Raw genomic sequence first — 140213 nt, 5'->3', positions numbered from 1 at the left:
TTGGCCACTCCTTCTGTGTCCAGTGTTTCTCCCGAGCTCAGCTGTCCCATGAACACAGAAAACAAGGATACTTTGTGAAACCTCTCTGTTGTCCTAGCAGGAAATTTACCATTATAAGATCCACACAAATGATCCAGTTATGCTCCTTATACTTCAGAAAGTTGAGGACAATTTTTATGTCATTCTTACTAAGTTATTCAATTCAGGTTGGCTAAACTGCTGAGGGGTTAATGACTGCTTGGCATCAGAAGAAGACCCTTCAGATTCTACAGCCATTTCCTCATGCATCTTATCACAATACACTTGATCACCATGTTCACTTTCTTCATCCTTAGAAGAAATAAAACCATTGAAAACTGGAACCGGGAGTGTTTCAGAATGTGGGACTCCTTGTATTGCTAAAGGAATATTAGGACATGCGATCATATGCCATTTTTTTTTTTTTTTTTTTTTTGCCGATGCCCTTTGTATGGATCAGACACAAATAACAGTCACTACTGTGGTCCTTAGGTTCACGCCAAACCATGGGAATACCAAAAGGCATTCCTTTGCATTTTCCTTTTGTCCAGTCACGAAGCATTTCCTCACAATTATGACATACAATATGAGGAGCCCAATTCTTGTCTTGATCGCCAAGGGGAACTTGAAAATAGGCAATATATGCACGTGTCACAAATGATGAAATATTGCGCCTTTGACATTGAAGTGTGTAACAGCCACACATATAACAGAAGGTGTCAGGACTATTCTTACATTTACACCTACTCGAAGAAGCCATGATTCAATCTTAAAACAAAATAAGAGGGTGTTTTTATCAGATAATAATTTTTTACATTTATAAACAACTACAATTATGTAAAAGTGATGTTTGTAAAACATTAATTGCCTTGTGGTTATGTTCAATCCAAGAGTCATTGCCCTTTAACTCCAATGTAAAAACCAATGCATGCCATTAACTGTAACAAAATTAAAATTGCATAGAACTAGAGCGTACACCAAAAAACGAATTTCAGATTTGGAATCAGCGATGTGGAAATATATAGAAACAGTTCTAAAACCTCATGCAACATAAAATGAAAAAAAAAAAAATTGTTCCCCAGTGTATTTTGCCTTTTTCTGATGTTCTTATCACTACTTTCTTCATGGAACCAGTTATTGCCACCAAGAAGGCGGAACTCTGGTTCGTGGGCAGCATTGAGGGAAGGGGCGGGGTGTGCATGATGCTGCGTGCCCAGGGATCATCATGGCCTGTGAGCCTTTGGGGGCCTCCCTCTGCAGTGTCTGCCTCGTGCAGGGTCTGTAGTCTGAGTGGACAGGGCTTGGAATTAGGTGGTCTCTGCTAAAACGTGCCCCCTGTGGCCATCACGCCTGTGCTCAGGGCTGTTGGTGAGCAGGCTGTGGAAGCTCTCTGTGCGGCTGGAGCATCAGTCAGCCAGTTTCCGGAGTGCCTGACCAGAGGCCATGCTAGTTCTGAGTCCCAGGCAGCTCTGTATGGTGGGGCTCTCCTCCACCTGACTCCTGGCCACACAGGGAAAGTGACCAAGCCAAACCTCACCCTGCATTTGTAGGACCCCAGAACGTATGCTTCTCCCTGCTAACCCACAGGGCGCTATACTCAGGTTTGCTGGCTCCTTGGAGAAGGGATGCCATGATGGGTGCCTGGGGAAAAGAGGCCCCAGTGAGGCCTGGACCACCTTTGAACCAGGTCTGGAATAATATGGAAACTTAGGTTACACAGAAAGGGACATGTTCAGACAGGGCTGCATTGTAAAGCCCACCTCTGGAGTCTCAACCCCCAGAGCCTGCTGACTCAGCTCTGCCTCACCAAGTGCCACCATAGCCCCAGCCTCTTCCTCAGCTCCTCGCAGACACCTGCCCCTCTTTGCTATCTCAGCTCTGCCTCACCAAGTGCCACCATAGCCCCAGCCTCTTCCTCAGCTCCTCGCAGACACCTGCCCCTCTTTGCTATCTCAGCTCTGCCTCACCAAGTGCCACCATAGCCCCTCCCAGACACCTGCCCCACTTTGGGGTCTCACACTGACAGCCAGGTGATAACGAAAGCAGCGCTTCAGAGCACACACTGTCACACACCCACTGCTGGTTCTTGTCAGCCTTTGGCAGGCAGTGTCCCCACTGTGCAGATGAGAAAAGCAAGGACCAGGCAGACAAGCAATGTCCTCAGGAATGTGTATTCTTACTTGGGTGACGTAAGTGCCCTGTTGGGCAAACCAATGCATTTCATATAGGTTAGGTTTGCTCGCTCGTATTTTGCCTAAATGGAGCATTGGCATGGGGCAGTGCCATGTGTGTAGTCTGTGGAAGGCTCAGTGACCTTGGGCTCAAGCTGGTGAGCTTTTGCTCAAACAAGATGAGCCCGCGCTCAAGCCGGCGACCTCGGGGTCTTGAACCTGGGTCCTCCGCGTCCCAGTCCAACGCTCTATCCACTGAGCCACCACCTTGTCAGGCCCACCCAGGCATGTTTTGCTGAAGAGTGCTGAAGGGCTTGAGAGCCCTGCTGAGGCTGGTGGGGGTCCGGAGTGAGTCTGGAGGGAAAAAGAGAAGCGGTCTTCCCTGCCTGTTTGCTTGTCCTCCATTACGAGACTTTCATAAAGGGAATGGCCCACCATTTTCTGGCTCCACAGTTCCTGAATCCAGTGGGACCCTGCATGGCCTTACACACCCCAAAGACAGGATACCCTCCTGCAGGGGAGTAGGACTTATCTCAATCCCTGGCAAGTTCACAGGACACTACTGATACATTTTTTGGTGCATTTGGAGAGTAGCTGTCCACGAGACCGAATGTTTTGACAAATCTAAGCAGTTTCTTATGCAGGTAAACAGGGTTACTATGGATCAGGGCCAGGGGACTGTGCGTGGGTGGAATGTGCCTACTTTCTTGCATGGTTTGACCGCAGGCCTGGCCCTGGCCTGCCTCCGAGAAAGCCTTTTATTTGTCCATCTGTGCGCTCCCTGTCAGATCACATTCAGGGCCGTCCTGCGGGCACAGGGTGAAATTTCTTCCCGTTGACATTTGCCTGCCATCCTGTCGCATACTGTTCCTGATCAACCCCTGAGAGAGGCCTCTGCAGTCCCAGGGGCGGAGCTGGTGTGGAGGGGATGGATTTCGCCATGGCCCAGTTTCTCCTGAGCTGGGAGCCCAGTAGGTGTTTTGTGAGGTCTGCCCTCAAAACGCAGTGGCCCCTGTCCAGGGACCGGAAACCAAATGAGGAGGGGAGAGAAGAGGGACAAGTGATGAAGAGACAGCACTGCCCATTTACAACCTGCAGAGTGAGAGTTGTGTCTCTACTGTCGGTCTGGGGAGGGCGAGGCTCTACAGGGTCAGGGCTCTGGTTCTCGGGTGACCTGGCCGCGCACGGTACTCGGACCCCACCTGTGCTGTTCCAGGACACTGATCCACAGAGACCTGTAAGCCTCATACATTCCCACGGCTCAGAACAGCTCTGCACCCGCTGAGCCCGGAGTGTCCCCAGCTGGGGCCAGGAACGGGCCCTCCCGGGAGCCACGTGATGATGGGGTGCTGCCTCGAGGGAGTGCAAAGGAGGTCGCGATGAACCTGCGCCCTCAGGAGCTCCTGCTTCGGGAGCGCGCCCAGTGAGAAGGCCGAGAAGGACAAGGGAGGTGCCAGGAGAGAGCCAGGAAAAGACAGGGCCGCACAGAAGCACCACACGAGGGCAGGTCTGAAACCGGAAACGGGAGGCCTGTGCCTCCTGAGAATGGAGAGCCGGAGATGGAACAAAGAGGCGGAGGCAGCGGGCAAGGAGAAAGCAAAGGTCTGCGGCTCCTGGCGTTCCTGAGGGAGGACACCGGAACCTCTGGAACTGGAGCGGTGAGCAGCAGCAGAGCAGGGGAACTTGACTGAGCTGAAATGCCACCCAAAGCCTGGCTGTCCGCAAGGAAAGATCTGTTTTAAAGGCCTGCAATTAGATACATCCATGTCAAAAAGTTTTTACACATAAGAATGGAGAGACATTCTAGAAGCCTCGGACAAATCAGGTGGTCAACCCACTGCACCCAGTGTTCGCTGTCCCAGACGACTGTGCAGAGGCAGGTGGAACCCAGTAGAGGGTCCCCTGATCTGAGGAGCCCAGTGTCTCCATGTGCTGAGGAGCACCCCACGTGTCCCCCTGAAGTATGAAGTGTCTAGGAGCTGGCCCACATGCTGTGTGGACGTAAACCGGAACTGTGTCCTCACGGTCCCCACGCTGCGTGCTCGGAGTGCAGCCTGAGGGACTCACACCTCACTGGGCAGAGCCTGGCTGGCACGCCCACGGGCTGTTTCTTCTGCTTCCCTCCGTCCTGGAAATGGGATGGCTGTTTCTCCTGGCACACCCTCGCCCTCTGATTCGCACACCTTCAAGGCGGTACAGCATGGCTTCTTTAGTTTATACGGCATTTTTATTCAAGCTCTGGGCCCGAGTCTTATTGATCTTAGGTCACTTCGCTCCCCTAACTGGTGACGGTTTTAGGGGTGCGTATGACCCAGTTCTGGCCAGTGGAAAAGGAGAAAGCCGAAGTGCATGGAACAGCAGACCTGAGATGACAGCCACCACGCTGTTTTGGGGCAGCGGGGTGATCTGTGCCGGGGTGGCATCCTTGATGGCCCAGCAGCACTGGACGTGCCACCTTCAGACTTACGGTGCGACAGGAAATCCTGGCGTCTTACCTCCTAAGCAGCTGAGTGTTCTGTTCCTGTTTGCTCAAAATTGATGAACTTAGTGTCTTTAAGTTATCTTAAAATAACAATGGTTCAGTAGGTGAGTGGATTAAAAAGCTGTGGTGCATCTACACAATGGAATACTACTCAGCCATAAAAAAGAAGGAAATCTTACCTTTTGCAACAGTACGGATGGACCTGGAGAGCATTATGCTAAGTGAAATAAGCCAGGCAGAGAAAGACAAGTACCATAAAATTTCACTCATGTGGAATCTAATGAACAAAATAAACAAGATAGAAGCAGACTCCTAGATACAGAAAACAGACTGCCAGCTGTCAGAGGGAGGACAGTCGGGGGACTGGGTGAAGAAGGGGAAAGGAATAAGCAAACACACTCATAAACCCGACAACCGTCTGGTGATTACTAAAGGGAGGGGTGGGGCGGGGGAGGGAGACGAGGGTCAAGGGGGTGAGCTGGGGTGGTAAGCACACGATGCAATGTACAGATGATGTGTTACAGAATTGCACAACTGAAAACTATAATTTTATTAACCAATATCACCCCTATAAATTCAATACATTTTTTAAATTAAATAATAATGGTGCTGTTGTGTTCCAGCACCTAGTACATGGCTAGATTTTCAAAATACAGAGCTCCTGGGCTGGGAGAACTATAGCCACGTTCTCTGCACCAGGAGCAGCGCTGCCTGCATAGGGCACGTCGCTCTTCTTTCCTCGCCGGAAACCTCGGTTAGCAGGTTTCTGCATGTTTATTGCTCCCGCCGAGTGCCCTGAGCTGTGGGTGGTGTTCCATAGCTGCAAAGGTTTCTGTGTGCACCTGGCCCGAAAACCATCTGTGGAACCGGTACGACCCAAACGTGTGTAGAAATGTATCCCTCCTTTCCCCATCCCCGCAGGACCCTGGGCAGGTCGCCTAACCCTCTCTGTGCCTGTTTCCTGAGAGATCACAGCGCACAGTGCACAGAGCTTATAGGAGTGGCTGAGTGCGTGGGGACTGGCACGGGCAGCCTGGCGCTGGGAGTGTGCACACGTGTGCGCGCGTGTGGAGGGGCAGGAGGAGAGGGGAAGGTGATGGCAAAGGAGTCGGGAAGAGCCACCCAGTCAGAGAGGAGCCCAAGGGCACTGGTGACCAACTGGAGTGTCATCTTTATTCCACTTTTAGTTTTTGTTTCAGTTTAATATTTTTAAAAAGAAAGAAATTACATTTGTGTATGGTTTTTTTGTTTGTTTTTACAGGGACAGAGAGAGTGTCAGAGAGGGATAGACAGGGACAGACAGATGAGAAACATCAATCATTAGTTTTTCATTGCGCATTGCAACATCTTAGTTGTTCATTGATTGCTTTCTCATATGTGCCTTGACCGCAGGCCTTCAGCAGACCGAGTAACCCTTTGCTGGAGCCAGCAACCTTGGGCTCAAGCTGGTGAGCTTTTGCTCAAACCAGATGAGCCCTCACTAAAGCTGGCAACCTCGGGGGTCTCGAACCTGGGTCTTCCGCATCCCAGTCTGATGCTCTATCCACTGTGCCACCGCCCAGTCAGGCCATTTGTGTATGTTTTAAACCTCCTTTGAAAACTAAGGGGAAAGAGATACCATAGTAAAGCACTGCCGAAGTACTGCTGTGGCTCTCTCCAGGAAGTGCGATTCTGAAGTTGCCCTTCTCAGACGTTCCTGGAGTGGTCGAGTTTTCTTCACTGTGCACGTATTGGTTTTGAAATCAGAAAAACAATTTTGTGTGAGGAAGTAACTACAGTGTATATAATTACATGGTCACAGTCAGGTGTACAATTCAGGCCAGAATTGCCCTGAGAGTGTGGGTAGCGAGTCAGCTCCAGGCTGCTCCTGCTGGCCACTGGGCCCTCTCCCCTCGGGTAAGGTCCCGGCCCCTGGTGTCTGCTGGTGCTGGGCCTGGGCCCCTCCAGCACTAGACCCCTGCAGCCCCGGGTCTCTCGGAGGAGAAGGTGGTGCTGATGCTGGACCTGGGCCCTCCAGCACTAGACCCCTGCAGCCCCCGGTCTCTCGGAGGAGAAAGTGGTGCTGACGCTGGGCCTGGGCCCTCCAGCACTAGACCCCTGCAGCCCCTGGTCTCTCGGAGGAGAAGGTGGTGCTGACGCTGGGCCTGGGCCCCTCCAGCACTAGACCCCTGCAGTACCTGGTCTCTCGGAGGAGAAGGTGGTGCTGATGCTGGGCCTGGGCCCTCCAGCACTAGACCCCTGCAGCCCCCAGTCTCTCGGAGGAGAAGGTGGTGCTGAGGCAACGGACCGTTCCCTCCCCGCCCGCTGGGACGAGCTCCACCGCCTGTTCTCTGTCCCGCAGACCCCGCAGGCTGCAGCCCGTGTGCTCAGAGCTGCAGGCCCAGATCCTCCGCTGCTACCACGACCACCTGCACGAGGTGCTCCTGTGCTCGGACCTGGTCAAGGCTTACCAGCGCTGTGTGAGTGCTGCCCACAAGGTAAAGCCCTGGCTGCTGCGGGCAGGGGCGTGGCCGCTGCCAGTGCTCACAGCCGTCTGCATCTCTGTCTGCTCCATCCCACGCTCCAGCCTCAAGGTCTCTGCCTTCTGCACGGTGAGGGACCATGGGCCTTAGCTTCACCTCCCGGTTCAGAGGGCCTGCCTGCTGGGCTTACTAGGGCTCTTAGAAATCTGGGCTGATGGGAGAGCCCTGAGGCACTGGGCCGCACAGGCCGGGTCCAGGAGCAGTGCGGGTCAAGGCAGGCCCCACCTTCAAGGGTCCGGCCAGCCATGAAGGCATGTGTATGCCACCCAGTTCTTATTTTGGAGCATGAGGGGGTGGGAGCATGGAGGAGGCCCTGGTGCAGGTCGGGTCAGGGTGCAGGTCGGGTCATGGGCGGTCAGGGAGCCTATGGAAAGGGGAGACACTTGGGTTCCGAGGGGCAGAGCAGGTGCGGCCTGCCTTCGGATGAGGGGCTGAGGGTGCCTCACGGCCCACCCCATGCCTGTGGTGGTCTGAAGGGGCATGCAGGGCTCAACTTCTGGTGAGTGGGAAGGGGCAACAGTGGGCCCAGGTCTTGGGCTGTAGCTGTCCTCGACACCTGAGGCTGGCAGCATCTCTCCCCAGAGGGGTGCCCCAAAGCCTTGCCCTCCTTCCCTGAGCCTCCCAGCCAGTCTCGTTCCCTCCTCTCACCTTCCCCAGTTCTAGTCCCTCTTCTGGGGCATCCCATCCCCCTTCCTGGGCTGAGCAGTACTCTGCTCCAGACGGGGCCCGGCCCCGCCCCCACCCTGACTAGAGCTCCGCCCCCACCCTGACTAGAGCCCCTCCCGCAACTTCTGCCCCCACCCTGACTAGAGCCCCGCCCCCACCCTGACTAGAGCCCCGCCCCCACCTGACTAGAGCCCCGCCCCCACAGGCACACCCAGCGGCCCCTTGGCTTGGACTCACCGTAGGGCTGGTGTGTTTGTTCAAGAGGTGTGGGCTGGGGCCCTTCTCCTGTGTAAAAAGCAGGAGACCAGGTGCTATGAGTACTGGTGGTGGAAAGCCAAAGGTCAGAGGCCAGGTGGCCCTGGGCCTGCTCTAGCACATTCTCTGCTGCTCAGCAGCCTGGCCTCACCTCAGCCCTTCGTCCTGTTCTGTCAGCCAGTCCCAGGCTCGCCCCGCTCACACCTGCCCGGAGTCAGCTCAGGGCCGCACAGGATCAGGTGGACGTAAAGCCTGGAGAGGGGTCATTTCCTCTTCCCTGTGGAGCATGGAAAGCTGTTGGCTTGATTCAAGCTGAGCAGAGAAGACACTGCCCCCATTGCTGGAGCCTGCAGCCGGGCGGGCTGGCCGGGCCAGACCGGCGGACCACGGGGCGGAAGGCTCTCCTGTTCTCCTGTGCGCTGCCGAGGTCCTCGGGACAGCTTGCACGGAACACCTTGCCCCTGGCAGGACTGCCAGCCCTGCGAGCCCTGCTCACCACAGGCCTGACTTTGTTTTACCACGGGAGAGACCTGGCCCGGCTGCGGCCCCGCGGCTCCCCATCATCCAGGCCCTCAGCCATGGCAGCTGTCAGGCCCTCTCCCCATCAGTGTGTCCTTGCAAGTCACCCCCGTAGCTTCACTGCGCTGAGGCCAAGGTGTGATCCCGAAGGAAGACGGGTGCACCGTGGCTCCAGCATGCCCACAGGACTCGGGGCAGGGCCAGGCCTGGCTCCCTCTTCCAGCCCTGTGCCTTCCTCCCCCCAGGAAGCCACGTTCACCCCTACTCCAGAAGGGCCTCCCGGCAGAGCCTCCAGTGCAGCCGAGGGCCCCCCTGCCTCCACCGCAGAGCTAGCGGTGGGAGTCCCAGGATCTCCGAGAGTGGTCTGCTTCTAGAAGCAGTCCGATGGCTGCCTCTCTGGCAGCGAGGACTAGGGACAGGACAGAGGCCCACCTGGCTGGGAGTTGTGCAGGAGGCCCTTCCCTGCGGGTGGGCAAACTCCCGCCCTGTGCAGTGCCTTCTGGGCCTGGGTACACGAACACGCGTGTGGGTGTGCACAGCACACAAAAGCCTGCGTGTGAGGGCTGCACACCAGGGCTTACTGTCCGGGCGTCTCACCGGGCAGTGGTTCTGAGAGGACAGAAGGGACCCCAGGGGGGCTGAGGAGAACTGGGCTGAGGCCTGTCTGTCCACGGGGCAGAGGTCTGTCTGTCCACGGGGCGGAGGCCTGTCTGTCCACAGGGCAGAGGCCTGTCTGTCCACGGGGCGGCCTGTCTGTCCACGGGGCGGCCTGTCTGTCCACGGGGCGGAGAGATCAGACAGGTGGTGGGTCCGTGTTCTGAGAGGACAGAGGGACCCCAGTGGGCTGAGGAGAACTGGGCTGAGGCCTGTCTGTCCACGGGGCAGAGGTCTGTCTGTCCATGGGGCAGAGGTCAGACAGGTGGCAGGTCCATGTTCTGAGAGGACAAGGGGACCCCAGTGGGCTGAGGAGAACTGGGCTGAGGCCTGTCTGTCCACGGGGCAGAGGTCTGTCTGTCCACGGGGCGGAGGCCTGTCTGTCCACGGGGCAGAGGCCTGTCTGTCCACGGGGCGGCCTGTCTGTCCATGGGGGCGGAGGTCAGACAGGTGGCAGGTCCATGTTCTGAGAGGACAGAGGGACCCCAGTGGGCTGAGGAGAACTGGGCTGAGGCCTGTCTGTCCACGGGGCGGAGAGATCAGACAGGTGGTGGGTCCGTGTTCTGAGAGGACAGAGGGACCCCAGTGGGCTGAGGAGAACTGGGCTGAGGCCTGTCTGTCCACGGGGCAGAGGCCTGTCTGTCCACGGGGCGGCCTGTCTGTCCATGGGGGCGGAGGTCAGACAGGTGGCAGGTCCATGTTCTGAGAGGACAAGGGGACCCTAGTGGGGCTGAGGCCTGTCTGTCCACGGGGCGGAGGCCTGTCTGTCCACAGGGCGGCCTGTCTGTCCACGGGGCGGAGGCCTGTCTGTCCACAGGGCGGCCTGTCTGTCCACGGGGCGGAGGCCTGTCTGTCCACAGGGCGGCCTGTCTGTCCACGGGGCGGAGGCCTGTCTGTCCACGGGGCGGAGGCCTGTCTGTCCACGGGGCGGAGGTCTGTCTGTCCACGGGGCAGAGGTCAGACAGGTGGCGGTCCGTGTTCGCTGGTTCCTGCAGTCCCGCGCTGAGTGGGCCCTGGGGGTGGAGGTGAAGAGGCCTGGTTCTGGGTCTCAGGACCATCTGGGGAGGACCGTTTCCAGGAAACATTCACACTCCTGGGCAGCCCGAGGCTGGCCCTCTTGGAGCTAGGCCTGGGGGTGCACAGGGATTTGGGGAGAAGAGGGCATGACTGAACTCTGACCTGTTCTCCTCCGTAGGGTTGAGAGCAGCCATCATTCCTGGCCCCGGCAGTGACTCGGAACCCTGAAGAAGGGACCAGTTATGGGATCATAGTCTACAGAAGCCCAGCCTACAGCTGTTTTCTGCCGGGTGTCCATGATGCCCCTGTGCTTGGGGTGGCATGTGCTTAAGACGTGGAGGATGTGCTGCTGTCCGAGAACAAATAAAGCCACTGTCTTTGTTTGCAGTCATTTCTATAGCTGGCAGACGGCCGCTGCTGCCTCCACAGGGCAGCCCTGTGCTGGGCCCGGCAGGGAGGCTGACGAGCACCCAGCCCAGCGGGGAGATCAGGGAGCCCACAGTCCTGCTGCCTCCACAGGGCAGCCCTGTGCTGGGCCCGGCAGGGAGGCTGACGAGCACCCAGCCCAGCGGGGAGATCAGGGAGCCCACAGTCCTGCTGCCTCCACAGGGCAGCCCTGTGCTGGGCCTGGCAGGGAGGCTGACGAGCACCCAGCCCAGCGGGGAGATCAGGGAGCCCACAGTCCTGCTGCCTCCACAGGGCAGCCCTGTGCTGGGCCCGGCAGGGAGGCTGACGAGCACCCAGCCCAGTGGGGAGATCAGGGAGCCCACAGTCCTGCTGCCTCCACAGGGCAGCCCTGTGCTGGGCCCGGCAGGGAGGCTGACGAGCACCCAGCCCAGTGGGGAGATCAGGGAGCCCACAGTCCTGCTGCCTCCACAGGGCAGCCCTGTGCTGGGCCCGGCAGGGAGGCTGACGAGCACCAAGCCCAGTGGGGAGATCAGGGAGCCCACAGTCCTGCTGCCTCCACAGGGCAGCCCTGTGCTGGGCCTGGCAGGGAGGCTGACGAGCACCCAGCCCAGCGGGGAGATCAGGGAGCCCACAGTCCTGCTGCCTCCACAGGGCAGCCCTGTGCTGGGCCCGGCAGGGAGGCTGATGAGCACCCAGCCCAGTGGGGAGATCAGGGAGCCCACAGTCCTGCTGCCTCCACAGGGCAGCCCTGTGCTGGGCCCGGCAGTGAGGCTGATGAGCACCCAGCCCAGCGGGGAGATCAGGGAGCCCACAGTCCTGCTGCCTCCACAGGGCAGCCCTGTGCTGGGCCCGGCAGGGAGGCTGATGAGCACCCAGCCCAGCGGGGAGATCAGGGAGCCCACAGTCCTGCTGCCTCCACAGGGCAGCCCTGTGCTGGGCCTGGCAGGGAGGCTGACGAGCACCCAGCCCAGCAGGGAGATCAGGGAGCCCACAGTTCTGCTGCGGCCACAGAAGCCGGTATGAGGGAAACGAGGGGAAAGCGACCCTTTCCAGGGACGGCCGGAGGACAGGCCAGCTGCTGACAGGCTCTGCCTGGGCCCCAGTTAGAAAGCCGTCGGGTGACTGCTAGGCAAGCGGAAGCTGCTGCCAGTGAGTCTCGGCTGCGGGTTTGGGGAGCACAGCTGGGCCGGAATGCAGGGGCAGGGCAGGCCAGACTGCTGGGGGTCACTGTTCAGTCCCTCTGAGTGATGCCACCCACTCTCAGGGGACGGTGGGCTCAAGTGGGGCAGGACGCTTGAAGGCATGATACACAGGAGGCTGGTGGGGTGACCAGCATACAGACCAGGGCCGAGTTCAGGAGCTAGAAAGGGAGGAGTCGGGTTTGAGTGGGAGAGAACAGGATCAAGGATGATATCCGGATCTCTGGCTGTGGGTGCTGTCGGTTCTACAGACTGGAATGAGGGACACGGGATTGAGAGGGACAGGTGACAGCTGGGTTTGAGATGCGCTGTGCTCAGTTGGTGTGCAGACACTGCCAGCTAGCCCTTGACCTGTGGCAGGACCACAGCTGAGGAGCCAGTGGGCAGCCAGGACCGCATGCGCTGAGGCAGCTAAAGGGATTTGAGGTGGGGCTCCCACTCTGCTAAGCACTCTGCTCATGACCTTGGGTATTCTGCTAAAGTTGTTCGGAGAGCCCCAAACCAGCTGGAGCTAAGAGACTGCCATCTTGACTCTAGCTTTGCAGCCCAGACATCTGTGCTCACCCCCAGATCCTCACCGTCCAGCTGACAGGGGAGGAGTCCGAGCCCCTCCGCACCCCCCCCCCCCGGCAGCCCAGGGAGGGGCTGGCCCTCTGCAAGGTCAAGGTCGGACTAATGCAGTCACAGGTCACCTGGCTGATTGATCTTTTTTGTTTTTAATTATTCATTTTAGAGAAGAGAGACAGAGAGAGAAGGGGGGAGGAGCAGGAAGCATCAACTCCCATATGTGTCTTGACCAGGCAAGCCCAGGGTTTTGAACCGGTGACCTCAGCATTCCAGGTCGACGCTTGATCCACTGCGCCACCACAGGTCAGGCCTGGCTGATTGATCGTAAGTGACATCAGAGCACTTGTTCATCCAGAAACTGAGGCCCTTCTGAGACTCCCTCAGAAGCCTCTAGTGTCCAAGACTTTGTCCAACTTCCAAATCTCATGGGAATAACTCCAGACCCCATCTGCCTACCCAGGAGCCAACTGGGAACAGCTGTGTGTACACATGGGTCTGTGTGTGCCTGTCCACCTGTGCATGTGTGTCCACAGGTGCCTGTGTATGTGTGTGTGTGTGTGTGTGTAGGTATACGCACTGTCCTTGTTCTTGTGCACAGGCAGCCAGCGTGTTCACTACCTGCCAGTGCTCCCAGCTTTTCTGCCTGGACCTCACCCATTTCCCTGACTCCTCTGCTGTCAGAACCAAGCTTCCCTTGCCTGATGCCCACTCCTCCCCTACTGCGGACTTAAGGCGTGTGTGTCGAGAGCCGTGTGCATCACTGAGTCAGATGCTGGGGGTGGGGGCTGCATGTGCTCAGGCTGCAGTCTGTGCATGTATACACATCTGTACAGGACTTCGTCTCTACTCCCTCCACATGGCCTCCGAACAGGAGTCAGGCCTGAGAGCACCGCATGGGTGAGGGCTGTGTCCAGCCGGGGTGGACCTGGAGGCAGACGTTCCTGGGCTCAGGTCCCAGCTGCATGGCCACTGAAATGAGTGTTGATACCCACTCCACCCAGCTGTGGGGGGTTAAATATGACGCTGCTGGCTGTGGTATTCAGGATCCAACCAGGAAGCTAGGAAGCACACTAATTGTTTAAACACAGGGGACTGAATGCTGGGAGTGGATCACGAAGGAGATGGAGGAGCTGAAACCCCAAGTGGGGGAGTGTAGTAACCCAGAAATTAGCAACAGTGGGCACCTTCCCTCACTCTAGGGCTAGAGAGACAAAGGGAAGAGGCAGAGTAGCCCAGTGGAAGCTGGCAGCACAGGGGCCATTCTCAGAAGAGCTGGGACCTCCAGGGGACACAGCTGCTGTGAGAGCTGCTTCCTGGGGGCTCCCCCGGCACCCTCCAGCCTCCACTCACTGCTGCCTCTTGTTGGCTGAGTCTAGGAGGAGCTTCCCCCAGGCCCAGGACCGCAGCAGGCCAGCAGGAAGCTCATCAGCATGACCTTTGGGGTATACTGGGTGGCCATGTGTGCCTGTGCTTGGGGGGTATGAGTAGTGGGAGCCAGTGGCGGCGTGTACATTTACATGCTCACCTGTGTGCATTACAGCTTGTATTGCCTCATGCTGGCCAGCTTGCAGAGCAGTCCCAGTTATCAATCAGCCCGGTCGAACACTCACCACGTGCCACGTCCTCTCACACCGGTGTCCCACACCTGTCTCGCACAGCCCTGCGGATAGTTACCCATTACTCCCCGCTTTCCAGACCAGGGAACTGGCACAGAGAACGGGTAACCAGCCTCAGATTGCAGTGTTCAGTGCTGATGCTGCACCCCCTTTGGGAACTGGGGTCCCCGTTGTGTGCTGGGCCAGCCTGCAAGGACCCAGCCAAAGGGGGCAATCCTGCACTTTTTACCCTTGCCTGGCTCCCAGATAGTGGTGTGGCCCTCGGCAGAAGAAATGGCTAGAGTTCATTCCTTCCAATGTCATTATTGACCGGGGGAGACCCAGAGATGCCAGAGCAGGTTCTGAGCCTTAGAGCAGGACCTCCTTTGAGGTCCTGACTCCTTCCCGTCGGGAGAGAGGGGCCCTGCTGCAGACACACTGCCACCTCATCCACCCGTGACCGCTGCTGCTCCTGCCTAATGCTGACACGCCTCGGACATTCCAAGTCATCGCAGGTGGCTGGGGCGGGGGCGAGAGCAGGGCCAGAGGGAATGTCCGATGCACACTAGGCACAGGAGGGGGAAGAGTGTCACTGCAGATATGGAGGGGCTCTGCACTGTGGCCTCTGCTGGACAAGGTGACTCGTGACCCCTCAGGTTAAATGCATTTGGTTAAATGCAGCAAAAGCCCTTTGAACTATACAAACTCTCTCTCACACACACATGAAAAACAAAGAAATGATACCACCCCCCAATTCATCTGCAGCTGTTTATAAGAAATGTCACATTAATGCTAAGGGCATGGGTTGGTTGAGAATAGAAAAATAAAAATGAGACACCTGCAAACTCGAGAGCTGGATGGTTGTGTTCCTACAGGACAAGGTGGACATCAAGACAAGGAGTGCTATGAGCAACAGAGGGGCCGTTTTAAGTAGTAAGAGGGATAGTGAGCAGGGAGACTTAAAATCCCACGGTGCACACCGGGTGCAACAGCACATACGTAGGGCAAGACGGACAGACGAGAAAGGAGAAACGGCCAGATCCACACGTCACTGCAGCTCTGAGACCACACACCCTCCGCCCAGCTGTGGCAGGTCAGTGCTCAGGGGGGAGCAGAGGACGCGGGTCGTGTGTCCTGAGTGTCCGTGTGGCCCTCGCTAGGACTCCACACCCTCCGCCCAGCTGTGGCAGGTCAGTGCTCAGGGGGGAGCAGAGGACGCGGGTCGTGTGTCCTGGGCGTCCGTTTGGCCCTCTCTAGGACTCCGCACCCTCCGCCCAGCTGTGGCAGGTCAGTGCTCAGGGGGGAGCAGAGGACGCGGGTCGTGTGTCCTGAGTGTCCGTGTGGCCCTCGCTAGGACTCCGCACCCTCCGCCCAGCTGTGGCAGGTCAGTGCTCAGGGGGGAGCAGAGGACGCGGGTCGTGTGTCCTGGGCGTCCGTTTGGCCCTCTCTAGGACTCCGCACCCTCCGCCCAGCTGTGGCAGGTCAGTGCTCAGGGGGGAGCAGAGTACACGGGTCGTGTGTCCTGGGCGTCCGTGTGGCCCTCGCTAGGACTCCGCACCCTCCGCCCAGCTGTGGCAGGTCAGTGCTCAGGGGGGAGCAGAGGACGCGGGTCGTGTGTCCTGGGCGTCCGTGTGGCCCTCGCTAGGACTCCGCACCCTCCGCCCAGCTGTGGCAGGTCAGTGGCTCAGGGGGGAGCAGAGGACGCGGGTCGTGTGTCCTGGGCGTCCGTTTGGCCCTCACTAGGGCTCCGCAGTGCCTGCCAGGCAGTAGTTTCTGAGCCTTTACGCCTGTTTCCTCGTCTGTAAGAGGGAGACCAGTCGCCAGATGCCCTCTCCTAGAGGGCGATGATGACAGGTGTCCCTCTGCTAGTACTCGTTACAGTGATTGCAGGGGGCCTGCCACTCACATCCCCTTCAGGGCTGGTGCAGACAGCCCTTGAACCTGAGTTCTCTCCTGCTGGGAAGTGTCTTTGCCAAGGAGCAATTTCACCAAACCCTAGTCCCAGGGAGCCAGGGGCTACATTCAGTTATGGCGAGGCTGTAGCGACCACAAGCTGAGCATGGCCTCAGCAGGACTGCCTGGCAGCCCCCTGTCCCCTTGCCCTCGGCCCCTCCCTTCACCAGGAACTGCTGACCCCAGGGCCCTCCCTAATAAACGTCCCGCAGGCTCCTGTCTGCCTCAGCCTGGATTCTGTTACTGCTGTCATACCCTGGGCACTGGGAAGGCCGTGACAACACTGGCCCATGCCCGCTGGGCTTCTAGTCCAGCAGGAGAGCTGACACTGGAGCCCGGTCTGAAGGAGAGCCCCAGGGAGAGGCCCTGGGTGCTCCGGCTGTGGGGTCGGCGAGAGCTTCTCTGAGTTGAGACTCGTTCTGGAATCTGAAGGCTGAGCCGGAGTTGGCTAGGTGACGTGATAGCTCTGTCACAGTGCTGGAAACAAGTGAAATGTCCAGGAATAGCGGACGCATTATATAAAACGTGATACGTCCATAACATAGCTCTGCAGCCACTAACGACAGTGATGTAGAGTCGAGTTATTAACAAACTCTATATACTCTGTTTTAAGAAAATAAGTAGTATATTCTGTACGACCCATTCTATGGATGAAAACACATCACCTACACACATGTAAAAATATATACACAAAAAAGAAAAAAGCCAGAGGGTCATACCAAAATTATATAGTGCTTTTCTCTAGTCTAGGGGACAGGATTACGGGTGTGTTTGTTTCATATATATATATGTATATATATATATATATATATACACATATATATATATGTGTGTGTGTGTGTGTGTGTATAAAAATATATTTTTTGTTGTTCTAAACTGACCTGATCATTTTAAAGACTAGTCCCAGGTTCAACTCCTCCTGAATGCCCCTGGTGGATGCAGCCCTTCATGGCCTGGGCCCTGGGTCAGGGCAGCCCAGGGCCCCGTCTTCACAAGACTCTCTGGCCCAGTGCTTGCCCCTTGGCCGAGTCTGGGTCCTTTCAGATAAGGAGCTTTTCCATCTGCTAAGCAGGTACAGTGAAGGTAGGAGAGGAACCAGGCAGGTCCCAGACTGTGTCAGGAGGAGGACGCTGAAGGCATGGAGCCACAGCAGCAGCAGGGTCCCCTTAGTTATTCATCTCTTGCACGACAAACATTGGCACTGCGTGCTTGCTGTGTGCAGACATGAATCGAGCTGGAGACAGCACTGAGGAAAACAGAGGGCCCCTGCCCCAGGACCTTGGAGATCCACAAGGGAGACAAGATAAAAATCAATGCTGTAGGATGTTTTGCAATTTGAGGGGGGGAGTAGGAGGCCCAGGAGCAGCAGGGGTGGAGGTGGCTATTTCCAGTGAGGACAGGACACCCATACCCCCACTCTCTGGGGGCTCCCACTCCCAGACAAGGCAGCTGCCAGCACCTCCTTGGCCCGGAACCAGCACAGTCAAGTCCAGGTTGTTCTTAAGGAAAAACACTTCCACTCCATTCCTGATAACCTGCCTCATTAATTTAATGGGCTAGTTATTCCCATTAAATAAACATCAACTAATTATAAAAACATTTGCTGAAAGTTTGACTATGGAACAAATAAACCAATTACATGATTATTCAGCCTCAAAACACACAGCAATGAAGGGTGCAGAGCACAGCGGGGGGAGGGGGGAGCTGGTGGAGCACCTGGAACTCAGAGCCTCCACCCCTCCCCACTTCCGTTCCCAAGCCCCGTGTCCAGGGGCCCACCCAGGCTCTGCCTCAGTCTGTTTGAACACATGTGACAGAACCCTCGCTCAAAGGCACTTGAACAGAGAGTGTGCTGGCTCACGTGGCTGAAGAGTCCAGGAGGAAGCCTCAGGCATGGTGGCTCTAAGAGCGGAAACGGGGACTGGGAGCTGGTCTCTTCCCCGCCTCTTGGCTCTGTCCTCCATGTGGCCTCATTCTTGGGCTCCGTGGAGTACCCCGTGATACATGCCTCAGAGCTCCTCTTTCCCTCTGTCTCCAGCTGGGGTGTAAAGGCAGATAGATAATCACTCTAGAGCCGATGGAATGATATCAGGCACCCCTCAGGGAAGGCCAATAAACACACGTGAAAAATGTTCCACAGCCTTATAACTAACTCATCAGGGAAATGCAAAATAAAACCACAAAGAAATCCTTCTGCACGTCCATCCACTGGCTGAACTTACAAGGACAGACAACACCAGGTGCTGGTGAGCATGAGCACCAAGGCCCTCACACACTGCTGCTAGGAGTGCAGAATGATTCAACTATGTTGAAAAATGGCTTGGTGGTTTCTTATAAAGTTAAACACCCACCTACACTTCGATGCAGCAAGCTGATACCCATGCATGGCATCTAGATGGGACATACAGAAATGTTCATATGGCTTTATTCATAACAGCCTAAATGTCTGCGGGCAGTAGAATGGGTAGGTTGTCATTTATTCATACAACAAAATAAATACTCTCTAGAAATGGAAAGAATAAACTAGAGCTCCCATAATGACAAGGGTGAATCTCACATCTCAGGTTGAGAGGAGTCCACGCTTCTCTTAGCTTCCTAATAAATGACCACAAACCAGCTGCTTACAACCACATGGTCCTGGGTCAGCCCTGGCACGGCAAAGCCTGTCCCCTGCTTGGGACTCACGAGGAAACAGGCAGGGTGTAGCCAGGCTTCTCCCGAGTCCCCTTGCTGTAGGCACAGCCCCTCCCTGGTGGTTGTAGGAAGAAGGCTGCCCATCCCTGGCCATGTGACCCCCGTCCCTGGTGGCTGTAGGAAGAAGGCTGCCTGTCCCTGGCCATGTGATCCCCGTCCCTGGCCATGTGATCCCCGTCCCTGGTGGCTGTAGGAAGAAGGCTGCCCATCCCTGGCCATGTGATCCCCGTCCCTGGCCATGTGACCCTCTCCCTGGTGGCTGTAGGAAGAAGGCTGCCCGTCCCTGGCCATGTGACCCCCGTCCCTGGCCATGGGACACCCGGGCCCTCTTCCACACTTCCTCAAAGCCAGTGAAGGCGTCTCTCTTATGACTGTGAGAGAGGGCCCTCGCCTCTGCCCTAGCCTAGTGCTTAGAAGAAAGTCACACATTTTGGGGAGAGTGACACAGAAGTGTGAGTCGCTTGGGCAGTCCTGGAAGATCAAGAGTGAGAGGGCGGAATCTTGAGGTGGCTCCTATGGAATGATCTCCAAAAATCTGTTGGAAAGAGAAAAGAAAAAAGAGAAATAATGAAGGTGGTCCAGAGCAGGGTGTAGTCTGTGTCTTCTGAGAAAACAGAGACAAGATCACCCTGGGTGTCCTCACGAGCTGGTAGCACACCAGAGTCTCAGCGGAGGGCCCACAGGAAGGGGACTGACTCTCACTGTGCACCCTTTTGTACACTACTTGTTTTTACTATGAGCATATATTTTCATAATTAAAAGGCCTGTTGTAAGCGTTTAAAAAGTCAGCTCTCTTGGAAGGTAAAGGGTTCTGGAAGCGGTGGCTGCCACACCAGTGGGGTTCCCTGACCCCCACCTTGTCCTGGAGAGGAAAGGGTCAGTCACATGACTCCTGTCAGGCCAGCAGGCTGCCAGGGTCTTCACCAACAGCTAGGAGAGCACACCTGAACAGGTACACGAGGCAGGTAAAGCCAGGAAGCCAGTGCCGTTATTGGGCCTTAAAGCAAGACATCCTTGGACTTTTCAGAGAAACAGGTCAGTGACTGTCCCTTTGGATAAAGCAAAGTTAGGTTTTTGGTGAGGCTGGTCCTGTTTATTATTTGTGTCCTCTGTCATTGTTGTGTCCTCTAGCATTGGCTGTTAAATATTTCAAATGTCACCCCTGTTCTTTGTCCTTTCCTGCCCGGGGGGCAGGGGGTCCAGTCTGTAGGACTTGAGCTAGGTGGCATGTGTTCAGGTCTCAGCCCCTCATCAGGCTTGCTCTGCTGCCCCCTCCTTGTGCCCGTGTCCTTGGGGCTGGTGCCCAAAATGACCAGCTGCATGGCTGGCAGTGGCCTTACCCACCAAAGACACAGGAGGGACGGGCTACTCTCATCCACTCCTCACACTCTCCCTGCCAGGGACCCCATTGACACCTCTGCTTCTGACCTGTTGGAGACGCTGGCCCAGAAATGGTGACTTCTGGTGCTGAGCTCCAGGGCTGTGAGCCCAGGGTCGCTCTTGACCAGGCAGGCGGGTGGGTGCTTCCGGGCAGCCTTCCCCAAAGAGGAGGAGCCTGTGCTGGGCACTGTCGGGCAAGGTCAGCAGGGTGACCCCGGGCCAGAGGGAAGAGGCATCATGTGCAAAGCTCATGTTAAACCAGGGAGATCACAATGCTTCACTGGGAGGAAGCACAGAGGAGACAGGAAGGGGGGAGCGGCCACACAGCAGGCTGCTGCAGAGGCCTGGCTGGTCAGACACAGACTACAGCAGACTCGCACGTGTGTCACTCCACACCTTCGTGCCTCTGTTTCCTCATCGGGGAAAAGGGACAGTGATAGCATCTCTGCCCAATGACAGGGCGAGCTGAGCAAGGTGCTTCGGGGGGAGCTCTGTCTGGGGGGGCGGGGTTTCCTCTGGTCCGCACAGTGATCCTGGGAGCAGGTGCCACGTGATCCAGGAAAGGCACTGAGGGAGGGGGAGGCGGCTGGAGCAGAGACCAGGAGGGACCGGGTCCTATGTCTCTGCCTCTGCCGTCTTTTGGATGGGGTTTCTCAGGAGGGGTGTCACAGAAGGGTACCAGGTAGTTGGAAAAGACTCCTCAGACATTGCAACTTCCCTTTTCATCTCCACTCCCACCCTTGAACCCGCCCGTATCCACAGGGCAGGCAGTGCACGGCCACAGAGCGGTGTGCGTGGGGCCACGCACAGCGAGGAATTCCACGAGCTCTCTGGAAATGGGTCTAGGATCGAATGGCTGGGAGAGGGCATGTTCCAGCCACGGCCTCGGACACTGCGGGCAGAGACCGGCTTTCCTTGTCGCACCCCCTGAATTTCCCACGGAAACCACGAGAGAGAATAAACAGTTCCTGTTTTAAACCATTAAATTTTAGGGTGGTTTGTTATGCAACAATACATAGAGAATACTTCCTACAACCCTTATAGACTGTCTACCTAGCGTACTCATAATATAAAGGGATGAGGTCCCTATCTTCACGGGGCATGCATTCCAGGGGTGATGGATAATAAACAGCTCAGAGAATATCAGGGGAATTTGTTCTAGAATGAACCTAAATTGGGAGATGTGACCGGGATGCCTTTTATATCAGGGAATCACAGAGTTCTCCAAAGAGGTGACATGAGCTCTTAGGTCTGAAGAATCAGGACATGAGTTCAGGCGAGTGACGGGATGGGGCCTCCCCCGGATGCAGTGCTGGCCTCCCGGCCTGTGAGCTCTGTGGGGCGCCGGGGCAGAACCATCCAACCAGCCCAGCCCCAGGGGACGAGGAGACCAAAGGGGCAACCTCTGCTTCAAGAGGTGGTGCCAGCAACGGAGCTGGTCCTGGTGCGAGAGCAGCAACCAAGGGACTTTATATCTTAAAATAATTATAATCTGTGATAATGGTAGCTTCATAAGAAGTTAGAAAGAGAGGACAGCGAGGTCCCACACATCTTCCCCTAAGCTCCCAACCGTGGTTTTGTTATGCAACTATAGTGCAATATGGAGACCAGGACACCGGCATTGCTATGACATTGACAACGTGTGTGTTGACTCACGTAACTACCCTGCGTGTGACCCAGCCAGAACGTCCCCTGACCCATGCTGATGATCGCGGTCACACCCCCTTCCCTGCTCCATTCCCCACCTCCGGCACACTCTGATTTGTTCTTCATCTCTGCAGTTCTGTCATTTGGGAAAGCGTTATATAAATGTAGTTGTACTATTTGCATTTTCTGTTACTATTGATATATTAGGGCCATTTTACTTTGTTCCCCCCCCCCCCCTTTCTGTTTTTTTCCTGCCTTCCTACGGGTTACTTGAACACATTGTAGAATTCCATTTCGGTTTATCTGCAGTATTTCGAGTGTACCTGCTTGCACAGATTCTTATAGTTTACATATGTCTTTATCACAGTCTGCTGTTTTTAACAGTTTGAGTGATGTGTAGAATTTTGATCTCTTTACATTCCTTTACTCTTCCTATTGATATGATCATTTTAGATGCTCCCTGTAACTACACTGCGACATGAGATAGTGGTATAGTTTTTGCTTCAACCATTTACTGCAACTTCAAAGGCTTTAGAGCAGCAGTCCATTGTTCTTCCTTCCTTCCTGGTGTCCCAACATGTCATCTTTAATCTTTTTTTTCCTGTTTAGAGAACTTCCTTTTGCCATTCCATCAGGGAAGTCCTGCTGGTAACAAGAATGTCTTGACTCACCCTCATTCCTGAATGGTATTTTCACTAGTTACAGAATTCATGGGTGACAGTTCTTTTCTTTCAGCACTTAATAATGTCATTCCACTTCCTTCCAGCCTCCATAGTTTTTGACCAGTAATCCACATTATTCAAACTGTTTTCCCTCACAGATAAGGAATCGTTTCTCTGTTGCTGCTTTCCAGGTGTTTTTATCTTCCGTCTTTGGAAGTTTGATGATGATATGTCTTAGCACAGATTTCTTTGGGTTTATACCATTTTGGATTCATTTGGCTCCTTGAATCTGTATCTTTATGTCATTTGCCAAATTTCAGAACTTTTCAGTTATTATTTCTTTGACCGCTTCTTCAGTCCCACCCTCTTATCCCCTCCCCCTCCCAGACTCCATCAGGCACAAAGGTCAGATGTTCTGTTATATCCCATAAGCTCCCCAGGCTCTCCTGGTTTTCCCTCTCAGTCTGCTCTCTCTGGTTTCCAGACTGGGTAGTTGCTATTGTTCTATCTACACTGTTTCTTTCCTCTTTCTCTGACCTGCTATGGAGCTACCTATTGTGCTTATTCTGATTTTTAATTTAAAATTTTTTCTTTAAACTTTAATTTCCTTACTGATACTTTATATATTTTCATTTGTTTCAAGCACATTTGTAATTGCTCATCAGAGCATGTTTTTAATAATGGCTACTTTAAAATCCTTGTCAGATAATTCATACATCTCTATCACCTTAGTGTTGGCATCTGTTGACTATTTTCAAACAAGCTAAGCCTTCCCTGGTACTTGCTATGATTAGTGGCTTTTGATTGAGTCCTCCACATTTGGGGTACTATATGCTGAGGCCCTGGGTTATATCTCAAACTTTAGTTTCACAGCTTGCTTCCTCAGACCCCACATAGGTGGGCAAAGAGGACACTGGCCCAGTACTTTTGGGTGGGAGGAGGCAGGTTCAGCTTTACCACTTCAGTCTAGGGAATTTTAACACAATTAGAAAGCCTGGGCTGCTTCCCTGTTCCCTGGGGTTCTAACTCTTGAGGCTGTGGGGTACCAGGGCAGGTGGTGATTTGTCCAGAGGCCATGGCCCCAGAGAGGTCACCCATCCTTGGGGACATCATCTGTGACCTGCTGTGAGCCCCAGGGAGACAAGCACCCACTCTGGGCCTCCTGGGCACAGTGTGTGCTGTGGGTGCTGAACCAAGTCAGAAATTGCAAACCAGAGACCTTCTGGCTGGGTTCTTCTTGCTGGTGTGTCTTGTTTACTCAACACTTGCCCAAGAGCATGTCCATGCTTTCCACAGTTGCCCACAGCGCACTGCCCACTACAGCCCTCATCAGCTCCTAGATCCTACTTGCCTTACTCTTTATACCCATTATCACATGGCCCTCAAAGTCATCTGAGTTTACAGTCCCAGGCAAGGCAATCCTGAGCCCCTCCAGTGCTCTTGGGGAGTGTTGGTGGAGTGGTGGGTGGGGAGCTCCGCTACTGTGTCTCTGTGCAATCTTGTGCTGTAACCTGGATGTATCCCCAAGGCTAGGGGTGAACTGGTGACACATCTGAGCCCAGGCTGGTCAAACTGGCACAGAGAGTGACACAAAGCCTGAGGAGGGCTCATGGGTGGGAGGGGCTGTAGTCATGGAGGATTCTTAGAGGAAGAGGAGTTGGGAACACGGGCCTTGAAAGATGGAAGGTAGAGGTAGGGGCGCTCCTGGACAAAGGCACATCATGGGCAAATGCCTGACGTGCGAAAGAATCCTTGGAGTAAGAATTTCTAAGAGACAGAGTAGGTGGAAGTTACATCCTTCTAGGACGAAACTGGATTTACAACTAAATTATAGAACAAACAATGTGAATAACCAAATAAAGACTAGCTGAACAGAAGTCTTATAACCAAGGATTTACAGAAGCCACATCAAGACTGGCAGGAAGGGCAGAGACATGAAAAGGGCTGGCACCGGGCCCACATGTGGCAGTTGCAAATCCAGAGTGACATCACAACTGCAAAGGTCCCCACTTAGGAGTGTGGGGGTCTCGATACCACCTGAGCTACCCATCCCAGAGCACCAGAGCTGGGGAAAGGAGCCCACATAACATATGGCTATGAAAATCAGCATGAATTTTGTCCAGCAGGGAGACATAAGAGTCTGCTAGAAAACCAGGTGCCCTCCTAAAAGTCCAGCACACAAAATCTTGTCTGCGGCCAGTCACGCTGGGCTCCAGGAGAGGGAAGGCGGCTTAGAGGGGCATGAGGCTTTAGAGAGAAGGCTAAAGAGACAGCTGCTAAGGCCCCGGTATTGAGGGCCTCACCCATGGTTCCCACAGACACCATGTTTCCCGGGTCAAACACTCCCCTCCGTACAATATCAGCCTGAGGGAATGCACTAGCCCCACCCTCCCGACTCCCTGTGGCCTCACCCTGCCACGCTTGTACCCTGTATAGGTGTCTGCCGGCCACCCCTAGCCTGGGATCAGCTGTGCACACTTTCTTCAAAGCCTCTTAGGGAGGTCCTGGCTCACTGAGGATTTCAGAGAGGAGCAGGTGAAGACTGAGTCCTGTGGCTCCAGGGCAAGGACCATCCTTCCCCTCATGCTGAACTGGTGCTGCCTCCATGCCCCACCCACCCTCGCCACAGGAGAGCCATTAGCCCCATCCTCCCGACTCCCCGAGGCCCTGCCATGTGGAGCTCTAGCCCTGTGAAATAGTCAGCTGGCTGTTGGCAGCCTGGGCCCATGGTGCAGACTTTCTTGGAAGGCTCTTCAGGAGGTCTGGGCAGACTCAGGGGCTGGCAGAGGCTCTGTTTTGTGGCTCTAAAACAAGGGTCATTTTCCCCTTGCACATCAGCATCACCATTCCTGTGCAGAGCCAACCCTTCCCATGGCTAAATTTTGGTCTGCTTTAGCCTGATGCATTCTGCTGGCCTCACCCTGACAACTCCCTGAGACCCACCGCACCACAAAGGGCCTCAGGTCCCCAGTGGGTGTCTGCTGGCCTTGGTATACCCGGAGACTTTTGTTGAGTGGCCTCAGACCCAGTTCTGGCACCAAGTTTCCATATATGAACGGAACACGACTTGCCCCTCCATGCTGACTCCCTGAGGACCTACCTCCTGCAATGGGCATACCAACACAGGGACCTTCAGTGACTGTGCCTAGCAGGCAGCCAGCAGGCAGAGGCAGGCACAGGGAAACCTTGGGGTACCTTGAGCCTTTTGCTGACCTGTCCACAGGCTTGCTGTTAGAGGAGGCCAGCCTATGTCCTCAGCTTGGCCCCTCTCATATGCACCCAGGCCCAGCAGAGAGAGCCACAAACTGTGGATCACTTTGTAGCTCCAAACAAGTAGCACATGGTTGGTTACAGGCGGTACTGACTTTGATCTGCACCAGAATCCCTCACAAGAGGCCCCAGAAATAACAAACCCAGGGGTGGGCTTCAGACCACATTGGAGCATGTCCCAATTCATTCCACAAGTGCACACCCAAAGGGAGATCTCAGCAGGTGCCAGAGGTGCATTCTGCTTTATGAGGTCAGCCCCACTTAGCAAGTAGTACAGTGTGGTCAGGGTCAATCCTAGCCTGAGGATCAATACCACCTATGGATGAGCCAACAGCAGTTAAGACTCAACTACAACAGGAGAACGCACATAACCCACACAAGGAACATTCCTGGAGTGGCAAGTGCAGGTGATCAGGGAGATTGTGCCACTGAGCCCCACAAGACATCTAGTATATGAGACCACCATCCCAAGACTGGGAGATATATCAGATCTACTTAATACACAGAAAAAATACAAAGAGGCAGCCCAAATCAGGTAAAGAACTCAGTCTTTACATGCCCCAAATGAAAGAACAGGAGAAATCCCCAGAAAAAGAACTAAATGAAATAGAAAGAAGCACTCTATTAGAGAGTTCAGTCTGACTTGTGGTGGCACAGTGGATAGAGCATTGGCCTGGGACATTGAGGACCCAGGTTCAAAACCCTGAGGTTTCTGGCTTGAGAGCAGACTCATCCAGCTTGAGTGCAGGCTTACCAGCTTGACTGTGAGATTGCCGGCCTGAGCATGGGAACATAGACATGATCCCATGGTCACTGGCTTGAGTCAACAGTTGCTGGCTTGAAGCCCAAGGTTGCTGGCTTTTGCAAGGGGTCACTGGCTTGGCTGAAGCTCCCTGGTCAAGGCACGTATGAGAAGCAACCAATGAACAATTAATGTGCCACAACTTCGAGTTGATGCTTCTCATCTCTCTTCTTTCTTGTCTTTCTATCTGTCTCTCTCACAAAAACAAGCAAGAAAAAAGAACAGAAAAAAACCCCAGTTCAAAACAATGCTTACAAAGTTGATCAAGGAAATTAAAAGAAGAATGGATGAACTCAGTGAGAACTTAAGGCAAACATAGTAAGCATTAAAAAGAATATAGAAAGCATTTTAAAAAGACAGAAATGAATACAATGTCTGAAATGAAGTATATACCAGAAAAAATCAACAATAGGTTATATGAAGCAGAGGATTGAATCACTGATTCAGAAAACAAGACTGTAGAATACACCCAATCAAAAACAGCAAAAAGAAAAAATAATTCAAAAAATGAGGACAGTTTAAGGGACTTCTGGGACAACAACAAGCATAACAACATCCACATAAAAGGGGTAGAGAAGGAGAAGAAAGAAGCAAGGAATTGGAAACAATGTGAAGGAGTAATAATTGAATACTTCCCTCACTTGGTGAAGGAAAAAGACACACAAGTCCCGGGAGTGCAGAGAATCACAAAGAGGATGAATCCGAAGAAGACCACACCAAAACACATCATAATTAAAATAGCAAAGGTTTAAGAGAAAGATAGAATCTTAAAAGCAACAAGAGGAAGACAGTTACCTACAAGGGAGCTAACATTATGATTGTCAGCACATTTCTCAACAGAAACATTTCAGGCCAGAAGGGATTGGCACTAAATAGTCAAAGTGATGCCAAGCAAGGACCTCCAACCAAGACTACTATACCCAGCAAGTCTATCATTTAAAATTGAAAGAGAAATAAGGAGCTTCCCAGATAAGAAAAAGCTAAAGGAATTCATTATCATCAAACTAGTATTAAAGAAATGTAAAAGGCACTTCTTGAAGAAGAAGAAGAAGAAGAAAGGAAACATAATTATAAAGAATAAAATTGCAATAAACACATACCTATCAATAATGACTTTAAATGTAAATGGCTTAAATACCCCAATCAAAATACTTAGGGTAATTGAGTGGATAAGAAAGCAAAGCTGTCTATAAGAGACCCACCTCAGAACAAGACACACAGAGACTAAAAGTAAAGGGTTGGAAAAGATATTTTATGCAAATGGAAATGAAAAAATAAGCTGGGATATATATATATATATATATGGTATACCGGAAAGTTCTGTCCGTTTCTATCACAACAAGTTTCAACATGTAAGCACATGTTTATTTGGCGCATGTGTGCCTCTCTATTTTTATCACTTAATGTATACATACTGACGTAGCAAATTAACTAAAACAAAGTTGATTCACGTTAGTCTTATGTGTGAAACAATAGTGTACCCATGGATACTGATAAAGTTCATTTACGCCACTGCATTGTATAATAAATATGTATTTTCCGATGGCTTTAGGCGACCCCTGTGTTTTGGTCGTTCGACCCCCGCCAGGGTCGCAACCCACAGGTTGAGAACCGCTGATATAAAAGAATACATGCAAAATGGATTAAAGGCTAAAATGTAAGACTAGAAACCATAAAACCCCTTGACGAAAACATAGGCAGTAAAATCGCTGAAATTTCTCTTAGCAATATTTTTTCTGATATATCTCCTCAGGCAAAGGAAACAAAGGGAAAAAAATAAATGATACTACATCAAACCAAAGGGGGTTTTGCACAGCAGAGAAACAATCAACAAAATGAAAAAGACAACCTACCCAATGGAAGAAGGTATTTGCCAATGATACATCTGATAAGAGGTTAATATACAAAATATATAAAGAACTTATAAAACTCAACACCCCCCCAAAACAAACAATACCCTTAAAAAATGGGCACAAGATCTGGATACTTCTCCAAAGAACACTGAGGTCATTGGTTTGAAACCCAAGGTCGCCAGCTTGAGTGTGGACTCCTGGCTTGAGCACAGAGTTAATGGCTTGAGCACAGGAATGTTGACAGGACCACAAGGTCGCCAGCTTGAGCCCAAAAGTCACGGGCTTGAGCAAGGGGTCACTGGCTCAGCTAAAGCGGTGACAGGTCTGACCCTGGTCAAGGCATCTATGAGAAGCAATCAATGCACAATCAAGTGAAGCAAAAATGAATTGATGTTTCTCTTTCTCCTCTTTCTCTCTCAAAAATATAAAACAGGTGTTGGCGAGGATGTGGAGAAAACAGAACCCTCGGGCACTGCTGGTGGGCTTCTGGAACACAGCAGTGACTGTGGCTTGCCCCTTTGTTCACAACAGCTGCATGTGAGCTGAGGCTGACAGTGCCAGCCCCACAGGGCCATGTGAGAAGGAACCATGATGACCCACAGCACTGTATTCTCAGAGCTGGCTGGCCCAGGGCAGTCCCACCAACATCAAGGAAACCCAGGGCTCGACTGCTGTGCACTTGCCCTGTGGATATGCATGTGTGGAGCTGTTCCGTGTGTTGAAGGAACCCCTGGAGGGTCTACACAGGGGCGTCTCTACCTTCTCTTCTCTCTCAGATCCTTTCAGCCACAGCGGGGGGGGGGGGGGGGCAGGTGGGAGCTGGTGACTAAAACAGCCTTCACATCCTCGGGGCAGGAGGTGACATGGTTCTGACATGAGGGCAAGGGACAGGCAGGAGTCAGGGCAAACCTAGCCTTGAGCCTGGTGGCTGGGGATCAGTGAGCATGCTCCAAGGGTTCTGGATACCCAGGAGACCCTCGACTCCCTCCCGTGGCCTCCTGCTACTCAACAGCAGTGGGGGCTTACCATCACAAGGAAAGAAGGCACCCTTGAGTCTACCGTTGCTCAAAGCTGTCAGTCACCAGAACTCAGAAGTGGACTCCGGAGCTGCTCCTGTGGTGAGAACCTCCCAAACCCTGATCAGAGTCATTCCTAGGAATTGTTCCCTGGTGTCCAACAACCCCCACCCCCTCTTCAACTGCTTGGCCCACAGAAGCAAAACCAGAGAGGAAACCCAGAGAGGAAGGGCCCAAGCTGTCCCCCTGGCTCATTTACCCCCACAATGCATGGTGCAAATCCAGCTCAGCCTCCTGCCTCTCTGTCTGCAGTGGGGCGGCCTCCTTGGAGGGCCATGTCAGGACACACACACACACACACACACAACACGTGCAGGTGAAGAACTCCAGCTGAATTCAGGGCAGGTGCCCCTGGGCTGGCTGGAACTCCAGAGAGCAGGTACTATTGCACCGGGCTCATTGGAGCAACTGTCATTTCCATGTTCTCTGCAACAAACTGCCTGCTGAGGTTTTCTCCCCTGTTCCTATTGGATTGTTGTCTTTTCCTTATTGATTCTTGGAAGTTCCTCCTATATCGGATACACACCTTTGGTCAAATGTATGCGTGTTGCAAATATCTGTTCCTAAATCCTGGCTTGTCTGGCCCTTTCCTCTTTTATAAGTCTTGATGAACTCTAATTTTTTTTTAATTTTTATTTTAATGGGGTGACATCAATAAATCAGGGTACATATATTCAAAGAAAACATGTCCAGGTTATCTTGTCATTCAATTCTGTTGCATACCCATCACCCAAAGAGAGATTGTCCTCCGTCACCTTCTATCTAATTTTCTTTGTACCCCCCCTCCCTCTCTCCCTCCTTCCCTCCTCCCCCCTCCCCCCACCCCCCGTAACCACCACACTCCTGTCCATGTCTCTTAGTCTCGTTTTATGTCCCACCAATGTATGGAACCCTGCAGTTCTTGTTTTTTTCTGATTTACTTATTTCACTCCGTATAATGTTATCAAGATCCCACCATTTTGTTGTAAGTGATCCGATATCATCATTTCTTATGGCTGAATAGTATACCATGGTGTATATGTGCCACATCTTCTTTATCTAGTCTTCTATTTTTTTTTTTTTACAATGATTAAAGCCTTTAAACAAACTCTTGGCCAATACAGCACGAATCCATAAAAGAGTAGTGTCCTTAACAAGTTCACCAAGTCCAAGTTGGCCCCAACACCATGCCAAATCCCTGAAAAATGCAACCCAACCCCAGTTCAGTCTGTTAGGAGCTGTCACAAGAAGCAGGAGTCCAGGAAAAGTCCATATCCAGGAAAAGTCCGCATGGCACTGGAATTGTTGTCCCAATTCTATACTTTGCAGCTCACATCCAAGTCCCAGTGACCACTGCTTCTAGCTGGTAATGATTCAGGTAGAACTCTAATTTTAATGAACAAAAATAAACAGTTGTAAGGTAGTCAAACTGACTCATATTTTCTTTATTTATTTTTGATGTTTTGTTGAAGAAATCTTTGCTAGCCCACAGTCATAAAAATAATCTGTTCTGTTGTCTTCTAAAAGTCTTGTGGATTTCTTCAGGACGGCTGGGCCTGTGGCTCTCCTGGAATTCATGGCTGTGTGTGATGCTCGAGTGTGACATCATCAGATCTTCGTCTTGGAAGGACCTTGCCTTTGCCATCTGGGGCGCAGACAGAGTGGTGATATGAACAGGAGCAGGGGACAGAGTGGGGATGGAGGGAAGCAATGTAATCCGGCATAAGTGGTTTTCGAAGAGAATCCATGGGGCTGAAGGATGTAGGGTCCCTTTGAGTGGGAAGAGTGTTCAGGAGGACACTGGTTGGGCAAATGTAGTATGTGAGGGTGCCACCCACAGCCCAGCAGCCCTTCTGAGCCACCCCAGGAGACAGTGGAGATAGAGGACTGGACCCCAAAGGTGTGACCCTGCCTTTGGGGACTGCTGAGCACAGGATGAGAAGGGCTTTGACTGTGCTTGCCTCAACGGCTCTACAGAGGATAGCTTACAGGGTGCAGACAAAGAGGTGGCGACAGCCCTAGTGCCAACACAGGAGCAGGGATGGACATTTTCTCAGGCCCGCTGCGGCGCTCCCACTCACACCTCCTCACCGCACCTCTGAGACGGATCTCCAATTCCGTCTCCGGGATGAGGACAGCGGGGCTTGCAAACAGACAGGACTTGCCATGACAGGACCCGCATCCAGGTGTGTGGCTCAGGAGTCCACAAGGCGGGAAGGTGCATGGGTTGGTTTGCCAGTGCCGGTGTGTGTGCAATACAGCAAAGTCACTGAGCTGAGACCACAGACTATGGGGTGAGACTGCCAGGGGTAGCCTCCCAGCTCTGCCACCTACCAGCTGGGCAAGCCACTTCGCCTCTCCTGCATCAGTGTACCCATCTGTAAAATGTAGCCGAGTCCCATGCACAGTCAGTGCTACATTTGTGCTTGTTCAATAAAATAGTAAATAGGATTTTTGAAAAAGATGCTCACCCTCTCTCAGGGCCATGCAAGTTAAAACCACAATGAAAAACCAGTGCATTATCACCAGATAGGCAATAACCCCAGAGTGACAGTAACAAGTGTGGGTGAGGTTGGGGACTGCTGGGACCATCCCAAACTGCTGCCAGGCCTGCAAACCCAGCTATCACTTGGGAAAACTGCTTTGGGGTATCCATCAAAGCTAAACACACATCTCCCTGGTGACCCAACAGTCCACCCCAGGGTCTAACTGCCACCAAGAGCCTTCAAAGGTATGTCGTCCATAACAGCTCACTACCCAGTAGCCCTAAACCAGGGGCGCTGGGCCATCAGCAGAAGGGATGACCAGTACCACTTGCAAGGACACTACAAAGCGGAGTAAGCACACGTCCTAGCGGCACCACGCCGGGGTGGGTCCCCACAGTCTGCAGTCGCGTTTCTGCGAGGTACGCGACATAGTAGAGCATGTTGAAATGTGCAAAGGAAAGCAAGGCAAAGATTAGTCCAGAAGCAGCACAGGGCTGCTCGAGGGGATGGCGAACGAGGTGGGAGGACCCCGCAGCCGAGCTAAGTTCCTTACCCCAGACTGTAGCTGTTTTCTCCTCTGTGGGGATGAAGCCACGTTCGTGCACAGCATGAGCACGCAGGTCGGTGCTCTGCTGCTCTCACCCACCCAGCTCGCCTTCCCCCCACCAGGCTCTCTGGTCGGTTCGGTCCGCTGAGACTGCTCCCGCGCCACGCCTCACCTTCCCAGGGCATTCTGCTAGGAGACCTCCATACGGCCGACCTCTGGGCGGCTCTCAGCAGGGCGAGCACCGCCACAGGGGCCGCTGTGTGCCCTCCTTTCGGTCCGGAGCAGCCCGGTTCCGGGCCCGCTACGCCCCCACCTCGGGACCAGAGCGCTGAACCGCGCCAGCGAACCGCACTAGGAAGCGGGGTGGGGTGGGTCTTGCAGCCCGGCCGGCAGGGGGCGCCGCTTTGCTTACGGGGGAGGTGTCCATCCCAAATATTAGTTGGGTCGCGGAGGCCAAGGGCCGAGGAACTATAGCACCGCGTGACTCTGACAGGCGCTTTCCCTCCTCGGGCCTCGGTTTACCCTTCCGCGCACGGAGGTTGTGCTCCCAGCCCAGGAATACGGACGCCAGCCCTGCCCCTGGACACAGCCTGGACGCGGGGCTACTCTGGGACGTCCTGCCACACTCCCCGCGCGGAGACGTTGAAGGCCCACAGCTGCATCGCCCTTTGAAGGCGCACGGTGGGCCCCGTAGGGCGAGCGGCGCGGGTTAGAGCGCCCTCTGGAGGCTGCTTCCGGCCCCGCCCCCGTGTCGGCCCCGCCCCTGCCAGCCCCGTCCTCGGCCTTGGGCCGCGCATGCGCACCGCGCGTCGCTCCGCAGGCGGCGAGATCGAGGCTGGTCTGCAGCCGCGCGGCGCTCGGCTCCCCATTCATGCTGGGCAGCGGCGACGCGGCCACGCAGCGGAGCCCGGGTGCGGCGGCGGCCTCGGCCTGGGCGGCCTGCGCGGCTTGGGCGGCCCCGCAGCTAGGCAGGCGGCGGCGGCGCGGGCGGCGGGGCGCGGCGATGGCCGGCGGCGGGGCGTGCCCCGGGGCAGCCGGTGAGTAAGGGCGCAACTTTCCCCTCGGCGCGGATCGGGGCTGGGGGTTCCCACGCGAAGATGCGTCGGATGGGAGACGCCCTCGGGCTCGCGGCGGCGGCCGCCTCCGGGGGGACGCGGACGTGCGACCGAGCGGGCAGGGGGTGTGCGTGGGGGACTGCGGCGCGCGTGTCCGCGTGTCCCTGCGGCTGCGGCCCGTCTCCCGCGTGTGTCCGGGCGCGGCCGCGGCGCTGGCGCTGAGCTCAGTGTCCCCGCTCGGCCGGGGTCGGACCCAGCTCAAGGCCTCGCGCCACTGGCCTCCCCGCCGGCCGGGCCGGGCCGGGCCGGACCCCCGGGGCTCCGCGGAACAGTGCCGTGTGTGGTGCGGCGAGGCCGGGGCCGGCGCTGCCCTCACCTCAAAGGCAGGAAAGAAAGTTTACGGCGGCCCCGCGGGGAGGGCCTGCGGTGCCCAGGCCGTGCCCGGGGGCTGCACCGCGGGTCGGACCTCCGGCCGCCGGCATGGCCGGGCTGGGCAGGCCCGGACAGGGCCGCGGACGCCGGAGGATGTGCGGGGCTGCGCCCCCGGTCGCCTTTAAAGGCCCCGGGGTGGAATCTGGAACTGCTTCCTTGGGACCCACACCCGCCCCCGCGCCCTCTGGCCTGGTGCGCCGGGCGATGGGCGCTGTGTCCGCCCCAGGCCCACAGGGCCGCTCACCCGAACTGGGAGGGAGGGGGCGATGCGGTTGCCATCCGAGGATCGCCCCGCTTGCCCAGGCCTCCTTGGATTCCCCCTCGCAGGGCCTCTCCAGGGTCAGCCTGCTTCGCCCGGAGGCTTCTGATTGCATCCCAGAGAGTCCGGGCCTGGTGTGTTCCATAGCTGGGGGCGGCGTAGCGGATTGCGGTCTGCCTCCGGGAGGGAGGAGCGAGGCTCCAAGGAGTCCCTTGCCTGCCTTGAGATCCAGAGTGCAGCCCGGAAAAGGGGGGTGAGAGGGGCTCCAGGGAGTGCGTAGAGCCTGGAGCTGCTATTACTCTTCTGTGGGGTGCTGGGGCCACGCCCCTTGAAAGAAAGGGGTGTGTGTATTGAGGGTGATGTGGACCATGCCTCTGTCCCCTGAGTCTGAGCTCCTGCACCTTCTTCCATGCCGAGGCCGGTTCTCTGGTCTGGGAGTGTGTGTGTGTGGTGGGGGTGGGGGTGGGGGCTCAGCCTTTGCTCCTTGGCCCCTGTGGAGCACCTCCCAGGTACTCTTAGCTCCCTGCTGGTTTTGGGGTGTGTAGGAGAGACCAGGTGTCTTGCCAGGCAGCCAAGACTCTGCCCAGTTCTTGAGGAACACCCAGTCGTCATGCCAGAGGCAGACCATTCTGCTTCAGGCCAGGCTGCCAGTCAGCCTGGGCGGTGGCACAGAGTCCTAGTTAGGGTGTTTCAGAAGGAGGACAGCATGGGCAGAGGTCTGCAAGACCCTGGTGCTTGGGAGTGGGGGACAAGTGAGGTGCCATGCACAAAGCCGACAGAGGACAGAAAGAGGACAGCATGGGCAGAGGTCTGCAAGACCCTGTGTGCTCGGGAGTGGGGGACAAGTGAGGTGCCATGCACAAAGCAGACAGCCCTGTTTTGGCCTCTTGTGGCCCGAAGGTTGTTGTCTGCGTGTTTTGATCCCTTAGGAAGGACTCGGTGTGTAAAGCAGATGGCCAGTAGGAGAGAGCACCACCTCTAGGGATGGCCAAGTGGTAGGTACCTTTTCTGAGAAGCAGGACTTCAGTGCCCCTGTGTCCTGGTCCCCTAGGACTGGTAGGTGGGAGAGTAGGTCATCTTGGGACTACCTCCTGAGGTCTCTGTTGGGGAGGTGCAGGACGGACAGCTCTCTGTCTCGGTTGATAGTAGGGTACCATTGGACAGGACGGAAGTGTCTTCTCAGTCCACTAATGCTCCAAGGTGGCCGAGTCCCAGAAGATCAAAGCCAGGGACAGCTCTCTGTCTCGGTTGATAGTAGGGTACCATTGGACAGGACGGAAGTGTCTTTTCAGTCCACTAATGCTCCAAGGTGGCCGAGTCCCAGAAGATCAAAGCCAGGGACAGCTCTGTCTCGGTTGATAGTAGGGTACCATTGGACAGGACAGAATTGTCTTTTCAGTCCCCTAATGCTCCAAGGTGACCGAGTCCCAGAAGATCCAAAGCCAGGGACTGAGGCTCGGGCTCTCCATCTGTGGAGAGGGTTCTGAGTGAGTGAGGGTCTTTGTTTCTCTGGGTGAGGAAGAGAGGTGGTGGGCTGCCTGGGAGAGGGCCAGGGAACATCACTTTTTCCATATTCAGCTGCACAGCTGAGCCCGCCCTGTCCAGGAGTGGAGCCTGCTGTGCCAGGCCCATCTGCCTCTTTCCTGACCTCTCTCTCCCTTGCTCAGTCCTAGTTGGCACACCCAGAACCAGTTCAGTTTCTTCCTTTCCAGTCTGGCTCCGACTGGGCCCCGGCATAGCCCACTTCCCACGCCAGGAAGCTGCAGTCATTTTTACTGCCCTCTGCATGGTCCAGGAGATTCCACGCCAGGCCTTTCTCTTATTGTCTGTCACCCAGGACACTGCCTCCCCTGCCAGCTCCCCTCATGCATGGTCCTAGAACAGGTGAACAGCCTCCCTGGGGAGCTTCCCCAGACCACAGTGGCAGGCTCTGTTCCTTCCTAGCTGCAGAGCACAGCATGTATAGTGCTCCCCTCACCTAGCCCAGCATGGTCCTCAGCACCCAGGCAGCTTTGGAAGGAATGTATTTTTTCCTGGGCAGACCAGAGGTATGTGGGAGTCCCAGCAAGTCTGCTGGCCTTCTAGGTCTCTGTGGGAGCATAGGAATCTGTCCCTGTCCTGTCAGAACTATCTGGGTGACCTTGGGTCTATCTGAGCCTTGGACACCCTATCTCTAATACAGGGGAAGTGACCCAGACGTCTTTGATGGCCCTTGTGAGATAGTGGGCCTGAGGGACTCAGCCCTAGGCTCCAGATTCCCCTTTTCCTGGTTAAGAGACCCATCCCCTTGGCCCTTCCCCCTTCCTTTCCCTTTTCCCCCTTCAGGTTCCCCTTGCCACTTCACCTTCCCCCTTCCCCTTTCTACTTCCCCTTTCCCCCTTACCTTTTCCCCTTCCCCCCTTCCCCCTTCCCTCTTTCCACTTCCCCTTTCCCCTTTCCACTTCCCCTTTCCCCCTTCCCCTTTCTACTTCCCTCCCCTTCCCCCTTCCCCTTTCTAATTCCCCTTCCCCCTTCCCCTTTCCACTTCCCCTTTCCCCCTTCCCCTTTCCCCTTTCTACTTCCCCTTTCCACTTCCCCTTTCCCCCTTCCCCCTTCCCCTTTCCCCTTTCCACTTCCCCTTTCCCCCTTCCCCTTTCTACTTCCCTCCCCTTCCCCCTTCCCCTTTCCCCTTTCCACTTCCCCTTTCCCCTTTCTACTTCCCCTTTCCCCCTTCCCCTTTCTACTTCCCTCCCCTTCCCCCTTCCCCTCTCCCTTTCCCCTTCCCCTTCCCCTTTCCCCTTCCCCTTTCCCCTTCCCCCTTCCCCTTCCCCTTTCCACTTCCCTTTCCCCCTTCCCCTTTCCACTTGTCCCTTCTCTCTTTTCCCTTTTCCCTTTTCTCTTTTCCCTTCTCCCTTTTCCCTTCTCTCTTTCCCTTTTCCCTATTATTTTTCTCTTTCCCTTTCTCTTCCCTTCCTAGCAGCTTCTGTAGGGTAAGGAGAAGGGGAGTGGGCCCAAGGTTTGGATGGTGGCTTCTTCAGCTGGATCCTTTCTGTTTAATATAAAAAGTGGGGCCCGTAATTGCATTAAGATGTGTGTAATTATCCTGGAGGAGGGGAGAGCCCAGCCCCTGGTAATTGCAGGTCTGCTTTGAACTGATAAACGGTGAGTGATTCATGTTTTCTTTGGAGTTCACATGCTTTCAGCCCAGGCCCTGCTGCCACTGAAGATCCTTTTCTCTGGTCCGCCTTGAGCTCCTGAGCTGGGGCCAGGGTGTAGGGGGTTGGGGACTCCTCTCCTGGCTGCCAGCAGAGGTCCCTGGTGGCTGGGGTTTTTGGGGCCATGCCTGGGCAGAGATCCTCCAGGAAAGGCAGCTAGCTGACAGCCTTCCGGGAGGGCCCTGCAAGGCAGCACAGCCTGCTTTCTTGCTGGTGGGGTCCTGGCTAACGCTCGCGCTTCCTGAGCATCAGCTTCTCCACCTGAGCAGTGTGTGAGCACTCAGTGTGCAGAGGGCGCTGGAGGGGAGGACTGGGCGAGGGAGCAGGTCCTGCTCTGGTTAGGACCTTCTCTTTTCTTTCTCTTCTCTTCTCTTCTTTTTTCCTTTCCTTTCCCTTCCCCTTTCCCCTTCCTTCCCCTTTCCCTTTCCCTTCCCCTTCTCTTTCCCTTCCCCTCCCCTTTCCCTTTCCCTTCCCTTTCCCTTTCCCTTTCCCTTCCCTTCCCCTTCCCTTTCCCTTCCCCTTCCCTTTCCCTTCCCTTTCCCTTTCCTTTCCCTTCCCTTTCCCTTTCCTTTCCCTTCCCTTTCCCTTTCCCTTTCCCTTTCCCTTTCCCTGCCCTTTCCCTTTCCCTTCCCCTTTCCCCTTCCTTCCCCTTTCCCTTTCCCTTCCCCTTCTCTTTCCCTTCCCCTCCCCTTTCCCTTTCCCTTCCCTTTCCCTTTCCCTTTCCCTTCCCTTCCCCTTCCCTTTCCCTTCCCCTTCCCTTTCCCTTCCCTTTCCCTTTCCCTTTCCTTTCCCTTCCCTTTCCCTTTCCCTTTCCCTTTCCCTTCCCTTTCCCTTTCCCTTCCCTTCCCTTCCCTTTCCCTTTCCCTTTCCCTTCCCTTCCCCTTCCCTTTCCCTTTCCTTTCCCTTTCCCTTTCCTTTCCCTTTTCCTTTCCCTTCCCTTTTCCTTTCCTTTCCCTTTCTTTTCCCTTTCTTTTCCCTTTCTCTTCCCTTTCCCTTTCCCTTTCCCTTTCCCTTTCCCTTTCCCTTCCCCTTCCCTTTCCCTTTCCTTTCCCTTTCCTTCCAGTATTATTTGCTCCTGGGGATACCATTTGCTCTGGGGCTACCATGGCAAACGAGATGGCTAGGCCCTACTCTCAGGAGACTGTCATTCTAGTGGGGAGAGCCTGGGAAAAATAAATAAAGCCATTAGTAAGTCTCATACCCCAATTTCAAACTGGCTGGCTGATTGAGAGGGAGCAGCAGCTACTCTCAGCTCGCAGATCAGGGAGGGAACAGCACTCCAGGACAGAGGCAGCAAGTCCAGGGGCCCAGGGGAAGGCAGCCGTGGAGGCCCGGAGACCGGCGGGTCAAGGGCCCAGGGGAAGGCAGCCGTGGAGGCCCGGAGACCGGCGGGACTTGTCTGGCAGCCAGCTGCCTTGTGTCCAGCTCCCAACCTGGACTTGGCAGAAGGTCCTTTGAGCCTCAGCTTCCCCATCTGTAATATGGGGCTGCCAGGTGATACTAGTGGTGTTGTCCCGGAGCAAAGGATGTGTGCAGCTCCCACCGGCCCCTGCCATGCTCAGTGTCACTGTGGTCAGTCTCCAGCCAGGAGTTGGGTGAGGGACCCCAGCATATGTGGCAGAGCCAGGGTGGGGCCCCTGCTGGCATGGAGAGGGTATTCCTGCTGCTGGCACCTTGAAGGAGAAACTGTTATCATCTCCATTTTCCAAACGGGAGAAGGGCGGGAAAGAGGAGCGATCTCTCTTCAGGGCTGCGAGCCCACAGCGACAGAGTCCGGACTTACTTCAGTACCTGACTGCCAGCTTCTGGGCTGGGTGGGGCTCAGACTTTTCCAGAGGGAAGGGGTCCGCGGCAGGATTTGGGGGGCTGGTGATTTCATGTACAGTTCAGTAAAGTGGCCCGAGCTACTGTGTGGAGACTGGGCTGCAGGGGGACATGCGGGGCCAAGTGCTGTGGTCATTCGGGTGGGAGAGGAGTGGGCAGTGGGGGAGGGCCAGGGAGGAGTGTGCCCGGGGATGGAGTGCGAGGGTCACAGGCGTGCCTGGGCCTGGGGTGGGGTGGACGGTGCTGGGGGCGTGATGCAGGAGGAGAGCAGTGGCAGGTGGACCTGAGCCTGGGAGCTGGTCAGACGGTGCTGGGTGGGCGTAGAGGGGCTGGAGTTTGGGGAGAAAGGGCCACTGCTGAGGGGCGGGCTTCAGGGACTCCCCTATTCTCCCTTTTCTTTGGAGGAATTTCTCTTTTCTTGAAGTTGGGTTAGGGTTTTGAAGGGGAACTCAGAGGCAGTTGACCAGGGAAAACCTGGGAGTGGTCAGAGCACGGATCTGGGGGTCATGGGGTCGGTGGGGGCATCTGTTGGTTGGGGATGGGGACTGTAAGTGGGAGGTCCACACAGCTTGGCTTCTGCATTAGTTCTCAGAGTATAGCGGTTCAAGGTCAAGCAAGGGGCTGTCCTCAGGGCCAAGGTGACCCAGATTGTCCTCTCCCCACACTGAGGACTGCTCTCCGTCTGTCCCTGTCTGCTGTGGCTATAGGGCCTGTGCGTAGGATTGTCCTGGTCCTGCAAGGGAGTACGTGCTCCCAGAAACTTGGGCAGACGCCGTGATCTTCCCGGGGGACTTGAAGCTGGGGGACTGGCCCCTAGGACACAGGGAGGCCCTGAATCAGGAGGTTATGGCTCCCATTCTGAACGCCAGACCCTTCCCACCTGCTTCTTTGTTCCTGGGTCCGTTACTCTTTTCCATCCAGCCAGCAGTGGCAGGCCTGGGCATTCATGTTGTGTGTCTGGTGGTCAGATAGCTGTCCTGTGCTGTGTTGGGGTCACAGACTTGGTCTTGGTGACTCCTAGTACACTCCTTACTGTCTGCAGGAGATGTTTTCTCTGCACCTCTGGCTTCTCCAGGGTCAGATCATGCACCAGGAGGTACAGTGTGAGGTGCCCCAGCCTGGGCACACCAGCAAACTCAGGAGGTGGCATGTGGCATGGCTGCCCTCTTGGGGGTGAGGCCCCGTCCACACTCACGCCTTATTCCGTTGTTCTCCCCACAGGGCTGAGGCTCCCGGCCCTGTGATGCACGTCGCTGCAGGGCCTGAGCCCCGAGGCCTGAGGCCCGGGCCTGCCATGCCACTGCTACGCCTGAGCCTGTGGGAGCTCCCGATGCTGCTGCTGCTGCTGGGGGCCGTCCAGGCAGTGGTAGGTGCCGCGCGGGCCGGCGGGGGGCCGCAGCCTGTCTTCCGCACCTTCTCAGCCAGCGACTGGGGCCTTACCCACCTGGTGGTCCACGAGCAGACAGGTGAGGTGTACCTGGGTGCGGTGAACCGCATCTACAAGCTGTCGGGGAACCTGACGCTGCTGCGGGCCCACGTGACAGGCCCCGTGGAGGACAACGAGAAGTGCTACCCGCCGCCCAGCGTGCAGTCGTGCCCGCATGGCCTGGGCAGCACTGACAATGTCAACAAGCTGCTGCTTTTGGACTACGCTGCTAACCGCCTGCTGGCCTGTGGCAGCGCCTCCCAGGGCATCTGCCAGTTCCTGCGGCTGGATGACCTCTTCAAGCTGGGCGAGCCGCACCACCGCAAGGAGCACTACCTGTCGAGTGTGCGCGAAGCGGGCAGCATGGCCGGGGTGCTCATCCCCGGGCCGCCGGGCCAGGCCCAGGCCAAGCTCTTCGTGGGCACGCCCATCGATGGCAAGTCCGAGTACTTCCCCACTCTGTCCAGCCGCCGGCTCATGGCCAACGAGGAGGACGCGGACATGTTCAGCTTTGTGTACCAAGATGAGTTCGTGTCGTCTCAGCTCAAGATTCCTTCGGACACGCTGTCCAAGTTCCCGGCCTTTGACATCTACTACGTGTACAGTTTCCGCAGTGAGCAGTTCGTGTACTACCTCACTCTGCAGCTGGACACGCAGCTGACCTCGCCCGACGCCGCCGGCGAGCACTTCTTCACCTCCAAGATTGTGCGGCTCTGTGTGGATGACCCCAAGTTCTATTCGTATGTCGAGTTCCCCATTGGCTGCGAGCAGGCGGGGGTGGAGTACCGCCTGGTGCAGGATGCCTACCTGAGCCGGCCGGGCAGCGCCCTGGCCCACCAGCTGGGCCTGGCTAACGATGAGGATGTGCTGTTCACCGTGTTTGCTCAGGGCCAGAAGAACCGTGTGAAGCCACCCAAGGAGTCGGTGCTGTGCCTGTTCACCCTCAGAGCCATCAAGGAAAAGATCAAGGAGCGCATCCAGTCCTGCTACCGTGGCGAGGGCAAGCTCTCACTGCCCTGGCTGCTCAACAAGGAGCTGGGCTGCATCAACTCGGTGAGTGGTACCTCGCCTCCTAGGGGCTGCTCCCGCCCTGCAGGCCTCCCGGTGGGCAGCCTCAGCTCGGTGAGTGGCACCTCGCCTCCTAGGGGCTGCTGCCGCCCTGCAGGCCTCCCGGTGGGCAGCCTCAGCTCGGTGAGTGGCACCTCGCCTCCTAGGGGCTGCTCCCGCCCTGCAGGCCTCCCGGTGGGCAGCCTCAGCTCGGTGAGTGGCACCTCGCCTCCTAGGGGCTGCTCCCGCCCTGCAGGCCTCATGCTGCACAGCCTTGGTTCCATGTAACCCCATTCTCCTCTGAAACAATAACAGTGTCGACCGTGTGCCCATGTGGCACGTGTCCTGTGCCTTGGGCCGCCGCTTGCCCATTGTCTCCCAGAGGGTGACAATTGCCCCCTTGGTGTCGGCCTCAGAGCCTGTTTGCGGGGCTCTGCTGTCCTCTGCCTTTTGGAGATGGCGGTGGAAGGAATAGGATTGTGTTTACCAGTCCTCAAGCCCCTGTGGACTTTGGATGGAGTACTGCCCACATGCCTGGCACTGTTCTTGGTGCTTTTGGGGCCCATCTAGTCTCCATTTTGCAGACGAGGTCTCTGAGGCTCAGAGAGATGAGGTCATTTGCCTAGGGTCACACAGCCAGCCAGTCAGAGGCAGAGCTGGGGCTAGACCAAGGTCAGGTGGGCACCAGATACCATCTCTCCCCCAAGCCCCTGTCAAAAGGCTATGCCCACCCTTGTTCTGGGCGCTTGGCCATGTGTCTGCCCTCTGACCTCTCTGGCCTCACTTGCCAGTGGGGTCTGACATTGGGGCTTCCCGAGCACGTGGTTGCTGGGGGCTCCGTAGCTGGCAGCCGCAGCTCCTGTCTAGGCCCTGGTGGGACCGGCCTGGGGCCAGCTGCTTTCTGGGGAGCCTCTCATTTACACTCAGCCAGGCGGCAGCAGCTACTGTTTTTCAGAGGGATACACCAGGCTTAGAGGGGACTTGTTAGGGTTGCAAGTGAAAGGGCTTGGCATTCACCCCAGTTGGGGATTTCTGGATCCAGGCCTCAGCCCCACCCCTCCTGCTGCCCGGGACCTGCTGGGTTGTCTGGGGAAAGCCCAGCCCCGCTCTGGCCTCAGTTTCCCGTGTCTGTGCCAGGAGTAAGTAACACTGGTTTGTCTCTAGAGCAGGCGAGATGGCGAGTCTTCTTCTCATGTCCAGTGCAGTGGGGGCCTCGCGACAGGGCTACTTCCACACCAAGGTCCCAGGTCTGCGAGGCGGATACATCATCCCTTCTCTTGGCCTTTCAAGGAAGGCGTTTTATCTCCACTGTGTAGATGAAGAAGGCGAGGCTTGGCGAGGCAGCACTTGCTGAGGTCACAATGTGTGATTTGAAGTCCTTGTGTTCATGGCCGAGTCTGCCCTTCCCTGGGCACTGTTCCTACTTCCTCTTCCTCTGGACCGCTGACCAGTTCCCCATCCGAGGGCTGTTCCAGGACCCCGGCCCAGCCCTGACCTTGCCTGTCCCTCTCCTGGCTCCTAGCCCTGGTGGCCCTGCCTCATTGGTAGCCTCTCCCCCTGAGAACCTCAGACCCCCAGCCTGCTATTACACCAGTGAGAGCAGCTATGCCCTTCCGTCCACCTGGCACCTGCCTTTCTATCCTGCCCTCTCTCCCTCTATGGCTCAGCCCTGCACACCTGTCCCTGGCCTCTGGGACTTCACACTCAGTCACCTCTCAGTCACCTCCTCAACTGGGCCTCTTCCTTTACCTTTTAGGTGTGGCCCTCGTCTCCCGTCTTGAGTAAACGCTGTAAGACAGGAGGGCCGTACTGCCTCTGTGTGCTGCCCCGGTGCAGGGGGCCGAGCTCCCCGCTGGCTGCTCCCTGGCCTCCTCCCAGGCTGCCTCCTCTCCCCTCATCCCCCTGCAGAATCGGCTGGGGTCCTGTGTGTGGTGTGCGTGTGAGAAATGGCTTCACTATTGTGTTGATAATAAGTTATGCATATAAGATTATCCAGAGTAACATTTAGTATGTAGGACTCAAAACTTTTAGTCATTGCTGTTATCTTCATCACGTTAAAGATTCTGAATTAAAAGAGAGAGAGAGAGAGAGAGAGAGAGAGAGAGGGAGAGAGAGAGAGAAATGGATCCAGCCCTGGGTCTGTCTGGGCCTCGAGGAACCTCCAGGAGCCTTGGTATCTCCATCTGTCGAATTGGTTCAGGTGTCCCTAACCCCTCAGATCTGTATGGGTAGTGCCCTGGGCCATGTCCCTTCTGTGTGGCTGTGTGCTTGCCTCTGAGGACCCTCCACGGGCCCCTTCAGTCAGCAGAGCTGGCCGACGTGGCTGTGAGGACCCGCCCTCAGGCAGGGCATTTGGGGCCAGCTGGGCACCCTCGGGTCTCACCTCTCCCCTCCCACAGCCCCTACAGATCGACGATGACTTCTGTGGACAGGACTTCAACCAGCCACTGGGGGGCACAGTTACCATTGAGGGCACGCCCCTGTTCATGGACAAGGAGGATGGCCTGACCGCTGTGGCTGCCTATGACTACCGGGGCCACACCGTAGTGTTCACTGGCACTCGAAGTGGCCGCATCCGAAAGGTCAGGCCTGGGTGTGGGTGTGGGTGTGGGTGAGGGAGTGGATGGAGCTGGGGCTGGAGACGGCATTGCTCTGGGAGCTGGAGGTCTCATCCGGTAGATGACAAGTAGGGGTGCTACCCTGGGCCCCTGCCTACCTTCCCTCACTCCCCCTGTGGGTCTGTGTTGCATCTGACATGGTACAGGCCCTGTCTGGATGGGTCAGGGTTTGGGAGGGGCCTGGCCATCCCATCGTTCCCCCCGGGGCCCGGAGATGCTGGCCCTGCTCTCTGAGGATACGTGATGACTTGGGAAGTCTGTGGGTGGGTGGTGGGGACCAGCACACCTACCTGGGCCACCTCCCCTTCTGGGGACCCGCTGTCTGCTGAGGCAGCCTCTGCTGTGTAGAAGGTCCCCCCCAGTCCTTCGAAGAGGCAGCAAGGCCAAGGGCAGGGCAAGGATCGTGCCCCTGCCCCACCCACTGCTGGCTGGTGTGAGTGGAGTGTGGTGACTGACAGTGACAGGAACCAGCTTCAGGATTGTCCCCTGGGCTTTATAGGGTGAGGACAGGGGTCTGGTGGGCAGGTCCTATCTGGTGTTTCCAGGTTTCTTTCTTACCAGCAAGTGTTGGGCTGAGTGGAGCTGGTTATGGAACTGGGCTGAGAGGGCTTCCTGGAGGGGTGGGTGGAGTGAGCCCCCTGTGGGTCAGGCTGACTTGGGTCCTGGGTGGGGGTGGGGTGGGGAGTCAGACAAGGGGAGGGCTGGCCTGCGGTGGAGAAAGTTCCCAGGGCAACTGTAAGGTGGTTTGCCTGGGAGCCCCAGAGGGTCAGCACAGGGCCAGAGCTGTCCTGAGGCCTGGTGCTGACTCAGCTGCCTTGTGCTGACTCAGCTGCCTGCTGTGCACCTGCGGGTGGGGGCGGGGCTCGCCTGTGCTCAACCCCGAGCCCAGCCTGGTGTGCAGGAGAGGTCTCCATGTCTGCATGGCGGGCGCCCTGGGAACATGTTCTGCCACTCGCAGCCTCTGTGACCTCTGACAGGGATACCCCACCGCAGCTTGGGGCTTGGGTGGCCCTGGGGGCCCCGCTGCTGACTGAAGGCCACCCTGGGCTTCTGTGGCTTTCTGCTCATAGTGACTGAGGCCGGGTGCCTGCCCAACTGCAGCTAGTGGGGGCAGGGGCAGTGTAGACCTTGCCACCTTCTGCACAAGTTCTTGTGCCCTCAGAACCAGCCTTCGGGTGCGACACACCCTCAGACCCTCCAGACCTGGTATTGGGGGCTGCCTGCGGCCTGAGTATGGGGCCCTCTTTCCTTCCAGGGGTGAGGCCCCCACCCAGCATTCACTCCTTCCTGCCCCAGGGAGGACACCCGGGCTGAGGGAGCAGGGAGAGGGCCGTGAGGGCCTCTGTGGGTGTGGGGTGCGTCGGGCACATGTGCCTGGCAGGCCCGGGAACCTGCCCGTGAGGTAGGGCCGTGAGAGCCCCTGTGGGGTGTGGGGTGCATCGGGCACATGTGCCTGGCAGGCCCGGGAACTGCCCCTGAGGTAGGTGCGTGGGCGGGGGGGAGGGGCGAGCCTTTGGAGACCTTGCACAGGGTGTCCAGAGCCTGTTGTCCAGCAGGGCGTTGAGCTCCCCGGGGCTGGGAAGTGCCTTTCCCGGCCTTTAGATTTGATGGCTGAGGGGCTGGCAGGCGGCTGGCTGAAGTGCTGCCTGTGCCCCAGCTACCCTGCAAGGCTTGGGAGAGCAGGTCAGTCCGTACCCCCCCCCATACACACATACTCCTTCTTACTCCCTTGCCTCGGAGCCTCTTCTATGGGAGGTCTGGGTGGAAGCTTTGAGTCCAGTTAGTCCTGCTCTCCAGCCTGTCTGCTGGGGAAACGGAGACCCAGCATGTGGACTGAGCAGCTGGACTTGGGCCCATCAGGGAGAAGAGCTCCACTGGGCATGGGGAAGCCGCAGCCCGCGGTCCCCTCCTCCCTCCACCGCCTCCACCCCCTCCACCGCCTCCACCCCTCCACCGTCTTTGGGTGTTGGCTTCTTCCCTCTCTGGAATTATGGGCTGGGCACTATACATGGTGCACGAGTGGACAGTGCCCTTTCTGGCTGTGGGGTCAGCAGCCTGCCCTCTGGAGGCCCCCAGAAGCTCCAAGGGGAGCCGGCACTGTGGGCTTCTGTGGGGGCCTACGGGCATTCTCCTGCTGAAACGTGAGCCCCGCGCACATGCACAGGGCTGCTTGCAGTGTGTGGCTAGTCTGTGACCCACGTCCATGCTGCAGGGGGATGTACCCGCAGGACGGTGTCACGTGAGAGCACCCCGGGCGTCTTGTCCACCTGGAGCCCCCTCGTCACTCTCCTCTGAGGGTTACTACAGTGACTGACCCCTATCCTCCCTAGGGCTGTGGTACTGATTTGGGGACGTCTGTGGCTTGGATCACACAACGCATTTTCTTTTGTCTTCCTTTGCTCAGCGCTGTTATTGAGACTCAGCCCTGCTGTGTAGGCAGCCAGGGCTGGTTGTGCGGTGGTGTGTCCTCTACACACATGCATGTGGTGTTTTGCTCGGGGCGTGGGGGGGGGCGTGGTGTGTTCCCCAGGAGTCTTTCAGCAGTGCTGCCTCGCGCGTTTCAGCGCGTGGCCTTTTGTGGCAGAGCTGTGTCTCAGTTGGGACCGCCAGATCTGCTGGGTTGGTGTTTTGTCCTGATTGTCCAGGTGTTTCCAGAGCCGGGGGCCTGTGTGTGCCAGTGCCTGGCAGGGTGGCTGGTCAGCATGACTACACATGGCAGGTAACTGGTCCTGGTGGTGCTCATTCCCTAGGACTGTTGTCAGGCAGGGAGCAGTCCTGCTGCCTGCTTCCTGGCCCGCTGCTGTGCCTGTGGGCCCCGTGGGTGCCCTGCCCCTGCCCGCCAAGGACGGTAGTCCCTAGAGCCTTTAGGTAGCATTGCGTGGTGCCCTGCGGACTTCCGTGTGTCCTGCCCTCCTGGGTGCAGCTGGCCGAGGTGTGCTGAGCTGAAGGCACAGGGACCTCTCATTCACCCTGCGGGTCTGTCTAGTGCCATCCTCGCCCCTTGTCCCAGCACCCATGTCACATGAGCACTACTTCTGCTTCCTACCAGAGGGTGGCCATGGAGTCGCTCATAGATATGCACAGAGGATCCTGCCCCAGGCCCTCCTTTTCTGTGTGTCTGACTAATCAGGCCTCAGCCTTGGCAGGGGCACCTGGGTTCCTTGGATAAATAGGACCCTTGCAGGGGCAGGCTAGCCGTGGCCTCCCTGTAGTCAGGGCCAGTGAGCTAGGGGCAGCTTCATGAGAGCCCAAGGTTACTGCTCACAGTGTGTGGTCGGTTCCTTTCACCATGGCAGACAGGGCCCTGCCCTCCAGGACCCATCCTCTTGGGGGTCAGGGTGTGGGCACTCCTGGCAGCCCAGTGAGTTGGGTTTGGAGGTTGAACAGTACAGGGGGTTGGGGAGTCTGTCAGGAATGGTGTTTGGAGGAAAGGAACAGCATGCCCAAAGTTCAGGGGCTCCCTAGTGCATGCTGGGGACTGAAGGGGGCCTGAGGAAGAAGAGGTGTCAGGCGGTGCCTCAGACACCCCTTATTCTGCACATGGTAGGCAATTCACTGCAGGGGTTAGTGTCCCGGGGGCAGGGAGAGGTCTCACAAGATTCTGGGAGAGGCTTGGTGGGCTGGCTTAGGTGGGGGCAGGGAGCCAGAGGATTGTGGTGGCTTCCAGAAAGTGAGAGTGCCTTGTGTCCACCTGCACATGCTGGGAACCCAGTGGGGGAGGTCTGTGAGGGCCCAGCTCTTTGGGTCTCTGGAGTCATGGATGGAGAGGTGGACAGCAAACGCCTTTTGGGTTTGGCAGTACTCCAGGCCAGATGGTCACTGCTGCCTGCCACAGCCCCCTTGGTTGCCCCGGATGCTAAATTTCAGGCTGCACGTGGGCATCCTGGCCACATCCCAGCTGAGGAGAGTCCCAGACAGTGCTGTGTGAGGGAAGGCCGCTCGTGCTGCACGGCCTCGTGGCGGGCTTTGTGCAGCCTCCACGGCAGGGGCAGGGAGCCTCGGGCCCAGCGTCCAGGCAGTGCCGTGAGGGAAGGCCGCTCGTGCTGCACGGCCTCGTGGCCGGGCTCTGTGCAGCCTCCACGGCAGGGGCAGGGAGCCTCGGGCCCAGCGTCCAGGCAGCTCCCAGCAGGCTGGCCTCCCCAACTTTTGGCGCCTTAAACTTTTCACTTAGCTCTGTGAGGTGGTTGTCTGTTGGCAGACGAGACTGAGGGTCACAGAGGACCACTGTTTCTGTTGGTTGGTCTCCGTTCTTCTGTCTGTGAGTTGGGGGTGGGAAAGGTAAGGTTTTGGGGATCCTTTTCCCACGCACCTTGCCAGGTGTGTCTGGCCCAATTACAGCCATTGGGCCTCTTCCAAACCATGTTTCAATTACCCAGTTACTGTCAAAAGGAAATTGCTAGTTGCTTTTCCAGTATCAAAGTCTTCCGGCCTTTCTGAGAGTAGCCCCGGGAAGGGGCCTGGAATCTGACCCCAGCTAGAGCAGGAGGGAGTCCCGAGGCAGCTGAGTCTGCCAGGGCCTCCCCGTTTGGCCCAGACCAGGAAGGAGAGAGAAGATGAGCTTTGCCCTTTGGGGAATTTTTCCAGGAGAGGTTGGCAGAGGCTCCCGCCCCTTGCGCAGCCCCTCTCGGGGCCACCCTGCCTCCTGGGGCTGGGAACAGGCATGGCAGCTGCATCTCAGGAGGAGGGAACACCTGTGATGTCCTAGCCGTGTGCGTGCCCAGCGTGCTGGCCGCTGCCCCCGTCCTCTGCCTGTCCTGCCTCGCAGGGTCCTGTTCTCCCCCCGCGTCCATCACCGTCTGGAGACCAGGAGTCAGCTTATTCAGTGGACCCTCACATCACAGATAGAGACGTGAGGGCTGCCATCTTGGGAGGGGCCTAGCAGGGAACTCTCTTCCTTCTTCACAGGCCAAGCTGGGCAGTCCCCCGCCTCCAGGCAGCTAGGGCGCGTGCTGGCCTTGGCACGCAGCCTGAACGGCCCAAAAATCCACCCCAGTGCCCCCGCCTGCCCTCAGCTGGAGAATGGGCCCTTTGTTGGCTCTGGGATGGACAGACAGCTGACCTGGTCGGCCTGTCAGCTGCCTGCCTGCGGCAGTTGGCCAGGGCTGTTAGTGATGAGTTCAGGGCAGCCAGCTGAGCCAGCCTGGGGCTGGGCCGCCCACCTGTCCCTAGCTTCCCTCGGCCTCAGGCAGGGCTCCCTCTGCAGGGGCCTGGGGGTGAAGGGCTGAGCCTGCTCCCTGGGCCATCTGTGGGGAGGGCAAGGAGATGCCCCTGCGGTGGTGGTATTAGGAGGTACGCCTATGGTCAGTGCCTTGTCTGGCCCTGGCTCCAGGAGGTCTCGGGGCCCAGCCCCTCCCTGGGAATGCTGGTCGCCCTTTGCCTCAGCTCAGACTCCAGGGACTGCCCTCTACAGAGGGATGGGGAAGACTGGGGAGAAGTGGACAGGTCTGGGAAACCAGGCAGAGGCTGGGTGGTGGTAGCCATGCTTTCTGGGCTAGAGCTATGGGTGGGTGGGTGACCAGGCCTGGCGCAGCTTGGGAGATGTGCCCAGGAGGCTGGGCAGCTTCACTAAAGCGATCTGGGCAGAGGGAAGGCTTCTTTCTCAGCAGGGGTGGGGAAGGGCACTATGGCACAGAGCGCTGGGTGGGCCCTGAAGCTTTCTGTGGTGGGAGGTATGAGGGAGGGCAGTTGCAGCCAGTCCTGGAATGTTCTCGTGGTTTTTGGGGAAAGGTTTGCCAAGCACAGAGGTGACAGCTGGAAGGGGGAGATGGCACCAGGGAACTCTGGAAGTTTCCTGTGTGTTTTGCAGGCCCAGCTGCCCCAGGTGGGTGGCCCTAGAGTGGACAGCTGGGGATGTGGGTATGCTGTCGGCATGCATGCTGCCTACGGCATGTACCCTGATGTCCTGCCAGGAGTCTGGCCCTGTGCCTGCCCTGCACGCTCATTCTCCCTGGAATGCCCTCCTGGAAGCCTCCTGCATCTGTCCTCCATTTATGGGGCAGATTCTGTGTCCCTAGGTGCAGTTGGCAGTCCAGGGCCCTGTGAGCCTCAGTTTACCTCTTACCTGTCTATACTACACAAGTCCCCGCAGCCTGAAAACTAACTGGGACATCAGGACCGGTCGTTCTCGGCCACACCCCACTGTCACGTGTGCGTGCAGGGGCCCTGCTGGGCCTGGGCCACGGTACGTGGCCCACAGTGTGGGTCCATCACCAGGTCGCACGGCATCTCTGGCCTGTGGGACAGGCCTCTCAACACCCCCCTTGCTCTGTGCCCTCCAGAAATGCCCTGCCTCCCCGGGGCCTGCCTGTGTGTATGTGAGGACTGGGGCTGTCCGGCAGCAGGCAGGTGGGTGGACAGGGGATGGGCATGCTCCCCGTTGCAGCTGTTGGGTGCCACCTGTCAGTCGGCACACTGCTGGCCTGGGGCGGGGCATTCCAGAGCCAGGCCTAGCCTGCCTCCCCTCTCCCACCTCCAGGACCCTGGGCAAGAGGCATGCTCTGTGCTTGTCCTCTGCCGTGCCTCAGAGCCATTGTTCACCCGGGATGTGACATCTCTTCCTCAGCCTATGTCCTTATCCCTGGGAGGGGAGGGTATGCAGGCCTGGCCAGGTGGGAGTCAGGACTGGCAGCATGTGACCCCAGATGATCGGAGTGGGAGGGGCTGAGCCTCTCAAGTGTCCATGTTCAGCAGACACCTCAAGAGTGTTCCCTGTCAAGGCCCTGGCAGCAGGCGGTTCCCAGTGAGATGCCTAGCACTTAGAGATGGGGTCAGATTGGGTTCTGAGTACTGCCGGAGGCAACCGTAGAGATGGGGTCAGGGCCAGGGCCAGGCCATTCGGTGAAGACAGTCAGTCTGAGCTCCGGGTCTGCACTGGGCCTGGTTCTGCTCTCTTGTCCCTTGGCCTTGGCTGCTGGCCAGGCTGGCCGCGCCAGGCCTGTGTGACCGGCTGCTGGGCTTTGATGATGGCCGCAGGGCTTGGCCACTTCACGTTCCCCTGTTTGACACACTGGCTTGGTCCTCATTTAATCCTCAGGGAAGCTTTGGTGAAGAGAGGGCTGTCTGTCATTTCCATTTGACAGGCAGGGAAACAGGCTTAGAAAGGGTTAGCACCCCACCAGGGTCACACAGCTGGGGGTATCTGAGCCGGGGCTTGGGCCCAAGCGCTATAGATCCAGAGACTGGACTCCTGGCTTCCTTGCGGCTGATGTCTCTCCTGGGCCCAGCTAGCTCAAGGGGCTCATCTCCAGCTGGCCCCCAGCTCCTGGTGAGCAGCTGTCTGGGCAGTGCCTGCAGCCACTAAGCAGGGCAGGAGGTTTGTGGGGGGAGGCTGGAGGCAGGGGCCTGTCCAGTTTCTCCTGCAGGGGCTCTGAGGCTGGGGGCCTCTCCCCTGGTATCCCCCTCCCAGAAGCTAGGCTAGAGACATCTGGGCTGCTACTGGCCCAACTCAGGTCTGCTGCCCCCTGCCCAGCGTTGGCCTCTGCTCTTCCTGCTCTGGTTTGACTTAAGCCTGGCTGCCTGGCGGGTGGCAGCTGAGAGAATGTGCAGCTGAGCTGGGGATGGCTCTGGGCTCTCAGGAATGCAGCCCTCCCAGTCTCCCGCAGCCAGCAGCCTCTGGCCCAGAGACACAGCGCCCCACCCTGGCTGGCTCCCCTTCCCCGTCCCCTGCTAAAGCTGGTCTGAGCCAGGGGCTTCTGCCCCGCAGCCCAGCCCAGCTACTCAGGCCCACTCTGTTCCGTCCGTGAAGGGGTGCAAAGCAGGGCTCTTGGGGCTGAGCCCCAGCCCAGGCCCTGCCCCTGAGGTAGAGGTGGAGAGGTAGGCTGCTTATCGCCAGAGCAGGGACGGGCCTGGGAAGGGCCAGCAGCTCTGTGTCCTGGGAGCCTTCCTAGACCAGCTGAGCTAGCAGACACTGCCCCATGAGTCCCATCTCTGGAAAGGCCCCTGGGTCTCTGTTAATTAAATACATTTGTTTGGTAAAGGCAACTAAAAATACTTATAGCATTGTAAGCTGCAGAGAAGAGCTGGCTAATTAATGCCTGGTTTGTTTGGCATCTGAAATATGCCTTCCTCTGGGGGTGTGCCCAGCTCCAGGGTGCCCAGGGCTCACACACAGCCCCCTCACCCTGGGGGCTACAGAGGTCTCACTCCCTCTGGGGGTGTGCCCAGCTCCAGGGTGCCCTGGGCTCACACACAGCCCCCTCACCCTGGGGGCTACAGAGGTCTAACTTCTTTGCCTTCTCAGCTGCACCAGACCTCCCATGCTTTCTGTGGGCCCCTCTTTTTCCCTTACCCCAGATATCACCTCCTCTGGGAGGCCCAGCCTGTCCTAGGGAAGGTGGTGCACTTTTAGGGGTCCCTGCCACCTTTGCATTACATGGCTATACAATTTGGTGGTGGGTAAGGGGTGGGGCTGTGGTAATCTTCAGCCCCCCAAAACCCCCAGCCCTGGGCTATGACCTCTGTTGACTGATGAAGGGTCTAGGCCAGTACCAGCTTACTGGTATACAGTGTGTCCTAGGCGGGCTGCTTGGGATGAGGTACAGGCCTCAGCCGTATTCTTACAGGGCTTTGGGGGATGGCTCAGAGTGGGACTTGGGACCCCTACCTTAAGTGAGCAGAGGGCTGGGGCACAAAGACATCGGCACAGTTTTCTCAGGCCCTCACTGCCACAGATCCTGGTGGACCTGGCCAACCCCGGTGGCCGGCCAGCCCTGGCCTACGAGAGTGTGGTGGCCCAAGAGGGCAGCCCCATCCTTCGCGACCTGGTCCTCAGCCCTGATCGCCAGTACCTCTACGCCATGACGGAGAAGCAGGTAGGTGCTACGCTGCTGGGTGCACGCGGGGGGCCCACCCTGGGGAGCTGCACGTGGCCGCCACCGGCCCTCACTTTCCATGCTGCCTCTGGTCTCTCCTGGGCCGAGTTTAGAATGCCCGTCGCTCCTTGAACGACTTCATGTCTATAGCGGCAAATACTCGCGTGTGAGAGCATTATCAGGGTACTGGTGTCACAGCAGGCTTGGGTGTGTGCCTCGAAGGGCCCTGAGTTCTCAGACTGGAACCGAGCCTAGATCTGGCCTCGTCGGCCTGGTGGGGGATTGGGGCAGCAGCCTCTGTGGGGCCTGTGGCTGGCCTGGCCCGCCTGTCAAGGCCATTTGCTTGTGGTTTTGGCCTGGCATGCTTGCGGCCAGTCTCGCCCTTCTGCTCTACCTGGTGAACCATGGTAGTTGTGGGGGGACCGGGAGGCAGGTAAGAGAGACAAGACCTCCCTCCCTTCTTGGCCAGCTCTCCTTTCTCCTCTCTTCCTCTCCTGGCTGTTGGGTTCCTGGGGATCTCAGGGCAACACAGGTGCGGTGGGGGTGAGTGGGGGCACAGCCTGCCTCTGTACTGAAGATGGAGGCCAACGAGCATCGCTACCCTGGAGCCTCGGAGTCCAGACAGATGGGAGACTAACTCTGCCGGAGTGGCCGGTGCTTCTCTTAGGTGGCTCACCTGTTAGCCACTGGCTCACTCCCTGGCCGTCACCACCTGGGCTCCCGGGGGACAGACCTGATTCAGCCAAGGTTGTGTCACTCGGAACTGGCTTTTCAATAGACTTAGGTGGAGAAAGTGCTGAGCTGGGGGTGTCCCTGAAGTCTAGGGCCAGGGGGTACACAGTGGTGCTGAGGACCTGAGGCTGGCAGGGGTCCCTGGCATGGGCCTGGTGAGGGGCCTGACACAGAGTCTTCTGCCAGGTGACACGAGTGCCTGTGGAGAGCTGCGTGCAGTACACATCCTGTGAGCTGTGCCTGGGCTCTCGGGACCCCCACTGCGGCTGGTGTGTCCTACATAGCATGTGAGTCTGGATGGGGTGCGGGGGGAGGGCAGGAGGGTCCTGGCACCCCAGCCTGGCTGTCTCTGCCCCAGGAGGGCCCCAGGTGGCCTTGCTGTGCACCTGGGGTAGTCACAGCTCCCCTCCAAGCTTCCTGAGTCTTTCCTGGGCAAGGTGCTCTGGGTTTGGCAGTTTCCCGTGACCAGCTGAGTTGCAGCAGCCCAGTCACATCCTAGTAAACAGAGCGTGTATTGAAGCTAGAGTGCTTCCTTCAGCGTGACACCAGCCCTGCAGAGCAGGGTAGGTGCTGGGCCCTCCTTGGGCCTCCCTGCCCACGCCGAGCCAGCCCCCTCTGCCCGCAGCTGCTCCCGTCGGGACGCCTGTGAGCGGGCAGACGAGCCCCAGCGCTTCGCCTCAGACCTGCTGCAGTGTGTGCAGCTGACTGTGCAGCCTCGCAACGTCTCTGTCACCATGTCTCAAGTCCCGGTGAGTGTGGCACCTGGTGAGGGCTGGAGGATGGGTGGGGTGGCAGGACTCTGTTTACCCACACTTCCTGCCATGGGTGCCCAGCTCGTGCTGCAGGCCTGGAACGTGCCTGACCTCTCGGCCGGCGTCAACTGCTCCTTCGAGGACTTCACTGAGTCTGAGAGCATCCTGGAGGATGGCCGCATCCACTGCCACTCACCGTCCTCTGGGGAGGTGGCACCCATCACGCGGGGCCAGGGTGAGTGCACCACAGCTAGGTCTGGGCAGTGCCCGACGGGGCCTCCTACTGGGGAGGTAGATAGGCTCTCAGGGACAGAAAGGGTTATTGCATGGTGACCAAGGGAGATGGCAAGGTAAGGAGCAGATGCCTACAGGGAGTGGTGTAGACAGGAGGCAGGGAACACGGGTGCAGAGATACATGGGGGCCCTGGCCAGTTGGCTCAGCGGTAGAGCGTTGACCTGGCGTGCGGGAGCCCCGGGTTTGATTCCCGGCCAGGGCACACAGGAGAAGCGCCCATCTGCTTCTCCACCCCTCCCCCTCTCCTTCCTCTCTGTCTCTCTCTTCCCCTCCCGCAGCCAAGGCTCCATTGGAGCAAAGTTGGCCCGGGCGCTGGGGATGGCTCTGTGGATGGCTCTGTGGCCTCTGCCTCAGGCGCTAGAATGGCTCTGGTCACAACAGAGCGACGCCCCAGATGGGCGGAGCATCACCCCCTGGTAGGCGTGCCAGGTGGATCCCAGTTGGGCGCATGCGGAATCTGTCTGACTGCTTCCCTGTTTCCAACTTCAGAAAAATACAAAAAAAAGATGCGTGGGGTCCCCCTGGTGTGTGCAGGGGTCCACACGCTGGGGGCCTCGGGAGCAGCCAGCAGCTGTGCAGTTGGTAGTTGGGTTTATCTTTAGCAAGATCATTTTCTGTTTGGGGATTGCCCTGCCTGGGGGTCTTGAGTTAAGCGGTTTTGTGTGGCCCCGATGACCTGAGCTTCTGCTCCCTGCAGGAGACCAGCGGGTGGTGAAGCTCTACCTAAAATCTAAGGAGACGGGCAAGAAGTTTGCATCCGTGGACTTCGTCTTCTACAACTGCAGTGTCCACCAGTCGTGAGTGTTTGTCCTCCTGTCTTGGCAGGGCACGCTGCAGCCTGCCCAGTGGTTAGGGCAGAGGGCGTGGCCTGACAGGAGAGCAGCCTCCTGAGGAAGGGGGAGATGAGCCTGAGGCTGGGGCAGATGCGGTGGCAGGGGTGACATGGTTCACCCCTGGAGAGTCTTGCCTTCAGCCTCAGTGTGACGTGTGGGTGCCAGAGCAAGGTGGGGAACGCAGGGAGTTGGTAGAGGGGTCTGCTACGGTGTCTAGATGGGAACTAGCATGCCATGGCACTGGCTAGTCAGTATCTGCTGTGCTGGGACCAGTAGAAGTCTGGATCCTCGCTCATGCAGGCGGGGAGAAGGGGGCCCCGGAGAGTGTGGAGCACAGAGAACCAAGGTGGGAGCTCTCCCTGGTGCTGGCCGGGACTCGTGTGCCGTCTGTCTTGGCTGTGAGCATCAGCTATAACGGGAGAGGCTGAGGACCTACTGTTTGTCCTGCTGTGGGCTGGGACACTGGGCCTAAAGGGCTGCCCTCGGCTCCGTTTCTGACCTGGAGGGTGCCCAGCCTCAGAAGGGCCAGCATGGGGTGTGGGGATGGTGGGGGTCAGTTTTATCTGTGTCTATCTTTGTTAATGCGGCCTGGGTGTTACTACCCGGGTATGACCACTCTGTGTTGGGCAGGCTGGGATCTCTGGAGCACTGTAGAGCTGGAAGGGATTGAGGGCCTCAGGAAAAGCCCAGTGGCTGGTGGGTTGGGAGGTCCTCTAGGAGCCAGTGACATTTCCCTGGGTGTCAAAGTGGCCATGGAGGCTGTAGAGACAAGGTGCCAGTCATCCGAAGCTGTGTGGGCAGGAGCACTGAAAGGTCCCCGTCCCAGCTTGGGGGATGGGTTGGAATGAACGGGACGAGCTCCTGCCAGGAGCCTTCAGGGAGGTGGACGTCTCCTAGAGCTCTATCCAGCATGCAGCAGCTACTAGCCACCCAGATTTAGATCTAAGTTATAACTTAGGACAGAACATAAAATACAGTCCTTTAATTGCACTAACACATTTCCAGTAGTAATTGTCATGTGCACTCTAATGTGTACAGTGGTCACCACAGTGGACGGTGTAGACTTCAGACATGTCCGTCATCAGGAGAGCTCTGTGGGCTTGCTCTGAGGTGGACCGTCAGGTGACTGAGGGTCTGGGGGAAGAGCAGTGAAGGAGAGAGAGAGCATCAGGCAGCTCATTGGTAAGACCAGTTGATAGGGAAGGTCTCCCTGACACGTGGAGGGTCAGCAGGGCAGAGGTCTTGGGTTGGCCCTGTGTTCACTGCTGGAGGGGCATCAAGCAGCTGTGTGGTGTGGCCCTGTGTTCACTGCTGGAGGGGCATCAAGCAGCTGTGTGCTGTGGCCCTGTGTGGCCACTGGCAGAAGCACACAGTGCCCGGCCTCACTGTCCCACTCCCTCCTTGCAGCTGCCTGTCCTGTGTCAATGGCTCTTTTCCCTGCCACTGGTGCAAATACCGCCACGTGTGCACACACAATGCCGCCGACTGCGCCTTCCTGGAGGGTCGTGTCAATGTGTCTGAGGTAAAGCTATTGGGTGGGGCAGGGCTTTAGGGTATAGCAGAGCCACATGCTCTCTGCAGGTGGTCCTGGGAGAGCTCCCACGGGTAGCTGAGATGCCACCCAAAAGGTCTGTGAGGTTGGGCACGTCATTCATGGCTATCTTGGTCTGAGGCCAGCCAGTGGCATTGTTGGTGGTTACTGGGTCTCTTTTATGACCTTTAGGGGAGGCACAGAAGCCTCAAGCCAATGGTCCCTCCTGGGTGTGGTCCTGCTGGCCATGGGGCACTTGGGGGCTTTAGCTATCCTAGGCTTCTCTGGACAGTCCTGGGACAGAGGAAATGCAGCATGCCTGGCCCTGCTGTGGGCCTGCCTGAACAGAGCCTCCCCTGTCACCCCACACCGTCACCCTCTGGACCTCTGTTGCCCGTCACAGGATAAGATGGCAATGGGGGCAGGTTGAGAACGGGCAGGGACTAAGGGCATCTGGGGTGACAGTGTCCATGAGAGTGGGTGCTGTTAGGGCCAGGGACGTCGGAGGTGGGCAGTGGGCTTTCCTCGGACTTTGGCCTGTGTCGGGAGCTATGGTGTCCTGGGTAGCAGGAAGCTAGTCGTGCTGACCCCTGTGGGGTCAGTGACCCTGGGGTCTGGGAACCTCAGGAGGGCTGTGGTGGCCTTGATGGCAGGGGAAGTAGAGCAGCAAGTGCAGGCCTGGCCTGGGGAGCCTGCCCGTGCAGGGCTGAGGGAGCAGTTGGGTCCAGGGAGGGCTGTTGGGGGTGGATTTATTCCACAGAAACTCCCTCTTACGCTCTAGTCTCAGGTGTTATGGGTACCTCTATGAGAAGTGTAAGATGTCCACAGACTTAGCCGATCCATTGTTTGGAAGGACTTGGGCTCCCAGCCCAGGCCTCCACTTCCCACCTCTGGTTTAGGTTCGGCTCCTCTGTGACCACCCCTCACTTAGGAGTGTACTGACTCTGGGGTTTCTCGGTTCCCCGTTGGAAGGAGTCCCCAAGATCACCACTCCTTGCCCTGTCCCTGTGCTCTCGCGTTTGTTTGGGCTGTTTGAAGTGGAAGCCACCAGAGCACGTTAGGAAGGGTGGTGAGGAGCAGCTGGCGCCAGGTCGATGGCCAGCAGGGCTCCCGTGTGGAGCACCCCTGAAGCAGAGTCTGCACTCAGTCTGAGGCGGCCCAGATCCAGGAGCTGGGACTTCCCGCCAGGAATCCTGGGTGTGGCTTCTCCAGGAATGGGAATGTGCTTAGCGTTTCTACAGCAGTCACGTGCCTTCCCTCCCAGTGGCCTTACCAGCACGACTGACCCTGGTCATGCTGTCCCTAGAAGTGGAGTAGAGGGCAGTCTTCTCGATTCCTCGTGTGGGTAAGCAGAAGTTCTAGGTCAAGCGAGTACAGGTGGAGCTTGGGTCATGGAAGCAGACTCGTGGCCCCTCACTCACTTCCCGCTCTCGAGCCAGTGTTTAGACCCAGAGCCCTTTTACTGCAGATGGGTCCCCTCAAGGAGGAGCCCTAGTCTGCTCGGTCTACTGTTCTATACCGCTCCTCTTTCTCCCAGCTCAGCCTGGTCTCGGGTCACTCCTGGGGCCTGAAAGGAATGTCACAGCCCTGAGTGGACCTCTCTACATGGCTGAGGCCCCAGCCAGAGCCTGGGCCGGGGTTACAGAGTCTGTACCCCAAGGCTGGCAGTGGTGTGGCCTGCTGGGCAGCTGAGATAGTGTCTGTGCAGAGTGGAGGGGTGAGGTAGGGAACAGTGAGAACAGTTCTGGTGGCCAGGATGAGCCAGGGCTGCTGGGTAGCCCAGGAGGGGCAGCCCAGGTCTGGGAGGCAGCAGGAAGATCTCTGGGCCTGGAGGCTGGGCCGTGCACCCCTTCAGATGGCCACGAGACCCCCGGCACAGGTGAGGGCCAGTGGTCTTCTGTGCACATCACCGTCACCTGCTTCTCGGTAGAGACAAGGAGGCACCTGTAGACCCAGGATAAGCGGTCAGCCTGCCTGGTTACACCCTGCTGGCTCTGCTCCCCCAGTGTCCCTCAAAGGCCTCCGCAGAGCCAGGCTTGGGCCCATGCCGTGTTGGGAGATAGTGCAGGCTTTGGGGATTAGACCTGTTTTCAGCATCTCTATGTAAAAGTCCAGCTCAGTGATACCCCTGAGCCCGCTCCCTGCTGTGGTGGCTGTCGCTGTGCTGCAAGGGAGCGCGGCTGTTGCATCAGTTTATTGTTGCAGAAGCACTGGCCCCGGGGGCCCGACTGCTTTTCTGCCTGGCTATTTTTACATGCTCCCCGGGCCCTCAGCAGAGCCTGTAACCCCAGCATCCCACTATGGCTGCTCCTCTCTCAAGGGCCTTTTCAGCTGTGGGCCAGATGGGGCCCCGTGGTTACTGAACGATGGGCTCCTGGAGCCCTAGACAGGGCACTGTGGGTCCAGAGGGCAGCGTGCCTACCCTGGGGCACAGAATGAGGCCATGCAGGCTGGCAAGTGTAAAACCCAGACCTCCTGCCTCTGGTCAGACTGGCTGTTTCTTTACGCCCTCAGTCTAATGGTATGTGAAGTGGGCAGAGCGATACTTGCCCTGGAGAAGCACGGGTTGTACAGATTTCAGTCTGCCCACAGTTGGGCACACCCTGCTCTGGGCTCAGCCAAAGCACTGTCATCCCCAGGACTGCCCGCAGATCCTGCCCTCCACCCAGATCTACGTGCCCGTGGGTGTGGTGAAGCCCATCACCCTCACCGCCCGGAACCTGCCGCAGCCCCAGTCGGGCCAGCGTGGCTACGAGTGCCTCTTCCACATCCCGGGGAGCCCGGCCCGCGTCACGGCCCTGCGCTTCAACAGCACCAGCCTGCAGTGTCAGAACTCCTCGGTAAGGCTGCCTAAAGCCGGGGGGGGGGGGTTGGGGACCCTTTCTGCTGGACTGGGCTGGTCATACTCAGCCTTAGGATCAGGCTTCTGCTCATGAGCAAAAGGACAGGGCACAGTCAGCTGTTCAGAGCTCCCTAGGTGAGAGCTACTCCGATCAGGTGTACCTGGGTATACAGATGGGGCACTGCCCAGAGCCACCCAGATGTTTGGAGGGAGTACATGCCAGATGTGGGAGTGGGCAACTGTGATGTGGTGGGATATACAGACATGGGTTTGCATGGGGTCTTCAGAACATGGGTGAGGAGGCCAGGCAGAAGGTGTGCTTCTGGGAGGGACGCGGTCAGGGTGAGGATGAATGCCCAAGCATTCAGCTCCTTTTATGTCTCCTGTGAGCAGACTCAGAAACTGTTCAAGGTGGCTTGTGCGTTTGTGCACTACTGGGCAGGTACTGCCCGAGTGCCGAGAAGCAGCCGCGTTTGGAACCTCGAATCAAATAGGGAGACATTTTAAAAGCCTTCTGTCGGGTCCTGTTAATTAGGTGACAGTGCTCTTTGCAGAGTCAGAATCTTCCCTGGAGGGTCGGAGGGAGTGGCGTTCGGAGAGGCCCTCGTCCAGCTCTTTCTGTGGCCTCCAGCAGGCCTCGCTTCCCATCTGCCCGGGAGGAATGTGGTCTGTAGTAGCTGAGGCCCTGTTGGTGGTGGCGCCTCTGGGTCCTCTGTAAGGCCTGCCTTTGGCCCTGACTCTTAAATCCCAGAAGGACCTGAGGCAGAGCTGTGGACCCCTGCCAGTGGTGATGGCCCTTTGGCCGACCTCTCCTGTTTCCTAGCAGGGTGGGCTGGGGCTTGGGGTTCGTAGCAGGCTCCTGGAGGCAGGTCAGCCAACTGAGTGGCGCTTGAGTTCCTTGTACCCTTCTGCCTGTCCTGTCACTTCTCTCCTCCTCGATGTATCACTGACCTCTGCCGGCCACATCTTCACCTGCATCTCCATGGCTCCCTGGCCTAGCTGTGTCCCCCCTCTCCTTTCTGTCTGTGTGTCTGTTATTTCCCTGGGGCTCCCCCATCCCGCAGCCTCTGTCACCTCTTCCCCTGCACTCCTCGTCCCCTCCCGTCTGGCTCTCCCCTCTCACCAGGCCTGTGTTGATCGTGACTACAGCCATTTGTAAAGGGAAAAGGAGTATCTGGAAACGTGATAGGCTTCTGCAGATAGAATGATGGTGATCTGCCCTGGGACGGAGTGCAGGACCTCAGCTACAGAGAGTGGGCTGGGCCGGAAGTGCAGGGCCTGGGCTCTTACAGATCCTGGGGGCAGACAGGGCCGGGTCTCACCTGATAGAGCTTTTTGCGCCCCTATGCCCAGGACACAGGGCCACACAGCTTGCAACTCAAGGCAGTCCCAACGTAGGGATTACTGAGCATGTTTGGCATACATAGAAATGGAGATTCAGCCTGACCAGGCGGTGGCGCAGTGGATGGAGTGTCGGACTGGGACGCAGAGGACCCAGGTTTGAAACCCCAAGGTCGCTGGCTTGAGCCCAAGGTCGCTGGCTTGAGCAAGGGGTCACTTGCTCTGCTGTAGCCCCCCGGTCAAGGCACATATGAGAACGCAATCAATGAACAACTAAGGGACTGCAGCAAAGAATTGATGCTTCTCATCTCTCTCCCTTCCTATCTGTGTGTCCCTATCTGTTCCTCTGACTCTGTCTCTGTCAAAAAAAAAAAAAAGAAATGGAGATTCACAAAGCATTCCTGCCAGGCATCCCTGGGTGCCTGACTCCAGGAGTAGTAGAGGGGTAGGGAGGTCCGCCTGGAGGGTGTGCCTCAGGTGCTGCTGAAGACAGAGGCTTGGCTGGAGGGCAGGGACCATGGCCACCAGGAAGGAAGACCTGGGGTTGGGGCTCGGAGGGTGAGCTGGGCTTGGCAAGAGACTCGGTGCCCCAGGTTGGCTGGTGCGCAGATGCTTCTGTTGGGTACCCAGCTCTAGATTGGAAACGCCAGTCTGAATAGGCAGAGCCCCCACACCCTGCCGCGCCCAGCTCCCGGCCAGCATTCAGTCTCGGAGAGGGCCAGGAGAGGGAGGCGGGCCTGAACCTGGGCCCCAGGGTGCTGGCCTGACTGCTCTGCATGCTGCCCGCAGTATTCTTACGAGGGCAATGACATCAGCGACCTGCCTGTGAACCTGTCGGTTGTGTGGAACGGCAACTTCATCATCGATAACCCTCAGAACATCCAGGGTGAGCCCTGTGGGTGGCCCCCGGGGGCGGGGCTGTGGCGGACTGAGCTGACCACATTTCCCCCTGCAGCCCACCTCTACAAGTGCCCAGCCCTGCGAGAGAGCTGCGGCCTCTGCCTCAAGGCCGACCCTCGCTTCGAGTGTGGCTGGTGCGTGGCCGAGCGGCGCTGCTCCCTGCGCCCTCACTGCCCCGCTGACTCGCCCACTGCCTGGATGCATGCCCGCCATGGCAGCAGCCGCTGCACCGACCCCAAGATCCTCAAGGTAGGTGGGCCTCCTGGGCCACTGAGGGGGGTGGAGCTCTTCCTGCCTAGCCGCCTTCCCTGGGCAGCCCTGGCTGGCCTCCCAGCCCCTGTCCCCCCACAGCTGTTCCCAGAGACAGGCCCGCGGCAAGGAGGCACGAGGCTCACAATCACTGGCGAGAACCTGGGCCTGCGCTTCGAGGACGTGCGGCTGGGCGTGCGCGTGGGCAAGGTGCTCTGCAGCCCCGTGGAGAGCGAGTACATCAGTGCTGAGCAGTAAGTGCTGCCCGGGGCGGGGGCTCACCGGGCGGGACCCACAGCCTGCTGACGGCCCTGGTGTCCCGCAGGATTGTCTGTGAGATCGGGAACGCCAGCACAGTGCGGGCCCACGACGCCCTGGTGGAGGTGTGTGTGCGGGACTGCTCCCCCCACTTCCGGGCTCTGTCGCCCAAGCGCTTCACCTTTGTGGTAAGCCCTGCCCCGCCCCGCCCAGATCCCTCTCCTCTCATGAGGCCTCAGGGGCTGTGAAGCTCTCTCTGCGGGAGCTGGCCCAGCCCAAAGGCCACCTCAAGAGAGGGGCTCTTTATTCTGTGTGCGCCCCCTCATGCAGCAACATCTTAACTCCTGGTCGCTGCCTCCTCTCCTCGGCTCTGGGGCATGACTGCAGGCTCTGCTGTGCACTCGGAGCCCTGCCTCGGGGCTGTCTGAGAGCCCAGGAGCACAGGGCCTGGGCAAGGCTGGAGGTGCAAGCAGGCCTCGGGGCCGAGGGATAAGTGTCCTGGTGCTCCTGCGAGTTCCTTCTTCCCGCAGACTCCGACCTTCTATCGTGTGAGCCCTGCTCGGGGGCCTCTTTCAGGGGGCACCTGGATTGGCATCGAGGGCAGCCACCTAAACGCAGGCAGTGATGTGTCCGTGTCTGTTGGCGGCCGGCCCTGCTCTTTCTCCTGGTAAGGGGGTGTGGATGGGGTTGGGGTTTGGGTTGGCCCACTTTCCCCTTAGTGGTTGGTTCATATGGCTGCATGTCCCCTTCTGTTGCCTGGGAAACGGGGGACCATGGAGAGCCTGGCCAGCGTGATCACTATGGAAACCAGTGGTGAGAGACAGCCTACCTCAAGGTGGGAAGGATAGATGGGCAGGGCTGGCAGGTGGTGAGGGCCTTGGCCCAAGGTGTAGGCCTAATCACCCTGTCCTGGGGTTGAGGGATCCCTTGGGAATATAATAAGTAATTGTAAAAAAAATTTAAAGAAAAGAATGCTAACAAAAGCCCTGAGGCTTGAAGTGGATAATTTTAGATTAGGGTTGATAATGGAGCGGCCCTTTAAATATTTTCCTGTGGTAATTATCCATTATCAGACTAATTACTGGTGTTTGCAGCCTTGCTGCGCTCACAGGCCTGGTGGCTGCAGGCCTCCCAGCTGTGGAGGAAGAGCTGAGGAGGGGGACCCAGGTGCAGGCAGTGGCTAGTGGCCTTCCCAGGGGTGACCCAGCTCCCCTGCTCTGTCCAGCTCCTTCTGCCTACACGTGGTCCCGGCCCAGGCTTAGCCTCACTTTGGGCACTCCGCCCCTCCTGGCACCGGAAGCCACAGGCTGAGTGGAGGCAGCACACAGTAGGTGGGAAGGTCAGGGCCCCCCAGGCTCTGGGCTGCTGCACGGCCCCCTTGAGCTCCCTTCCTACCCAGCAGGCCTGCTCGCGGTGCCTGCCTAGGCTGGGTTCTCACAAGGTCAGGCACGGTCATGACTGGTAACCTGGAGAGTGAGTGAGGCAGTCAGGATTGCTCCTCAGCTGGGGGTCAGTCGGGTAGGGCCTCAAATGCCAAGCAGGGCAGTTCAGAAGGAGAGAGCCTGACAAGGGCCCAAGGTGGGTAGATAAGCATGTGGCCCCTCAGGGGCTGATGGGAAAGTGGCTGTGACAGTCACCAATCACCTGGAGGCAGGCACTGGTCGGCCCTGTTTTATAAGTGGGCAGGTAACGCCTGGGGAGTGACTTGCCCACACACCTGTTTGGGATGGAGCCTAGAAGCTTAGCCCACCTGGGAGGTGAACTGCAGCCCCATGTCCTCACTGTCCCACCTGCTCCCTCCAGGAGGAATTCCCGAGAGATCCGGTGCCTGACACCCCCTGGGCAGAACCCTGGCAGCGCCCCCATCATCATCAACATCAACCGCGCGCAGCTCACCAACCCCGAGGTGAAGTACAACTACACTGAGGACCCCACCATCCTGAAGATCGACCCCGAGTGGAGCATCAACAGGTGAGGCTGCCCGCCACGCTGAGCCCCTGCAGTTCCCTCCGCCCTGTGTGAGGCTGCCCAGGTCTCCTACGGGGCTCTGCTCTCCCTCTGTGTGCTCCCGCCACCTGAGCTGTGCGGTGCTGCCCAGGACGGGCTCTCCTACGGGGCTGTCCTCTCCCTCTGTGTGCTCCCGCCACCTGGCTGTGTGATGCTGCCCAGGTTTCCTACGGGGCTCCCCTCTCCCTCTGTGTGCTCCCGCCACCTGAGCTGTGCGAGGCTGCCCAGGTCTCCTAGAGGCTCTCCTCTCCCTCTGTGTGCTCCCGCCCCCTGAGCTGTGTGCTGCTGCCCAGGACGGGCTCTGCTCTCCCTCTGTGTGCTCCCGCCACCTGAGCTGTGAGAGGCTGCCCAGGTCTCGTACGGGGCTCTGCTCTCCCTCTGTGTGCTCCCGCCACCTGAGCTGTGCGGTGCTGCCCAGGACGGGCTCTCCTACGGGGCTCTCCTCTCCCTCTGTGTGCTCCCTCCACTTGGCTGTGCAGTGCTGCCCAGGTCTCGTACGGGGCTCTGCTCTCCCTCTGTGTGCTCCCGCCACCTGAGCTGTGTGATGCTGCCCAGGACGGGCTCTCGTACGGGGCTCTCCTCTCCCTCTGTGTGCTCCCGCCACCTGAGCTGTGCAGTGCTGCCCAGGACGGGCTCTCCTCTCCCTCTGTGTGCTCCCGCCACCTGAGCTGTGTGATGCTGCCCAGGTCTCGTACGGGGCTCTGCTCTCCCTCTGTGTGCTCCCGCCACCTGAGCTGTGCAGTGCTGCCCAGAACGGGCTCTCGTACGGGGTTCTCCTCTCCCTCTGTGTGCTCCTGCCACCTGGCTGTGCGGTGCTGCCCAGGTCTCGTACGGGGCTCTCCTCTCCCTCTGTGTGCTCCCGCCACCTGAGCTGTGCGATGCTGCCCAGGACAGGCTCTCCTCTCCCTCTGTGTGCTCCCGCCACCTGAGCTGTGTGATGCTGCCCAGGTCTCCTACGGGGCTCTGCTCTCCCTCTGTGTGCTCCCGCCACCTGAGCTGTGCGATGCTGCCCAGGTCTCGTACGGGGCTCTCCTCTCCCTCTTTGTGCTCCCGCCACCTGAGCTGTGTGCTGCTGCCCAGGACGGGCTCTCGTACGGGGCTCTCCTCTCCCTCTGTGTGCTCCCGCCACCTGAGCTGTGTGATGCTGCCCAGGTCTCCTACGGGGCTCTGCTCTCCCTCTGTGTGCTCCCGCCACCTGAGCTGTGTGATGCTGCCCAGGTCTCCTACGGGGCTCTGCTCTCCCTCTGTGTGCTCCCGCCACCTGAGCTGTGTGATGCTGCCCAGGTCTCGTACGGGGCTCTCCTCTCCCTCTGTGTGCTCTCGCCACCTGGCTGTGCGATGCTGCCCAGGACGGGCTCTCGTACGGGGCTCTCCTCTCCCTCTGTGTGCTCCCGCCACCTGGCTGTGGTGTGTTTGGAGGAACCCGCTGAATTTCGGGTGGGCTTCCTGACTCAGAGCCGAGCAGAGGTGGGCAGACCTCCCTGTGCTGTCCGGTCTGTCTCTGTGGGTGGGCGTAGACTCACAGAGTTGGACACTGGTGTAGTCCTCTGCTCTAGATGGAGCAACCTGGAAAATCATGTTGAGCAGAAATCCCTCTAAGCTCTGGTTCTGCACTCTTAAAAAAAACAACCAAAACCCAAAGATAAGATATCTGAGCCACACACTCAGGATGAAGACTGATGATGGACCACTGTCCTCTCCAAGATGTGGTTGCTGTAATCTGAGTTCTGGTGCTAAGAGATTGTAACCTGTTTATGTTTTCTGGGAAGCTGGGTGGGATGTCAGGCCCCAGCTGAGCTGGGCTAAGTCAGGGAGCTTTGCTCAATGATACCTCACCCCCTCATCTTCTAGTGGAGGGACCCTCCTCACAGTCACAGGCACCAACCTGGCCACCATCCGAGAACCCCGCATCCGGGCCAAGTATGGAGGTGTCGAGAGGGAGAACGTGAGTCCTTTCATCCCCCCCCCCCCAATGCAGCCCCAGGCAGAGAAGCCACCAGTCCTGGCCTCTGGGTGTGTGTGTGTGGCCGCAGCCCCTTGGCCCTGCCAGGACCTGGCTCTGTGTGCAGAACAGCCGGTCCAGCGTCCTCACACCTGTGTCCCCAGAGCTGCCTGGTGTACAACGACACCACCATGGTGTGCCGGGCCCCATCGGTGGACAACCCTACCCGTAGCCCGCCCGAGCTGGGAGAGCGTCCCGAGGAGCTGGGCTTTGTCATGGACGACGTGCGCACCCTGCTTGTGCTCAACACCTCCTCCTTCCTCTATTTTCCCGACCCCGTTCTGGAGCCGCTAAGCCCCACAGGCCTCCTGGAGCTGAAGCCCAGCTCCCCACTCATCCTCAAGGTGCGCCTCAGTCCGTGGGCAGGGGTGCATGTGGGAGGCAGCCGGGTGGGGGTACAGGCGAGGCAGTGGGGCCAGTGAGGCTCCGGCTCACTCCCTTCTGCCGGAATCTCCTGCCGTAGGGCCGGAACCTCCTGCCACCGGTGCCCGGCAACTTGAGGCTCAACTACACGGTGCTCATTGGCTCCACCCCCTGCGCCCTCACTGTGTCGGAGACGCAGCTGCTCTGTGAGTCACCCAACCTCACGGGGCAGCACAAGGTCACGGTACGTCCATGGTCAGGAGATCTGTGCCTTGGCCTCGGCCCAGGTCTGCTGAGTCCTCCCTGCCTTTGATCTACTGACCCAGTCCTACCCAGTAGCCCCAACTCTGTGACTGAGCCCCAGACTGGCCTCCTGCCCAGAGGGAGGCGAGCTCCAGTGCGAGTATCGACCTGGCCCTCACCCAGTCCGTGTGCCCCCTGGCGGGCCTGGTACCTTCCTGGGTCCCCAGTGTGTCCTTCCTTGCTGAGCAGTCCAGGCCAGGAGGCTCTGATTGGGCATGTCACCTTCTGAGCAGCCTGCACCCCATCCCCAGGTTCGGGCTGGTGGCTTCGAGTTCTCGCCAGGCATGCTGCAAGTGTACTCGGACAGCCTGCTGACCCTGCCTGCCATCGTGGGCATCGGCGGGGGTGGAGGCCTCCTGCTGCTGGTCATCGTGGTCGTGCTCATTGCCTACAAGCGCAAGTCACGCGATGCTGACCGCACCCTCAAGCGGCTGCAGCTCCAGATGGACAACCTGGAGTCCCGTGTGGCCCTCGAATGCAAGGAAGGTCTGTTGGGGCTGTGGGCACGGGCAACATGGGGGTCCTAGGGGGGTGCTGCTATCTCTGACCCAGAGCCCATCAGACTTGCTGCCTCCACTCAGTTAACAACCATCCCGAGGCCTCACTGTGCTGGGCTTGGTCCCAGCAAGGTAGGCAGAGGCCGGACTGGCCCAGGGCCAGGCGGGCACAGCTTCTGTGGGGTGTTACTTACAACACAGACCCGTTAGCCAGACAGCCCGCCTCTGAGCCCCAGCTGGGTGGTCGGACCTTGGATGGACGCGTAACCGTTCTGTGCCTCGGTTCCTACGGGTAGGATGGGCATCCTGCTGGTGCCTCTGCTGCGGGTGCTGTGCGGACCCAGATGGCCTGTGCAGCCTGCCAGCAGTGCCGTGTGCACACCCGCACCAGCGTGGTGCCTCTAGGCGTGTGGCCAGGCGTGTGTTGAGGAGTGGGGCCTTTTCTTTGCCCCTTGGCCTGTGCTGACCCTGACCTGGGCCAGCCTTTGTCCTTGAAGAGTCCTCTCAGGGGGTCAGGCTGCAGCCCGTCCTCTTAGGACGGGGCCGTGTGTGTGACCCCTGGGGTGTGAGTTGCAGAAGCCAGCGCTGATTGGCTTCTGCAGGGAAAGTGCAGGGTATGCTGGCTTCGGGTGTGAGCCTGTCAGGAGTCCCTTCACCTTGGAGCTCCTCTCTCCCTGTGGTGACAGGATGGCCACAGTGGACAAGCTCGGTTTCCCCGCTGTGCCCGACTCCGGCCAATTCCTGATGTCACACCTGGTCACATGCCCCGCAAGCCTGTGCCCCTGAAGCCCTTGACAGAAAGTGGGTGGACCCCAAAGGCAGGCGAAGGTGGTCTAGAGAGTGGGATGGGTTCTGCAAGCAGAGGCCACAGATGTCAGAAGTGGGTGAGCAGTGGGCTTGGGTTAAGCAGCCTGGAGCAGAGGGCATCCCAGGGGCTGCCGGTCTCTGCCTGATGGGACACAGGGAGTCCGGTTTGTCCAAGGCCCTGTCTCATCTGTGCCAGAACTGAGAGCACTGCTGCTGGCTGGCCCGGGGGACTGAGTGCTGGTAGCAGGGAGGTGGAGCCGGGGCTCGGAGCCGTGAGCTGCAGTGGCCACTGGCGGGTTGGGCTCAGCTCCCGCACGTGTGGGCTCGAGGCAGCAGAAGGGAGCCTTGGCCCCTGGTGGCTGGCGTCCCTGGCTGAGTATGGGACGGTGCCTCAGGGCCGAGTCCCCAGCGACAGGGCAGCCTGGGCAGACCCTCCCACTCACGGTCCTGGGCTCTCTCTTCACGTCTCTGAGCCTCATCTGAGGAGTCTGGGGCTGCTGTGGGGGAGAACAGAGAGGCACTGCTGATAATAACAGTTACGGGGTGTTTTTGGGGTCCTAGGTGCAACCTTGAGCATTTTGCAGATACTGATTAGTGAACGGTCCCAGTTCTGGAAGGCAGACACTAGTAGTATTCCTGGCTGTGAGTGAGGAAGGGGAGCTAAGTGGCGGGGTCGGATCTGAACTGCTGCATAAGGACCTTGTGGCATCAGGTTGTTAAAACTCCAGTGGTACCAGGCTGTCTGTTTGCTGAGTACTCTGCCTGTCCCAGGAGCTCCCTCGTTCCCGGCCAACGCTGCCTGCCCACTGGGCAGTCCTGCTGGGACACTGGCAGGTGTGCAGGGACTGGAGGGCAGTCCTGCAGGCAGGGACCCGCACTGCAGCACGCGGTGTGCGCGAAGCCTTGCTCTGCAGCACCTGCAGGGACAGCGGCTCTGGGCACTCCAGGCCGTCAGGGAGAGAGAAGCAGGAGCCCAGCAGCCGCTGGAGAGACGAAAGCCTGGCTCTCCGTGAAAGCTGCCGACCATTGCCCAGAGCCACCAGGCACTCCTCTGGCTCCTGACGACAGCTTGCCCCCTGGGCTGCTGCAGGGTCAGCACCTCCCACTTCTGGAAGCTTCTGTGAGGGCCTGCCCTGCTGCCTTTGTGTCTGAGGAGGCAGAGCCGCCTGCAGTGGGCTGCTGGCCTGAGCTGTGTATCTGGTGGCAGGCCGTGTGGAGGCCGGGGGCTTGCACAGCGCCTGGGTCCTGGCGCCTCTGCCCCTCTGCCACCCATCGGCTCCCTCACCTGGATATGCCCCTACTCTTCCGAGGTGGCTGAGTCCAGGGGAGCCAGGGCACCCCCTCAAGTGGCGGAAGCATTGGAACCCCTAGTTACTATACCCGCAAATCCCAGGGTGAGGATTGGGGACCCCTCAGGGCCTACACCTGGCCCGGTACCTTCTCTGCTCTTGTCTTGGCTAATACTGTGACAGCCTAGAGAGGTAAGGGGTTTTATCTGTGTTGGGACTATGGAAACTGAGTCACAGGAGGTGCAGTGGTTTCCTAAGCCTGCCCAGCCAGTGAGCGAGAGAGCCAGGGTTCGAGCCTGGCCCTCTGTGGGTGGGGGAGTTGGGGCACAGCCTTGACACCTGGTCTGGCCACAGCCTTTGCAGAGCTGCAGACGGACATCCATGAGCTGACCAATGACCTGGACGGCGCTGGCATCCCCTTCCTTGACTACAGGACATATGCCATGCGGGTGCTCTTCCCTGGGATTGAGGACCACCCCGTGCTCAAGGAGATGGAGGTGGGCTGCTGGCCGGGCTCATCCCACATCTGCCTGAGGGGCCCCTTGAGTGCTGGAGGGCAGCTGAGGGTCCTGAGGCGTGGCTCGAGCCTGTAGGGCGGGGAGCTGGGGGGCGAGAAGGAGGGCAGCTGAGGGTCCTGAGGCGTGGCTCGAGCCTGCAGGGCGGGGAGCTGGGGGGCAAGGAGGAGGGCAGCTGAGGGTCCTGAGAAGGAGGGCAGCTGAGGGTCCTGAGGCGTGGCTCGAGCCTGCAGGGCGGGGAGCTGGGGGGCGAGGAGGAGGGCAGCTGAGGGTCCTGAGAAGGAGGACAGCTGAGGGTCCTGAGAAGGAGGGCAGCTGAGGGTCCTGAGGCGTGGCTCGAGCCTGCAGGGCGGGGAGCTGCAGAGTGAGAGGAAGGGCTGGCGTGGGCCTGTGGTGGGGGTGGGGGACACATTTCCCCAAACCACCCCTGTGGCTTTGCTACTTGGGGTCACCTCCATTTTGTGGGGCCTTCTAGTCCACCTCATACCCCTTACAGATCACCTGGCTGGCCTCCTGGGTGCTGGACCTCACTGGGTTGGGCCCTGGCCTATCTGCCGGGAAGTGTGCCTGCCAGCTGGCATTCTTGTGGCTGTCTGGTGTGGGAGCCCGTGGCTGAGGCAGCACCGAGTCCCTCAGAGGGCCAAGCTTTTCTCTGAAGATGCTGGCAGGTCCCAGGCTGTCAGTACAACACATCGGCTAGAGGCCTCCATGGCAGGCCGGAGCCCAGGGTCCAGCCCGGAGTCTCCAGGGCTCTGCAGTTGGCTCTGTTCTCCCTCCAGCTGAGGGCAGCCCGTCTCTGCACAGCTCGCGTGTCGGAGGGCCTGCTCCCCAGTGTGGGTCCACTGGCGGGGTGTCTCCCCAGACTGAATCTGACAGGGTTCCCTGTCCCTCTGGCTTAGGCCCAGGGCGTTCCTGGGACTGCTGCCACATTGGGGGCTCCACGTCCTCCTCCTGTCGGGGCTCCTGGCATTGCCATCTGCTGTGTCGGCCCAGCTGCTGCCTTGCTGTGACTGCATGTTCCACCTGGGACTTGTTACCTGTGTGTGGGCCAGGAGACAGGTGTTACGGTGGCCTCTGGCACAGCCTGGTAGCAAACCTCCTTCCTGACAAGCCTTGGTACAGATAAGAGAGAGAACAGGAGCCCTGGAGCCATCGTGCGGTGTGGCCCTGGATCAGCCTCTTTCCTGCCCGCCAGGCGTCTTCTGTGAAGTGGGAGGGTGGTTTCTGTGTGGACGGCTGTGGCAAGAGCACAGTGACCCTATGGACGCACTCACACTCCTGGAGCCCAGCGGGTGGGCGGCTGGGTCGGGCCCCTGAGCTGGTGGAGTGGGCCGCAGGAGGTACCCCTCCTATAGAGAGGGCGGCAGGGGCCTGCCTTCTGCACCCACCACTGACGCCGGCACACCTGCTCCCTGCCTGCAGTGGGCTTCTCAGGCAGCCGGCCTGTGTCTGTTCTGCTGAGGACAGTTGAGGCCTGGACCCCTGTCAGGGTCATATGTCACTCGCCTGTGAGGCCTGCTCTCTGGCCCCGCCCGGCCCCATACGCCTGGCCTGGACAGCCCCTGGCCAGGAGGCCTCCCCGCTCATGGCGGGGCTGCGTTCTCTGCTGTGGGTTTGAGCAGCTCCTGTCTTCCCCAGGTGCAGGCCAATGTGGAGAAGTCACTGACACTGTTCGGGCAGCTGCTGACCAAGAAGCACTTCCTGCTGACCTTCATCCGCACGCTGGAGGCCCAGCGCAGCTTCTCCATGCGGGACCGTGGGAACGTGGCCTCGCTCATCATGACGGCTCTGCAGGGCGAGATGGAGTACGCCACGGGCGTGCTCAAGCAGCTCTTGTCTGACCTCATTGAGAAGAACCTGGAGAGCAAGAACCACCCCAAGCTGCTGCTGCGGCGGTGAGCCCTCGGGTGCTTGCTCTGGGGATGCTACCGTGTGGATCTGGGGGGCGTTTCAGCCTCCTCTGGTCAGATACTGGCCGTGGGGGCCGGGCGTGTCGGCATGGGGCTCCACCCTGTGGCCATCAGTGCCATGCCCGAGTTACGCTCAGTTCTGTTCCGGGGTTACGGGCTGGGGTCTGTCCTACAGCCCCCTAGCCATCCCGTGCCCATGGGTGTCATTCAGCCTGACCTTTAGTGCCGTGGGAAGGGGCGGGGCATGTGGGGTGGGCCCGGTGGCGGGAGTTATGTCACCTTGGCCCATGTCTGTCCGCAGGACCGAGTCAGTGGCAGAGAAGATGCTGACCAACTGGTTTACCTTCCTTTTGTACAAATTCCTCAAGGTAGGTGGGCTGGAGGAGAGACCGTCAAGAGGGTGTGGGGACAGATGAATGGATGTGAGGGCAGAGGAAACCAGCAATAAACAGCCCCAGCTTCAGCCCAGAGTGGCTCGGCGTGGACTCCCAAAGATATGCACCCATTGGCCCCTTTCCTGACGCTCCATGAGGCTCTCCAGGCCTCACCCAGCTGCTGGGGCAGGAGGAAGTGCCCCAGCTCAGAGGCGAGCTGTCGGGCCCTGCGGCCAGCAGGTGGAGGAGCTGGAGCTGGAGCTGGAGACAGGCCCGGGCCTCTGCGCTGCGCCCATGGCCTGGAGCTGAGGGTGAGGGGCACAGCTTGGCGGATGCCTCCATGCGTCTAGCACAGCACTGAGCCAGCCAGGGGAGACATCTGAGGGCTGCTGCTGGCTCTTGTTTTGGAAGCAGTTGTGCAGACAAGCCTCTGCTCAGGCTCGGGAAAACCCCCCGTCTAGGGAGAATCCCACAGGCCCTGACCTGTGGCGTCCTCAGGCGGGAGCCAAGGTGCAGACTGCAGTTCCGGGCTAGACGTGGGTCCAGGTGGATCCTGTCTGGCTGCACTTAGAAATGAGACAGGTTTGCTTTCCCTTGAAATCTGAAGGCTTGACATGATCTTACATGGTAAGAGTGATGGGGCCCCCGGTCCAAGCCCGGATGCATTCATGCATGCCTCCGCCTCATTTCTCCGACCTCTGTAGACGCTCTGCGGACAGACTGCGTGTTGGGCAGGGGAGCCTGGTGGCCTAAATCCCCGTGGTTGCTTCATAGCCACGGACCTCTGTGCCCTTTCCTTAATGAATGGGGACGCCCAAGAGGCCCTTCAGCCTTCCACACAGAATGCTGCTGGGCTCAGGTCGCTGTGGCTGACGGGCCCAGAGCAGAGTTCTACCTGGCTAGGGAGAGGGGTAAATGGGAGTCAGGATATGTGAGAAAGGGGCAGACATCAGGGGGAGGGGGAGGTTGGAGCAGGGAAGGAAGGGGAGGAGTTAGGAAGGCAGAAAGAGCAACAGCTCTGAGGTGACCATGAGCTACAGTGCGGGACAGGGGAGACAGGCTGGGGAAGGCTCATCTGGAAAAGTCCGGGCCTGTGGAGAGTGGCCAGTAAATCCTAGGTTCTTGTTATGCTGAGATGGGAGCCAGTAACACAAACTTGTGCATTTCCTGTAAAATTCTGTGAGACTGTGCTATATTTACATGCTCATGAAATTCCACTCTGGAAGCCAGGAGAAGCAAGGTTCAGAGCGGAGTTTCTCAACTGCTGGTCTGGTCTGTGGACCGGTCCACTGGAAATTTCACGCCGGTTCACAAAGGAGTTAACCACCCTGATGTTGTATGAAGATTATAGACCCAACAATCTTAAGCATATGCTCAAGGTGATTTCTGCCTTAGTGGTCCCCAAAATAATTCTTTTAGTTTCACCACTCCCCAGTGTAGGAAGGTTGAAAGCCCCTGGTTAGACAGAACATGGGCCACTGGGCCCGAGCTCTTAGCTGCATCGGCCCCTGTGCGCTCCTGAGTCTCCACAGGCAGAGGGAGGGGACTCGGAGTGGTAGACGCAGTCTGGGGACCTGGGTGGCGTGTGTGCTGTGTGTAAGGCTGGGGGCCAGGACAGGCTAGTGGGGCCAGGCCAGGGTGTCGCAGGCAGAGTCCTGAGTGGGCACTGCTGTGCTCTGGGCTCAGGGGCAGGGCCTCTTCATGGAGGGCTGGCTAGGGCAGTGGGTGGAGGGACAGGGAGACCAGGCCTGGCCGAGGGACCGGGAAGGAGGGACAAAGGGAGGCAGGCAGAGTTTTGGGGAGTTCTAGGCCCAGCTTACTGGCCCACCCTCATTTTCCCCAGTGGGATTCCACTGAGGAAGCCGAGCCGGGCCTGGCGTGTGTCGCTCTGCTCGGAGCCCTCCCCTATTCCCAGATAAAGTTTGCCCCTCACGATACGGATGAGCAAGCGTGCTGGGCAGGAGGGACTGGCCCAGGGCCATTCGGTGGAGGTGACCACGCTGACATTACCTGGTCACACCCCCTGCAGGAGGGGTGCCTGAGACTGGCCCAGGCTGCTCCTGTCCACGTGAGCTGGCCACTGTCTTTTTTATACCACACCCTGTTTGGGATTTTTCAAGGTAAACAGTCCTCTGCATCTGCAGCTTCTACATCCCTGGATGCAGCCAACCCCAAATCAAAAATATTCAGGAGCCTGACCAGGTGGCACAGTGGATAGAGCGTCGGACTGGGATGCAGAGGACCCAGGTGTGAAACCCCAAGGTCGCCAGCTTGAGCGCGGGCTCATCTGGTTTGAGCAAGGCTCACCAGCTTGAGCCCAAGGTCACCAGCTTGAGCCCAAGGTCGCTGGCTTGAGCAAGGGGTCACTCAGTCCACTGTGGTCTCCCCCAGTCAAGGCAAATATGAAAAGCAATCAGTGAACGACTAAGGTGCTGCAACAAAGAATTGATGCTTCTCATCTCCCTTCTTGTCTATCTGTCCCTATCTGTCCCTCTCTTTGTCTCTGTCACACACACAAAAAAATATTCAGGAAAAAAGATGTTACATTGTGATTGACATGTTACTCCATAGTTAGGCCTATGATGGTTGTGTCTGTACTGAACATGTATAGACATTTTTCTTTTCATTATTCCCTAAGCAGTATAGTGTAACAGCTGTTTACACAGCATTTATTTATTTATTTGTTTATTTTTCTTCTTTTTCTAAGTGAGAGGAGGTGTGGAGATAGACAGACTCCTGCTGTGCCCCAACTGGGGTTCACCCTGCAAGCCCACTAGGGGGGACGACGCTTTGCCCATCTGGGACCATGTTTCCAACTGAGCTGTTTTTAGCACCTGAGGCAGCTCCACAGAGCCATCCTCAGCACCCGGACCTAGTGCGCTCGAACCAGTTGAGCCATGGCTGTGGGAGGGGAAAAGAGAGAGAGAGGGAGAGAAGGGGATGGGGAGGGCGGAGGAGCAGATGGTCACTTCTCCTGTGTGCCCTGACTGGGAATTGAAACCAGGCTAATGCTCTACCACTTAACCGACCAGCCAGGGTATTTACATAGTATTTAAATTGTATTATGTGTTAGAAGTAACCTATGATGATTTAAAGCAAATGAGCAATGTCTGTAGGTTATATGCAGACACTGTGTGACTTTATATTAGGGACTTGAGCATCAGCCCAGTCCTGGAACCATGACTGGTACTGAGGGACGATTGCACTGTATATTTTTTTTTTCAGTTTTATTAAGAAATAATTATATTCCTGCCCAGGGCACACAGGAGAGTGCCCATCTGCTTCTTCACCCTTCTTCCTCTCCTTTCTCTATATCTCTCTTCCCCTCCTGCAGCCAAGGCTCCATTGGAGCAAAGTTGGCCTGGGAGCTGAGGATGACTCCATGGCCTTCACCTCAGGCACCAGAATGCCTCTGGTTGCAATGGAGCAATGCTCCAGATGGGCAGAGCATCACCCCCTAGTGGGCATGCTGGGTGGATCCCGGTCAGGCACATGCGGTAGTCTGTCTGACTGCCTACCTGCTTCTCACTGCAGAAAAATACAAATAAATAAATAATTATAGCCCTGGCTGGTTTGCTCAGTGGTAGAACATTGGTCCACCATGTAGATGTCCTAGATATGATTCCTGGTCAGCGCACACAGAAGAAGCAATCTGCTTCTCCACCCCTCTCCCACCATTCTCTCTCTCTCTCTCTCTCTCTCTCTCTCTCTCTTCCCCTCCCTCAGCCATGGCTCGATTAGTTCGAGCACGTCAGCCCCGGGCACTGAGGGTGGCTCCATGGAGCCTCCGTCTCAGGTGCTAAAAATAGCTCGATTGGGAGCATGGGCCCAGATGGGCAGAGCATTGGCCCAAGATGGAGGTTGCTGGATAGATTCTGGTCAGGGCACATGCAGGAGTCTGTCTCTATATCCCCTTCACTTACTTGGAAAAAGAAAAAGAAATAAGTAAATAAATAATAAAAAGATAATTGACATTTGTAAATTTAAGGTATGTACCACGATGGTTCTATTTACATATGTTATGAAATAATTACCACAAAAATGTTTAGTTAACATATACCATATTATATAGATACAAAAAAAAACCCCTCATAATACAACTTTTTTATCCATTGGCCCATGGTTTGATTTGATAGACTTCATATTTTGGAGCAGTTTTAGTTTCAGAGCAAAACCGAGCCGAAGTTGCCGGGGTGTCCGTGTGTCTCGTGCCTCTCACAGCTTCTTCACCGTAGGTCCTCCACCAGCGCGTGCGTTGGCGACAGTCAGGGACCTGTGCTGGGGTAACATCACAGTGCCCGTGAGGGTTCCCTCTGGAGCTATACGTTTTGTGGGTTTGGACAAACGTTAGTGACAGATGTCCACCGTCACAGTGTTAAGAGAGTCATTTCACTCCCTTAAAGGTCCCTGTGTCGCCCCTGTTTTCCCGCAGCCACTGCTACTTCGCTGCCTCCACAGTTTGCCTCTTCCAGAGTGTCGTGCGATAGGTAGCCTTTCAGACTGTTTTCTTTCGCTTAATAATGTGCATTTCAAGTTCTTCCCTGTATTTTCGTGGCTCAATAGCTCATTTCTTTGTAGTGAGCCACAAATTGTTTTTAGACAGCCCAGGTCCCCTTTATTCTTTGCTGTCTTTAAAAACAAACAGACAAAAACTCTAATTGGGAAAGTAACCCACGCTCATTTTAGCATACGTAAATTGTGCAGGAATGAGTGTAAAGGCCTGAGCCCCCCCCCCCCCCCCCGATTCTGGAGGTAACGACCACCAGTGTTTTGATGGCTGGCAAGTATCTATAAATAGAGTATGCTTTTGATATTAAGAAGAAATCCTAGTACTGCACCTTTTCTTCATTGTAGGGTTTTTCCACTTCAGTACCATTCATTGTACACTGCACGATGCTCCCTCCGCCTCGGGCAGAGGGGTGTTGGGCCGTCTTTGCAGGTCTGGGTGTAGGTGATTTTCTCATTCTTGTTCACAGCTGCATGGTGCTCCATGGTGTGGGTGTTGCACATTTTAACTGTCGGGCTGCTGATAGGTGTTAGGAGAGCTTGGATTTTTCCGCTCACCACCAGCACCGCCGCCAGTGTGCTGGTCCAGTGGGCTGCCTGCCATGCTAATGCTCACGTGCATCTCCAGAGCAGGGATTGCAGGCCATCAGATGTGCTCCTTTCCTACTGGAATGTATGCTGCCAAGTTGTCTTGCAAGAAAAGGTGGCACCGATTCAGTGTTTGGGAATTTTACCCAGGCCTTGGCTAACACTTGCTTTACCAGCTTTGTTCATCTTTGCCAGCCTGAAAATTTGCCAGTTTTTTGCTTTAATTGCCTTTTTAAAAAACAAGTTGGGTATCTTTTTGTTTGATCAGCCACTTTTATTTTTCTTTGAATGTCTTTTTTCATCCTTTACCTGCTTTTTTAGGGTTCTTTCAGTAGTTTATAGAGGTGTTTTTTTTAATACAGACTTTCCACTGTTTACACCTCCTGTGTTGTGCATAGAAATTATTTTTATCTGTGTACAGTGCAAGCAGGAGTTTCACAGGACTCCAGCCCCTCCCCCCCCCCCCCCCAGAAGAGGAGAAGCACAGTCCTAACATCATTTATGGAATGGCCTGTATTTGTGTTATCTTTTCACTTGAAGATTTCATTGACAGTTTCCGCTTGTCCAGAGCTGGGCTGGTAGGCATCTGAGGGTACCTTCTTTCCGTCACTGTACAGGAAACTGAGGCCCTGAGAGGGGGGGAGTGAGCGAGGCCCTTGGGTTCGGGGCCTTCCTGGGCCTGGCCTCTTGCTCCTTCATCGCTGCTTCGCCCCGTCTATGTAGGTCTTGCAAGAGTCGTTCGAGCCCGCACTGTGGGGCCTGCCGGCTGGGCCAAAAATAAACAGCTTGCAACCTGTGTTTTCTGGGAGGACACTTGGCATTTAAGGACTAGGTGCTGTAGAGGTAGATGGATCTGGGTTAGACTCCTGGCTTCTCCTTCTTCACTGTGTAACTGGGCCAATAACCCTTCCGACTCGGGTATTCCCTTCCCTGTTGCAAGGCGCAAGCAGGAACGCCCTCGGGCGAGCCTCTGGCCTGCCCCCAGCTTCTCTCTTCAGGTCGGCTGCAGGAGGAAGGGCAGCGACTGATGACCCTGCATCCTGATGTACACCCGTTCTTCCTTCTACCCAGTCAAGTTTGCAAATCACAGTTTCAGAGACAGACATGTTGTTGGAGAGGCTTGCGCTGTTCCTTTAATTATTGCAGATGCTAACAAGGTGCCCAGAGCCCATGGTAATGGGACAGCTGCTGTTGGTGTGACGAAAGAGGTGGAAGGAGGCTAGTATTCTGCCTTCCTGAGGCACACTCCTGAACTCCATCAAGTGGCCAAGATGACACAGGCCGAGGAGCCTGTGCCCACACTCAGGTGCAGTCTCACCTGTACAGGAGACACTATAAGTCTGGCTCCTTGAGCTATGGCACCTGCAGGTGGGGCATCCCGGGGCAGACAGGACGGGTGAGCTCTGATGTTGGCTTACTCCACTTTGCTGTAAGGTCGTGAGCCTCATCCTCTTTTCCCTCCTGGCTTCTGCTGTCCGGCAGTGTTGGAGCCTGGTGCGTGCGCAGGCCCCCTGCTGGGCTGCGGGATATGATGCGGGAGAGCCGGTGGGGCCCTGGCTCTCAGGCAGCTCCCACTCCAGCTGGGAGGCGGCATCTAAGAGGACAGCAGAACCCAAGGATGTGGTAGCCTGGCGGTGGGAGGGCAGTAGCTCTGGTCTGGTGCTCGGGAGAGCCTTTGTGAGGAAGGAAATCGGGTGGAGTTCAGAAAGACCAGTAAATACCCGAGAGAGATTTCTGGCTGTGGGGACAACATGTGTCACAGCCCTGAGGTGAGACACTGGGTTGTTGGAAGAGCAGTGTTGGCATCTCGAGCTCCAGTAAGTGGGGTGCCAGGGCATCAGCTGGGGGCTGGGGCAGGGGGGCTGCTGAGACCCAAGCAGGGAGATGTCCCGGCTTCAGTCTTCCCTGGCTAAGCCCGCGCGGCCGTGTCATGCTCTCGGATAGACTCCTGAAACTCCTTGCTAGGTCACCTTGGGATTTCCACGTGGACGTTCATAGGGTCTGTTGTTTAACTTTCTCTCTTGCACAGTCGGGCTCTGGGACGCGGGTTCTACTTGCCTTCTTAAAAGACTTGGGACATGCTGCTCCTTCCCTCTCGTGGGAGTGGTGCAGAAGCACTGGGAGCGTGGGAGCGAGTGGGCTCGGGTGGGAGACCCTGAGTCCCGGCGGCAGCCTGACGGCAGGCGCGCTTGCAGCTGCCGCAGGAGTGCGCGGGGGAGCGAGTGGGCTCGGGTGGGAGACCCCGGGTCCCTGCGGCAGCCTGACGGCAGGCGCGCTTGCTGCTGCCGCAGGAGTGCGCGGGGGAGCGAGTGGGCTCGGGTGGGAGACCCCGGGTCCCTGCGGCAGCCTGACGGCAGGCGCGCTTGCTGCTGCCGCAGGAGTGCGCGGGGGAGCGAGTGGGCTCGGGTGGGAGACCCCGGGTCCCTGCAGCAGCCTGACGGCAGGCGTGCTTGCTGCTGCTGCAGGAGTGCGCGGGGGAGCGAGTGGGCTCGGGTGGGAGACCCCGGGTCCCAGCGGCAGCCTGACGGCAGGCGCGCTTGCTGCTGCTGCAGGAGTGTGCGGGGGAGCCGCTGTTCATGCTGTACTGCGCCATCAAGCAGCAGATGGAGAAGGGCCCCATTGACGCCATCACGGGGGAGGCCCGCTACTCCCTGAGTGAGGACAAGCTTATCCGGCAGCAGATTGACTACAAGATGCTGGTGAGCGCAGGCCCAGGGTCCTGCCCTGCCCCTCCCTGCACTCTTCCATCTGCTCTTGCGAGGTTGGTGCTGATGCTGCACCCCTCCTTGCCCCCAGACCCTGAACTGTGTGAACCCTGAGAACGAGAACGCACCCGAGGTGCCGGTGAAGGGACTGAACTGCGACACAGTGACACAGGTCAAGGAGAAGCTGCTGGATGCTGTGTACAAGGGCGTGCCCTACTCCCAGCGACCCAAGGCGGGGGACATGGACCTGGGTGAGTAACGGAGGGGCTCTCACACTGTTTGGTAGTGTGGCTGCGCTGGGTTCTGGGCCATGGGCCTGCCAAGGCGTGCAGCCCAAGGAGAGGGCAGTGTCGGGGGCTGTCTGGGTGCCTTCGGTAACAGGCTCAGCTGGAGGAGTCCAAGCAGAGCATCTTGTTCCCGGCCAGGCACTGGGTGTTGGGAGAAGGTGCTGGCGGCCCTGGGGATGGGAGGAGTGCTGAGGAGGGCTTGAGGGAAGGGGTGTAAGCCGGCTGGGCTCTGGATGTGGGCGGGCCAGGGTTGGGGCAGGTTATGTGCAGGATGGGATCAAGGAGAGCACACTCAGAGGGCTACCCCGACTAGGGAAAGTCAGGGGAAGGTGGGCCCCCGGAGCTGGGGGCATGGAGCGGTAGCTCATGAGCTGGGCATGTGGTGGTGCCCGCTGATCCAGAGGAGGGCAGGGCTGGGGCTGGGTGGGAAGTCCCCTGGCAGGTGTGCCTGGAGAGGTGAGGAGGCCACCGTTAAGGACTCAGACGCCAGGCTGAGGATTTGGAAGAGCTTCCTGGAGCTCAGAGGCAGGGAGTCACGTGGAGGACAGGCTGCCTGGGGTGGGACAGCTGCAGCTGCATGGTGAACGGTGGGCGTGTGTGCCCCCTGCTCTGAGCCCAGGTGGGGCTGCTCAGAGGGAGGGAGGGAGCGGGAAGCCTGTCCCTTTGTCATTCTGCTGTTCAAGGCCCTACACTGAGTGCCCCGAGGACACTCTGTTCCTCGGCTGAGAGGCCAGACCAGAAAAGGGGCAGCAGAGGCCCCTGCCTGTGGCCCCACCTCTGTGTCTCTCTCCTTCAGAGTGGCGCCAGGGCCGCATGGCGCGGATCATCTTGCAGGATGAGGATGTCACCACCAAGATTGACAATGACTGGAAGAGGCTGAATACTCTGGCTCACTATCAGGTGACCCTGGACCCTCCCTCCCCTGGCCGTGCCCAGCCCCTCCCCTCAGGGCTTCGGGGCAGCGGGGAAGCTGGTGTCCAGGCCCCTGGCTGTGGGTGGGCGAGGAATGTTGGGCAGAAAGGAGGACGGGTATGAACGACCTTCCCAGATGCAACACTGGGCCCCTCTGGTTCAAAAAGCCCTGGAGTTGCACCAGTGGGGAAACTGAGGCTCGGAGTGGTGGGGAAGTTACTGGCCTCCAGGCACAGCCCCGGGAAGGGCTGGCGGTGTCACGGTGGCTCCCAGTGGTGAGTCATGAGTCTCCCGGCCCTCTGCCCACAGGTGACAGATGGGTCTTCAGTGGCACTGGTGCCGAAGCAGACATCTGCCTACAACATCTCTAACTCGTCCACCTTCACCAAGTCCCTCAGCAGATATGGTGAGGAGTCAGGTGGGGCCAGTGGACAGGGCTCACTGGCCGGGATAGGGTGCCTCCCCTGGGTTCCTCTAAAGAAGAGCCATGCAGAGGCTGGAAGGAACCCCATGATGGCCTGTCACTGAGACACTTGGCTTTTCCTCAGTCCGGAGGCTGCACCTTTCCCCAACAGCACACACCCACACACAGCATATCACCTGTCCCCGACTACCCAGGGAGGCGGGCCGAGGACCCCAGCTTCCAGAGGTGGAAATAGGCCGAGCCAGGGCAGGGTGGGTGCTGGCTGCAGAGGGCTGCCCACTGACCGTCCGCTGCCCGCAGAGAGCATGCTGCGCACAGCCAGCAGCCCCGACAGCCTGCGCTCGCGCACGCCCATGATCACGCCTGATCTGGAGAGTGGCACCAAGCTGTGGCACCTGGTGAAGAACCATGACCACCTGGACCAGCGGGAAGGTGACCGTGGCAGCAAGATGGTTTCAGAGATCTACCTGACGCGGTTGCTGGCCACCAAGGTAGGCCTGGATGGGCTGGAGGTGGGGACATGGGGACATGGGGCAGCACCGCCAGCTGTCCTGGCCACCAGGAGGACGAGAGGCTTCCGGTGGTGCCCTGGAACTCTGGGCCTTCATCTACCTACAGGGCACGCTGCAGAAGTTTGTGGATGACCTGTTTGAAACCATCTTTAGCACAGCACACCGGGGCTCAGCCCTGCCACTGGCCATCAAGTACATGTTCGACTTCCTGGACGAGCAGGCTGACCAGCACCAGATACACGACTCAGATGTGCGCCACACCTGGAAGAGCAACTGGTACCTTTGGGGCGGGGCTTGGCAGCGGGCCGGGTGGGGCACCAGGGCACAGCCAGGTGAGGTGGGGGCCGGCTGCTGCAGGAGCCCGTCCTCTGGGGCGCTGTTCTGACGGGGGAGGGAAACGCCAGCCTGGGTTTGCTGCTCCCTGCTGTGATCAGCCCCTTTTCATGGGGCCTTCCTGAATCACCCATCTTGTCCTCTGCCCCCCGTTTTCTGTGTTAGGACATGACCTCTGCTCCAACTCGGAGGAGAAGCTTTAGTGTGGGAGCCGTGTGTATGCATGTGTATGCATGTCTGTGTTCACCTGCATGTGCTGTGTGCATCCCTGGGCATACATGGCTGTGAGTGTGGGCTCTGTGTAAGAAACAGGGATGTGGGCCAGGCCCGTGCCGGCAGTTGGCAGTGGTGAGGATGGCCGTGGCAGTGACAGGAAGCACTTGGGACTCTCAGCTGCCCCCAGATAGCCAGCACCCGACCCAGCAGCTAGCTACTACCCAGTCTGGCCTCGTGTCCCTGAGCCCAGCCTTGTGCCCTGCAGCATTTGGCCCATCCTCAGAGAAGCTCCTGTGTCTCTGGCCTCTTCCCCCCTGACACCCTGGTTGTCTCAGCCCCCCCAGCACGCTGGCCTCTACGTGCTGCCACTTTCCGAACCCGGACACAGCCCGAGGCCCCCCGCTTGCCTGTGGGCCCTGAAGGGGTTCCTAGGGAAGGCAGCTTCGTCTAGGTCAGCACCATCCAGAATTCTCTGCAGCGACAGAATCTTCTAGATCTGTGTTGTCTAGAGAGTGGTGGCTGTCAGCCATGTGTGGCTGAGTGTTTGGCACGTGACTACTGCAACAGAGAATCTGAATTTGCCACGTGTAACTTGAGGCTGTTGGGTAGCCCACTTGATGGCTATCTTAGAGGTGGCATTTTGCGCACATGGGCACAAAGGTCAAGTATCTGTGGGGACGTGTCCCCTGGTGCCCGGCCTGGCAGAGCAGGGTTGTGATGTGTGCAGGTGCTGTGAGAGCATGTGCCCATGTGGAAGGACTGCCCTCCAGGAGCAGGGTGGCAGGAGTCAGCCTTCCCTTCCCGAGAGTCCTTGCCCCACTTTGGGCCTCATTTTCTCCATCTGCATGGAAATGCACGGCCACTGTGAAGTCAGAGCCAGGCAGGAAAGGGTGCCAAGGTCCCGTCTGACCAGGTACCTGGCCCGCCTGCCTGCAGTCTGCCCCTGCGCTTCTGGGTGAATGTGATCAAGAACCCACAGTTTGTATTCGACATCCATAAGAGCAGCATCACGGACGCCTGCCTATCAGTGGTGGCCCAGACCTTCATGGACTCCTGCTCCACATCCGAGCACAAGCTGGGCAAGGACTCGCCTTCCAACAAACTGCTCTACGCCAAGGACATCCCCAACTATAAGAGCTGGGTGGAGAGGTGAAGCACGTGTGGAGTGGGTGGAGATGGGCCCAGCGCTGGCACCAGCTCAAAGCCGGCCTGTCGTTTGCCTGCAGGTACTATGCTGACATTGCCAAGATGCCTGCCATCAGTGACCAGGACATGAGTGCGTACTTGGCCGAGCAGTCGCGGCTGCACCTGAGCCAGTTCAACAGCATGAGCGCCTTGCACGAGATCTATTCCTACATCAACAAGTACAGGGACGAGGTGAGCGAGAGCACGGGCCTTGCGCAGAGCCCCCGGCTTCGCACCAGCCTGCTGGGCTTCCCTGGGCCTTGCCAAGCGGGGCTCCCTCTGGACTCCTCTGCCAACCACCCCCAGTCCCACCTTCTGCTTGGGCCTCTGGGCTGACCAGGTGCCTGCCGTTTCTACTCTGCTCGCCCACTGGCCACTCCCTTGCTGGGGCAGGGATTCCAGGCCATGGTCAGGCTGGGCTACAGCAGGTCAGGGAGCACACTTCTGGCAGTGCGGGCACAGGGGGCAGATTGCAGTGGCTCCCTAAGGTGAAGAGCGTGGATAGTGAGTGAGTGTCTCTGAGGGCCGTGACGAGGTGGGTGGCCTGGGAGGGCATCTCTAGGACCAGGCTCCAGGCCTTTCTCCTCTAGTATCTTTTCTGCTGACCCGGTATGAGACTTCAGCATGGCTCCCTGCCGTAGGCTGTACAGAGCAGGGGCTCCCTGAGATGAGGGGAGAGGACTGACTCGTGGACTGAGCTGGACGGGCACACAGGGCCGGAAAGGCAGGATGGGTCCAGCCACTGCCAAGGCCCTGAGGCAGGTGGGCCCGGCTGTGGGGCTCTGGAGGCTGTGCGGCTGAATCAGAGCCATGTCGGGAGGAGGGGAAGACAGGGAGGCCAGGCCCAGGTGAGGGGCCTGGCCCTGGGTATGCAGGCCTCGGAGACTTGGGCTTTCCCCAAAGTGAGACGGGCCATCAGGGTTTAGAGAGAGCATGATCTGATGTCCAGTGGCCAGGGGGAGAGGGAGGCGGGGCCTACCTGAGGGCTGGGCTGTGAGTGGGAGTGGCCAGGACTTGCTGGGCAGACTGGCTCTGGGGTGTAACTCCAGACTTAAGGCGGAGTGAGTTGCAGAGGTGGGGAAGTGTAAGATGTCTGCCTTGGACTTTTATTTAAGTTTCAGGGGATTGGAGCTGGGACTCAGGAGAGACGCAGGCTGCAGGGGAAGGGTGTGTGGGTCAGTCGTGAGCAGAAGGACTCTCAGCTGAAACTGAGGAGACGGCCCTGGAGACAAATTCAGAGCAGGAAGGGGACAGGCCAAGACTCAGAAGTGGCAGGAACTGGGTGTCCAGAGCGAGGTTGGGCAGATGTCTTGGGACCGAGAAGGACAAGCAGCAAATCCCAGGTGACCGGGCACACCGCCTGGGCATTCGGGATTGCAGCCCGCCGTCCTTGGGCTCGTCAGGGAAGGTTGGAGGGGACCGAGGGCTCTCTCAGGTTCACTGTAAAGGGACACAGAGAAACTGGGGCAGTGGGTGGAAGGAAGAGGGTGGCATGGCCGCTTCCTAGAGGGCTGACGCCCCAGCAGGAACCAAGGATGTGAGCTCAGGTGCACCTGCTTCCTGGGGGCTAGAGTCAGCGGGCTGAGCTGCAGCGCAGAGGGGCTTCCACGGGGTGGTGGCACGTCTGTGCCCTGGGCGGCTGGGCACGGACAACTCCACGGCGACATGAGGGGTTAGCTGTGACCAGAGCCCTGTTTGGGACTGATGTTTGGGGTGCTGAGGATAAGCATAGTGGCCAGAGGGAAGGAAAACTCGTCTGCATCCTGGGGTCCTGGAGGTCCAGGCTCAAAACCCAGGTCCCTCAGCTCAGAATAGAAGGGCCGGATTTAGGTGTTTGCTCCAGAGCCTTGGCCAGCCCCAGCCATGTCACTTGCTGATGTCTGTGATCCTCCAGGCTTCTGTGTAGTGGTCCCACATGAGCAGCATTCCCAGCCAGGCCTGCTGATCCCCCTGCTTTCCCCTGCAGATCCTGACGGCCCTGGAGAAGGACGAGCAGGCTCGCCGGCAGCGGCTGCGCAGCAAGCTGGAGCAGGTGGTGGACACGATGGCCCTGAGCAGCTGAGCCGCCGGCCGCCACTTCCCAGTGGGAGATCAGTGAGAGGGCCTGCAGGGGTGGCCTCCAAAGCTGGGAGGTCCCCGGAGGCAGCCTTCTCCCGTGCGTGCGGAGTGCCTGTGTGCTTCGGGCGGGCGTGCAGGCCGCCATCCTCCCAGCTCTCCCTGAACCCCAGCAGGGGCGTCCTGGTTCTTACTGGTGTGGGTGAGATGGTGCCTGCAGCACTCTCCGTGCCCAGAGCTGCTGGCCACGGGGCAGGGGGAGCCGAGGGGCGGCTGGAGGCCTTCTCGGGAGGCTCAGGTGACTGCTGAAGACCTGGGGAGCAAGGCCGAGCCCCCGGGAGGGGGATGCTAGTCTGGTTGTCTCCTTGAGGCCAGCTCGGCAAGGCCAAGAAGGGCCAGGACCAGGGTCTGGGAGAGGGTCGGCTTTCCCAGCTTCCCTGGCAGCGTCTAAGGGCTGAGGCCTGTCTGGCGGGCTTGTGGAGGCCGAACACCAGGCTTGACCAAGGTGAGCTGAAGTCGATCTGGGCTGCTGCCACCGCCTGCCAGCCCCTCGTCGCCGCTGCACCACACCACCGTCCTCCGATTCACCGCGTGCTCTGCGGCGGAGGCAGGAGCACCTCGCCTGGCCCTGTCCCGAGAGAGGCCCCAGCCCTCCTGTGGAGGTGCTGCAGGGGGCAGTGCTCACAAGCTCCCGAGTGACTTCCAGGGGGACTTGGCCACTCCCTTTGTGTCCTCAGGACTTGCCTCTGGGAGCCACTTGGCCTGGCTCCAGGCACAAGTGCACATTTCTGTTATTTATTCCTCCACTGCACCGTCCTGGACCAGCTCCCAGCACAGCCGGGCCACGCCCTTCCCCTATCTCCGTCCCCTGCTCTGCACAGCACCACCCAGCACTGCCCTGTGACTGCGCAGCAGCGTGCTGGCCCCTCACGCGTTTGCAAAGGGACATCTGGGGACTGGTTTTTGTTTTTGGGGGAAACAAACTCTGCTGCATTCTGCTTGGGCAGCCAGGACCATGGCAGGGCCCCTGGGGTCATCTGTGTGACCTGGCTGGGAGCAGGACAGTGACCAGAGGGCCTGGTGGTTGACTGTCCACCCTGTCCTCAGTGAGCAAGAGAGAACAAATTTTTTAACTAAAACAAAGTCTGTACATTATTATATATATGTATATGTATATATGTGTGTGTGTGGCTCTGGCCTCGGTCTCCAGCCCCAGTGGGGTCCTGTACAGTTGACTGGAGGAGGAGAAGTTTTACAATTTAGAATAAGAAAATTAAGGCGGTGGGAAAGCAATACCAAGAGGTCGTGAAGCAAGTGGCCAGTTTCCCTGAGCAGAACACTTGAGGCCTCCGCCCCTCGACCTGCGGTCCGTCCTGTTTTCTGTTTTGATATAAAGAGCAGAGACCTTCCCTCGGCACCCCCACCCCACCCCCACCAGCTCCAGGGCGAGGGGCTGACTCCTGCATGACTGTGCTAGCGTTAGTCTGACTTGATCTTTTTAAACTGCAAGTGTTGAATACTAGAGGTCGTTAGACACTTTTTTAATGTTTTTAATTAATCAGTCACTTGTGAAAGCACACAAGTGGCCTCCCTCTTCAAGTTCACCTTTTTGACGGTACTAAAGATCCCCACAGACTTTAAGGGACAGCTAACTGTGGCCAGCGCTACCTTGAGGTCCCCTCTCCTAAGCCGCGTGACCCAGGCTGCACACCGGGGGAGACCCGGTGAAGGGCTGTGCCCTCACGCGAGGAAGCAGCGTAGGATCTGGGAACTGACGGGAAGCTCCGGGAACTGGGGGGAGTGGGGTCCCCCTGCCCCTCCTGCTGCTCCTGTGGGTGACTGGCTGGAGCTCGGGCAGCCCCCCTGACCCTCGTGCAACCTGTGCGGCTCGTCCCTGGGCTGGCGGGGGCCAGGGCTGCGGCCGGTCACTCTAGAGATCAAGCTGTCTTACTGGCCGCCACGGCTTTGGCCTAGATCCCGGTCCCTGAGTGCACCCTGGCCTCCCACCTGATGCCCCCGGCAGTGCCTGGGGTGGGCCTCAACTTCCCTCCAAAGTCTTCCCTGGATGCTGGCTTCTAATTGAAGCCGTGTTCTTCCAGTTCTGCACGGGGTTTGGGGCTCCTTCCCCTCTTCTCTGCCCTCCTTTCTGAGGCCGCCCAGCCTGCAGAGAGCTGTCCCCCACTTACCTCGAGAGGCTGCTCCTGGTGAGGGTCGGGAAGGGTGGCCCACCTAACAGCGCACACTCGTCTGGCGCAAGCACTTTAGCAATATCTGTTTACATGTGAGCTGATCAAGTTGATTCTAAGCCTGCCACCTGCCCAGTGCCGCAGGCCCCTCACCTCCCTGCCAGGGCGTGAAGTTAGGCTCTGAGCTCTTGTCACCGGTTCTCACAGCCCTCCCCGCTCTGTAGCACCCAGGCACCCCGCCCTCACCTCCTGAGTATCGTCCTGCGGGGCCCCTGCCCTCGAGCCCTGGCACTGTCCTGTGCACTGCGGGGCCCTGTCCTGAGCCCGGGGATGGACTCCTCTGCTGTGGTGATGGGGAGGACTGTCCCGAAGGCCCCTCCCTCGGCAGTCCCAGACCCCGGGAGTCGGCCACAGTGTGAGGTGCTGTGCAGGGACACTCTTTCTGCCCCAGGCACTGCTGCTATGGCCTGTCCTGCCTTGGGCCACCCCCTCCTACCTACCTTCCACACTTGTCACAGAGCTCTGGGGACTGCTCAGGCCTTGGTCTGGGCACTGGGTGTCTCGATATACCTCGAGCTTCCCTGCGCTCCCTGACCCAGGGTGGAGCAGCTGGGGTCACCCCGAGGTGGAGGGCCCCAAATGTCGTTCCTGCCCTCCCTGGTCTGACCTTGCCGAGAGCCTCTGCCCTGGTTTCTCTCCCAGTTCTGATGACGGCTCATGTTGGTGCTACACAAGCTAGAATAAATATATTTACAGAGAGATATTTTTAAGATGAAGCCCACAATTAGCTGTCCTTTAATGCCGCAGGGCCCCCACCCAAAAGAAAAGCAATCGCTAGGCTGTAATGAGCTACTCCTTGCCACTGCCTCTCCTGAGAGCAGTGTGGCTGGGGGTGCTCAGCCCGCTGAGAGTGTAAATATACAACCATTTCCTATTTTACTGGTCTTCAGATTTAGTACTTGTAAATACACACATTAAGGAGAGATTAAACATTTTTGCTAAAGCTCATGGCTCTGGGCTTCTGTTAGGACGGGTCTGGCGCGGTGTTGCTGGGAGGGGTGGGGGGAACGCCTGGCCACAGACTGCAGGCACAGCCCACGCTGGGCACAGCACCCTCCGTCAGCGCTGGTGCTCCGGCCCCCGAGGAGGCCGGGCCGTGGGTGCTGGTGGTGCTCAGCATGGCCCACAGAGGGAGGCCAGGCCGTGGGTGTGGTGGTGCTCAGCATGGTCCACAGAGGGAGGCCGGGCCGTGGGTGTGGTGGTGCTCAGCATGGCCCCCGGGGAGGCCAGGCCGTGGGTGTGGTGGTGCTCAGCATGGCCCACAGAGGGAGGCCGGGCCGTGGGTGCTGGTGGTGCTCAGCATGGCCCACAGAGGGAGGCCGGGCCGTGGGTGTGGTGGTGCTCAGCATGGCCCACAGAGGGAGGCCGGGCCGTGGGTGCTGGTGGTGCTCAGCATGGCCCACAGAGGGAGGCCGGGCCGTGGGTGCTGGTGGTGCTCAGCATGGCCCACAGAGGGAGGCCGGGCCGTGGGTGTGGTGGTGCTCAGCATGGCCCACGGAGGGAGGCCGGGCCGTGGGTGTGGTGGTGCTCAGCATGGCCCACGGAGGGAGGCCGGGCCGTGGGTGTGGTGGTGCTCAGCATGGCCCACGGAGGGAGGCCGGGCCGTGGGTGTGGTGGTGCTCAGCATGGCCCACGGAGGGAGGCCGGGCCGTGGGTGTGGTGGTGCTCAGCATGGCCCACGGAGGGAGGCCGGGCCGTGGGTGTGGTGGTGCTCAGCATGGCCCACGGAGGGAGGCCGGGCCGTGGGTGTGGTGGTGCTCAGCATGGCCCACAGCGCTGTGCCCCAGACGGACGCGGGTGCTGCTTCTCGGTCTCCATCGTTTCAGCAGCCCAGAGATTTGCTGCCAGGCCAGGGCTGCCCTGCTGTGTGTGCTGGAGCCTCAGAGGGAGGCCGGGCCGTGGGTGTGGTGGTGCTCAGCATGGCCCACAGCGCTGTGCCCCAGACTGACGCGGGTGCTGACTCTCGGTCTCCAGTGTTTCAGCAGCCCAGAGGTTTGCTGCCAGGTCGGGGCTGCCCTGCGGTGTGTGCTGGAGCCGCAGGGAGGCCAGGCCGTGGGTGTGGTGGTGCTCAGCATGGCCCACAGCGCTGTGCCCCAGACTGACGCGGGTGCTGACTCTCGGTCTCCAGTGTTTCAGCAGCCCAAAGGTTTGCTGCCAGGTCGGGGCTGCCCTGCGGTGTGTGCTGGTGCTCTGGCCCCCAGGGAGGCCAGGCCGTGGATGCTGGTGGTGCTCAGCCTAGCCCACAGCGCTGTGCCCCAGACTGACGCGGGTGCTGACTCTCGGTCTCCAGCGTTTCAGCAGCCCAGAGGTTTGCTGCCAGGCCGGGGCTGCCCTGCTGTGTGTGCTGGAGCCGCAGAGGGAGGCCCAGGGCCTTGGAGATACTTGGTAACTGGCTGCTGAGCCTGAAAACACCAGGGCCTGAGCATCTTGGCAGCTGGCTGTCCCTGAGGCCCTGATCGTGTGCTTCTCAGAGGCGCCCCAGGGGCTTCTTAAGTGCAGCTGGGCTGTGGGCCCCTGGCTCAGAGTAATGGTTTCCTGGGGACCTTGTTAAAATGCAGGCTGTGCTACAGCAGACCCAGGTGCGAGGGTCCCTGACTCCTGTGGCCTAGAAGCTCTGGTGACTGGAGGCCATAGTCCTGGGATCCCACCTTGACCAGCAAGGGGCTGGGACTGTATATTCTCAGCCGGGAGCACTCGGCTGGGAGCCTTGCAGCCGAGACCCCCGGTTTGGGAAACGGCCTTTCCAGCAGATTCCCCGTTGTGTTCCATGAAGATGTTGACAAACTTTTCTGATGGAGCAGGTGTTGGAGCCGTCTTTGTTGGCTCCAGGCCCGTTTCCTCCATGGCCCAACAGGGATGGCTCTTCCTACCCCAGAGGGTGGGCGTGGGGGTCAGATGTGATGGTTTTGTCTGGGTGACCCTGTGTGGCATGTCCCCAGAGGGCATATCTGGATCTGCTTTGTACCCGATGTTCAGGCTCCCCTGGCAGTGATGACAGGCTGGTGGCCCACGGGCAGTGCAGCCACTGTCCAGGCTTGGCCTTGCCGCGCCTTTGTGAGGCAGGGGTTAGTGTGCCCAACACAAGCTGCTGCAGGGCACCCAGGTGTTGCTCAGGACTGCACAGGGGTAAGGGACAGGCAGACTGAAAGCAGGCTACAGCCAATAAGGAGAGAGTTTCCCCGAGAACCCTGGTAGTGCCAGGGCCTGCCTTCCTGCAGGGTCTCTCCATTCTGAGAGCTTTGACAGCAGGCCATCAATCATAATACCCCCTGCTCCAAAACGGGCCACTTCTGACAACTGGGGCTGCAGGCGTCACGCCCGGTGCCAGGCTCAATTACTAGAAAGAAATCAGTGTAATCACCATGAAATGGCAGCGGAAACAAATTTAGCAAACGTGGTCCAGTCTGGGGTGTGACGTGGCCTGTTCTCATGGCCCCCTCCAGCTTTCTGGTGCAATCAGCCTTGCCTCAATTACCCTCGTTGGGCTTCCCAGGGCTCCAGCCCCACCAGCCAGAGAGCCGGTGCACCTCTCTGAGCGGCAATCAGCACACCGTGCAGTGATCAAGTGTAATTATGCAGCTGGCCCAGTGTGGGGAGGAGGCAGGCGCCTTCTGATTGCCGACCCAGCGGCTCGTCGAGGGATTAAAACCATCAGCTGTTAATACCGGGGCTGTCTGGCTGCTCCAAGCAGGGCATGTGGATGGGAGTGTCTGGGCGGCAGAGAGGGAAGCTATTCTGTCATCTAGCATGTTCAGCTGAGCCCCTTTGTGCCCAGTGTTGTGCTAAGTCCTGGTGATGGGATGGCAGACGGCACATGGACTCCGATTAGGGATAAAAGACTAGGCCAGGCTGAATGAACACCAAGGTAACTGCATCTGGGGCATGTGAGTGAAGGAAACGATGGCATGTGACCGCAGCCATGTGGACAGCGACAGCCACCTGAGGAGGGGTAGGGTGGAGGCCTGTGGGGCAAGTGGGAACTGCCATGATGATGTCAGAGGAAGAGCGTCCCCTAAGTCAGGGAGGAACCAGACCTGCTTCTGTCATTGAGAGGAGGCAGGGTGGGCAGTGTGAGGAGGAGGAGGAGGAGGGGGGGGAGGAGGAGGAGGCAGGGTGGGCAGTGTGAGGAGGAGGAGGAGGAGGCAGGGTGGGCAGTGTGAGGAGGAGGAGGAGGAGGCAGGGTGGGCAGTGTGAGGAGGAGGAGGAGGAGGCAGGGTGGGCAGTGTGAGGAGGAGGAGGAGGAGGCAGGGTGGGCAGTGTGAGGAGGAGGAGGAGGGGGGGGGAGGAGGGGGAGGAGGAGGAGGGGAGGGGGAGGAGGAGGAGGAGGAGGAGGAGGAGGAGGAGGAGGAGGAGGGCAGTGGTCTACATCCTCGGGGCCCCAGGCTTGGAGAGGAGCAGGCAGGCTGTTGTGAGCTCCTTGGGAAGCAAAGAGGGTGAGCCCTGATTTGCATTTGGGGGCCATGGGACTAAAGAGCTAGAGAACGGAGGAGGCCAGAGACTACTTGGGAGGCTCCTGCAGACGTCCCCCAGCAGTCTTGGCTCCAGCGCACTCCTTTGGGGCTTTCCTGGAGACCCAACGGCCTGTCAGATGGTGTTGCTCGTGAGAACATGTGGGCTTTCTAAAATGGGGCTGTGTGACTTGTTCCCATCGATCATGGATTGTCAATGGTAGTGGCTTGGGTCACATCTGGGCTGGGCGTCTAGTCCTCCTAGAGTGAGGGTCTTGCAGAGCAGAGCCTCCAGCCAGCCTGCGTTGGGCGCATGGCATGAACACAGAACAAAGCTCAGCTGTGAGGAGTTGTTTCCACAGCACAACTCAGACGATACTGACTGATATACAGTGTGTCCGTAAAGTCATGGTGCACTTCTGACTGGTCACAGGAAAGCAACAAAAGACGAAAGAAATGTGAAATCTGCACCAAATAAAAGGAAAAGCCTCCCAGTTTCTATAGGGTGATGTGGCAGCATGTGCGCATGCGCAGATGATGACGTAACACCGTGTATACAGTGGAGCAGCCCACGGCCATGCCAGTCGAGATGTGGACGGTACAGAGGAAAGTTCAGTGTGTTCTGTGGCTCACTATATTTGAATCCGTGACCAAAATGCAACGTTAATATCAGCGAGTTTATAACGAAGCGCCACCACATAGGAATAACATTACTTGGTGGGATAAGCAGTTGAAGGAAACCGGCAGTTTGGTGGAGAAACCCCGTTCTGGTAGGCCATCAGTAAGTGACTAGTCTGTAGAGGCTATACGGGATAGCTAACTAAGGAGCCCTAGAAAATCTGTGCGTGAGCCCACATCGAACTGCACTGACTAGGTATGAAACTGGGAGGGTTTTCCTTTTATTTGGTGCAGATTTCACATTTCTATCATCTTTTGTTGCTCTCCTGTGACCGGTCAAAAGCGCACCATGACTTTACGGACACACTGTACACTGGTAGCGTTGTCAGTACAGGAGAGGACGTGTGGACAAAGAGGAAAGATCCACCAGAGCTGTTGATTAAACCCAGGTTGTCCACTGGCCCACTTGGGGTCTGATGTACTTTGAGAAATCGACTTTGCAGCACCATTGCTGCATCCAGTTGATAACCACTGAAGAAATATCTAAGCTGGGTGCCTTGCTCGGTGCCCATTTTAGCTTAAACTGGCTTTAGCAATGCAAGGAACTGGTGACTCAGGTAATAGAAAAGTCCAAGGGTATACTGGCTTCAGGCATGGCTGGATCCAGGGCTCCATGAGATCATGAGAAGTCATCCTCCTTCTCTGTCCTCTGTATGGGCTTCATTTTCAGGCAGGCTCTTCCCAGATGAGGGCGAATGATGGCTGCCAGCAGCTCTAGGGTTACCAGCTGGGTAACCATGCTGCAAAGAGAGTGCCTTTGGTCAGCACATGTCTGGGAGGGATGTCATGCACCAATTTTAGGTCTCATGTCTCTATTTGAATAAATTATTCTGGCCAGGTGGGAAGAGAGGTCAGCCCATTTGCTCCTCGTTGGTTTATACCAGGCGTCCCAAACTTTTTACACAGGGGGCCAGTTCACTCTCCCTCAGACCGTTGGAGGGCCGCCACATACAGTGCTCCTTTCACTGACCATCAACAAAAGAGGTCCCCTTCCGGAAGTGTGGCTGGGGGCTGGATAAATGGCCTCAGGGGGCCGCATGCAGCCCACTGGCCATAGTTTGGGGATGCCTGGTTACACATTGTATGGAACTGGGGAGTCTCCTGCAGTCTGTAAATTTTGCCTGTGTCTGTACCCAGGATGCCTGAGGGGACGGATCAGTTGTCAGAGGTTCCCCGGAGCATTTCTCTGATTACTCAGTCTCTTTCTGAGGGTTGTAATTAATTGCTGACTGCTTGCTTTAAACACTGGAAATGCCTCAATCCTGATTACCACCAAGCTTTTGCTGCTTGTGTGACCTCTGCTGAGGGGAGGTGTGGCCTGAGGCTGCCCACAGTACCAGTGATCCCGGCCAGGTGATAGGTGGGGCAAGCCAGGGAACGACATGGGAGGGGCAGGGCCACGTGTTGGGCCATGAGGGTGATGGACCTCATGGAGAGTTTGAATGTTGGTGCATTCTGATTTCTAACCTGGAAAAATTTTTCACAAGAGGACTGGAGTGGGGACCTCCTGGGCGTGCAATGTGTGTGGGGTGACCTACTCCAAACCAACTAGTATTGTTTCTCCTTCACCTCATCAACTCTCACCCACCAACCCGCCGCCCAACTCACCCACACACCCAAGCACCCATCCACCGCTGTCCTCTCATCCTGCCCACACACCAGTATAGCCCGCTGACACCATATGTAATGCAGGAATTCGAGACCAGGTAAGTCTACCTGTCTCACAGCTGTTCTGAAATAAAACCACCACAAGGAGAACCAGGTGGAGCGGCCGTAGCCTTTATTACTTACATATGGGAGGTCCAATGGTGCCGGGTCAGGCTGTGGGTCCACAACTGGCCATGGGCAGTCTGGCTTATAAAGCAGTTAGATGGGAGCAGCCACAGAGCCAAGGCAGGAAGTGCTCGTGCTGGGAGTCGGGGAATGGAAGCCTTCTCCAAGGCCTGCTTGTTCCCTGGCAGAACACGATGCACATTCAAGAGCAGACGGGCCTGGGCCCTGGTCCATCTGCCAGGAGGTATGGAAGGACCATGTCCAGCATTGACCCTCCACTCCACCCCAGCATGGCTCTTCCACCGCACAATCTATATGTATTTCTTCTGATAAAGAGCCTGTGTGGGCTAAACAATGATACATTGAATCCAAATACCACAGATACAAGCAAACGCTAGCAAGGAAGGACAGATACTTATCATGCTTAAGAGCATGTACTGTAACCCTGTGGCAGCCCCCACAGGGTGGGTTTCATTACCAGTCCAATTGGTTCTTTTCATGCATTGTGGGGCCAGGGCACATACATCATGTGCACAGCAGCCAGCCAGGTTAGTCCAGTCCAAACCTCATGGCTGAGAGGTGGTCAAGGCCCTGCTTGAGTCTGGTTTCTGACCCACTGGATGCCCTGCCAGATGAGGCAGAACACCTGCTCTCTGCTGGTGTGGACAGGAAGGCCAGCGTGGCCCCACCTCTGGAGCCAGGTCCGTTCTGTTCAGTTGGCCGGATGTATGAGCCCGATAAGCCGTCTGCCGCTGAGGTGGGAAACTCGAGCACACCCAAAATGCCCTGCGATCCTGGATGTCAGTCAGCAAGGTGTCCCGCCCACTGCAGACAGGAGTTACTCATACTTACCCTAGGGATAAGACAGGTGAGACAAAGGTAATGACAACGGCCAGTCCCTGACGTCCGGTGAAATGCAGTTACTTGTATGCAGGTCATACTCGGGAGTGTGTCCTGGCTTCCCGTCCCACGCCCAAGGTTGTGCCCCTCCGTACCAGAGGGGGATAGGTTAGAGGTGGGTCCCTAAGCTGCTAGAGTGAGTGTAGGGCCAGTGGCCATGGCTGTGGCCATGAAGGCTCCCACTGGATTCGGGAGGATGGTAAAGGAACTGTGAAGTCAGAAAATGGTGGGCCATTCTGTTTATTGAAGTCTCATAACAGCAGACGAGCAAACAGGCAGGGAAGACCGCTTCCCTCTCTCCCATCTCAGGCTCCACCAGTCTCAGCACTTCCTAGTCAAACAGGCCGAAGGGATATCAGGGCTCCCAAGCCACAACTGGGTCTCCAGTTCCACAACTCTGACTCATTCTCCGGACTCACCCTCCGGACTCCCCTGCAAAACGGGCTGGGGAAAAACAACCCTTTTCCAGCAAACAGGGGCCCCTCCCAAGCAGGAAGGCAGTCTGCAATTTGCCATCTGCCGCCCTGAGGGCAAGCACCTGCAGCCTAACATAGACTATACACACAGATGCTGCCCCGCACCAATGCAACATTCAAGCGAGCAAACCTAACTCACTTGTTTCACACTTGAAACACATTGGTTTGCCCAGCACTGAGGCAACGTATGTCCCTTGGGAATGGTGTGACTACCAGGCTTCTGGCAGTGGCCAACTATCTGAGACTTAGGCCGCATGAGCAGATTCTGGGCCAGACTCTCCCCCCACAGGGAAAGGATGCAGCCCCACTTGGGGGCTAATCAGCACTGTTCAATCCCAAATCAGAGTTGACCATGCTCGGGGCACATCCTGAGGGGTCAGCAGGAGCACAGGATTCTGTTGGCCCTGCCCAAGCCTCAGGTCCAGCATGGACTACAGCTTGATGCTCACTGGCGCTGACCAGGGCCAGGTCAACAACACCATTGGGGTGGCTTGTCCACCTCACTGCCACTCATTCAGTACCCTGAGACAACTCACCAAGCAGGTCGTCTATCTTTAATATGAGTCAGAGCTGATCTTCAGAGCTTGTTCCAGCAGTCTGTTACATTGTTCTGCGTGACAAGCTCCAGCAGGGTTATGGGGTTGACAGAATTGCCAATCAAAGTGCCGGTTCTCTGCCCGGTCCTGGACCTGGTATCTGGCGAAATGGGTGCCCTAGACACTTTCAATCACTTCGGGGGTGCCACCAGAGGCACGGAGCTTTGCAGCCCCCAGATGGTTGTCTTTGGCCTTTCCACTTGGGTATGCTTACAGAAATCCTGTCGTCATTTCAGTACGGGTGAGTGCGCACCTGGACCCCTCACGGCAGGGTCCAATGTAGTCCACCTGCAGTGGGTCAAGGGTGTCCCCCCTCATCGCTCTTTCCACCCTCCTGCAGGAGGGCGGCAAGGTATCTGTCAGTACACACAGGGCACTGCTGACACGCACCTATGACATGGGCGAACCCAGACCTTCAGGCTCCCACATGGTGCGCTGACCGGTATGATGCGACTCCCGGTGCAGCCACTCCGCGGTGTCAACAGCCAGGGCACTTTCCAACCACCAGATCTGTGCCAAGGTGTCAGCCTCACATTGCCTGGGCTGTTCAGAAGCTGGTGTCCCCTGACGTGGGACACCATGACAATCTTGCTCTGGCATACACGCCAAAGATTAGCCCACATATCCTGACCCCAAAAGGACTTCTGATGTAGATGGTCCAGCTGGCTCACTCCCACGCAGGGAGCCCCAGAGTCAGTCCCCTGTACACTGCTCAGCCGTTGGTGCAGACCGCTAGGGGTCCGGGTTCCTGGGGTGTGACAGTCCACACTGCCTGCCACTCAGCCCGTTGGCTGCTCTGCCCTTGGTGCAGACCGCTAGGGGCCCAGGTTCCTGGGGTGTGACAGTCCACACTGCCTGCCACTCAGCCCGTTGGCTGCTCTGCCCTTGGTGCAGACCGCTAGGGGCCCGGGTTCCTGGGGTGTGACAGTCCACACTGCCTGCCATTCAGCCCGTTGGCTGCTTTGCCCTTGGTGCAGACTGCAAGGGGCCCGGGTTCCTGGGGTGTGACAGTCCACACTGCCTGCCGCTCAGCCCGTTGGCTGCTTTGCCCTTCACGTCCCTCCATCCCAGTGTTCTCAGTCGCTGGCTGGTATGTGGCTACACGTCACTATGGTACTACTCAATGGGGGCTATTGGTGTACCCCCCCGCCCCGAGATAGGGAGACTTTCCTTCCCGGATCGGGGAAGGTTTCACAGCCTTAGGCTTGGGCCTCATCTGTTCTGTATCTGTTAAGTCACTGGACCCAGCACTGCTTGCAACTCCTTGCTCAGGGGGCTGGTTGCCGGCTCACTCCACCGCCGCCCACATGCACTCCATTTAGTCAAGGTTGCCGTTTGCCGCAAGCCCCCACCATCCCCCTTAGGTGTTACATGAACATCTAGTTCATACGGCTGTCCTTGGTCTACTAGTGCCAAGACCTGGACTACAGTCCGCTGAGTAGCCTGAAAAGCTGCTTTATGGTGCTCTGTCCAATCCCAGGCAAGCCCTTTCCACAAAAGGGCTTACAACTCAGCTAAATGGGAAATAAAGACCCTCCAGTAACCTGAAAGCCCAAGGAATTCTTGCGATTTCTTCAGCTACTGCAGCCAGGGTGACATTTGGCCCCCCGTGTCTACTAGAGCCAAACCCCTATGTACATTGTGTGGAGACCAGTAGATGGTGAGTCCTACGTGAGGCCTCCAGTCCCCCAGTGTTCCCTGCTGTTGGGTACCTCACCCCCACACCACGGGAGAGACAAGATCCTCCCGCAGGTCACCCTCCAATGGAGCCACAGGTAGTTGCACTAAGAAATCTTTCAAATCAGGGAGGGAGGGGGAGCGGAGGGGGTAGTCACCACAAACAGCTGCACATCTGGGCCAGTGGTAGTAGGCTGCTTGTAGATAGCATGCCTCTAAATGCTAAAAGAAAACTTAAAATGACACTTTCTAGACCTGATGATAATGCAATTGGCAAAGGAGTTTGTTTCTTTTAACAACACTTAAGAGAACAGTTAGAATTAAAAATTAAAGCATTGAAAAACCTTGTCGCCTCTGGAGATTTTCACATCATCTCCAAAATATCTACTTTAATAATAATGTACGTACACAAACAGAATATATTCATTTATTAATATTAAGTTTTGAAAATCTTCCCATGTAATTTCAAGCATATTCAATAGGCTTAATTAATCCCAAACTTCCCTTGCATCAGGAGCGCGGACAAATCTTAGTTACTTCCGTCGCTCAGCACTGAGTCCCAGGGAAGGCTGGCGAGGTGCACTGGTTCATCAGCGGCTTTTGCCACTTCGACGATTGCCCAGCTCCTTTAAATTCCTTTCTCATTCTTTTAAACTCCTTAATTTTTTTGTCTTTCTTCCTTCTGCACAAACCTTCTAGCACTTTCCTAATCCCTTCTTTAACTCATTCAGAAATAACTATTTTAAAACAACGCATTTTAAATTCTTGTCTTTAAAAAATGTGTTTTTTATATCTTATATTTCACTATTCAAACCATATGATTTCTTTTTTATTAGAGAATTAGAACTCTTAATTCTCAGAAAACTTTAAGTTTCAGTGATAATCAAAAGTCAGTAATTAGTATTCTTTTAGATGAATACTTTAATGGACATATTTTATAACTCTTAGAAACAGACCTTTTCATTGGCAAACACACTCATAATTCTTAAAAGACGTAACAGAGATAACAGGAACTTTTGTAAACCCAGGCAAAACAAAACACATATTTTCTGTTAATGACTTTAAAAGATATTAATTAATTAAACTTAAACCAGTTGTAATATCAAATGCTTTCCCAGACTATCTAATCTGAAGACTTTGGGGATAATTTTATTTTTTCACCATGCATATAAACAGTACTGAAAAGAAGGCAAGATTTCATTGGTTCTTGACCAACTTTCCAAGAAGGCTGGAGCGAAGAGAGTGGAGATATCAGGCACAGGTTATTTGGGCTTGAGTCTAAAAGTGCTATTTCCCTTCACTTCAAGGTTGTGCTGTTAGCCCCTCCTACTCCTGCAGGCTGCACAAGGTTCAGAGCAGTGCTAACACCCCTATCATTCCCTGGACTGCAGCAGCTCCCGGACGGACGCCCAGGAAGAAGCTCTAAAACTTTTAAATGACTCCTCATGCATTCCCAGGGCTTCCTTATTGTCAGCCTGCAACAGTCCCGTGTCTCTTCCTAGTTTGAATTCTTCATCTAAATGCCACACTTTCGTTTCTGCAGCTCACCACTTCTGCGTCACTGTGCATAGGCTCCTAGTAGGGGCCAAACAAGCGCTCCTGTAGTTTCTCTTAAATTCTCTTCAGCCCAGGTCTCCAGTGGTCCCCCACCACCTTCAACGTGGCTAGTACACTCACGGGACTCTCAGGGGCATCTCCCCAGTCCCTTGGTGGACCCCAAGAGTCCACCATTGGTGAATGCAGCAATGTCATGCCACACACAATCGGCCAGTTACCCCAGGATTTCTCTCAGCGACTCCTCTGGAATTACCCCCAATGACGTATCTAGGATTACCTCTGGTAACATTTCTGGGGTTTTTTCCAGCAACTCCCCAGTAGGCATGCTGCCTGTGGTCAGTTCAACCTGAGGGTTTTCTGGAATATCCTGCCGACTACACCAATTGTACGACAGGAGTTTGAGATTAGGTCTGTCTACCTGTCTCACAGATGTTCCAAACAGACCACCACAAAGAGGACCAGATGGGACAGACATAGTCTTAATTGCTTACACACAGGGAGGCCTGATGGTGGCCGGTCATGCTGTGAGTCCACAACCAGCTGCGGGCGGTCTGGCTTATAAAGCAGACAGGAGCAGCCACAGAGCCAAGGCAGGAAGTGCTCGTGCTGGGAGTCGGGGAACGGAAGCCTTCTCCAAGGTCTGCTTGTTCCCTGGCAGAACACGATGCACATTCAAGAGCAGACAGGCCTGGGCCCTGGTCCACCTGCCAGGAGGTGTGGAAGGACCATGTCCAGCACTGACCCTCCACTGTACATTGCCATCCACTGACTTCCACTGGCAATCCACTTCTCCTTTCTCTCCAGCCTCCTAATAATCCACCCACAGACCCACTGGGTTGGGTTGAGGCAGGGTCCTGAAGGGTCCTGAATACCACATACAGAGCTTAAGTTTACAAGTGTTGGTGAAGATGTGGAAAAATTGAAATCCATGGGCACTTTTGGTGGGAATGTAAAATGGTTCAGCCACTATGAACAATGGTAGGGAGGTTCCTCGAAAAATTAAAAATAGAATTACTGGCCTGACCTGTGGTGGCGCAGTGGATAAAGCGTTGACCTGGAAATGCTGAGGTCACTGGTTCGAAACCCTGAGCTTGCCCAGTCAAGGCACATATGGGAGTTGATGCTTCCAGCTCTTCCCCCTTCTCTCTCTCTGTCTCTCCTCTCTCTCTCTCTCTCTCTCTGTCTCCCCCTCTCCTCTCTAAAATGAATAAATAAAAAATTTAAAAAAATAAAAAAAAATTTATAAAAATAGAATTACCATGCAGCAATTCTACTTGTAGGTATACTCAAAAAGTTGAAAGCAGGGTCTTGAGAAAGCAATCAATGAACAACTAAGGTGCCACAATGAAGTACTGATGCTTCTCATGTCTTTCCTTTCCTGTCTGTCCCTATCTGTCTATCTCTCTCTTGCTTAAAAAAAAAAGAGTCTTGAAGAGATATTTGTACCTGTGTGATCATAGCAGCATTATCTACATTAGCTGAAAGGTGGATACAACCCAAGTGTCCATTGACAGATGAATGGATAAACAAAATGAGGGCTATCTATACAATGGAATATTATTCAGCATTAAAGAGGAGTATTATTCAGCATTAAAGAGGAATATTATTCAGCATTAAAGAGGAGTATTATTCAGCATTAAAGAGCAGTATTATTCAGCATTAAAGAGGAATATTATTCAGCATTAAAGAGGAGTATTATTCAGCATTAAAGAGGAGTATTATTCAGCATTAAGGAGGAGTATTATTCAGCATTAAAGAGGAGCATTAGTCAGCATTAAAGAGGAGTATTATTCAGCATGCTGCGACATGAATGAAACCCGAGGACATTATGCTAAGTGTAATAAGCCAGTCACAAAAGAATAAATACTGTCAAGCTTGACTTCTGTAAAGTTCCTAGCTAGTCAAAGTATTAGAGACAGAAAGTAGCGTAGAGGTCACCAGGGACTGGGAAGAAGGAACAGGGAGTTAGTGTTTAATGGGAACAGAGTTTCTGGTTTAGGAAGGTGAAAAAGTTCTGGAAATGGGCGTTGGTGATGGTTGCACAACAGTGTGAATTTACTTCATACCACTGAACTGTACACTTAAAAATGGTTAAAATTGTTCAATTTATACATTATGTGTATTTTATCACATTTTAAAATAATAATAACAAATGTAAAGAGTCTGAACATTATTGTGTGGACAAGAAGCCACAGAACATCTGTAGCAGGAACACTCAGCCCTTCCTCTGGCCTTGGGGGTCTCGCCTGCATCCCCACTGCAAGGACTGGGTGGCCCTGGGCCTCTGGCAGCAGTCTGGCCTTGGCCCCACCTCCCCCAGGCTGAGCACCCAGCTGCTCCCGGAAGGCCCCTGGGATTTGCCCACCTCAGCCAGGCCCAGGCACAAAGCAGGAGTCTGGGAGCGGCGAGCCAACCCCAGACGGTCCGCGCTGGCCTTGGGCCTCCAGCCGCCACCTTGTACCGCTGGCTACAGGGGGAGACCTCCTCGAGCCCAGCTCTCCAAAACACCCGTTGCTTCTCTCTCCATGAGAACGTTTCATTATTTTATAATGGAAAACAGGTATTTTTCCTTTCTATAACTACCTTGTTGTTATCACACTAATAAAATTAACATTCGCATGTCGTATCTTCCCAGTGTCCTCAGAACTGCGCTTTCACAGATTAGTGTTTGATGAGGACCGAGGAACCGCCCATCATGCTTGGTGCTCTTTCTCTTTCCTCTGGGTCTACAAGTCCCCTTCTGTTGTAAAGACGCTGCTTGTCAGAGAAGCAGGGCCTTTGTCCTCAGGGCTGATGCAGGCTGGGGCATGTGGTGGTAGAGATTGTTCCTCTGCCCCATGTGACCCTGGAGCTAGAAGCCTGGCTGGACTCAGGTTCCATCATCCAGGGGGCAGGCCCTGTGCTTCCAGATCATCTGACCAGGACCCCAGCCTGGGCTCCGCTCTCTCCTGTCACCCCCCAGGTGACCCGCTACTTCTGTAGGCCCCTTGTCTCCCTTTCGATGCCTGGCCCACTGGGGGTCCTTCCAGCCACTTAGAATTCTCTACACACATTGTCCCCTTTCTAACTTGAAAAAATTATTTAAAAGGGGAACTTCATGGCACTTTCATTAGTGGATGACCAGTATCGCTTGCTATGAATAGGTGACTGAAAAAAACAACAGTATGGTAAAAGTAAAAATAATATTAAATTTTAGCAACAATTGGTTGTACCTGTAAAGTTTTTGTGTCTGCTAAGTGCTGGCCAGGCATGGAGAGACACAGAGCCCAGATGTGACTCTTGGACCCTCTGTGCTCTCAGCTGAGCCTATACACTCTGCTTCCTGGTTCCCTTGTCGGCTGCCCTGGCAGGAGGCTGGGGTGGGAGGAGGGGAGGGCCCCGCAGTACCCCAGGATGGGAGACCCCAGTGCTGGCACTGTCTGCCAGCCCAGCTCTGAGCCAGTAATGCCACCTAGGCCTGCTGCATCTTCAGCTGGGTAGTCATGGCTCCGGCCCCTCTGCCTCTCCCCTGGTGTGACATCCCTCTGGGGCGCTGCTTCTTTTGTGACCGAATGCTGCCTGTGAGAATCCTCAGCTTCAGTTAAGGTCAGGCCTGTGCTGCCTAAAATACTCACATACCACCCAGGGTGCCCCTCCGTGTATTTAAAATACCTGGCATCAAGGGACCTGCAAGGGTGGTCCCGCTGCTGGGGTGTGTGTGTGTGTGTGTGTGTGTGTGTGTGTGTCCTTGCTCCCTCCGTGGCTGGCTCATTTGCCCGAGTGAACACTTTTTCTAGCACTTCTCCTGGCTCTTTTTCCACTGGCGTCCTGCCACCTCGTGGGGAAACCCCCAGGGCCTTCCGCAGACATGAACCTACCTTCCCCCACCCCCTTCCTGCATCTGGGCAGCTCCTATGCATCTCCCTGGGGCTTGGTCTCTCTCCAGCAGCATCACGCAGGTGCAGGTGTATGACATTCCTGTCGTTTTTTGTCTATGTTTGCAGGGCCTGGAGGACAGAGGGGAGGGTGCAGCAGCGGTTTTTAGTCCAAGAAAGAGAATGTGAAAAGTCTCATTTTTCTTGCTGGAATGAATTACTTAAAAATAGTTTTCAAGACACAAATTTATCTTTGTCAGCAGTCTCCAAGAGGGTGGAGGGGCATTCCTGGCTTGGAAACCTGGGTCTCGTACTTAGTGCTGTGTGATGGGGCAAACCTGTCTCTTCTTCAGCCTCAGCTTCTTCATCTGTCAGGGTTGAGGGTAGAGTTATATTACAGTGTTTGTTTAAAAAGAGTAACCAGGATTATGTTGGAAATACGTACAGGTGAGTTTCCATACCCTGTAAATCCTATCATCCTGGAGGGTGAACACTTATCCAGAGCAGAGGAATTCCCCGGTTACTTCTGGCTGAAGTAGCCACTTTTTGTGTGAGCCAGTGGACGGGAGTAAAGGCGCTTCCTTCTCCTTCTCCTTCTCCTTCTCCTTCTCCTTCTCCTTCTCCTTCTCCTTCTCCTTCTCCTTCTCCTTCTCCTTCTCCTTCTCCTTCTCCTTCCCCCTCCCCCTCCCCCTCCCCCTCCCCCTTCTCCCTCTCCCTCTCCCTCTCCCTCTCCCTCTCCCTCTCCCTCTCCCTCTCCCTCTCCCTCTCCCTCTCCCTCTCCCTCTCCCTCTCCCTCTCCCTCTCCCTCTCCCTCTCCCTCCCTCTCCCTCTCCCTCTCCCTCTCCTTCTCCTTCTCCCTCTCCCTCTCCTTCTCCTTCTCCTTCTCCTTCTTTCTCCTTCTCCTTCTCCTCCCCTGCCCTCCCCCTCCCTCCTCCCCTCCCCCTCCCTTCCTTTCCTTTCCTCTTTCTTTCTTTCTTTCTTTCTTTCTTTCTTTCTTTCTTTCTTTCTTTCTTCTTTTTTAATTTTTGCAAGAGAGAAAGAGAGACAAGAAGGAAGAGAGATGAGGAGCATCAAGTTGTAGTTGTGGCACTTGATTCATTGTTTGTTTTCTCATATGTGCCTTGACTGGGGGGCTCCACCTGGGCCAGTGACCTTGGGCTCAAGCCAGCGACCATGGGTCATGTCTATGACCTCACACTTAAGCCGGTGACCCTGCACTCAAGCTGGTAAGCCTGCACTCAAGCCGGTGACCTTGAGGTTTTGAACCTGGAACCTCAATGTCCACTGCACCACCGCTGGTCAGGCACAAAGGGGGATTTCTAAACACCTTAAGCTGCCTCAAGCGCGAGAAGATGTTCCAAGATGCAGAGAGTACTCAGGGACCCCTGCCACTGTGGGCAAGGTTGAGGTCAAGAAAGTCAGGAGTCAGGAGGAGGAAGAGTCTGAGGTGAGGGTGGGGAACAGAGCAGCATCCAGAGTCTTGGCAGAGGAGCAGCACATGTCTGAAGCCAAGGCATTCAGGATAGGACTGAGGCTGAGGAGCAAACGTGTGTGGCATCCGGGCTGTTGTCCTGGAGAACCATTTACAGTTACACTGTAGTCTATGCTAATGGTCCCCAGCTGTACAGGCAGTGCTGAATGAGTGAGACACATCCACTAGAGGCTGACCGAGGACCAGAGCTCCCCTTCCCTGGTATCAGGGAGCCTGGTAAAATGTTCCCTAGACCCAGTGCCAGCGTGAGAAGAAGGAAAATACAGGAGAAAGAGCCCTGTTAGGAAGTTAAATTATGACTTAGAAATAACATTTTCCCCAACAGAAACTGTGTTAAAACAAGAAAGATATTAAAGAACAGCAAATTAAGATATATTTCAAAGTTTAGGTTTTGTTCCCATTTCCCAGTACGGCAGAATCTTGGAAGGAAGAATAGATAAATTATAGACAATTAGGAAGCTACATTAACAAAAATGCCTGAGCAGAGCCATGCGCATTTTCACCCCAGAGGACTCTGGACTGACTGACACAGAGCAGGAGGGTGTGGCTCTGCCTGAGCGGTCTGCAAGCCTTGGTCTTCCGGAGCCGGCTCCTCCTCCCAACTCAGGGCAGCCGGCCACACCCCCTGATTGACACGTGAGCATCCCTCCCTCCTGTCAGGCTCAGCATATTACCTGAAACAGTTGCAAAAAGAGAATGTTCCTTCACTTGGGATAAATTCGTAAAGCGAGAGCTACCTGGGGTCACTCTAGAAGCCTGCCCGGGAGTGCAGCCAGAACAGGGGTGCAGCTGAGAGATGATAAAGAGAATAGAAGGAGGTAGGAGGGGGGAGAGAAATAAAGAGAAAGGGCGGAGAGCAGGAGGAGATAGGTAGAGAGGGAGAAGGGAGAGAGAAGAGGGAGAGTGAACTTCTGGATCTAGCTGGGCCTACAGACAGGTCTATTCCGGCCTTTAATTACATGAGACAACAAAGTCCCTTTTCTCCTCACTTTGCTCAAAACACTGTCACGTGCAACTTCCAGAGTGCGGACCTGCACTGTTCAATGAGATAGCCACTGTCTCCTGAGAACTTTAAATGTGGCTAAATTGAACTCAGATGTTCCCCGAGTGTAAAATACATATCCCGATGTAAAGTATTTCATTAAAATTGTTTATACTGTTTACATGCTGATAATATACTGGATAGATAACATGAAAATGTTATTAAATTAAATTTAATTTGTTCGTTTTAACTTTTAAAAATATGGTCACTAGGAAATTTTAAATTTCTGGCTCGTGTGTGTGTGTGTGTGCGTGCTCGCGCACGTGTGTACATGTCTGTGTGACTGTGTTTGCACATGTGTGTGCGTGCATGTATGTGTGTGTACATATATGTGTGTGCGTGTGTGCGTGCATATATGTGTGTGTGTGTGTAAGCATATGTCTTAGCATCAACTGCTTCTGAGGAGAGAGATTTCTGCTCCGAGGGGGTTCTTGGTCCTGAGTATATGATGCAAATTTGGAGTGGGAACTGGGGAAGAGGAAATGCTGTCTGTATTTTGTTTTCTGAACAGTTTTATTGAGCTGTAATTCACAGATAACACAAGCCACCCATCTAGAGTGTACGATTCAGTGCTTTATAGCGTACTCACATGGTCGTGCAACCATCATGGCAACCAGTGTTAGGACATTTTCATCACCCTGAATGGAACTGGAAACCGCCTCCCTCTCTCCTCCCTTGCCTCCCCCACCCCTGGCCCTGGCATCACTCACTAATCTACTCTCTGTCTCCATCCATTTGCCTGTTCGGGACACTTCATATAAGTAGAATCACACAGTGTGTGGCCTTTTGTGCCCGGCTACTCCCCCTTAGCAAAGTGTTTTCAAGGTTCTTACATGTTGTAGCATGAATCAGTACTTCACTGCTTTATATGGCTGAATAATATTCTGTTGTATTTTTAAGCCGAAGTGAGAAGCAACAAGCATTTATTTGAGATCAAAAGAATAGCTATTTGGAAAGCACTGATTTGGGCAGAAACCCACATAGTGTTCAAATTACGAGACAAAGACAAGGGGTATTTATGAGGAAAGAAAAGGAACAGTTGAAGGACGTTTGAGCTGCTTCCACTCTTTGACTATTATGAATAGTGATGCTGTGAACATTTGTGTACAAGGTTTTTCTTTTGTTTTTTTTTGTTTTTTTTTTTGGTGTCAGAGACAGAGAGAGGGACAGATTGGGACAGACAGACCGAAAGGGAGAGAGATGAGAAGAATCAATTCTTTGTTGCTACTCCTTAGTCTCCTTAATTGTTCATTGATTGCTTTCTCATATGTCTCTTGGGGGGGGGGAGGAGGGACGCGGGGAGGAGGCTACAGCTAGTGTGAATGACCCCTTGCTCAAGCCAGCAACCTTGGGCTCATGCCAGCTACCACGGGGTCATGTTTATGATCCCACACTCGAGCCAGCGACCCCGTGCTCAAGCTAGTGAGCCCGCACTCAAGCCAGATGAGCCCGCATTCAAGCCGGTGACTTCGGGGTTTCGAACCTGGGTCTTCTGCCTCTCAGTCCAACACTCACTCCACTGCGCCATCGCCTGGTCAGGCTGTATACAAGTTTTTGTGTGGATGTATGCTTCATTTCTCTTGAGTAGATACCTAGAAGTGGAATTGCTGGGTCATTTGATAATTTTCTTTGGCAGTTGAAGGACCTATCAAACTGTCTCCCATACTACATGCAACATGTTACATTTCCACCACCACACGTATGAGGGTTCCATTTTCTCCACATCCTTTTCAACACTTATTGCTACCTGTCTTTTAGATTATAGTCATCCAGGTGGGTGTAAAGTAGTATCTCATTGTGGTTTTGACTTGCATTTCACTGATGATTAATGATACTGAGCATCTTGTCATGTGCTTATTGGCTATATGTCTTTGGAGAAACATCTCTTCAGATCCTTTGCCTCTTTTAAGATTGGATTATGTGTCTTTTCATTATTACATTGTAAGTGTTCTCTATGTATTCTAGATATAAGTCCATTATCAGATACACACTTTGCAAAAAACTTTCATTCTGTGGGTTATCTTTTCACTTTCTTGACGTTGTCTTTTAAATTCTCAGTTTTTAATAGAAGGACGGTAGGTTCAGGGATGGGGATGAAATCCAGGGAAGAGACTGTGTAGCCGGCAGGCAGTGCAGTCCTGGGAGAGACAGAGGGAATGGAACTCTGAACAAAACAGACGTACCAAGTGCAAGCTCCCTTGAATCTGTTACTTGGTGATGAATTTGCCGTTTCATATTAAATTTCAAAAATTGTAGTAAAATACACATAATATTTACCTTTAAAGCCATTCTTAAGTGACATTGCGTACGTTCACATTGCTGGGCAGCCCCATCCTCCATCTCCAGAACTTTTTCATCTTCCCAAACCGAACCTTTGTACCCACTAAACAACAACGCCCGTTCTCCGCACCCCACCCTAGCCACTACCACCCCCATTCTACTTTCTATTTCTATGAATTTGACCATTCTGGGGACCTCCTATAAATGGAGTCATCCATGTCTTGTCACTGGCTTATTTCACTTAAGTATAAATAATGTCCTCGAGATTTATCCGTGTTATAACAAGCGTCAGAATTTCCTTCTTCTCTATGGGAAAATAACAATCCATTGTATATCTAAACCACATTTTATTTATCTATTGAACCGTCAATAAACATTTGGGTGTTTCCACATCTTATTCATTGTGATTTGCAAAATTTTCTCCCATTCTATGAGTTACCTGTTTGCTCTGATGACAGTGTCCTTTGATGCACAAAGGATTTTTTTTTTTAAAAAGTTATTTACTGGTTTTCGAGAGAAAGGAAGAGAGAGAGAGAGAGAGAGAGACAGAAACATGTGACCAGGGATCAAACCAGCGAGCTTTGCATATCGGGACAGCATTCTAACCAACCAAGCTGTCAGGCCAAGGCGATGCACAGAGGTGTTTAATTTTCATGAGGTCCAATGTGTACTTCTAAGTCTGATGCTTGTGAATCAAAGAAATTTTTCTTCTGAAAATATTTTTATTTCATTTTGGCCTCTTTTTTGAAAGCTTGTTTTACCCGGTACGCAAATTTGTTAAGCAGTTTGCTCTCAGCACCTTGAAGACATCAATCTATTGTTTTATGGACTCTACTATTATTCTTAAGAAGTTGGCCATCAGTCTAATTGTCTTTCCTGAAAAGCAATTTCCTTTACGCTAGTAAAGGATCCTATTTTTAGGATCGGCATTTCATCTTCGGTGTTCTGCTGTTTCTATCCAATGGCTTCCTAATCCTTGTATCACGCTTGTAGCAGAATGTTCTGATATTGCCACCCTGTGGAGGCCACCTAGAGGCCCTGCCCAGAGATCATTTCTCAGCCTTTTCAGTGATAGTGCAAGGACTTCGTTCCTACTGTTCAACATCTGTCTCTTAAAATCACTGTTTTGTTCAGTAAGCCCTCACAGGTATAGGAGTCCTCACCACTGGCCACAGTGCTGTGGGCTGCGTTTCTGCCCTTCGTCGGAGTCCCACAAGCTCTGACTCCAGTGCTGTTGATGGCAGTCCTAGGGGATGAGGCTCATGCTGCCCATGGTTGGGGTGAGGGGAGCCTGCATCCCACCAGGTTTCCAGCTCTCTCCTGCTCTTGCTCCTAAGAACCTCTCACGCTCTCATGGAGCACTGTGGGGACACCAGGGGGCTCCCTGCTGCCTCTCCTCGGAGCCTGGGCATCCAATGGATCGTGGTTATCTCTGTGGGTGATTTCTAAAGCAGGGCAAATAACATCGTCAAGAAGTGTTACAGCCCCAGCCCAGCCCTAGCCTCTGACGGGAGGAACTTACAAAGGAACTCCTTGCTGGACTTTCTTGAAACCTGAGGGTCTTTTCCAGCAGTCCTTTGGTTCTAGTTTACCTAAGGAAGCCTCGTTCTCTTTGCAACCCAGGACTCCTTAGTTAGCATCAAGGGTGTCTCCTCAGAGCTGCTGTGGCCGCTGGCAAGTGAGAGGCTGGAATGTTCCTCAACTTAACTTCCCACCAATTGAGACTGTCTGCTTCTGCCTCCGCTCACAGAGGTTGATTGACAGCTGGGGAGCCTGCTTGCACATCAATGGAAAGGACATGAAGCCCTGGACCATCACTCGTGGCAGGTAATCCTGGATTTGGACACAGCTACAAAGCTGTAGAACCACTTCATCCAGGGTGAGGTCCCAGCATGCCTGAAAAGGCCCATTACATTTCTCAGGTGAGGGTCTTCAAAGGCTGATAGGCAGTCATTCTTGACTTCTGGATTCCTTTCAGTTTGTAATACTACTTCCCGCAGCCACCTGACTCTCAGAGTATCTCCCCCATGAGGCTGAGCTGAAGTCAGGAGGAGGTGTGTCTTCACAGCTCGCTGCAGGTGGGGCTGGCAGACCTGTGGAAGGGCCAACATGAGAAATGGGTGGTCTGTCACCCTGGTGTGGGGTCCCTGGGTTATGACCACTGGATTCTAGAAACTCAATATGCATCAAGGTCTAATAATTCTAAGGTTTGCTAGTCTGAATTTTCCATCTATTTTCTCAGGTCCTGCCTTTTCAGTAAGACTCGCAACCCCGATTTTTTTATTGGAGTGACACTGGTTAACAAAATTATACAGGTTTTAGGCGCACAGTTCTACAACACACCATCTGTAGACTGTGCTGTGTGTTCACCACCACCATTTACCCCCCCACCCCTCCCTGCCTTCCCGCCCTCCCCCGGGCAATCACCACACTGCTGTCTTTGTCCATGAGTTTTTCTATTCTTTTCTTGCTCAATCGTTCCATCCGCTGCCCCCAGTCCTCCTTCCCTGACAGCTGTCAGTCTGCTTTTTATCACGAGGCAGTCACTATTTTACTTGTTCATTTTGCTCATTAGATTTATTATTATTATTATTATTATTATTATTATTATTTTTACAGAGACAGAGAGAGAGTCAGAGAGAGGGATAGACAGGGACAGACAGACAGGAACGGAGAGAGATGAGAAGCATCAATCATCAGTTTTTCATTGCGACACCTCAGTTGTTCACTGATTGCTTTCTCATATGTGCCTTGACTGTGGGCCTTCAGCAGACTGAGTAACCCCTTGCTCGAGCCAGCAACCTTGGGTCCATACTGGTGAGCCTTGCTCAAGCCAGATGAGCCCGCACTCAAGCTGGTGACCTCGGGGTCTCAAACCTGGGTCCTCCGCATCCCAGTCCAACGCTCTATCCACTGCACCATCGCCTGGTCAGGCTGCTCATTAGATTTACACAGCAGTGAAATCATATGGCACTTGTCTTTCTCTGACTGAATGATTTCACTTAACATAATACTCTCCAGGTCCATCCATGCTGTCACAAAAGGTAAGATTTCCTTCACTTTTATGGCTGAGTAACATTCCATTGTGTAAATATACCACAGCTTTTTTATCCACTCATCCACTGATGGACACTTAGGCTGTTTCCAGATCTTGGCTATTATAAATAATGCTGCAGTAAACATAGGGATGCATATATTCTTTTGAGTTAGTGGTTTGGGTTTCTCTGGATAATTCCCGGAAGCAGAATTGCTAGGTCATAAGGCAGTTCCATTTTTATTTTTTTCAGTAAACACCATACTGTTCTCCACAGTGACTGCACCAGTCTGCATTCCCACCAGCAGTGCAGGAGGCTTCCCTTTTCTCCACACTCTTGCCAACACTTTTTTGTTGATTTATTGATGATAGCTATTCTGACAAGTGTGAGGTGATATCTCTTTGTGGTATCAATTTGCATTTCTTTGATGATCAGTGATGAGCATCTTTTCATAAGTCTACTGGCCATCTGTGTGTCCTCTTTGGAAAAGTATGTATTGAGATCCTTTGCCCATTTTTTAATTGGATTCTTTTGTTGTTGTTGTTGAGTTTTATAAGTTCTTCATACACTTTGGCTATTAATCCCTTATCAAATAAATCAGTGAATGTCCAATTCAGTGGGTTGTCTTTTTATTCTCTTAATGGTTTCCTTTGCTTTACAAAAACTTCTTAGTTTGATGTAGTCTCATTTGTTTATATTTTCTTTTGTTTCCCTTGCTAGAGGAGATATGAGAAAAAAATATTGCTATGAAAAATGTCCGAGATTTACTTCCTATGAGTTCTAGGGTTTTTATGGTTTTGAGTCTAACATTTAAGTCTTTGATGCATTTTGAGTTAATTCCTTTGTACGGTATAAGAAAATGATCTAGTTTCATATTTATACATGTGTCTGTTCAATTTTCCCAATATTATTTGTGTGACAACTTAGTTGTTCATTGATTGCTTTCTCATATGTGCCTTGACCGTGGGCCTTCAGCAGACCGAGTAACCCCTTGCTGAAGCCAGCAACTTTGGGTCCAAGCTGGTGAGCTTTCCTCAAACCAGATGAGCCCACGCTCAAGCTGGTGACCTTGGGGTCTCGAACCTGCGTCCTCCACATCCCAGTCCGACGCTCTATGTACTGCGCCACCACCTGGTCAGCCAATATTATTTGTTGAATAGATTATCTTTACCCATTGTATATTTTTGTCAAATATTACTTGGCTATAAAGAAATGGTTTTATTTCTGGGCTTTCTGTTCTGTTCCATTAACCCATATGTCTGTTTTATATGCCAGTACCATGTTGTTTTGATCACTATGGCCTTGTAGTATAGTTTGATCAAGATCACTTTTACTGTTTGGAGTCTTTTGTAGTTCCATATAAATTTTTAGAATATTTGTTCTAATTCTGGAAATATGCCATTAGTGTCTTGATAGGAATTGGGTTAAAACTATACCTTGTTTTAGGTAGTATGGACATTTTTTTTTTTTTTTCTGAAGCTGGAAACGGGGAGAGACATTCAGACAGACTCCCGCATGCGCCCGACCGGGATCCACCCGGCACGCCCACCAGGGGCGATGCTCTGCCCACCAGGGGGCGATGCTCTGCCCCTCCGGGGCGTCGCTCTGCCACGAGCAGAGCCATTCTAGCGCCTGGGGCAGAGGCCAAGGAGCCATCCCCAGTGCCCGGGCCATCTTTGCTCCAATGGAGCCTTGGCTGCGGGAGGGGAAGAGAGAGACAGAGAGGAAGGAGGGGTTGGGGGTGGAGAAGCAAATGGGCACTTCTCCTATGTGCCCTGGCCGGGAATCGAACCCGGGTCCCCCGCACGCCAGGCCGACGCTCTACCACTGAGCCAACCGGCCAGGGGCTAGTATGGACATTTTAATGATATTAATTCTTCCTATCCATGAACACAGTACTGTATATGTTTCCACTTATTTGTATCTTGTTCAATTTGTTTCTTAATGTCTTATAATTTTCTGAGTGCAAGTCTTTTACATCTTTGGCTATTTTTTTTTCTAGATATTTTAATCTTTGTGAACCAACTGTGAATAGGATTGTTTTCTTAGTTTTTCTTTCTGATAGTTTATTATTGGTGCATAAAAATGCAACTGATTCTGGATATTTATTTGTATCTTCCTACTTTACTGAATTTATTTATCAGTTCTAGTAATTTTTGGGTGGACTCTTTAGTGTTCTCTATATACAGTATCATGTCATCTGCAAATAATGACATTTTTACTTCTTCCTTTCCAATTCAGATGCATTTTATAGCTTTTTCCTGTGTGATTGCTGTGGCTAGAACTTCCAGTGCTATGTTGAATGAGACAGCTAAAAGTAGGCATCCTGTCTTGTTTCTGATCTTAAGAGAAACACTTTTAGATTATGCCCATTGAGTATGATGTCAGCTGTGGGTTTGTCATATATGGCCTTTATTACGTTGAGATGTTTCCTCCATTCCCACTTTGCTGAGAGTTTTTATTATAAACAGGTGTTAGATTTTATCAAATACTTTGTCTGCATTTATTGTTATGATCATGTGGTTTTTATTCTTCATTTTGTTTGTGTGATGTGTTATGTCTCTTGATTTTTTAATATTGTACCAGCCTTGCGGCCCTGGAATAAATCCCACTTGATATGGTGTCTGATCTTTTTAGTATTACTGGATCCATTTTGTTAATTTTTTTTTTTTTAGGATTTTAGCATCTATGTTCATCAGGGATATTGACCTATAATTTTCTTTCTTTGTAGTGTCTTTATCTGCTTTTGAAATTAGGATAATGCTGGCCTCATAAAATGAGCTTGGGAGTCTTTCCTTCTCTTGGATTTTTTGGAACAGTTTGATAAGGATAAGAGTTCTTCTTTGAATGTTTTGTAAAATTCAACTGTGAAGCTTTTGTTTATTGGGCATATTTTGATTACTGCTTCAATTTAACTGGCTGTAATCTGTTTATTCAGATTCTCTGATTCTTCCTAATTCAGTTTTGGAAGATTTTATGTTTCCAAGACTTTATCCATTTCAACCAGATTGTTTAATTTGTTGGCATATAATTGCTTATATTATTTTTCTTATAATACTTTGTATTTCTTTGGTGTCAGTTGTTACTTCTCCTCTTTCATTTCTTATTTTATTTATTTGGGTCCTCTCTCTTTTTTTCTTGATGAGTCTGGTTAAAGTTTTGTCAATTTTGTTTACCTTTTAAAAGAACAAGCTCTTGGTTTTACTGATCTTCTGTGTTGTTTTTTTAGTCTTTATTTTGTTTATTTCTGCTCTTATTTTTTTTTAATGATCTCTGAACTTTTTAGTAGCCTCCCGCCCTCTCAAAGGGTGCCCCACATCTGCTGCCTTTAAGGTGCCAACATTTCAGCGGTGTTGACCTCAGACACCACTTTGCTGTGCAAACCCTTCTGGTGGTGGTTTTTAGGATGGATTGTGTGGACTTGCTGCTGCTGTCCAGGGCATCACTAAGATTGAAATCTTCCCCTTCTTCCAGCGGGCAGCTGTGGGTGATGATCTCAGCCTCCAGCTTGACCTTGATGTTCAGCAGGGTCTTGTACTCCTGGGCCTGGTGCTGCCCCTTTGCCCAGGTCTGACACAGCTCTGACTCTAGGTGCAGCAGGATCCCCTTGAGTTGTTCCATCTGCATGGCATAGTGCATCTCCACCTCCCTCAGGCTGTCCCTTGGAGCGTCGCTCTGTTGCGACCAGAGCCATTCTAGTGCCTGAGGCAGAGGCCATGGAGCCATCCTCAGCGCCCGGGCAAACGCTGCTCCAATGGAGCCTCGGCTGCGGGAGGGGAAGAGAGAGACAGAGAGGAAGGAGAGGGGGAGGGGTGGAGAAGCAGATGGGCGCTTCTCCTGTGTGCCCTGGCCGGGAATCGAACCTGGGACTCCCGCTCACCAGGCCGACGCTCTACCACTGAGCCGACTGGTCAGGGCCCAAACTGGCTTTCAGATTTCTCATGGGGTCCAGATCAATCTCCAAAGACTGGACCGTCCGTCTCAGCTCTGTGAGTGTCATCTCAGCTGCTCCTATCTCAGCGGTCTGTGGGGTGACCCCTGTGGTGCTCTCCTCACTCTGCTGTCACCAGTACTTGTCTAGTGTCTCTGGGTTCTTCTGAGCCAGCTCATCATACTGGGCCTGGTGTCTGCCATGATCTTGCTGAGGTCCTGAGATTTGCGGGCACCCAACTCCACGGTCAACCCAGAACTGGCGAGCTGGCTTTGCAGACCATTTACTTCCTCCTCATGGTTCTTATTCATGAAGAGCAGTTCCTCCTTGAGAGGCGTGGTCTGCTTCCAGCGGCAGCGGAGTGATATTGGTGTCATCAGTGACCTTTCAGAGCTCATTAATGTTACTGTCCTCAGACTGGCGCATGGCCAGCGCCATCTCATACTTGACTCTGAAGCCATCAGCAGCAAGATGGGCATTGTCAATCTGCAATACAATGCAGGCATTGCCCGCAGAACTTGCAGAGATCTGAGCTCGCAGGTTCTCGATGGTCTTGAAACAATGCCCACAGTCTCTGACCTGGGGTTCCTTCTTTTCCAAGTGTTCCCAGATTCTGATTTTCAGTCTCCGATTATCAGCCTCCAGGCTTCGCACCCTCTCCAGGTAGGAAGGAGGCTAGGCAGTCATTCAGACATTGCATAGTCTCTTTCTCACTCTGGATGCCGCCTATGCCCACCAGACCCCCAGCCATCCCCACAGCCAGGCCCGTGGACCCCCTGTTGCCCCACATGCTGGAGTGGGACATGGAGGTCTTAGAGTCAGAGCCCCCCCATGCCTGTATAGATGCTGGCCGTGTTGCTGGCTGGCCAGACCCAGTGGCTGGGGGACTGTCTGGAGCCCAGGGTCTGGTAGCTTGTGTAGAAGCTGGAGTGGGTGCTGAAGCGCGTGTTGTTCAGGGAGGAAGGCGAGATTCTGTGAGTCCGGTTCAAGCAACCTACTCTGGTCTTTATTATTTTCTCTACTCACTTTAGGTTTTATTTGTTGTTCTTTTTCAAGTCTTTTTAAGTATAAAATTACATTGTTTATTTGAGATTTCTCTTGTTTCTATAGGTAGGCCTGTAATAAAAAGAATCTTTCTTTAGGACCACTTTTACTGTGTCCTATAGGCTTTGGGTTTTATGTTCTCATTTTCATTTGTTTCAAAGTATCTTTTTTTAAAAATTTTTTTGTATTTTTCTGAAGTGAGAAGCAGGGAGGCAGTCAGACAGACTCCCGCATGCACCTGACTGGGATCCACCCAGGATGACTACCAGGGTGCGATGTTCTGCCCATCTGGGGCATTGTTCCCTCACAACCGGAGCCATTCTAGAGCCTGAGGTGGAGGCCATGGAGCCATCCTCAACGCCCAGGTCAACTTTTGCTTTAATGGAGTCTTGGCTGCAGGAGGGGAAAAGAGAGATAGAGAGAAAGGAGAGGGGGAAGGGTGGAGAAGCAGATGGATGCTTCTCCTGTGTGCCCTGGCCAGAAATCAAACCTGGGATTTCCACACACTGGGCTGATGCTCTACTGCTGAGCCAACCAGCCAGGGCTCAAGGTATCTTTTGATTTGTTTCTTGATCTCACCATTAACCCATTTATTGTTTAGTAACATGTTATAAAGCCTCCATGTCTTTGTGTGTTTTTCAGTTTTTTTCTTGTGACTGATTTCTAATTTTATATCATTATGACTAGAGAAGATGCTTGATGTGATTTCAATCTTTTTAAATTTATTGAGACTTGTTTTGTGTCCCAACATGTGGCATATCCTAGACAATGTTTTATATGCACTTGAAGAGAATGTATATTCTACTGCTCTGAGGTGAAAAATTTTGAAGATATCAATTAAATCCATCTGATCTAGTGTGTTATATAAGGCTGCCAAATCCTTGATTTTCTGCCTGGAAAATCTATCCTCTGATGTCAATGGGGTGTTAAAATCCTTTACTATGACTGTATTACTGTTGCTCTCTCCCTTTATGTCCATCAAGATTTGCTTTACATACTTAGGGGCTATGTTGGGTGTATACTATATTGGGTGCATAAATGTTTACAAGGGTTATATAGCCTCTTGTTTCCTTCATTATTATGTAGTGTTCTTTTTTGTCTCTTGCTATAGAACTTTTGTTAAAGTCTATTGTGTCAGGCCCTGGCTGGTTGGCTCAGCGGTAGAGCGTCGGCCTGGCATGCGGGGGACCCGGGTTCGATTCCCGGCCGGGGCGCACGGGAGAGGTGCCCATTTGCTTCTCCACCCCCACCCCCTTCCTCTCTGTCTCTCTCTTCCCCTCCCGCAGCCGGGGCTCCACTGGAGCAAGGATGGCCCGGGCGCTGGGGATGGCTCCTTGGCCTCTGCCCCAGGCGCTAGAGTGGCTCTGGTCACAGCAGAGCGACGCCCCGGAGGGGCAGAGCATCGCCCCCTGGTGGGCAGAGCGTCGCCCCTGGTGGGCATGCTGGGTGGATCCCAGTTGGGCGCATGCGGGAGTCTGTCTGACTGTCTCTCCCCATTTCCAGCTTCAGAAAAATACAAAAAAAAAAAAAAGTCTATTGTGTCAGATATAAATAGTGCTACCCCAGCTTTTTTTTTATTTCCATTTGCACGAAATATTTTTTCCAAACCTTTACTTTTAGTCTGTATATAACTTTCATTCTGAGGTGAGTCTCTTATAGACAATTTATATATGGGTCCTGTTTTCTTATCCATTCAGCTACCCTACATCTTTTGATTGGCACATTTAAGTCATTTACATTTAAAGTAATTATTGATAAGTATGTATTTATTGCCAATATGTTCTTTTAACCATGTTCCTCTCTTTTTCATCTCCTCCTTATTCTTCCTCTTCTTCTTCTCCTCCTTCTGCTTCTCTACCTCCTGCATTTCCTCCTCTTCCTTCTACTTCATACAGCAGACCTATTCATATTCCTTGTAATACTGTACTGGTTTGGTGGTAGCAAACTTCTTTAGCTTTTTCTTGTCTGGGAAACTCTCTTTCAATTTCAAATGAGAGCCTTGTTGGGTAAAGTAGTCTTGGTTGTAGGTATTTGCTTTGCATCACTTTGTATACTTCATAACGATCCCTTCTGGCTTAAAATGTTTCTGTTGAGATATCAGCTGACAGTCTTATGGGAGCTCCTTTGACAGTAACTGACTATCTTTCTCTTGCAGAGAGATAGTCTATTTAAAATTGTCTCTTTGTCTTTAACCTTTGGCATTTTAATTATGATGAGTCTTGGTGAGGGTTTCTTTGGGTCCATCTTATTTGGGATTCACTGCAGTTCCTGGACTTGTGTGTCTTTTTCTTTCACCAGATTAGGGAAGTTTTAAGTCAATATTTTTTTTCAAATAGGTCCTTGATCCCTTGCTCTCTGTTCTCCTTCTGGTAACCCTACGGCATAGGTGTTGTCCCAAAAATCCCTTAAACTTCCCTCAATTTTATAATTCTTTTTTTTCCTTCCTCTCTGATTGATTGGATTTTCCTACCTTGTTGTCCAACTCATTGATTCAATCCTCTGCTTCATCCAACCTGTTGTTAACTATTTCCAGTGTATTCTTTTTTTAAAAATTATTTATATATTTATTTATTTATTTTAGAAAGGAGAGAGAAAGAGAGAGAGAGAGAAGGGGGAGGAGCATCAAGCATCAACTCCCATATGTGCCTTGACCAGGCAAGCCCAGGGTTTCAAACCAGCAACCTCAGCATTCCAGGTCAATGCTTTATCCACTGCGCCACCACAGGTCAGACACTTTCAGTATATTCTTCACTTCATATATTGTATTCTTCATCTTTGACTGGATCTTTCTGATGGTTTCTATGTCCTCTTTCATGCTGTTGAACATACCTATAATCATTACTTTAAACTTTATATCTGATAGATTGTTTGCCTCCATTTTGTTTAGCTCTTTTCCTGGATATTTCTCCTGTTCTTTCATTTGGGACGTGTACCTTTGTCTCTCCATTTTGGCTGCCTCTTTGTGTTTGTTTCTAGGTATTATATATTTCTGCTATGACTCTGAGTCTTTGTAGGGTAGCCTTATGTAGTAGGTGTCCTGTGGGGTCCAGTGTTGTAGTCTCCTTGATCACCTGAGCTAGGTGCTCCAAAAATATTCCTTTTGTGGGTTATCTGGGCCCATCTGTGGTAATTGAGTCTTGATTGCTATTGGCTTGTTCATGCTTGGATTGACCCTCAGGCTGGCTGACTGTGAGGCTCAACCTTGACCACAGCATGTGAGCTCCTGTGCTGCTGCTGACCACAGTAAGAAGAATTTGCCTTAGCAGATTTTGGTGTCTACTGAGGTCTCCCTTTGGGTATGCTGCTTTGAAGCTTATTGGATATGACTCTGATGTCTGTAGCTGACTACTGGGTTTGTTGACTCCAGGTCTTTTGGGAGAGACTCTGGTCCAGCCCAGTATCAGATGTTGCCTGTTACTGGCCCATGGCAACCTGTTTGGAGCTATAAGCAATCTACAGTGTGTGGCTTCTTCTCCTGGGTGCATGTGGGAAAAACAAAGATGCACACCAAGATTAGCTTTTACCAGCTCTGGTCCCAGGAATAGGTCAACAAAAGTCTGAAGACACCCAAGATTTGCCTCCATCTGCTTCTGCCTGCTGGCTTTCTGTTAGGCTCAGTCACTGAAAAAGCCTCTGGTTTTACACCTCAGTAGGGCACAAGCTCCACAGGGTGAGAGGGAGTCCAGAGAATAGGGTTATTGCTTTTCCCCAAGCTGATGCTGCACAGAGGAGAATTCTCCACTCAAGAAAGATGTTGTTTGTGCTGTGGGAGAATGATTTGTGCACAGGGATCTTGGAGGCTGTCCTCTCAGCTCTCTCCCTAGAGAGAAACCCCAGTCTGTCCTCATGAGACTGTAGTTGATTCTGCCCTTCCTCTGCCATATTCCAGGATGAGAGGCTGTGAACAAAATATGTATGTTTTCCCTTTAAGAGGGTGCCTGTGTTTCTCCTTGGTGGACAGACACACAGCCAGATGTTATGTGAGTGCCTCTTCCCAGTGTTGGTATTCTGGGCTGGGGAACTTGGTTTAAATCCCACTCTTCTCAGGGTGATCCCTCCACAGCTGAGATATTCCCTCTAGAAACTCAGTCACCCCCCTTGGGAGCAGGGCCAGCCTTTTTTATGTCTCGTCCTTTCCAACCAGTGTCAATATGGCTTTTTCTGTAGATCCTTCGTTATAAGACTTGTATTTAGCTAGTTTTTAGTTGGTTATTCAGGTTGATTGCTCTATATTTTTGTAGTAATTTCAGTTAGTCCTGGGAGGAGGTGAGTGTAACATTCACCTACTCTGCCACCATCTTGGATCCTCCAACCACCTTATTTGTAGTGGTCGTCACCCCTAAACTGTCTCCAGCTTTTTATCCTGCTATACTTTTTTTTTTTTTTTTTACAGGGACAGAGAGAGAGAGTCAGAGAGAGGGATAGATAGGGACAGACAGACAGAAACAGAAAGAGATGAGAAGCATCAATCATCAGTTTTTTGTTGTGACACCTTAGCTATTCATCGACTGCCCTCTCATTATGTGCCTTGACCGTGGGGCTACAGCAGACCGAGTAAACCCTTGCTCGAGCCAGCGACCCTGGGTCCAAGCTGGTGAGCTTTTGCTCAAACCAGATGAGCCCGTGCTCAAGCCAGCAACCTCGGGGTCTCGAACCTGGGTCCTTCCACATCCCAGTCCGATGCTCCATCCACTGCGCCACCGCCTGGTCAGGCTATACTTTTTTTTAATGCATGTATAATCATTATTTTACTTGTCTTGTTTATTGCTCCATGAGGGCAGGTATTTTCCCTGTCGTTGTTCCTGCTATATCTTTGGCACCAAGATCAGTGCTGGGCACACAGCAGGCCCTCAGAAAATATCTGTTGAATGGATGAATGCATGGTGAGTGGTTGTCTAGTCTTTGCACATGCATAGTATACACTTTTATGTGGCCATCCTTACCTGTCTTCAGCCACATACTTCAGCACCATTTCTTCTGCAGATATACAGAGCCATCGCCTATTCCAAGGTAGGATGAGCTGTTTCTACAGCCTGTTCCCAGGAATCTGCAGGACTCTGCTAACTTCTTCCCCTCTCTTCCCTAGACCAGGGCCTCTGCGCTCCCCATCCGGAGAACTGTTTATTTTTCCTTTGTGATGATGTCTTTCATCCAACTCTGGCTTACCAACAGAGCTCTGTGTTCAAGCTGCATTCCCTCCTCCATGAAAAAGTCCCTGTAAGGCCAGTGGCCGCTGTAGTGGCCATGCAGGTTCTCATTGAATTTGAGTAGACGGTAAAGAAACAGTGGAGCCGGAGGATGGAGGGCCATTCTGATTTATTGGCGTCTCACCAAGACAGGCAAGCCAAGAAAGAGACCAAGGGAAAAGCAGCAAACTGCTTTTTGAAGTGGAGGGCAAAGGATCAAGGAGGTAAAAAAGAAACTGAACTGCAAGGTGCAGGCTCTCCCTTATCCCCCCTGAGGGGAAGTATTTACATCCTTACAATAGTGCTGGCAGGTGTTTCTGCACTGTTTGCAGGAAGGGCTTGCAGCCGGTAAACCTCTGAGCAAACTTAACACAGTCATTTCCCCACAGTCACCATGGGCTCAACAATTGGGAGTTCCAAGGCTGCCAGGGTACAATGATTGCAGAAGTGTCCCCGATCTTAACTTTTCCCTCTTATGCCCTTTGCTGCTCTTCCCAAAAGGATGAAAGGTCCATTTCCCCACCCTTGGAATCCAGGCCGGCTGTGAGATTCAGTTTAACCTACAAAATGTGGTCAAAGCCTGACCAGGCGGTGGTGCAGTGGATAGAGCGTCGGACTGGGATGCGAAAGGACCCAGGTTCGAGACCCTGAGGTTGCCAGCTTGAGCGTGGGCTCATCTGGTTTGAGCAAAAAGCTCACCAGCTTGGACCCAAGGTCACTGGCTCGAGCGGGGGGGTTACCAGTCTGCTGAAGGCCCGCGGTCATGGCACATATGAGAAAGCAATCAATGAACAACTATGGTGTTGCAACGAAAAACTAATGATTGATGCTTCTCATCTCTCTCCATTCCTGTCTGTCTGTCCCTGTCTATCCCTCTATCTGACTCTCTCTCTCTCTGTCCCTATAAAAAAATAAAAACAAAAACAAACAAAAAAACAAAAACAAAAACAAAATGCAGTCAAAGTGTTGGTATGTCAGTTCTGAAGCTGGGTTTCAAGAGGCCTTGCAATGTTCCCCTTCTCTTGCCTTATAAGAACAAACCTGGTCAACTAGCTGAAGGAGGAGAGGCCATGTGGAGTAGAGGCCAGCTGTCTTGACAAGACCAGCTGACCCCAAACAGCTGACCTGTGGGTCTGTGAATAATTAATGCTTGTAATTTTAAGCCACAGAGTTTGGAGTGGTTTGTTAAGCAGAGGGTTGCCAGAAAAAAGTGCAGGACACTCATTAGAATTTGAATGCCATGTAGATAATAGAAAATCATTTATTGTGTCATTGTAAGAAATGTCCAAACCTGTAAGAATTTTTTATGAGTTTACTTGAACCAAACTGATGACAATTGCCAGGAAGCAAATTCTCCTAATGGATTGAGAAAATACTTTGGGAAATGGGAGTTTTACTACTTGTTTTATGCATCAGAATAAAGGGCAAGGTGTAAGGGGGTTACAGGAAATCCACTGCTGATCAGGGAAGCCGGGAGAGCAAAGTGGGAAACCTCCAGGCTTGGATACAGAGTAGAAAGAATAGACACATACTTCTTTTACATAAGCAGGTTTAGGATAGTTAACAGTTAACAATTAATGTGGTAATAATAACGAGGGAGTGGTTTTGTGGCTTCTGCTCTGGTCTCTGGTGGTAATTGTGCTTTAAGGGATTAAGGAGGGGAAAGAAAATTACTTTGGTATTTCAAAGGTATGTTATCGGCTATGTTAATCATAGATGAAAAAAAAAAAGACGACAGGCTCAGTTAAGGTAAAGATGGATCTTTGTTAGGGAAAATACCAGCCTAGGGCATAACTTACCTGTCATGAACTTGGTTTGTACAAGGGCTAGCTTCTTCCTGTGTTCTCACATGGTCTTTCCTCTGTATCTGTGCCCTAATCTCCTCTTCTTTTAAGGACACCAGAGTTTGAAAACCAAGGAAAGAAGATGGCTGTCTGCAAACCGAGGAGAGAAGGCTGGAAGGAGCCGGGTCTGCCCACATCCCGGCCTTAGACATTGGCCTCCACAGCTGAGAGAACATAGTTAGTTCCTGTTGTTGAAGCCGTCCCGTCGGTGGTCTCCGTTGCAGCAGCTGGAGCTGATGGCAGAGCTGTGGTGGGCGGCCAGAACAGGAGACAGGTGAAGCCTATGGTGCCTTCCCACTTGGGGGGAGCAGCCCCTGCTGTACCTGCAGGGACACCACCTCCGGCGTATGAACTGAATTGGGGTGCAGAGTCCAGGTGTCGGCCTTTAGTTCTCAGTCTTTCCCAGCAAACAGAGATAATGCGGCCAGTTCTATGTTGGTAAAATGAGGAGGTCTTTTCTGCCTGTGTTTGGCTATGCTTATGCTAAAAGTTTGCCTTAAAGGGGAGCACGACCCTTTCTCTCAGGTGAGAGCCAATGAATGACCCCCCCAGAACATGGCCCTGACATTCCAAGCTGGGCTGCTGCGCCTGTGGCAGATGGTTGGGGTCTGAAAGTGTGTCCAATCCCCTGTGTGGCCCAGAGGATGTTCAACAGCCAAGGACCTGGTGCTCCTCAGGACGGGACTGTGGCTGGTGAAGGCCCGGGGTGCACATTACTCTCCTTTCTCAGATGGCTGCGGCTGTCTGGCCTGTCCATCTGGCTTCGTCTCCTGAATCTTGCAGGGCTTCTATTTTAGAGCTTAAAGGTGAAGCTCCCATTCCCAGCCCCTCTGGCAGCCAAGACTCTGCACATGACTGGTGTCCACATTCTTGCTGTAATCAGACCCTCTGGTCCGAGGCCTCTCACTTGCCAAGGCTGTGCAAGTGTGACACGTGCCAATCTGTGTCCCCCTTGTGGATGGACTCTAAGCCACCCACCTTGGGTTTGTGTTGTGGTCCTGATGTGGCTTTCCCTGCCTGCTTCTTTTTGCCCCTGTTTGCCAGGCCTCCTGGAGAGCCTGACAGCTAGCCCTGATCGTTAATGCCTGGAGTTTCTGGGGTTGCAATCTAGAACCCTGATGGTTTCCAGGGCCACGTGTCTGTCAGCCACTGTGGGATATCTCCCGTGATCAGTTATGGACACTCATTTCTTGCAGTTGAATAAACCAGGATCCAGGAGTGGGGAGGATCTGTGTCTACCCCCAGGTGGAAAGCAATGCCCCATGCACCGCCCCCCGGGGGGCCCTGGCCCTGTGTGCAGAACTTCTGTCTCCCACTGAAGTGTCCAGCACCCAGGACTGCCTTTCCTGCTGTTCCAAGGCCCCTGGTGACAAACTCATTATCTAAACGTTCTGACACTGCAGTTTCACACCCTCACCACCTGCTGCCACCCCAACCACACTCTCCACACATGCCTGGGTGTAAAGCCAGTAGCCGCAGCCACCATCACAGCTGCCTGGCCCGTGCAGTTTTGCATTTGATTCGGACAGACGGTAATGAAACAATGGAGCCAAGAACTGGTGGGCCATTAGCTTTAATCCTAGCTTGCACCTGGCAGGCAAGCAATACACACAGTGGGAAAACACTTCTCTTTCCATTCAGGGCTCCCAAAGCCACTGACTTATCCAAGTTTCCTAGAATCAAAGTTTTCTACCTCACCAGCCTTATTCACCTCTGTTCCCCATCTCCTTCTCTCTGCACAAACTCTGCACAAACTGGCTTCTCCTTCAGCACTCCGCCATCTTGGCTGCTTCTCCTCTCCTCCACGTGGCCTTTCTCTGCTCTCCTCCAGCATGGGCTCCTCTGCCCCATTTTATAGTGTAGAAATCAAAACCTTTAATCCAATATACAAACAAGGAAGACTCTGATACAAAGCCACTTATCTGAGGCATAAATGGGATTCCTCATAAGAGTGAACAACCCCACATCATGCCATAGTCAACGGGGTGGGGAAAAGCTTAGTTTTGAAAAGATCTTAGTATCAAAAGGGTGGGAAAGGCTTAATCTTAAAACTAAGCCTTAGGCTATAAGGACCCTGCCTGCTTACAGCCTGTCCCCCACACTCAGTGCAAACTATAAGTGAGCAAACATATATATTATATTTATAAACTTACTTGACCAACACTGGGGCTCCAGAGATTTCCTGAAATATTCCAGCAAACTAAACATGTCCCACTGGGTGGAAAGCCAGTCTTTCTCCCTTCCTCTACCCACTTACCTGGTGATGTGCTAGCTTTGAGTCTAGACTGAACAGCCCCACACTCACAGGCAGCCAGTTGAGCCCCATCAACAAAGGAGCCCAGGCCGTTTTGCTCATGCCCAGCTGAGGCCCCCAGATTTCTCACATTCCCTCAGAGTTGGGGTGTGTACACTCAGAGGCTTATATATTATGTCTTTCCTTAAATGTTTCTGACCTTGGTGTGTTCAGTCACAGATCAATGATGGAGTGTTCCTCCTGAGACCCCTGTAAGAGGCCTGGGCTCTGTAGCTCCAGTAAACCCACTCCCCTGTCACAGGGTCCAGATTCCAGGCATGGCTTGGCCTATAACTGCATCTTCTGCCTCTTCGGTGCTGGGCCTCTGTTGGGCAGATAAAATATATTATGCTCACTTTGTTAAAGATGGTGCTGCCCATGTGAGGCCATCGCCCAGGTGATATTAATGTGTGTTGAGAATCCTTGTAGCCTGGGGCTTGGTTTTGGGATTAAGCCTTTCCCACCCTTTTTGATGTGGGGTGGTACAATCCAATCATGCCTCAGAGAAGTGACTTTGTATTAGAGACTTCCCTGTTTTGTATATTGCATTAAGGGTTGTGAATCTACACTATAAAATGGGGGCAGAACAGGAGCTTGCTTTTGGTTCCTGAGATTATCATTAGAGGAGAGAGCAGAAAGGAGAGCAGAAAGAGGCCATGTGGCCAGGAGAAGCAGCCAAGATGGCGGAGTATTGAGTGAGAGGCCAGTTTGTGCAGTTTGACGCTGGAGAAGGAAGGAGATGGGGAACAGAGGTGAATAAGTCTGGTGAGCTAGAAACCTTTGATTCTAGGAAACTCGGATAAGTCAGTAGCTTTGTGAGCACTGAATGTGAGTGGGTTTTGGAGCCCAGTGTGTGTTTTTTGCTTGCCCGCCTAGTGCAAGCTAGGATTAAAGACTATGGCCCACCAGTTCTTGGCTCCGTTGTTTCTTCACCGACTGTCCGAATCCAATGTGAACCTGCATGGGCCAGGAGGCTGCTGTGATAGTAGTGGCCCTGGCTGTGGCTCCTGGCTTTACAGCCTCATGGAGGCAAAGTCTTTTGCACACAATTTGCGGAGCCATTCTATCCTGGGAGAGTGTGTCCTGTGAGGCCAGGGTGAAGCTCTCTTCTTGTCTATGTGATAACACGCCATTGCAGCCTGGGCCAGAAGCTTCTCCAGCACTGACTAACCCCAGCAGCCAGAGAGCCCAGCTGCAGGCAGAGAAACAAGCTCTGATTTTAATAGAACCAGAATTTCCTGCGAGGCTCTGGGGCACTTCCCAGGACCTCCAGGAGTTCATTGGGTGAAGTTGTTCTGCCAGACTGTGCACATCACTGCTGTCCCCAACACTGCACTAGGCAAAGCCCCGTACCATTCATACCACAGCGGCAACACTCTGGGCCCTCCTGCCCTCACCATGCTCTCTGCTTATTTGTGTCACAGCTTTTGATTCAAGTTGGGGTTGAGGGCTTCTATTTGTGCAGCCAAATCTTTGCTCTTCAAGTGATGACTACGGACCAGCCATTGAAATCACAAGATCGCATTTAAGTGCCAAATCTTAGGTCTCACCTAGAAGACAGGGAGAGAATCTGCATTGGAAAAGATTCCCAGATGGTCTTTATGCCATTGTATGATCTATTCCTACGTAACCAATCACTCTAAAACCGAGTGGCTTAAAACAATGAACACTAACGGTCTCACACTGTGTCTGAGGGTAAGGGAGTGGCTTAGCTGGATCTTGGCAAAGGCTGTGGTCCTCTGAAGGTTTATCTGGGGCTGGAGGGTCCAATTCAAAGTAGCAACTCACTGCCTGGCAAGTTAATGCTGGTGTAACAGGAGGTGGGGGTTTCTCCTTCTGGGGGCTCTCTGCTCCATAGTACTACTTGAGTTTAACCACCACAGGGTGGCTCACTGCCCCAGGGGCAAGTGGTCCCAGAGAAGGCCGGAAGGAAACCCTAGTGCTGTTCTGGCCTAGCCTTCAAGGCCATGCTGTCATTTCAGATTGGCCCCACTTGACTGGGAGGGACTACACAGGGTGTGACTGCCAAGCGGTGGTGACAATGGAGCCATCTCGGAGGCTGCCTTCCACACCCATTCCATCTGGACAAGCCGTGGCTTCACCAGGAGCTCACAGCTCTGATTGGTGGGGCTGAGAAAGAGAGCCTTTTTTTGGGGGGGTCTTCTCACAAGGTGCACACATGCAGGACAGCCAAAAAAAAAAAACCTCTGGCTAGGATTATTATTATTATTTGTTTTTCTAACCTCTTGAGTGGGATTGTGATATTGTGATTATCATAGAAAATATGTATTTGTACTTCATCCCAGTGTCTGGCACAGAGCTCCTAGAATCCTTGTAATTTCCCAAATGATGAGAGTGACAAGGATGTCTTTGTTATGTTCACCAGGCAGCTTTTGAAAGCCCCTTAGTCACTTAAAGATGGGGGCTGATTAGAAGTGATTAGAGGTTAGGAACTTTCAATGTCTCACCCCTGCCTGAAAGAGCGGTAGGTGGCTGGAGGTTGAATCTATCACCACCGGCCAATGAGTTAATCAATCATGCCCTTGTAATGAAGCCTCCATAGAAACCCAGAGGACGGGGTTTGGAGAGCTTCAGGCTTGGTGAACACATGGAGATGAGGGGGAGAGTGCCCGAGGGAACAGAAGCTCCAAGCCCTTCCCTCATCCCTGTCCCAGGCTTCTCCTGCATCTGGCTGCTCCGGAGTTATATCCTTTCTAATAAACTGGTAATTAGTAGTTAAAATGTTTCTGGGAGCTGCTTTAGCAAATTAATCAAACCTGGGAGGAGGTTGTCGGAACTTCTGATCTATGGTTTTGTCTGCAGGAAGCTCGTGCGACAACCTGGACTTGCGATTGAGGTTGGGCAGGAGGAGGATGGGGTCACTCTCCTGGGTTTTGATTAAGTCAATGTCAAGACTTGATGTTGCTCTGGTGATGTAATATCGTTCATAGCTGAGTCACATAGTATACCATGATTACATTTTCTTTCTTATGCAGTCTTTCTCCTGAAATTGTCCCCCCCCCTTTTTTTTTCCCAACAGAGACAGAGAGAGGGACAGACAGGGACAGACAGACAGGAAGGGAGAGAGATGAGAAGCATCAAGTCTTCAATGAAGGTACCTTAGTTGTTCATTGATTGCTTTCTCATATGTGCCTTGATGGGGGGAAGGGACACTACAGCAGAGCGAGTGACCCCTTGCTCAAGCCAGTGACCTTTGGGTTCAAGCCAGTGACCATGGGGTCATGTCTATGATCCCACACTCAAGCCAGTGATCTTGGGGTTTCAAACCTCGGTCCTCTGCGTCCCAATTCGATGCTATATCCACTGCGCCACCGCCTGGTCAGGCTGGAATTGCCCCATTTTTTAACATCATGATAATGATGATGACTCAAACACTGTAGTAATCCATGAATTTTAATTTTTCTTGATGATATCCTCTTGGAACCTGGATGTGTAAGCTAACTCTAGCTGTGGTCTTCTCTCTCGTTCCTCATCACCGGAAGTCCCTTTGGCTTCAGTCCTGGGTCTCATCCTCAGAGTGGGAGTGCCTTTTCTCCCTGGCTTGTGCCGCAAGTAGACCCAGTGCATTTTTCGGTGCTGATAGATAAAACAGCTGCTCAGCTGCCATCTCGAGAACAATGTAGGCCCGGAGGAGGAAGAAGGACCGCTTTCTACTAACTGAGCCCGATTCCCCCTTGGAGCCGGTCGAGCGAGGGTACAAACAGATTTTTTTTTTTTTGTATTTTTCTAAAGTTGGAAACGGGGAGGCAGTCAGACAGACTCCCGCATGCCCCTGACCAGGATCCACCCGGCATGCCCACCAGGGGGCGATGCTCTGCCCATCCAGGGCGTTGCTCTGTTGCATCCAGAGCCATTCTAGCGCCTGAGGCAGAGGCCATAGAGCCATCCCCAGCGCCCGGGCCAACTTTGCTCCAATGGAGCCTTGGCTGCGGGAGGAGAAGAGAGACAGAGAGGAAGGAGAGGGGGAAGAGTGGAGAAGCAGATGGGCGCCTCTCCTGTGTGCCCTGGCCGAGAATTAAACCCAGGACTCTTGCACACCAGGCCGACACTCTACCACTGAGCCAACCAGCTAGGGCCTACAAACAGATTTTGAGGAGCTGTGAAGCCACTCCAGTCCACACACAGAGGAAACTGTCCTGCACCAGCAGATGCAGCCGCTTTTGCCCCAGGCCCTTTGATTATTCTATATAACCCGTGACCTATCCCTCCCTCAGGACCGACACCTTTTGTTGATCCCAGCCTGCTTGCACCCACGTGCTTTTAAAATGACTTTTCCTTTTGGAACACACTAGTCTTGTGTTTTAAGTTGGGCCCACAGTTTCTGCCTTTCAGGTAGGTTTCTTCTTAAGTGTGCATGCCAGAGGCAAGAGTTTTTGAAATGCTATGTGTCCAAAACTACTGTCGTTTACATTTACACTTTAAAGTATGTCTTTTACTCTTACACTGGATAGCACTTTGTCTGGGTATTGACTTCTACCTAAGAGTATATTCTCTGCAGCGTGCAGAGCCATAGACCATTGTCTCTGAGCTTCCCAGATTGCAGTAGAGAAGGTGGTCACCCTGGAATACTCGTTCTGTGTATGGGAGCTCTTTTGGCTCAGCGTTCTGACACTTTGTGGTGATATGGCTCAGTGTGTGTTTTTTCCCCTTGTTCATTGGGCATTAGTGAGTTTTGTCATTGTAGAAACTAGTGTTATTTAGTTCTGTAATGTTCTCTCTCTTTTTTTTTTTTTTTTTGTATTTTTCTGAAGCTGGAAACGGGGAGAGACAGTCAGACAGACTCCTGCATGCGCCCGACCAGGATCCACCCGGCACGCCCACCAGGGGCGATGCTCTGCCCACCAGGGGGCGATGCTCTGCCCTTCCGGGGCGTCGCTCTGCCGCAACCAGAGCCACTCTAGCGCCTGGGGCAGAGGCCAAGGAGCCATCCCCAGTGCGCGGGCCGTCCTTGCTCCAATGGAGCCTTGGCTGCGGGGGGGGGGGGGGGGGGGGAGACAGAGAGGAAGGAAGGGGGGGTGGAGAAGCAAATGGGCGCTTCTCCTGTGTGCCCTGGCTGAGAATCGAACCCGGGTCCCCTGCATGCCAGGCCAACACTCTACTGCTGAGCCAACCGGCCAGGGCCCTCTTTTATTGTTTATTGAATAATTTTCTTTCAGTTTTTTTTGTGTTGTCCCTGAATTGCTATCATTCAGAGATTGGACATCCTGATTTGATTCCGATTTTCTTATGTTTTTCCCCCCTTATCATTTCCATCTCTGTGGAGGGTTCCTTCGCCTTTGTCTTTCAGTTGTCCTATTGAATTGTCACATCGGTGCACCCACATAGTGAGTGTCTGAGCGTTCCATAGAGATTGTTCTCTGAATTTCTTTTGTTATAGCATCTTGTGTTTCCCTTACAGATCTTTCCTTATCTCTCTGAAGATGTTTGTTCTTTGAAGTTTTGCTCTGCTGACTATATTAGAATAACTCTGAGACCCTGCTCTACTCCCTATTTTTTACGTTGGAGGCTTCCTCCAGGTGATCTTTGCCTGTCTATTTATATGTAAAGGGAAACAATAAAAGCTGATTAAACACACGATGAGTATTGTAAGAGCCCATGCTGGAAATTACGCAGTGGGCCGTCAATGGCAGAATGGATCAAGCAGTACATTCCCACAGTGGGATGCTATGCAGCAGAGCGAGCATGAGCAATCTGCATACACGTTTGTATGGGCGACTCTCACAAACATGATGTTCAATAAAAGCAGTCAGACAGGAGGCAGCGCATTGCGTGATTGCATTTACATAGTGCGTAAAAACAGGCGGAATGAATCTATGCTGCCAGAAGCAAGATAGTGCTTATCTTTGAAATGGGCTGAGGGCAGGAGGGGCTGTTGTTTTATTCTATTTCTTGATCTGGCTACTGTGGGCACATGTGTGTGCAGTTAGTAAAAATTCGGCCCTGGCCAGTTGGCTCAGTGGTACAGCGTCGGCCTGGCGTGCAGGAGTCCCGGGTTCGATTCCCGGCCAGGGCACACAGGAGAAGCACCCATCTGCTTTTCCACCCCTCCCCCCTCCTTCCTCTCTGTCTCTCTCTTCCTCTCCCGCAGCCAAGGCTCCATTGGAGCAAAGTTGGCCTGGGCTCTGGGGATGGCTCCATGGCCTCTGCCTCAGGTGCTAGGATGGCTCTGATTACAACAGAACAACGCCCCAGATGGGCAGAGCATCGCCCCCTGGTGGGCATACTGGGTGGATCCTGGTCGGGCACATGTGGGAGTCTGTCTGACTGCCTCCCTGTTTCCAACTTCAGAAAAATACAAAAAGAAAAAGAAAAAAAATTCATCTAGCTGGACATTTGTGATGAGTGCATATCACTGTATCTCAATTATATTGCTTTCATACAGTTAAAAACGTAAATGTGATCTGACTTCCGGTCAAGACGCAGAGTAGTTATCTTGTACCTACTCCTCCCAGAACCACATCAAAACGATAACTAAACTGATAAACTGTAGAACAACAATTATTGAGAACCACTTGAAGACTAGCTGAACCAAGTCTTATAAGTAAGGACATACAGAAGAAACCACATTCAGACTGGTTGGAGGGGCAGTGTAATTAATGCTGGTGGTTGATGCCAGGCAGGTTCACACTGAATTCGGGCAGCTGGTAGAGGAGCTGTGGAGCCGGAAAACATCAGGCTATACCCATTTATTGCGGGTTCCAGAAACAGTCGAGTGAAGAAAGGAAGGAAAATTGCTTGTCACAGTGGAGGGCAAGGGATCAGGACCCCGCCTCTCATGGTGGCAGCTGAGGGAACCAGGAAACCGCACCTCGCGGTGGTGGCAGGAGAGTGATCTGGGAGAATCACCCCCGAGGGAAAGCACCCAGAGGTTTTCATAGAGACACACGTGTGGCTTTCTGCCACGTGCTCACGCAGTAATTGTGCAAAGTGCTTGCAGCCGGGAAACCAGTGAGCAAGCCTACCCCAGCTGTTGCCCCACAGGCAGACTCATGGGATCAGCTGGCCCCACACCTGAGGTGTGGCAGTTAAGAGACAGGTAGGAGATCTCGACTGTAGAGGTTCCCCTTGAGGGGTGAGGGGTCTCAGCACCACATGGGGCTCCACGGCTTAGGGCTGCACTTCCAGGAAGAAAAGCTTTATAACCCCTTGTCATGAAAACCTCCAGGACTGTGGCTGAGTGAGAGGGATGGTAGCTGGAGACCTAGGCACTGCATGTCTTAAAGGGACCATGCACAGACTTTCTCATGAACACACTCACACTGAGTTTTAGCTCTGAGGAAGTAGCTCAGAAAGCACCCAGGGACACGGGGGAGATGAGTAGATTCAAGGTGAGGGATGAAGAGGCAGGGGCGGGGCAGCTCACTCTGGGGACAGAAGTGCTGGCAGACACCAGTGTTTGTTGAACCTACTCGCACACAGCTAGCAGGGGCAGACGGATGCCACGTATGAATGTCTCATCAACCTGGCTAATACCTTTCACTTGGCGACGGTGATTTCTATGAGATATCACTCGACCCAACTCACACACCCAGACCAAACCACTCTCATGGCTATTCCACACAAATGGCATGTCTTGACTCATGGTCCAAATTTTCCTAACATCTCCCAAAGGTTCACAACCCCCCTAAAAGTACCAGCTAGTCTCAGCCTGTCCCAGACCTCTGGCTAAGTGGCCCCAAGCCCAGCACAAGTGGCAGCCTGACTCGGTTTGCAGCTTAGCCTTTTTCAGGTTCCTCTAAGCAGAGCATAGGTGGAAACTACCCGAAAATTATTTAATAGTACCTGCAAGGTGCCCTTGACTGGGCACAGGCAGCAGCTGAATTAGACCTACATCAGAGCCTCTCCCAAGAGGCCCCAGAAACAACACAATTGGTGGTTAACTTCATACCAGCACACACCACCAAACCAACTCCATAAATGACACACCCAAAAGTTGGACTCAACTGGCACCAGAGCGCTGCTAAAGTGAATCCCCCTCCACACAACAGCTCATCAACTGTGATCACAGTCATTCCTCACAGCCAGTCAACCCGAGGGTCAATCCCTCCCACTGATGTTGCAACCAAATTAAATAAAAGCTCAACTATAATGGGGGAGGGCACACAAAAAAACACACAAAGGGCACCCCTGAATCACTTGGATCAGGTGATCAATACATAGAAACAAACACAGGGGGCAACTAAAGTAAGAAGATAAAGAATTGCCTGACCAGATGGTGGCGCAGTGGATAGAGCGGTGGACTAGGATGCGGAAGACCCAGGTTCGAGACCCCGAGGTCACCAGCTTGAGCGTGGGCTCATCTGGTTTGAGCAAAAGCTCACCAGTGTGAACCCAAGGTCAATGGCTCCAGCAAGGGGTTACTCAGTCTGCTGAAGGCCGGCGGTCAAGGAACATATGAGAAAGCAATTAATGAACAACTAAGGTGTTGCAATGTGCAATGAAAAACTAATGATTGATGCTTCTCATCTCTCTCCGTTCCTGTCTGTCTGTCCCTGTCTATCCCTCTCTCTGACTCACTCTCTGTCTCTGTAAAAAAAAAAAAAAAAAAAAAAAAAAAAAGAAAAAAAGATAAAGAATCATGCCCTAAATAAAAGAACAGGACAAAACTTCAGTAAAAGAACTAAATGAAATGGAAACAAGCAATCTACGAGATGCAGAATTCAATACACTAGTTATAAGGATGCTCAATGAACTAAGGGGAAGAGTAGATGAACTTTTAGAAACATACAATCTTTCAAGATTGAATCATGAAGAAACAGAAAACCTGAGCAGACCAATAACTACTAATGAAATTGAATCAGTAATCTAAAAACTGCCAGCAAACAAAAGTCCTAGCCTAGATGGTTTCACAGATGAATAAAACATTCAAAGAAGAATTAACATCTATCTTTCTCAATCTATTCCAAAAAATTGAAGAGAAATAAAGGTTCCCAAACTCATTTATGTGGTCAGCATTACCCTGATTTCAAAACCAGAATATGACATTATAAACAAAGAAACTTATAGGCCAATATCCCTATGAACATAGATGCAGACTTCTTCAACAAAATATACGGCTCACAAAAATTAGGGGACATTTCAAAATGAATTTGAAGCAATAAAATATCCTCTAGTTTTGTGAGCAGTATATTAGCAAACTTAATTCAGCAATACATTAATATAAGGTCTACTGGAAAGTTCTGTTCGTTTTTGGAATAAAACAAAATACAAATTTTTCTTACCGTCAATAAACTTTATTAAATAATATAATTGCCATTATTATTAATGATTTCTTGCCAGCGTGAGGGCAATTTGTATATTCCATTTTTGAAAAATGTTTTATCTTTTGATGTGAAAAATTGAACCAGTGCTTGTTTGATATCTTCTTCATTTTTGAATTTTTTGCCCTTCAAAAAATTTTGTAAGGACAAAAACAAGTGATAGTCAGAGGGTGCTAAGTCCAGGGAATATGGTGGATTCAACAGACATGCTTCTGTAGCACTTCTTCCTTGTTGAAATTCGTAAAAATTACAGTGGCGTAAATGAACTTTATCAGTAGCCATGGGTATACTATCACTTCACACATAAGACTAATGTGAATCAACTTTATTTTAGTTAATTTGCTACGTCAGTATGTATACATTAAGTGATAAAAATAGAGAGGCACACATGCGCCAAATAAACATGCTTACATGTTGAAACTTGTGATAGAAACGGACAGAACTTTCCGGTAGACCTTATATAAACCATACACCATGATTAAGTGGGATTTGTTCCTGGGATGCAAGTTTGGTTCAATACCCCCAAATCAATTAATGTAATACATCACAAAGGTTAAAAATCATTATGATCATGTCAATAGATACAGACAAAGCATTTGACAATATCCAGCCCCCAAGTATGATAAAAACTATCAACAAAATGGGAACAGAGAAAACATGCCTCAACACAATAATATGTGACCTACCCACAGCTAATATCACTCAATTTTTAAGAACTAAAAGGTGTTTTCTTGTCAGATCAGGAAAGTACAGTATGTCCACTCTTTCACCACTTGTATTCAACATAGTACTGGAAGTTTTAACCACCGCAATTAGACGATAAGAAGATATAAAAGGCACTAAAATTAAAATGGAAGCACTATAGCCTGGCCTGTGGTGGCGCAGTAGATAAAGCATTGACCTGGAAATGCTGAGGTCGCCGGTTTGAAACCCTGGGCTTGCCTGGTCAGGGCACATATGGGAGTTGATGCTTCCAGCTCCTTCCCCCTGTCTTTCTCTCCTCTCTCTCCTCTCTCTCCTCTCTCTCTCTCTCTCTCTCTCTGTCTGTCTCTCTCTCCTCTCTAAAATGAATAAATAAAATTAAAAAAATTAAAAAAATATTTGTTTAAAAATTGAAGCACTATAACTTATTACTTGCACATGTCACAATACTGTATTTTAGAGAACCCTGAAGATTCTAATAAACACTATCAGAACTGATAAATGAATTCAGTAAAGTAGCATGATACAAAACTAATATTTAGAAATTGGTTTCATTTTTCTATGCCAATAATAAACTACCAGAAAGAGAAATTTAAAAAAAATTCTCATTTACAATTTTATATTTAAAAAATACCTAAGAATAAATTTAACCAAGGAGGTAAAAGACATGTACTTGATATACTATAAATAGTGAAGAAAAAGTTAAAATACAAATAAATGAAAGGATATATTGTGCTCATGCATAGGAAGAATTAACATTGTTTTCATGTCTATACAACCATAGCAATCTATAAGTTCAATGACATCACTATCAAAATACCAATACAAAATTTTTACAGAACCAGAATAACCCCAAACTTTATTTGAAACCACAAGAGATCTTAAAGAGCCACAACAATCTTAAGAAAGAAGAACAAAGTTGGAGGTATCAAACTATCTCGTATTAAACTATACTAAAAAGTTAGAGTAATCAAAACAGCATGGTACTGGCATAAAAACAGATACATAGGTCAATGGAACAGATTAGAAAATACAGAAATAAACCCACACTTACATAGTCAATTAATGTATGACTAAGCAGTCAAGAGTATACAAGGATAGTCTCTTCAATAATTAGTTTTGGGAAAACTGAACAGACACGTAAAAAAGTGAAACTAGGTCACTTTCTTACACAATATACAGGAATTAAATTAAAATGAATTAAATATAAGTCATGAAACCATAAAACTCCTAGAAGAAAACATAGGCTGTAAAATCTTGGATATTGCTCTTGGTAATATTGTTTTGAATATGTCTCTTTGGGCAAGAGAAACAAAAGAAAAAAATAAACAAAACTAGATAAAACTACAGAGTTTTTTCACAGTAAAGGAAACCATCAACAAAACAAAAAGACAACCTATTGAATCAGAAAAGATATCGATGCATCTAATAAGGTGTTAATATCTAAAATATAAAAAAGAACTCATAAAACTTGGCAACAGGAAATAAATCTGATTAAAAAATATATAAAAGGCCCTGGCTGGTTGGCTCAGTGGTAGAGCGTCGGCCTGGCATGTGGGGGACCCGGGTTCGATTCCCGGCCAGGGCACATAGGAGAAGCGCCCATTTGCTTCTCCACCCCCCACCCCCTCCTTCCTCTCTGTCTCTCTCTTGCCCTTCTGCAGCGAGGCTCCATTGGAGCAAAGATGGCTCGGGCGCTGGGGATGGCTCCTTGGCCTCTGCCCCAGGTGCTAGAGTGGCTCTAGTCGTGGCAGAGCGACGCCCCCGGAAGGGCAGAGCATCGCCCCCTGGTGGGCAGAGCATCGCCCCTGGTGGGCGTGCCGGGTGGATCCCGGTCGGGCGCATGCGGGAGTCTGTCTGACTGTCTCTCCCCGTTTCCAGCTTCAGAAAAATACAAAAAAAAAAAAAAAAAAAGAAAAAAGAAAAAATATATATAAAAGACCTGAACAGACATTATTCCAAAGAGGACATACAGAAGGCTAACAGACATATGTGAACACCACTAATTATTAGAAAAATGCAAATTAAAACCACAATAAGATAGCATTGGACATGTGTCACAATGGCTATCATCAATAAGTCAACAAGCAAGTGTTGATGAGGATGTGGAGAAAAAAGAACACTCATGTACTGTTGGTGGGATTGTGAATTAGTGCAGCCACTGTGCACTGTTCATTGTTTCATAATTTTGTCTTTTTAAAAGTATATATGAGCCCTGGCTGGTTGGCTCGGTGGTAGAGCATTGGCCCTGTGTGTGGATGTCCTGGGTTTGATTCCTGGTCAGGGCACACAGGAGAAGCTCCCATCTGCTTTTCCCCTCCTCATCCCCTCTTCTGCTCTGCAGCCATGGCTCGACTGGAGCCAGTTGACCCGGGTGCTGAGGACGGCTCCATGGCATCTGCCTCAGGCTGTAAGAAGAGCTCAGTTTCTGAGCAATGGAGCAGTGCCCCAAATGGGCAGAGCATTGCTCCCTAGTGGGCTTCCTGGGTGGATCCCTGTCGGGGTGCATGTGGGAGTCTGTTTCTCTGCTTCCCCTCCTCTCATTGAATGAAAAAAAAAAGTGTATATGAATGGAATCATGTAGTATGCAACCTTTTGTGATTGCCTTTTCTCCACTCAGAATAATTTTCTTGAGAATCATCTGAGATATTTCATGTATCAATAGTCTGTACTTTCCTGGTTGAGTAGGAGTCTGTGTTATGGATGAACCACATTTTCTTAACCATTCACTGAAGGACATTTGGTTTTTTTCAGTTTGAGGCTACTAAAAATAAAGCTACTAGGAGTATTCACATACAGATTATTGCTGGAATGTAAGTTTTCATTTCTTTGGGATCAATGCACAAGAGTACAATTGTTGGGTTATAGATAGTTGCAAGTTTTGTTTTTATAAGAAACAGCCAAATTGTTTTCTGGGGTGGTTCTATCATTTTACGTTTCTACCAGCAATGTATGAGCAATTAGATTTCTCTACATCGTCATCAGCATTTGGTCTTATCAGTGTTTTAAATTTTAACCCTTTTAATAGGTGTATAATATATCTTGCTTGGTTTTAACTAGCATTTTCCTAATGGCTAATGATGTTGAACATCTTTTTATGCTTTTATTTGCCATCTGTATATCGTCTTCAGTGAAATGTCTGTTCATATCTTTTGTCTATTTTCTAATTGGGTTGTTTGTTTTTTTACTGATAAGTTTTGGCTTAAAAATATTTTTCCCAGTCTGTAGCTTGTTTGTTCATCCTGTTAATAAGGCATTGTGCAAGTAA

At 54.3% G+C, this 140213-nt stretch overlaps 2 protein-coding genes and 1 pseudogene across 3 annotated transcripts in view; 2 read left to right on the top strand and 1 right to left on the bottom strand.

Annotated features, from left to right (window-relative positions):
* The window catches only part of CHCHD6 (coiled-coil-helix-coiled-coil-helix domain containing 6), a 347090-nt gene extending 336408 nt beyond the window's left edge, over nucleotides 1–10682 (top strand). For both annotated transcript variants that reach the window (XM_066247225.1, XM_066247224.1), the window contains 2 exons: nucleotides 7013–7148; nucleotides 10483–10682. In XM_066247225.1, coding sequence (XP_066103322.1) covers nucleotides 7013–7148; nucleotides 10483–10488 — 142 coding nt within the window. In that variant the 3' untranslated portion in view covers nucleotides 10489–10682. The remainder of the gene's footprint in view (nucleotides 1–7012; nucleotides 7149–10482) is intronic.
* Nucleotides 10683–33202: 22520 nt separating this feature from the next.
* Nucleotides 33203–89799, top strand: PLXNA1 (plexin A1). The gene is made up of 32 exons (XM_066247223.1): nucleotides 33203–33459; nucleotides 40408–41665; nucleotides 44059–44241; nucleotides 52947–53087; nucleotides 54006–54106; nucleotides 54445–54568; nucleotides 54653–54806; nucleotides 55564–55663; nucleotides 57107–57221; nucleotides 59870–60070; nucleotides 62203–62299; nucleotides 62369–62562; nucleotides 62665–62816; nucleotides 62888–63008; nucleotides 63351–63487; nucleotides 64624–64791; nucleotides 66679–66772; nucleotides 66934–67173; nucleotides 67293–67436; nucleotides 67747–67981; nucleotides 70443–70585; nucleotides 72242–72498; nucleotides 72815–72881; nucleotides 80534–80680; nucleotides 80778–80937; nucleotides 81770–81873; nucleotides 82195–82291; nucleotides 82610–82800; nucleotides 82928–83097; nucleotides 84307–84519; nucleotides 84597–84747; nucleotides 86522–89799. The coding sequence occupies exons 1-32, from the start codon at nucleotides 33218–33220 to the stop codon at nucleotides 86615–86617; spliced, it is 5997 nt and encodes a 1998-aa protein (XP_066103320.1). The 5' UTR covers nucleotides 33203–33217; the 3' UTR covers nucleotides 86618–89799.
* LOC136315071 (keratin, type I cytoskeletal 18-like) lies at nucleotides 87058–122611 on the bottom strand (annotated as a pseudogene).
* Between the last annotated feature and the right edge of the window lie 17602 nt (nucleotides 122612–140213).

Source organism: Saccopteryx bilineata, chromosome 11 (assembly GCF_036850765.1).
Source record: "Saccopteryx bilineata isolate mSacBil1 chromosome 11, mSacBil1_pri_phased_curated, whole genome shotgun sequence".
NCBI classification, from domain to species: Eukaryota; Metazoa; Chordata; class Mammalia; order Chiroptera; family Emballonuridae; genus Saccopteryx; species Saccopteryx bilineata.
The sequence above is the reverse complement of the archived record's forward strand: the minus strand, read 5'-3'. Positions and strand labels throughout refer to the sequence as shown.

Bases quoted from the DNA above. Each gene is read 5' to 3' on its own strand.
- PLXNA1 (XM_066247223.1), top strand. From the start codon at position 33,218: ATGCGCACCGCGCGTCGCTCCGCAGGCGGCGAGATCGAGGCTGGTCTG. The intron at 53,088-54,005 runs GTAGGTGCTACG...GTCTTCTGCCAG, and splicing joins ACGCCATGACGGAGAAGCAG to GTGACACGAGTGCCTGTGGA. The intron at 81,874-82,194 runs GTGACCCTGGAC...CTCTGCCCACAG, and splicing joins ATACTCTGGCTCACTATCAG to GTGACAGATGGGTCTTCAGT.